Source organism: Phyllobates terribilis, unplaced genomic scaffold, assembly GCF_046119375.1.
Source record: "Phyllobates terribilis strain yellow unplaced genomic scaffold, ASM4611937v1 Scaffold_1__5_contigs__length_1240528914, whole genome shotgun sequence".
NCBI lineage: Eukaryota > Metazoa > Chordata > Amphibia > Anura > Dendrobatidae > Phyllobates > Phyllobates terribilis.
This window is the reverse complement of record NW_027362761.1, coordinates 219,292,976-219,437,154: the sequence shown is the minus strand read 5'-3', so window position 1 is coordinate 219,437,154 and position 144,179 is coordinate 219,292,976.

Genomic DNA, 144,179 nt, shown 5'->3' with positions numbered 1-144,179 from the left:
GTACCCTATATTTATTATGCAACTTTGCTTTACATTTATATATAATTATGGTAGGGTATGAGATATATTTTTGTCTTGCTTCTTTTTTGCTAGTGTGAACATGCCTCTGTTTCTTGTATGTCTGCCATCTTAGACCTCAGTTCACATTGTCTGTTTTTTTGACTTGTTTGCATTCTGTGCAATTTAAGGGTGTGGCATGCCCTTTGTTAAGCTGATTGGTATATATGTAGCTTACCACGGGCCTAGGTGGTCTGGAGTTGGGACCCGGTCCTATTTGTCTACCCCTTTATATGCATTACTTCAACTTTGATATACAGTAAGGTTTTTAATATAGGCAGTATAGGTACCGTCCCAATTTAGGGTCACCTTGCCGCTGGTGGGACGGCTTGTATACTTTTTTTGATCAAAAATAGTTCACTAAGTACCCTATATTTATTATGCAACTTTGCTTTACATTTATATATAATTATGGTAGGGTATGAGATATATTTTTGTCTTGCTTCTTTTTTGCTAGTGTGAACATGCCTCTGTTTCTTGTATGTCTGCCATCTTAGACCTCAGTTCACATTGCACAGTTATAGGGTATGCAGTGAGTCTATCGGCTGACCAAATGTAGGAAAAACCCCACTAAGAAGTTAAAGACACATAGAGCAGGGCCATAGTAGCAAGTACTACAAATTCCCATTAGAAAGGAGAGGGTCTGCTATACAGTTATAGGGTACGCAGTGAGTCCAAGGGCTGTTTAATTTTAGGAAAAACCCTACTAAAGATTCAAAGACACATAGAGCAGGGCCACAGTAACAAATGAGACATGTTCATATTAGAAAGTAGATGTTCTGTTATACATTTATAGGGTATGCAGTAAGTCCAACGTCTGACCAATTTTAGGAAAAACCCCACTAAGAAATTAAAGACACATAGAGCAGGGCCACAGTACCAAATACGACAAATTCCCATTAGAAAGTAGAGGGTCTGCTATACAGTTATAGGGTATGCAGTGAGTCCAACGGCTGACCAATTTTAGGAAAAACCCCACTAAGTTTTCAAAGACAAATAGAGCAGGGCCACAGTAACGACAAATTCCCATAAGAAAGGAGAGAGCCTGCTACACAGTTATAGGGTATGCAGTGAGTCTATCGGCTGACCAAATGTAGGAAAAACCCCACTAAGAAGTTAAAGACACATAGAGCAGGGCCATAGTAGCAAGTACTACAAATTCCCATTAGAAAGGAGAGGGTCTGCTTTACAGTTATAGGGTAAGCAGTGAGTCCAACGGCTGTTTAGTTTTAGGAAAAACCCTACTAAGGATTCAAATACATACAGCAGGGCCACAGTAACAAATGCGACATGTTCATATTAGAAAGTACATGTTCTGCTATCCATTTATAGGGAATTCAGTGAGTCCAACGTCTGACCAATTTTAGGAAAAACCCCACTAAGTATTTAAAGACAAATAGAGCAAGGCCACAGTAATGACAAATTCCCATTAGAAAGGAGAGAGTCTGCTATACAGTTACAGGGTATGCAGTAAGTCCAACGGCTAACCAAATTTAGGAAAGACCCCACTAAGAATTTAAAGACACATAGAGCAGGGCCACAGTAACGACAAATTCCCATTAAAAAGGAGAGAGTCTGCGATACAGTTATAGGGTATGCAGTGAGTCCAACAGCTGACCAAATTTTGGAAAAACCCCACTAAGAATTTAAAGACACATAGAGCAGGGCCACAGTAGCAAATACGACAAATTCCCATTAGAAAGTAGTGGGTCTGCTATGCAGTTAAAGGGTATGCAGTGAGTCCAACGGGTGACCAATTTTAGAAAAAAAACCACTAAGTATTTAAAGACAAATAGAGCAGGGCCACAGTAACGACAAATACCCATTAGAAAGGAGAGAGCCTGCTACACAGTTATAGGGTATGCAGTGAGTCCAACAGCTGACCAATTTTAGGAAAAACCTGACTAAGAATTTAAAGACACATAGAGCAGGGCCACAGTAACAAGTACGACATGTTCCCATTAGAAAGGGGAGGGTCTGCCATACAGTTATAGGATATGCAGTGAGTCCAACGGCTGACCAAATTTAGGAGCAATCCCACTAAAATGTTAAAGACACATAGAGCAGAGCCACAGGAACAAGTATGACATGTTCTTATTAGAAAAAAGAGAGTCTGCTGTACAGTTATAGGGTTTGCAGTGAGTCCAACGGCAAACCAATTTTAGGAAAAACCTCACTAAGAATTTAAAGACACAAAGAACAGGGCCACAGTAATGACAAATTACCTTTACAAAGGAGAGTATCTGCTATACAGTTATAGGGTATGCAGTGAGTCCAACGGCTGACCAATTATAAGAAAAACCCCACTATGAATTTAAAGATACATAGAGCAGGGCCACAGTAACAACAAATACCCATCAGAAAGGAGAGAGCCTGCTATTCAGTTATAGGGTATATAGTGAGTCAAACGGCTGACCAAATTTAGGAAAAACCCCACTAAGAATTTAAATACTCATAGAGCACGGCCAAAGTAACAAGTACGATATGCTCCCATTACAAAGAAGAGGGTCTGCTATACAGTTATAGGGTATGCAGTGAGTGCAACGGCTGACCAAATTTAGGAAAAACCCCACTAAGAATTTAAAGACACATAGAGCAAGGCCACAGTAACAAGTACGACATGTTCCCCTTAGAAATGAGAGGGTCTGCTATATAGTTATAGCGTATGCAGTGAGTCCAACAGCTGACCAAATTTGGGAAAAACCCCACTAAGGAGTTAAAGACACATAGAGCAGGGCCAAAGTAACGACAAATTCCCATTAGAAAGGAGAGGGTCTGCTATACAGTTATAGGTTATGCAGTGAGTCCAACGGCTGACCAATTTTTGGAAAAACCCCACTAAGAATTTATGAACACATAGAGCAAGGCCACAGTAACGACAAATTCCCATTAAAAAGTAGAGAGTCTTGTTATACCACTCTGACCTCCAACTCTCTTGTAAGGAGCATTAAAAGCGTCTTGTTATACCACTCTGACCTCCACGTCTCTTCTGAGGGGCATTAAAAGCATCGTGTTATACCACTCTGACCTCCACGTCTCTTGTAAGGGGCATTAATAGCGTCTTGTTATACCACTCTGACCTCCAAGTCTCTTCTGAGGGGCATTAAAAGTATCTTGTTATACCACTCTAACCTCCACATCTCTTGTAAGGGGCATTAAAAGCGTCTTGTTATACCACTCTGACCTCCACATCTCTTCTGATGGGCATTAAAAGCATCTTGTTATACCACTCTGACCTCCACGTCTCTTGTAAGGGGCATTAAAACCGTCATGTTAAGCTACTGGGACCTCCACGAGTCTTCGAACGGGCACTGCATTTCCTCCTAATTTTTTGAAGCTTTTGCTTGGAAGGCATAAGCAAATACTATGGGAGACCCACTCCCCAATAATGGGACTTATGTTTGTAATATGCTGTACTGCATGGCTCTTGTAAGGGGCATTGCAAGTTGGTCCATCCTAATTTTTGGAAGCTTTTGCTTGGAAGGCATAAGCTAATACTATGGGAGACCCACTCCCCAATAATGGGAATAATGTTTGTAATATGCTGTACTGCATGACTCTTGTAAGGGGCATTGCAAGTTGGTCCGTCCTAATTTTTGGAAGCTTTTGCTTGGAAGGCATATGCAAATACTATGGGAGACCCACTCCCAATAATGGGACTTATGTTTGTAATATGTTGTACTGCATGGCCCTTGTAAGGGGCATTGCAAGCTCCTCATAATTTTTGGAAAGTCTTCCATTCACTGCTTAGGCTAACAGTGTACAGGAGACCCAGTTGGTATAAATGGAAAAAACGGTTTAGTTAAGGCCCTCTAACCTCCATGTCATTACCAAGGGGCATTGGAGTGCCTCAAAATTTTTGGTAGGCATTGCACTCACTGTATGCCCTATAACTGTGTAGCTGAACTGCTCCTTTTGTTACAGAAACATATCCTACAAGACATATGTGGTTGACTGGCCTGATATTGATGTGAATGGTCCCTGTTCCTCCTGCTGTTTCTCCTTTGCCACTACCTCATCCATCATTTATCACCTGAAGTTTTGTTTTAATGGGAGTCATAGAACTGGTATAGTAGCAGGAAAACATCCAGCAATTCTCGGAGGAGGTAGGATATGCGCCAAAACGCTGACCACCTCAGGCCTTGCCGCTACAACATACATGCGCTTGCATTCCAAGAAAACAAAGCAGATGCTAACTTGTATCATCATCACCATGGTCCTCACCTTGGCACTCTCAACTCCCCTCATGGAGAAGCCAGGGCCCACCAGAGGAGTCTGGTTCTCTGGTGGTCTCGTCCAATGCTGCCCTAAAGCAGGCCGGGCTAAGAAAAGTGTGTGGGGGGAAGTTGACAGGAGAAATAGGGGCGGCTGGGGACTGTTTATGGACACCCGGCTGCCCCCAGGCGGCTGGGGATCGTGTGTGGACACCCGGCCGCGGGGCGGCTGGGGACCGAGTATGGACACCCTGCCGCCCCCTGGCGGCTGGGGACCGAGTGTGGACACCCGGCCGCCGGGCGGCTGGGAACTGAGTATGGATTCCAGGCCGCCAACACAGCCATGACGTGGTGGCCAGATTCCGCCTCCACATGCATAAAAGGCCCAATTTCAAGTGCAAGCAAGTAGTATGGTATTGCAGCCTGGGGGTGGGTGGGTGGCAGGCTGCATACTTGCGCTTGCATTGCAATGAATGGAGAGGTACAATTGAACACTGCCCTGGGACAAGGACTTGAACGGGGATAGTTGCAAGTCTGCAACGACAGGTGCAGGGTGGGAGGCATCTTCGCATGTACCATGAACAGGGGTTTGGAATGCACACGCTACAGCAGAATAGGCTGTCCTTCCCACTAAATGCACTGGGGAGGGCACAGGTAATGTTTTGGTATACGCGCTTAATCTTATGTATAAGGCACACCAGGACAAATAGGGGCGGCTGGGGACTGAGTATGGACACCCGGCCGCTGGGCGGCTGGGGACTGAGTATGGATTCCAGACCGCCAACGCAGCCATGACGTGGTGGCCAGATTCCGCCTCCACATGCCTAAAAGGCCCAATTTCAAGTGCAAGCCAACAGTATGGTATTGCAGCCTGGGGGTGGGTGGGTGGTTGGCCGCATATTTGCCCTTGCATTGCAAGGAATGGGGGAGGTACAATTGAACAGTGCCCTGGGCACTGGGATAGTTGCAAGTCTGCATCTTCTGATGCGGCAAAGATGACTTCTGATGGGCACACTTTTAGGCAGTGACCTGGGTGTCAGAGATGCTTACAGGGGTCTTCCCCATGCTGTTCCCATGTCTTTTCAGCAATGTATGCATGTGTCACACAGCACATGGCCAGATAAGGTTGTAAAATGTTAAAATGACATTTCCCGGTGAATGCATTTGTCACAGTTGAAAGCGATACAAAAGTGCAAAAACGCATAAAAAATGCTACTTGTGAACATAGCCCAAGGTGTGGAAGAGTATTTTTTTGGGGGGGTTATTTATTTTACCTTATACACAAGTCTTCTTTACCCTGGAAAGGAAGTTCCTTAACATATTTCACAGGAAAGCAGTTTCACCTTTGTTTTTGAATGTTTTATTGTGAGCCCTTAAAAGTGGCTTAATACCTCTGACCACGTTGTTAACAGCAGTGACTTGGGCATCAGAAATGCTTCCTGGGGCGATCCCCATGCTGTCCCCATGTCATTTGAGCACTGTCACTATCGTTTTGGGCACTTGTTAGGCTTTTAAAAGACTGACAGGGGTGCCGCGCCATAAATGCTCTGGTCTCCCATAGACTAACATTGGGCTCGTTGATCGGGTCGAGCACCCGAGTATCACGGCGAGCTCGGCCCGAGCTTCGAGCACCCGAGCATTTTAGTGCTCGATCAACACTAGTAATTACCCCTACCAAATAATAGAGTAAAAAATAATCAAAATGTTTCCTGCAAAAAATAAGCCCTCATAAAAAATAAGAATAAAAAGTAACCAAAAAAATATTTTTAACCCCTTAACTACCGGTGCCGTATTAGTACGCATATTTGCGTACTGCCCGTTCAGTGAGGGCTGCTGCGCTGAGCCCTCACTGAACCGAGCACATGTCAGCTGATTATTACAGCTGACATGTGCCCGCAACAGCCCCGGGTGGAATCGCGATCCACCCGCGGCTGTTAACATGTTGAATGCCGCTGTCAGTCTCCGACAGCGGCATTTAACGCGCGCTTCCGGGTAGCGCGTCATAAGCCCCGCCCACCGGCAACCCCGTCACGTGATCGCGGCTCACCGATGGGTGGGCATGACAACCCAGGGTCTGCAGCAGACGCCTGTGGTTGTCATGATCTTGTCGCTATGAGCGCCACCTAGTGGTCGGCGCTCATAGCACAGGACCATTTCTGCTGCATGCAGGGGACCTGCTCGTCCCCTGTATGTAGCAGAGGCGATCGGACAGTTGCTGCTTCTAGTCTCCTATGGAGACTATTGAAGCATGCAAAAAGTAAAAAAAAAAAGTTTTTAAAAATATAAAAAAAAATAAAACAATATAAAAGTTTAAATCACCCCCCTTTCACCCCATTCAAAATAAAATATTAAAAAAAAAACCTACATACACATATTTGGTATCGCCGCGTTAAGAATCGCCCGATCTATCAATATAAAAAAAGAATTAATCCGATCGGTAAACGGCGTAACGAGAAAAAAATTCTAAACGCCAGAATTACGTCTTTTGGTCGCTGCAAAATAGCAATAAAATGCAATAACAGGCGATCAAAACATCGGATCTACCCCAAATGTTATGAATAAAAACATCAGCCCGGTGCGCAAAAAATAAGCCATCAACCAGCCCCAGATCACGAAAAATGGAGACGCTACGGGTCTTAGAAAATGGCGCTATTTTTTTTTTTTTTTTTACCAAATTTTGGAATTTTTTTTCACCATTTAAATATAAAAGAACCTATACATGTTTGGTGTCTATGAACTCGTAATGATCTGTAGAATAAGAAGTGCAGGTCAGTTTTAGCATTCAGTGAACGTGGTAAAAAAAATAAATAAAAAACAACTGTGGTATTGCACTTTTTTTGCAATTTTACCGCACTTGGAATTTTCTTCCCGTTTTGCCGTACAGGATATGGTAAAACTAGTAATGGTGTTGAAAAGTACAACTCGTCCCACAAAAAATAATCCCTCACATGGCCATATTGACCAAAAAATAAAAACGCTATGGCTCTGGGAACAAGGGGAGCAAAAACGAAAATGCAAAAACGGAAAATGCTCCGGGGCTTAAAAAGCGTTTTTTATTGTCATTATCATATTGACTTTCCGGAAAAAAAAGTAGTATGTTATAGTGAATGGTTTTAAAAAAATACTATTTCCACTCAAAATTATAGTAAAAGTGTTCAAAAATTCTAACATGCTCTGAAACTATATCTTATCAAGCAAAAAATAATCCTCTTAAGCTCAGTTGTCAGAAACAGGTTTGACTTATGGCAGCAAGTTTTTTTCATTCTCTCTGTCTCACTCTTTTTCTCTCATCATAGAAAACCCAAAAAATAACACAAATGTGCTCTAACATAACTATGGTGCCATAGAATATCTTCCTCGCACGTCAAAAAAGAGAATATTGGTGTTAACTCCAAAAGCCTCATCTGTTTCCATGACAAATGACGCATGGATGGCGTATGGATGCATGGTGGTAGCACCACATTTGATTCCCTACAAGCCGCTGACTAATTATGGAAGAAATTAAGATTATAGAATATTCAGGTTTTCCACAGGCCCTGATCTCTACAATTATAAACTTACAGTTGCTGTCGACTAAGACAAAAGCAGTACAGAAAAATATTGTTTATAATTGTAATATGGGGACCCTGAGTTTGGTGGCTTATTCAAATAAATGTGTTTGCCATTCAATGCCACAATACAGTTTGGAAACTGATAATTTCTGGAAAAACACCTGGCAATCTGCAATTAGTGTTGTGGGTTAGGCTCCGGCTTCACTTATTGTTGGAGTTTCTCCCAGATGATCACACAGGTGGAACTCACAATTAATGAAATGTTCAACTTCCTGACCAAAAACTCCAAATGCAACAATGTAAAATAATCTCCAGTTTCAAGAAACCTGTAGGCCAAGCGAAAGGACACATCAATATCAATGCTAATTTAACATAATTAATAACAGAACATTTTTTTTCATTTACATTAAGGAAGCACATACACTTCTGGTATTCAGGCCACACTGACATAATCTATAAGTCACAAGGTACCTCAACATTATTAACCGCTTCCCGACCGCCCACTGTATATAAACGTCTGCACTGCCTGGGCTCTGTGCAGCGCTGACGTTTAAAAACAGTGGGTGGTCCCGCAGCGCTCAGGACCCCCAGGTTCTGCAAGCTCTACGGGTGCGGTGCAGAGCGATAGCTCTGACAGGGGACATCATCGGGACCTGATTGGATCAGGTCCCAATGATGTTAACCCTTTGCTATCTTCTATATGCCGCGATCTATAGTGAATGCGGCATATAGAAGATAGTGAGAGGAGAGGGGGTCGTCCACTTATCTCTCCAACGGCCCCCTGATATCTTCCAGGACATGCCGTTATTATGGCAGCTGGAGGTCACATGACCACCTCCAGATCTGCAATATATGGTGTCCTGCTGAGCTCAGGCTTTCCGCTGAGTCCAGCAGGAGACAGACAGAGTGAAACTGTCAGCATAGATCTCATCCAATGCAATACATATCTATTGCACTGCATGAGATCAGTGATTAGAAAAATAAAAATTAATGTCCCATAAAGGGACTAAGTAAAAATGTAAAAAAAAAGTCAAAAAAATGTTTTCAAACTGTTAAAAAAAAAATCACAAAATAAATAAAAATAAATAAATAAAATATTAAACCAATAAATCCGTATATTTATGCAAAAACAAAAAAAGTACACATATTTGGTATCGCCGCGTACGAAACAACCCGATCTATAAAACTATCATGCTAATTAACTCCTTCTGTGCACACCGTAATAAAAATAAATAAAAAACGGAGCAAAAAACTATGCTTTTTCATCATATCGCCAAACAAAAAGTGGAAAAAAATGCGATCAAAAAGCAAAATGGAAATAAAAATGGTACCGCTGAAAACGTCATCTTGTTCCGCAAAAAAAAATCCGCCATACAGCTTCATCAGCCGGAAAATAAAAAAGTTATAGCTCTCAGAATAAAGCGATGCAAAAAAATTATTTTTCTATAAAATAGTTTTATTGTGTAAAAGCGCCAAAACATAAAAAAATATACAGTAAGTGTAGTATCGCTGTAAACGTACTGACCCGAAGAATAATGCTGCCTTATCACTTTTACCACACGCAAAACGACATAAAAAACCCCTCAAAAAACAATTCCTAAATTGTTGGTTTTTGTTAATTTTACCTCCCAAAAAACGGAATAGAAAGCGATCAAAAAATGTCACGTACCCAAAAATGGTACCAATAAAAATGTCAACTCGTCCCCCAAAAAACAAGCCATCAAATGACTCTGTCGACCGAAATATGGAAAAATTATAGCTCTCAAAATATGGCGATGCAAAAACTAGATTTTGCAAAAAAAAACGTCTCTTAGTGTGTGACAGCTGTCCGTCATAAAAACCGATATAAATCTGGTATCTCTGTAATCGCACCGACCCGAAGAATAAAGTAATCTCATCACTTATACCGCACGAGGAACGGCGTAAAAAATAAATAAAACCAATTCTTCACCTGCTACTGATTTGTTTATTATGTCTCCCAAAGATCGCAGTAAGGCTCTGCTCACATTTATCCTGCGCTCTGCGCTGAGCACTTACACCAGAGTTTCCGTGTAAATCTCTGAAATACGTGATTCAGATGGAACCAATGACGGAAGATTCCCTGTAATGAGGCAGATATAGGCCACTGTGGATGCCATCTGGCCTGTGATCCCACAGTGTCAGTTTTTTTAGGCGTGCATAAAAGTGCGGTTGGCCACAGTTTTGTGCACTTCTGAAAAAAAGGACACCGCTAAACAGAGGCCAGACGGAGTCCAGAGTAACTCTGCTGCCTCATTACAGTGAATGGATCCCGCAGGGGTTTCATCTGAATTACATCACTTGGAAATTTAGATGGAAACCCCGATGTAAGTGCTCAGCCTCGAGTGCCGGATAAATGTTACGTAAAATGTTCCCAATAAAAGCTTCAACTCAGTCCTCAAAGAAAGCTAGTCCCCACTCAGGTCCGTCATCTGTTAAAAATATTCCAAGTTACTGGTAGCAGAAAGGCTCTGGAAAAGCGAAATGGCCCTTGCCCCCCAAAAGAAATTCAGAAAATGTTGTGCTCCCAAATCCAAATGCCTATTCTACAATAATTTGTTCTCCAATTGTCAAATAGAGCTCCGTCCCTCCCAGATCTCGCCGTATGGCTAAGCAGTACGATACAGCCACATATGGGGTATTGCCACTTTTAGAATAAATTGTGTGACACATTTCGGCACCATTTTTACCCATTACCTTGTGTGAAAATGCAAAATCTGAGGGTAAAACATTTTTTTGTGGTAAAAATATAATTATGTTTTTTTCACTGCCCAATGGTATAAATTTAAAAATTAAAAAATACTCACTACTTCCCTAGATGAATTCCTTGAGAGGTGTAGTTTACAAAATGGGGTGACTTGTGGGGGTTTCTGCTGTTTCGGCATGTCAGCGACTCTTCAAATGTGACATGGTGTCTGCAACCTATCCCAGCCAACATAGCGCTCCTTTCTCTTCCGAACCCTGCCGTACACCAAAGCAGTGGTTTTCCCCCACCTATGGGGTATCGGCGTACTCAGGAGAAATTGCACAACAAATTTCATGGTGCAATTTCTCCTGTTAACATTATGATAATGCAAAATTAGGGGATGAAAAACATTTTTTGTGGGAAAAATGTGAAAATTTTATTTTTACGGCTCAATATTATAAACTTCTGTGAAGCACCTGGGGGTGCAAGGTGCTCACCACACACTAATGGGTCTAGTTTCCAAAATGGTGTCAGTTGTGGGGGGTTTCCACTGTTTAAGCACATTAGGGGCTCCCCAAATGAGACATGGCGTCCGTTAATTATTCAAGCAAATTTACATTCAAAAAGTCAAATGGTGCTCCCTCCTTTCCGACCCCTGCAGTGTACCCAAATAGTGGTTTTCCCCCACATATGGGGTATCGGCATACTCAGGAGAAATTGCACAGCAAATTTCATGGTGCAATTTCTCCTGTTAACCTTATGATAATGCAAAATTAGGGGATGAAAAACATTTTTTGTGAGAAAAATGTGAAAATTTTATTTTTACGGCTCAATATTATAAACTTCTGTGAAGCACCTGGGGGTGCAAGGTGCTCACCACACATCTAGATAAGTTCCCTAATGGGTCTAGTTTCCAAAATGGTGTCACTTGTGGTCGGTTTCCACTGTTTAGGCACATCAGGGGCTCCCCAAATGCAACATGGCGTCCGCTAATTATTCAAACAAATTTTACATTCAAAAAGTCAAATGGCGCTCCTTCCCTTCCAAACCCTGCCGTGCGCCCAAACAGTCGTTTGCCTCCACATATGGGGTATCGGCATGTTCAGGAGAAATTGCACAACAAATTTCATGGTGAAATTTATCCTATTACCCTTATCATAATGCAAAATTAAGGGATGAAAAACGTTTTTGTGGGAAAAATGTGAAAATTTTATTTTTACGGCTCAATATTATAAACTTCTGTGAAGCACCTTGGGGTTCAGGGTGCTCACCACACATCTAGATAAGTTCCCTAAGGGGTCTAGTTTCCAAAATGGTGTCACTTGTGGGGGGCTTCCACTGTTTAGGCACATCTGGAGCTCTCCAAACGCAACATGGCGTCTGCTAATTATTCAAACAAATTTTACATTAAAAAAGTCTAATGGCGCTCCTTCCCTTCCGAACCCTGCAGTGCGCCCAAACAGTGGTTTTCCCTCACATATGGGGTATCAGCGCACTCAGGAGAAATTGCACTACAAATTGTGTATTCCATTTTTTCCTGTTACCCTTGTGAAAATAAAAAAATTGGGTCGAAAGTAATATTTTTGTGAAAAAAAAGTTAAATGTTCATTGTTTTCTTCCACATTCCAAAAATTCCTGTGAATCACCTGAAGGGTTAATAAACTTCTTCAATGTGGTTTTGAGCACCTTGAGGTGTGCAGTTTTTAGAATGGTGTCACTTTTGGGTGTTTTCTGTCATAAAGGCCCTTCAAAGTCACTTCAAATAAGATGTGGTCCCTAAAAAAATGTTTTTGTAAATTTTGTTGGAAAAATGAGAAATCGCTTGTTTGGCACAGGTGATTTTAATTAGCAGAAGACTGCAAAGAGGGTCTAGCCTATTTTTGCTCTCATTTGAGAGCTTGAGGAAGGTGAGTCACAATGCTCCTTTCTTGTGGTGTTGGTGCAGTGTGTCGGCCATTGTTGCTGTGGTTTTGTGCTTGTGGGGCGGCGTGGCCTGGGGTCATGGGGACTCGGTCTTGCAGCATGGGTGCTGTGAGGCACCAGGCTGCCCGCCCTGCTGGTGCATTGTCGCTGTGGCGGTGGTTGGCGCATGGCTCCGCTCCCGTTCAGGTAGGAAATGTTAGGACTCACTACGAGGTTTGCTGTGACGTGGCAGTGTGCTTCATACAGTCTGATCAGAATGTTAAACTAAGAACCTCATGTTCAGTTATATATTTTTGCCGAGAGGCATTAGATCAAATGTATGATTTTTGGAGGTGCGGTCCATGCTCTTTTTTTTTGCATTACTTCAACATTATATTGCTGGTTTAAGTTTGTTTTGAGCAATTGATATGTGCACACATGAGAATTATATGATGCCCAGTAAGCTCAATATATCATTTAGGAGAGGGGAAGGTCATGCAATAATGTGTCTCAATTCATTGTCAAGTTACAAAACTTACAAAACAAACACTACAAATGTATCTAGCCACAAGCAGACATGGGCATTGGAAAAAGTCATATAGAAACCGAAGTGAACACAAAACATTATTGACTGATTAAGTGTGCTGGAATTTCTTATATTTCTCTATCTAATTAATCTATCTAATCTCCACGCCCGGCTGCTGTGAACAGAGGTGACTTCAGGAAGGTGCCAGTTCTCACAAGGACATTGCGAGTGCTGGACTGATGAGCTGATGAACTACAGTAACCTTACTGATGTCATCACTCGCAGCGTGAGAAATTTCTCACACTGCAAACCCTGACATCAGAAAGGTTACCGCAGTTCAGCGGCTATGAACTGCTCTAATCTCACTGACATTAGTGCTATTTGCAACAGACGGATTCACACTCTTTTGTCAGAGTGTTCTTGCTAGCATGCTGAGCGGTCACATTATTCATGACACCACTCAACACACTATCCGGATTTAGCAGAGTTTGGGATAGTCGTGACACGTGGGATGGATTTATGGTGTACCTCTTTGGATTATTTTAATTTTTAAAGGTAATATATGGTTAAAAGAGAGTCAGGGAGTGTTTTGTACAATTACAGGACTTTTCTCTGTGGGTGTTTATTACTTTTGACCACAGGGTTAGTAACGGGGGTGTCTTATAGATGCCTCTCCATTGCTAACCCCTGAGTGTGATGTCAGCAGACTTTACACAGCTGACATCAACCCCAAAACCATTACCCCACTTGCCAATGCATCAGGGAAAGCGTCAAGAGCCGAGGCTAAGCGGCAGAATAGCCACATCTAATGGATGCGTCATTTCTGGGGTGGCTGAGGGCCGGTGTTATTAGTCTGGGAGGAGGCCAATATCCATGGCTCCTTCCCAGCTTATTAATATCAGCCCACAGCTGTCTGCTTAGCCTTTGCTGGTTATTAAAAATATGAGGGCCCCCACGTCATTTTTTGGGGCTCCTCCTCTTTAATAACCTGTAATGGCTAAACAGACAGCTGTGACCTGATATTAATAGCATGGGAATGTCCAAGTTTACTGCCCCCTTACCAGAATAATAACACCAGCCCCCATCTGTCTGCTTTCCCTCTGCTGGATATTAAAAATAAGGGGGGCCCCATGCCACTTTTTTCTTTTATTTCTTTATTTATAAGCTAAATACATGTACTGCAAGCTACACACGCACTGCACTAATTATATATCTCACTGACATCTTTCTCACTATCCACAGTTGCCAGCTGGTGAACACTCTCATCAGCGTTGCCTGCTCTCTTTGCTATCAACGAGATCAGGCATACGATGATGAGAGCAGTAGTCATTAGCCGATGCCTGACCGACGGTAGCCATTTCACTGCCGGTGATAGCTGCTAGCTCACACGCTGTCCTCTGTGTGACAGCATGGGAACCGCGATACCCAGTGGTTCTGACTATATTTTGCATATAATCTGTCCTGAGTAATAATGTATAGTAAAACTTTAATTCCATAAAAAATGAAAAATCATTTAAGGTATAAAAATAAATCAGACTTTTGATGAGATAATAAAGTCATAAGCATAAAAAAAGAAATCTGTGTTTACTTTTTAGAATATTGTATGTAAGAAACTAATGAGGAAATGTCGCCTCTTCTTAAAACAATTCACATTTTAAAGCTTATCAAAATTCATGGACCAGCAGATGCCAGTGTAAACTTTTACACTGTTTCATACTCACAATCAAAATTTACATATCACATTTTAGAAAGTTAAAGATAAAAAAAACAGAAAACAAACAAACCGCATGAATTGTTTAATGAATATAGCAAGATTTGTATGCAAGCCATAATGCCATCTGGCAGTAAGCGCTGTTCATGAACCTAAAGCTGTTTATATCACTTTTGCTTACTTAATTTATGTATAGGATTACAAAATACAGACTGGTGTAAATCAGTAAAACAGATAGAACTTGTTAAAATAGTTTTGACATTTAGTTCCTTGTTCCAGGCAATTTCTATCATTTATATATTTACACTGAAATGATTGGAGGGTTTTTATTCAGTTTGTGAATTTTTCAACTTTCATTGTATTTGCACAGTATGGGATCCTATTTTTGTTACACAGTTTTCAGATAGACTATTTTTTATCTCAGATTAATCTTGCAACAGTTTGTGTTGATGTACTGTAGGTGGTGTATTATTTTTTTTCCTGCCCATAGACTATAAATGTCTGGGCAGTCCACACACTGCTCTGCATTGATGTTCTAAAATGTCAATCCAGCCTAAGTATCTTGCACAAGATTCTATGTCTGCTTTGAGTTACATAAATGTGTATAGCAAATTTAATAGGTTGTGTCATTACCAAATGGTTTTACTCACTTTATGGCATGCCCTTCCCCTCACAAATTATATATTGTTAGGCAAGGGAAGGACCATAAGTGTTTCAAAAACTCCAGAATAAAGCATAGTTAGAAGACAATGCCCCTGGCACTGTTGGTTATCCTTTGTACCTTCACTAAGTATGTCTTATTTAACCTTATCCATGTGATACTTATATTTTCTGTGTGTTGCAGGATTTTTGATGACTGTATATATTTGACCTGATACAGGTCATTTGATCAATGTTACTATAACTTTCCCTGCACACTTTTGTTGTGATCAATGGATGGTATGGGTTGGACTATGTGACCTATTATAGGTCCAGTGTAAATCTGATACCAACTGTGTCTCTATCTACCCTCTGTTGCCTCATCTGCCCATGTTATGTCTGTTCACACATTCAATTTATACTATATGTGTCTTTTTAAATATTCAAATAAAGTATTCATCTTTTTTAGTCAACACATTGTATTCTAACTACGCTTTATTCTGGGGTTTTTGAAACACTTATGGTCCCTCTCTTGCCTATCAAATGTTTAGTGGTATGCCCCTTATTACTTATGAGGTCCTATTTTTCATTGTTACCTTGTTGTGCTAAAATTATATATTGTGAGTACTGGGCAACATGTAATTGGCATCAGTGCACATATCAATTGCTCCACTAAACCCCCCAAAAAAGATGTGACTTGGGATTTGTACATGATGTCTGTGTGGCCTTAATCACAAAAGTGTATGTGCTCTGTTATTAACCCCTTAATAACATCTGACGTACTAATACGCGTCTGTGCCCTGGGACTTAAGAGCCAGACCCGTATTAGTACGTCATATCTTTAATGCGGCACCGCGACTTAAGTCGCGGTGACAGCATTAAAGTTACGGTGCCATCTTACCTCCTGGTAGATGGCGTCATCATCCCGGGGGCTGTCGCCGCCCCCCCCCTGCACCAGCGATCGCTGTGATTGGCTGTTCAAATCTGAACAGCCAATCACAGCATTTCTCACTGTTTCCGGCAATGTGATTGCCGGAAACAGTGATCTGCAGCCTAGGATCGGTGCTCCTATGAGCACCGATCCTAGACTGTTGCTAGGACACCCCAGCCCTGGCCCCGGACTGCTATGATCGGTGCGATCGCCGATCACATCGATCGCACCGATCGTAGCGCGACCGCGCGGTGACAGGGCGGTCATGGGGCGGTGACCGGCTTGTGACCTGCCTGTCACTGCCCCATGACCCCCTGTAATGTGATTCAAGCCCCCAGACTGCTGTGATTGAAGCGATCGATGATGACATCGATCGCTCCAATCAGAGTACCTGAATACAGGTGACCAGGCGGTCACAGGGAGGTGTCACCCTTCTGTGACCCCCTGTGGTGCGTGCTCTGCTCCAGCCATGTCTGATTGGTGCAATCAGTGTCACCAATCAGATGTCTGGGGCACAACATGCACCACAGGGGGTCACAGAGGGGTGACACCTCCCTGTGACCGCCTGGTCACCTGTATTCAGGTACTCTGATTGGAGCGATCGATGTCATCAATGATTGCTCCAATCAGATTACCTCCACCTGTCACCACCCCATCATCACCCTGTGACCGCCCTGCAGACCCTCACATTTGGTGAGGATTTCTACAGAGCGATCACATCTGATGTGTCTGTGCTGGGCCTTGTAGTGCCACAGAATATTCTGTGACACCACAAGACCATCTTCTCACTGTTCCAGTCGCTGCTGCTGCCGCTGCTCCTGGATCTTCTGTTCCAGCGTCCTGGATCTTCTGCTCCAGCTCCTGGATCTTCTGCTCCTGACCTGCTGTGGTTCCTGCTCCAGAGCCTGCTGCTGATCCTGCAGAGAAGACTTTGGTAAGTCTGTTCTCCCCTCATCCACCCTAATCCCCCCTCCCCCCTCTTTTTACCCCCCCTTACCTTTTTTTTCTGCGTCCTGCAGCGGTCTCCAGCTCTGGTCCGAGTCTCCAGCTCCACTCCCGGCCACCAGCGCCGGGCTCCTGGTCACCAGCGCCGGGCTCCTGGTCACCAGCGCCGGGCTCCCGGTCTCCTGCTCTGGGTCTTCTGTTCCAGTCCTGCTGACCCTTTGGTAAGTCCATCTCTGATCTCCCCTCATTCACCCCAATCCCCCTCTTCCCACTCCCCTGTCTTTTTACCCCTCTTCCCACTCCCCTGTCTTTTAACCCCCCTTCCCACCCCAGTGTCCCTGTTAATTCTTTTGCTTCTGATCTCCAGCTCCAGTACCGGTCTCCTGCTCCGGGCTCCTGGTCTCCTGCACCGGGCTCCTGGTCTCCTGCACCGGGCTCCTGGTCTCCTGCACCGGGCTCCTGGTCTCCTGCTCCGGGTTCCTGGTCTCCTGCTCCGGGCTCCCGGGCACCTGCTCTGGGTCTTCTGTTCCAGTCCTGCTGACCCTTTGGTAAGTCCATCTCTGATCTCCCCTCATCCACCCCAATCCCCCTCTTCCCACTCTCCTGTCTTTTTACCCCTCTTCCCACTCCCCTGTCTTTTTACCCCCCTTCCCATCCCAATCCGCCTCACCCCAGTGTCCCTGTTAATTCTTTTGCTTCTGATCTCCAGCTCCAGTACCAGTCTCCTGCTCCGTGCTCCTGGTCTCCTGCTCCGGGCTCCCGTCTTCCTGCTCCGGGCTCCCGGTCTCCTGCTCCGGGCCCCCGGTCTCCTGCTCCGGGCCCCCGGTCTCCTGCTCCGGGCCCCCGGTCTTCTGCTCCGGGCTCCCGGTCTCCTGCTCCGGGCCCCCGGTCTCCTGCTCCGGGCTCCCGGTCTCCTGCTCCGGGCTCCCGGTCACCAGCGCCGGGCTCCTGCTACGGGCTCCCGCTCCTGAAAGAACAGAGAGGACTTTGGTAAGTAATCTGATCTCCCCTCATCCAACCTAATTCCCCTCTTCCCACTCCCCACACATTTGTGCGCACATCCAGCAGCCGCCGAGTATTGATCGGTGGCATAGTTCACCAATCCACACTCGTGCTCGCTGTTTGCACCACATACAGTATTTCCTTTTTCCACACACTCTAAATAAAGTACTGACACACACACACACTCTCAAAGAATTGACACACACGCACCACATACATAACAAACAATGTCCTGCTCATCCCAAACTCATTATTCAGCGGAGGAGGCTTGCGCTATTCTTGCCTCCGACACTGACAGTGAGGGTGAGGATCCCACATTTCTTTGTTTTTCCGACTCCTCGTCGTGTTCCTCCTTCTCTTCTTCCTCCTCTTCCTCAGGTTCTGCTGGCCCGCCCCGCCGTCGTCGCTGGAGAGATGTTCCAGCGCCCCCCACTACTGAGCCTATATGGACTTCGCCCCCCGAAAATTATGAGCCGCTGATTCCTGATTTCGTAGCGGAATCAGGAATCAAGTTTGACACCACCGGCCTCACAGAAATAGACTTTTTCAAAGTCTTTTTCTCTGAGGATTTTATAAACCTCATGGTGGGCCAAACTAATTTATACGCTCATCAATTTTTAGAACAAAACCCCTCTTCATCATTTTCTAACTGGTCTCCTGTAGACGCAGTAGAAATGATGAAGTTTTGGGGCCTGGTCCTTCTTATGGGGATCTTGAAGAAGCCCGAGCTTCGGCAATACTGGAGTGTTGACATTTTGTATAACACTCCAGTGTTCCGAATGGTCATGCCTCGGACACGTTTTCAGGCCATCTACAAGTTCTTGCATTACCAAGATAATGCAAGGTGTCCTGCACGCGATGACCCGAACTTTGATCGACTTTTCAAAGTTCGGCCGGTCATCGAACACTTCAACAACAAGTTTGGTGAAGTGTACGTGCCCCAAAGGGACATTTGTGTGGATGAGTCCTTAATTTCTTTTAAGGGGCGGCTTGGATTCCGGCAGTACCTGCCCAGTAAGAGGGCAAGGTATGGGATCAAGCTGTATAAACTTTGTGAGAGTACCTCAGGATACACTCACAAGTTTAGAGTTTATGAAGGGAAGGACTCCCGGATTGAACCCCCTGAATGCCCCCCTGTTCTGGGAGTGAGTGGGAAAATTGTGTGGGACTTGGTGCACCCACTGCTTGATAAAGGTTATCGCCTCTACGTGGATAACTTTTATACAAGTATCCCGCTCTTCCAGTCCCTCTCTGCGCGACGTACCGCAGCCTGCGGTACTGTCCGCAAAATTCAGAAAGGCCTCCCAATGACGCTAATTGGGCAGCTGCTCAAAAGGGGTGAGAGCAGAGCCCAATGTAGCGACCACCTGTTGATGGTCAAGTACAAGGACAAAAGGGATGTCCTTTTCTTGACCACCATATATGGTGATGGCAGCACACTCAGCACTGTACGAGGTTCCACTACACAGGTCGTCAAACCAGACTGTGTAGTGGGGTACAACAAGTACATGGGGGGAGTTGATCTCTCTGATCAAGTCCTCCAGCCATACAGTGCTTTGAGAAAGTCCAGAGTGTGGTACAAGAAGCTGGCCGTGCACATTGTACAGATGGCAATGCACAATGCTTTCCTTCTGTCACAATGTGCAGGCCAGACTTCTGCGTCGTACCTTCAGTTTCAGGAAACAGTTATCAAGGCCCTGATATTTGGCAGCGGTGACAGAGAGGGCCCCAGTACTTCTGGAATTGAAGGACCAAGAATTGTACCAGGCCAGCATTTCCCAGGGCAGATCCCTCACAGCGGAAAAAAAGGAAAGTCACAAAAGAGGTGCCGAGTGTGTTATAAAAGTGGAATACGCAAGGACACCATTTATCAATGTGACACCTGCCCTGACAAACCTGGCCTGTGTATGAAAGACTGCTTCAAAAGGTACCATACTTCGATGGACTATTGAATTAATTTCTGAAGTATGACAACCTGACAAACACTGCACAGCTGACGTAGTGTTCGTCAGGTTGTCATACATCAGTTGTGTAGTGTTCGTCAGATTGTCCTACACAACTGATGTATAACACTACATTATAAAATTCAAAAATCAACTAACACTACCAAAAAGGGGGCACTTGTTAGGCATTTCACTGTTTAGGCACATCAAGGGCTCTGAGAACATGACATGACGCCCTGCAGACCATTCCATCAAAGTCTGCGTTCAAAAGCGTCACTCCTTCCCTTCCGAGCCCTTACATGCGCCCAAACAGTAGTTTATTTCCAACACATGGGGTATATGAGTACTCAGGAGAAATTGCACAACAACTTATGGGGTGCAATTTCTCCTAGTACCCTTGTGAAAATATTTTTTTTTTGCATTTTTGTGGAAAAAATGTTTTTTTTTTATTTTCACAAGTCAACATTATGATTTTCTGAGAGGCACCTGGGGGTTCAATGGGCTCACCACACATCTATATAAGTTCCCTGGGGGGTCTAGTTTCCAAAATGGGGTCACTTGTGGGGGAGCTCCAATGTTTAGACACACAGGGGCTCTCGAAACGCAACATGGTGTCCACTAACAAATTGGAACCATGTCGCGTTTGGAGAGATCCTGTGTGTCTTAACATTGGAGCTCCCCCACAAGTGACCCCATTTTGGAAACTAGACCCCCCAAGGCACCTATCTAGATGCATAGTGAGCACTTGGAACCCCCAGGTGCTTCACAAATTGATCCATAAAAATGAAAAAGTGTTTTTTTTTCACTTATTCAATTTTACAAATCAATTTGTGAAGCACCTGGGGGTTCCAAGTGCTCATTATGCATCTAGATAGGTGCCTTGGGGGGTCTAGTTTCCAAAATGGGGTCACTTGTGGGAGAGCTCCAATGTTTGGGCACACAGGGACTCTTCAAATGCAACATGGTATCCGCTAACAAATTGTCGGCTCAAATTGTTAGCGGATACCATGTTGCATTTGAAGAGACCCTATGTGCCCAAACATTGGAGCTCCCCCACAAGTGACCCAATTTTGGAAACTAGACCCCCCAAGGCACCTATCTAGATGCATAATGAGCACTTGGAACCCCCAGGTGCTTCACAAAATGATTCGTAAAATTGAATAAGTGAAAAAAAAACACTTTTTCATTGTTATGGATCAATTTGTGAAGCACCTGGGGGTTCCAAGTGCTCACTATGCATCTCAATAGGTGCCTTGGGGGGTCTAGTTTCCAAAATGGGGTCACTTGTGGGGGAGCTCCAATATTTGGGCACACAGCGGCTCTCCAAATGCAACATGGTGTCCGCTAACAAATTTAACGGAAAATCGGCTCAAATTGTTAGCGACACCATGTTGCGTTTGGAGAGCCGCTGTGTGCCCAAACATTGGAGCTCCCCCACAAGTGGCCCCATTTTGGAAACTAGACCCCCCAAGGCACCTTTCTAGATGCATAGTGAGCACTTGGAACCCCCAGGTGCTTCACAAATTGATTCGTAACAATGAAAAAGTGAAAAAAAAAACACTTTTTCATTTTTATGAATCAATTTGTGAAGCACCTGAGGGTTTCAAGTGCTCACAATGCATCTCGATAGGTGCCTTGGGGGGTCTAGTTTCCAAAATGGGGTCACTTGTGGGGGATCTCCAATGTTTGGGCACACAGCGGCTCTCCAAACGCAACATGGTGTCGCTAACAATTTGAGCCGATTTTCCGGTAAATTTGTTAGAGGACACCATGTTGCATTTAGAGAGTCCCTGTGTGCCCAAACAATGGAGCTCCCCCACAAGTGACCCAATTTTGGAAACTAGACCCCCCAAGGCACCTATCTAGATGCATAGTGAGCACGTGGAACCCCCAGGTGCTTCACAAATTGATTCGTAACAATGAAAAAGTGAAAAAAAAAACACTTTTTCATTTTTATGAATCAATTTGTGAAGCACCTGAGGGTTCCAAGTGCTCACTATGCATCTATATAGGTGCCTTGGGTGGTCTAGTTTCCAAAATGGGGTCAATTGTGGGGGAGCTCCAATATTTGGGCACACAGGGGCTCTCCAAACGCAACATGGTGTCCGCTAACAAATTTAATGCAAAATCGGCTCAAATTGTTAGCGACACCATGTTGCGTTTGGAGAGCCGCTGTGTGCCCAAACATTGGAGCACCCCCACAAGTGACCCCATTTTGGAAACTAGACCCCCAAAGGCACCTATCTAGATGCATTGTGAGCACTTGGAACCCTCAGGTGCTTCACAAATTGATTCATAAAAATGAAAAAGTGTTTTTTTTTTCACTTTTTCATTGTTACGAATCAATTTGTGAAGCACCTGGGGGTTCCAAGTGCTCACTATGCATCTAGATAGGTGCCTTGGGGGGTCTAGTTTCCAAAATGGGGTAACTTGTGGGGGAGCTCCAATGTTTGGGCACACAGCGGCTCTCCAAACGCAACATGGTGTCCCTAACAATTTGAGCCGATTTTGCGTTAAATTTGTTAGCGGACACCATGTTGCATTTAGAGAGCCGCTGTGTGCCCAAATATTGGAGCTCCCCCACAAGTGACCCCATTTTGGAAACTAGACCACCCAAGGCACCTATCTAGATGCATAGTGAGCACTTGGAACCCTCAGGTGCTTCACAAATTGATTCATAAAAATGAAAAAGTGTTTTTTTTTTCACTTTTTCATTGTTACGAATCAATTTGTGAAGCACCTGGGGGTTCCAAGTGCTCACTATGCATCTAGATAGGTGCCTTGGGGGGTCTAGTTTCCAAAATGGGGTCAATTGTGGGGGAGTTCCAATGTTTGGGCACACAGGGACTCTCTAAATGCAACATGGTGTCCTCTAACAAATTTAACGTAAAATCGGCTCAAATTGTTAGCGACACCATGTTGCGTTTGGAGAGCCGCTGTGTGCCCAAACATTGGAGCTCCCCCACAAGTGACCCCATTTTGGAAACTAGACCCCCCAAGGCACCTATCTAGATGCATTGTGAGCACTTGGAACCCTCAGGTGCTTCACAAATTGATTCATAAAAATGAAAAAGTGTTTTTTTTTTTACTTTTTCATTGTTACGAATCAATTTGTGAAGCACCTGGGGGTTCCAAGTGCTCACTATGCATCTAGATAGGTGCCTTGGGGGGTCTAGTTTCCAAAATGGGGTCACTTGTGGGGGAGCTCCAATGTTTGGGCACACAGCGGCTCTCCGAACGCAACATGGTGTCGCTAACAATTTGAGCCAATTTTGCGTTAAATTTGTTAGCGGACACCATGTTGCATTTAGAGAGCCGCTGTGTGCCCAAATATTGGAGCTCCCCCACATGTGACCCCATTTTGGAAACTAGACCACCCAAGGCACCTATCTAGATGCATAGTGAGCACTTGGAACCCTCAGGTGCTTCACAAATTGATTCATAAAAATGAAAAAGTGTTTTTTTGTCACTTTTTCATTGTTACGAATCAATTTGTGAAGCACCTGGGGGTTCCAAGTGCTCACTATGCATCTAGATAGGTGCCTTGGGGGGTCTAGTTTCCAAAATGGGGTCACGTGTGGGGGAGCTCCAATGTTTGGGCACACAGCGGCTCTCCAAACGCAAAATGGTGTCCCTAACAATTTGAGCCGATTTTGCGTTAAATTTGTTAGCGGACACCATGTTGCATTTAGAGAGCCGCTGTGTGCCCAAATATTGGAGCTCCCCCACAAGTGACCCAATTTTGGAAACTAGACCACCCAAGGCACCTATCTAGATGCATAGTGAGCACTTGGAACCCTCAGGTGCTTCACAAATTGATTCATAAAAATGAAAAAGTGTTTTTTTTTTCACTTTTTCATTGTTACGAATCAATTTGTGAAGCACCTGGGGGTTCCAAGTGCTCACTATGCATCTATATAGGTGCCTTGGGGGGTCTAGTTTCCAAAATGGGGTCACTTGTGGGGGAGCTCCAATGTTTGGGCACACAGGGACTCTCTAAATGCAACATGGTGTCCTCTAACAAATTTAACGGAAAATCGGCTCAAATTGTTAGCGACACCATGTTGCGTTTGGAGAGCCGCTGTGTGCCCAAACATTGGAGCTCCCCCACAAGTAACCCCATTTTGGAAACTAGACCCCCCAAGGCACCTATCTAGATGCATTGTGAGCACTTGGAACCCTCAGGTGCTTCACAAATTGATTCATAAAAATGAAAAAGTGTTTTTTTTTTCACTTTTTCATTGTTATGAATCAATTTGTGAAGCACCTGGGGGTTCCAAGTGCTCACTATGCATCTAGAAAGGTGCCTTGGGGGGTCTAGTTTCCAAAATGGGGTCAATTGTGGGGGAGCTCCAAAGTTTGGGCACACATGGGCTCTCCAAACACAACATGGCGTCCGCTAATTATTCAAGCAAATTTTACAATCAAAAAGTCAAATGGCGCTCCTTCCCTTCCGAGCCCTGCCGTGCGCCCAAACAGTGTTTTTTCCCCAAATATTGGGTATCTGCGTGCCCAGGGGAAATTGCACAACAAATTTTGCGGTCCATTTTTTCTTGTTACCCCTGTGAAAATAAAAAAAATTGGGTCTAAAGTAACATTTTTGTGAAAAAAGTTAAATGTTCATTTTTTTCTTCCACATTCAAAAAATTCCTTTGAAGCACCTGAAGGGTTAATAAAGTTCTTGAATGTGGTTTTGAGCACCTTGAGGGGTGCAGTTTTTAGAATGGTGTCACTTTTGGGTATTTTCTGTCATAAAGACCTCTCAAAGTGACTTCAAATGTGATGTGGTCCCTAAAAAAATGGTTTTGTAAATTTTGTTGGAAAAATGAGAAATCGCTGGTCAACTTTTAACCCTTATAGCTCCCTAACAAAAAAAAATTTTGGTTCCAAAATTGTGCTGATGTAAAGTAGACATGTGGGAAATGTTATTTATTAACTCTTTTGTGTGACATATCCCTCTGATTTCAGGGCTTAAAAATTCAAATTTTGAAAATTGCAAAATTTTCTAAATTTTCGCCAAATTTCCGTTTTTTTAACAAATGAACGCAAGTGATATCGAAGAAATTTTTCCACAATCATGAAGTACAATATGTCACGAAAAAACATTCTCATAATCAGGGGGATCCGTTGAAGCGTTCCAGAGTAATTACCTCATAAAGTGACAGTGGTCAGAATTGTAAAAATTGGCCCGGTCATTAACGTGCAAACCACCCGCGGGGCTTAAGGGGTTAAACACTAGCTATTGAACCCATTCTACGCCCGGGTGGAGAGCATTTTTATTGGTACAGTATATGGTCTCCCATGCTGGCATGTGCTACCCCCATCCTGCTATTTGTGCTGCCCCCCTCCTGTCCCCACCATCCTATCCTGGTATGCATGACACCCCTCATCCCCATCCTGGTATGCATGGCACCCCTCATCCCTATCCTGGTATGCATGGCACCCCTCACCCCCAATCTTAGTATTCATGGCACCCCTCATCCCCAATCCTGGTATGCATGAAACCCCTCACCCCACAATCCTGGTATGTGTGGCCCCCTCACCCCTCAATCCTGGTATGCATGGTCCCCTCATCCCCCAATCCTGGTATGCATGGTCCCCTCACCCCACAATCCTGGTATGCATGGTCCCGCTCACCCCACAATCCTGGTATGTGTGGCCCCCTCATCCCTTTCACGCTGTACACACATACAAAAAAATAAACAGTTATACTCACCTTTCTTCTCTGTGCACCAGCGCTTCTGAGTCTTGATCTGCCGGAGGTCGGCGGAGGAGTGCGGCGCCGGAGCATCGTGCTGTCCAGCGCCATTTTGCTGAAGACACACTGCAAATGTGTCTTCAGTAAAATGGCGCCAGATAGCGCTATGCGCATGCGCCGATCCAATGCCTCACTCCTGCCCCGGTCTCCGGCGAAGAGAGAGGCACCGCAGCAACGCTCCTCCCGGTCAGGTAAGTATGTACCACGATTCATGATGCACAGATACCGCAGAGAAATATATATATAGCACAATACAGAAGATTTCACTTCTTACATTACATGAGTCATATCTATTGTAAATTCTACAATAGCTCAGAAACCGGCGAATCGCTCCATACAGAATACTGGCCCCCATAAAATACTCCATACAGAATACTGGCCCCCATAAAATGCTCCATACAGTATACTGGCCCCCATAAAATGCTCCATACAGGATACTGGCCTCCATATAACGCTCCATACAGGATACAGGCCCCCATATAGCGCTCCATACAGAATACCTGCCCCCATATAACGCTCCATGCAGGCTGTGCCCCCACATAATGCTCCGTACAGGCTGTTCCCCCCACATAATGCCCCACACAGGCTGTTCCCCCCACATAATGGCCCATGCAGGCTGTTCCCCCCATATAATACCCCATGCAGGATGTCACCCCCCCTTATAATGCCCCATGCAGGATGTCACACTCCTTATAATGCCCCATGCATTATGTCACCCCCCCATATAATGCCCCATGCAGGATGTGACTTCCCCCCTATTAATGCCCCATGCATGATGTCACACACACCCCTTATAATGCCCCATGCAGGATGTCACCCCCCCTTATAATGCCCCATGCAGGATGTCACACACACCTCCCTCCCTTATAATGCCCCATGCAGGATGTCACCCCCCTTATAATGCCCCATGCAGGATGTCACACACACCCCCCTCCCTTATAATGCCCCATGCAGGATGTCACCCCCCTTATAATGCCCCATGTAGGATGTCACCTCCCCACCTTATAATGCCCCATGCAGGATGTCGCCCCCCCCTTATAATGCCCCATGGAGGATGTCAGACACCCCCTTATAATGCCCCATGCAGGATGTCACACCCACCCCTCCCTTATAAAGCCCCATGCAGGATGTCATACCCCATGCCTCCATACAATAAAAAAAAAAATCAAATACTCACCTCGCTTCTCACCTGCTGCCACTGCTCCGAACTCCTCACCCGCGCCGGCGTATAATTGATTGCTGAAATGTGGCTATAAATAATGACATAAAGATGATGTATGGAAATTGATGAATAATTTATTCATGAAATGAATTTACTTAATGATATATATGTATAGGATAGCAAGCATTTCATCTATTGCATTTGATTCCATTCGGAAATGAATAGCCCTCACTATCTACCAACTGGGCAATATTGTATAATATACAGCCATAACCCATTTATTCAAGAGACTGGGTTAAGCAGTCCCAATAAATGAAAATAATTTCAACACATTACATAACTGGGAATATTTGTGGGTTACTGTCTAAATACCATCAAGACAGTAACCTTATACAGTTATATGAAAAAGTTTGGGCACCCCTATTAATCTTAAGCTAAATGTTTTATAAAAATTGGTGTTTTTGCAACAGCTATTTCAGTTTGATATATGTAATAACTGTTAGACACAGTAATGTTTCTGCCTTGAAATGAGGTTTATTGTACTAACAGAAAATGTGCAATCTGCATTCCAACAAAATTTGACAGGTGCATAAGTATGGGCACCCTTATCATTTTCTTGTTTTAAATACTCCTACCTACTTTTTACTGACTTACTAAAGCACTTTTTTTGGTTTTGTAACCTCATTGAGCTTTGAACTTCATAGCCAGGTGTATGCAATCATGAGAAAAGCTACTTAAAGTGGCCACTTGCAAGTTGTTCTCCTGTTTGAATCTCCTTTGAAGAGTGGCATCATGGGCTCCTCAAAACAACTGTCAAATCATCTGAAAACAAAGATTATTCAACATAGTTGTTCAGGGGAAGGATACAAAAAGCTGTCTCAGAGATTTAACCTGTCTGTTTCCACTGTGAGGAACATAGTAAGGAAATGGAAGAACACAGGGACAGTTCTTGATAAGGCCAGAAGTGGCAGGCCAAGAAAAACATCAGAAAGGCAGAGAAGAAGAATGGTGAGATCAGTCAAGGACAATCCTCAGACCACCTCCAGAGAGCTGCAGCATCAACTTGCTGCAGATGGTGTCACTGTGCATCGGTCAGCTATACAACGCACTTTGCACAAGGAGAAGCTGTATGGGAGAGTGATGCGAAAGAAGCCGTTTCTGCAAGCACGCCATAAACAGAGTCGGCTGAGGTATGCAAAAGCACATTTGGAGAAGCCAATTTCTTTTTGGAAGAAGGTCCTGTGGACTGATGAAACCAAGATTGAGTTGTTTGGTCATGCAAAAAGGCGTTATGCATGGCGGCAAAAAAACACAGCATTCCAAGAAAAACACTTGCTACCCACAGTAAAATTTGGTGGAGGTTCCATCATGCTTTGGGGCTGTGTGGCCAATGCCGGCACCGGGAATCTTGTTAAAGTTGAGGGACGCATGGATTCCACTCAGTATCAGCAGATTCTTGACAATAATGTTCAAGAATCAGTGAAAAAGTTGAAGTTACGCAGGGGATGGATCTTTCAGCAAGACAATGATCCAAACACCGCTCCAAATCTACTCAGGCATTCATGCAGAGGAACAATTACAATGTTCTGGAATGGCCATCCCAGTCCCCAGACCTGAATATCATTGAACATCTGTGGGATCATTTGAAGAGGACTGTCCATGCTCGGCGACCATCAAACTTAACTGAACTGGAATTGTTTTGTAAAGAGGAATGGTCAAAAATACCTTCATCCAGGATCCAGGAAATCATTAAAAGCTACAGGAAGAGACTAGATGCTGTTATTTTTGCAAAAGGAGGATCTACTAAATTTTAATGTCACTTTTCTGGTGAGGTGCCCATACTTATGCACCTGTCAAATTTTGTTTGAATGCAGATGGCACATTTTCTGTTAGTGCAATAAACCTCATTTCAAGGCAGACACATTACTGTGTCCAACAGTTATTACATATATCAAACTGAAATAGCTGTTGCTAAAACACCAATTTTTATAAAACATTAAGCTTAAGATTAATAGGGGTGCCCAAACTTTTTCATATAACTGTAAGCATCTGTAGATGCATGAGAATTATCAATTTTACTATATTAATTTTAATAGTTTTTTCTAATAAAGATTAATTTTTATATATTCACACCTTCTTTCTTTCCCCTTCCCAACATTTTGATATGCTTTTTTTGGTGGTGTACATCTATGAATATAGGTCTGATGAGATTTGAATTTTGGCAGTGGGGTGGTTCACTCCCTCCAGCGCAGGTCTGGCATGTGGCTCATGTCCTAAGTTTTTCGTTTAAAAACCTGCAGCATAGGTTTGGGTGGGTCAGTGTTGTGTTTGCTAGCAGTAGAGCCAGAGTTTCTGCACTACCAGCCTGTGTGAAGCTGAACACAGGCCTGTGAAGGCAATGTACCTGATGCACCTTGAGTAACACGGCGGTGCAGTCGCCCATGGCAACAAGATTGTGTTATACTGACTGTATTGGAGGTCCCGGCTGAGATCCGGAGGATAATGCTGCCTTTAATTTGTGAGTTTTTTGGACAATAAAACCTTTAAGTTGGACATTCTTGGGTCACTGCCTGTTAAATCGCACTGTGTGAACACCACCGCACTACAATATTGTGGAGAAATCGGGCAGTGTGAACTGCGGCATACCCCGAAAACTGCATATCCGTGAAGAAGCCGGCAAAGCTACAGCTCAGGCCTGCAGACAAAATGGAGGAACTGCTAAGGCAATTGGTCCTCACTCAGTGGCAACAGCAGGAGCAGTTCCAGCAGCACTGGATTTATTGTGCAGCAAATTGTGGCTCTACGAGAAATGCCACCATTACCGACCCCGGAAAATCTTGAGGCCCCCCGGACAAGGTCCATTCAGTATTGAGGAAGCTGAGTCCGGAGGATGCTGTGGAAACCTTCCTCACCGTCTACGAGCGCACCGAGAAGCGGGAGACCCTGCCAACTTCCCAGTGGGCTGAAGTGGTGGCTTCCTTCCTGATGGGCCTACTTTGACCTCAGTCGGGAGGATGCCCAGGATTATGGGAAGCTGAAAGGTGAGATCCTTGCATGACTGAGGGTTAATACCTATGTGCGAGCCCAATGGATGTTTTCATGGACCTTTGTAGATACCCGACCCAACAGGTCTCAGGCATATGACTTACTACAGCTAGTTAAAAGGTGGCTCAGGCCTGAGACCTTGACTCCGGTCCAGATGGTGGAGAGGGTGGTGGTCGACCAGCTAGTGAGAACTCTGCCAGTTGCTATACAGCACTGGGTGGGTCAAGGGGACCAAGGCACTCTAGACCAGGAGGTCAGCTTGGTACACAGCTACTCAGGGCTTGATATGGGACTCTGCCCCATTGCGACTATCACGCCGGACCCTGCAAGCCCAGGAGCCGGGGAAATGATGACGTCCCTCTGCTGGGGACAGTCAGATCCGAGCCCATACTGAGGGGGTACCCCGGAGTGAGGGTGGCAGGAGACCAGTTTCCTCTAAAACAGTCTCAAGGACTAATGGTGTCTCCACTATCAGGTGCTGGCAATGCCAAGGGCCAGAACATGTGGCTGCCAACTGCCCTTTGATGGCTGAATCTATGGACTGCTGGTTTACGTGCAGAGTCTCAATGTATGCCCAGACAGTCTGCACCACGACTGCAGATGCTGCACGTATTGAACTCCAACTGTACCAGGTACTCGTCAACGGTTACCAGACGGAGGCTCTCTTGGACTCAGGGAGCCTGGTGACTCTGGTCCGTTGGTCACTGGTTGCCGGGGACAACCCCAGTGGACGGAAAGTCGGGGTTGTTTGCATACATGTGGACCTCTGAGAATACCCGACCGCTGAGGTTACTTTTTCCACTCCATGTGGGGAGATGAAACATGTGGTGGCAGTGGTGAAGACGCTGCCTTATGGGACTGTTTTGGGAAGAGATTTGCCCCTGTTCTGGTCCCTGTGAGAGAATAAAATTAACCCTCCAAGGGTAAATGTCTTTCCGGGAGTGGAACCCAAAGATCCTGAGTCAGGGATACCTTCCATAGGTGTCGCCAACCTAGGGACAGAGTGTAACCCCGATAGGTTTCCCCTAGAGGTATTGGCAGGAGAGATCGAGGAGACCCCGTCGATCCCATAGCTGGAAGTGCCCCCTGGTACGTTTGGTACAGCTCAGCTTCAGGATCCCACAGTAGCTCGGGCATGAGAAAGGGTGGTAGAAATAAATGGGGTGCCTCAGCAACCGGGTGCCGAGGCGGTTTTCCCACACATGGTTATCAACCAGGATCTATTATATAGGGTTGATAAAATCCGGGATGAAGTGGTGGAATAGCTGGTAGTGCCCCAGTAGTACCGTCAGGCGGTGCTAGAGATGGCCAACACACACATGCTGGGTGGACACCTAGGGGTGAAGAAAACAAAAGAACGTTCTTTTGGCCCGGGATTTATGCTGGGGTGCAGAGGTATTGTGAGTCGTGTCCCGAGTAGTGATGAGCGAATATGTTTGAAATCCGATCTCAAAAGTTACATTCGGCACAAATGTGGCACATTCGGATTCGTGATCGGAAAGGCGAGTATTTTTACTTAAATTTGAGAAAATGAGCACCGTTCGGCGAATAAGTGCGGGAACGTGATTGCGAGGCAACTACAGCATTTTTAGCAGTTTGGTTAGCATAGTGCTTGGGTATGATGGGGGGGGGACGTGTTTGATGAGTGGAGGGCCTGGTGAGAGCTCAGAATAGGTCAGAGCAGCAGCGCACTTGTAATCTTTTTTTTTTCCCCCTGTAACTTTAAGTGAGGAAAGCGCGGCTAGCCAATCAGAGCGCAGGAAGCATCCACACTGTCCAGACACAAGTGCTTCTACCATTGGCTTCTGAAATCACATGTCCTCTCTATATGAAGAGCGGCCATGTTCTCTCAGCGCCATTTTCTGCATGTCACACTGCCGCGATAGACGCTGCTGCTGAATCTTCTCCAGTTTAATGAGAGATATTAGCTAGATAGATGGGCGCTTATTTGGAAGTCAGATAGTGTAGATGAGTCCTCTGCTGTGTACCTGTGAAATCGACCTTGCAGCACTTTTTTTTTTCTTGTGCAATTACTGAGATTCAGACAGAAACAGCAGGGCCCATGACATAGAACTGTGTTGTGCACTGCTTGTATTGTGCTCTATGCACCAGTATCCCTTCAATCTATTTTTTCACTTGCTAATGTGATAAAGCAAGCAAGCCCTTGTAACCCACCTTTTGATTTTGTGGATTGAAATTCAGCTCTATGCAAACTCTGCAGAGCTTCTCAGTGCAGAGCACAAAAAAACTTTTTTTTTTATTTGCTAATGTGATAGTGCAAGCTATAATAGCCCACTTTGTCATTTTTGGTGGGTGAAATTCAGCTGTATGCACAGGAAAAAAATATACTTTTTCTGTTGCTAGGTAGAGTCCACAACGGATTTTTTTGTGTCGCAAACGTGATACACTCTGCTATAAGCCACCTACTATCTTAGGGGCGTTGAACTTCAGCTGTTTTCAGAGTAAAAAAAAATATTTTTTCCCTTGCTAGGCAGAGTCCTAAAAATATTTTTTTCTGTGACAAACGTGATACACTCTGCTATAAGCCAGCTACTACTTTAGTGGCGGTGAACTTCAGCTGTTTTCAGAGTAAAAAAAAAAATATTTTTTTTGTTGCTAGCCAGACTAAAAGAAGTATTTTTATCTGTCACAAACCTGATACACTCTGCTAGTTAGCCCACTTTGTCATTTTTTGGTGGGTGAAATTCAGCTGTAAGCACAGTAAAAAATATATTTTTTTTCTGCTGCTAGCCAGAGTCGACAAAATATTTTTTTCTATCACAAATGTGTTACACTCTTCTATAAGCCACCCAGTCCATTAGTGGCGGTGAAATTCAGCTGTATGCAGAGCTTATGCAGAGTAATATAATCTATTTTTTGCTGTGATTAACATGATTCAGCTGGCTAGGTCTGAGTTTGAAATGTCTTGGAGCATATATTCTATGTTACACAGGCCTCATCCACAGTAAAAAAAATACTTTCTTTGATTCCTAGCGTTATACAGCCGGGGATATCTCAGTTTGAAATAGTTTGTAGAATATCTTGTCTGTTATACAGGCCTCCTCCACACTAAAAAAATACTTTCTTCTGTTACTAATGTGATACAGTAGGGGACGTCTCAGCTTGAAATTGTTTATAGCATATCTTCTACACTGTGTGCAGAATTATTAGGCAAGTTGTATTTTAGAGGATTATTTTTATTATTGATCAACAACTATGTTCTCAATCAACCCAAAAGACTCATAAATATCCAAGCTTAATATTTTTGGAAGTTGGAGTGTTTTTTTTTTAGATTTGGCTATCTTAGGAGGATATCTGTTTGTGCAAGTAACTATTACTGTGCAGAATTATTAGGCAACTTAATAAAAACCAAATATAATCCCTTCTCACTTGTTTATTTTCACAAAGTAAACCAATATCAGTGCACAAAATTTAGAAATAAACATTTCTGACATGCAAAAACAAAAAACAAAAAAAAATTAGTGATCATTATAGCCACCTTTCTTTATAATGACACTCAACAGCCTTCCATCCATAGATTCTGTCAGTTGCTTCATCTGTTTTCGATCAACATTGCGTGCAGCAGCCACCACAGCCTCCCAGACACTGTTCTGAGAGGTGTACTGTTTTCCCTCCCTGTAGATCTCGCATTTTATGATGGACCACAGGTTCTCTATGGGGTTCAGATCAGGTGAACAAGGGGGCCATGTCATTATTTTTCCTTCTTTTAGACCTTTACTGGCCAGCCACGCTGAGGAGTAGTTGGATGCATGTGATGGAGCATTGTCCTGCATGAAAATCAAGTTTTTCTTGAACAATACCGACTTCTTCCTGTACCTCTGCTTGAAGAAGTTGTCTTCTGGAAACTGGCAGTAGGTCTGGGAGTTGAGCTTCACTCCATCCTCAACCCGAAAAGGTCCCACAAATTCATCTTTGATGATACCAGCCCATACCAGTACTCCACCTCCACCTTGCTGGCATTTGAGTCGGAGTAGAGCTCTCTGCCCTTTACTGATCCAGCCTCTGGCCCATCCATCTGGCCCATCAAGAGTCACTCTCATTTCATCAGTCCATAAAAAAATGAAAAATTAGTCTTATGATATTTCTTGGCCCATTCTTGACGTCTTATCTTATGTTTCTTGTTCAAAGGTGGTCGTTTTTCAGCCTTCCTTACCTTTGCCATGTCCCTGAGTATCGTACACCTTGTGCTTTTTGATACTCCAGTAACGTTGCAGCTCTGAAATATGGCAAAACTGGTGGCGAATGGCATCTTGGCAGCTTCACGCTTGATTTTCCTCAATTCATGGTCAGTTATTTTGCACCTTTTTTGGCCAACACGCTTCTTGCGACCCTGTTGGCTATTTGCCATGAAACGCTTGATTGTTCGGTGATCACGCTTCAAAAGTTTGGAAATTTCAAGACTGCTGCATCCCTCTGCAAGACATTTCCCAATTTTGGACTTTTCTGAGCCCGTCAAATCTCTCTTCTGACCCATTTTGCCAAAGGAAAGGAAGTTGCCTAATAATTAAGCACACCTTATATAGGGTGTTGATGTCATTAGTCAACACCCCTCCTCATTACAGAGATGCACATCACCAGATTTACTTAATTGGTAGTTGGCTCTCAAGCCTATGCAGCTTGGAGTAGGACAACATGTATAAAAAGTATCATGTGATCAAAATACTCATTTGCCTAATAATTCTGCACACAGTGTATGTTATAAGGCCTCATTCACAGTAAAAAAAATACTTTCTTCGATTCCTAACGTTATACAGCAGGGGATATCTCAGTTTGAAATAGTTTGTAGAATATCTTGTATGTTATACAGGCCTCATCCACACTAAAAAATACTTTCTTCTGTTACTAACGTCATGCACTATGAGACATCTCAGGGTGCCAAGGGAGGGTGGTTCACTGCGATCGAGGGTGGGGTTGGTGATACGTGAAAAACTGTTAGTGAAGGTGCAAGAGGCGAGGTACAAATGGAAGAGGAAGAGGTGATGAGTGAGCAATATGTCAGAACATGAAGAGGATAATCATCCCCTCTCTGTTCGTGTTTGGCAGGAGGGGACCGAGGAAACAAGCATCAGTATTACCCAGCCACCAACACAGCATGAGCTTGAACCTCATGGAAGCACCCAACATATGAGTGTCTTCTTGCTGCACTATCTGCAACATGAATCCCATATAGTTACGATTCAAAATAGTGCTGACTACTGGGTTGCCACTCTGTTAGATCCACGTTATAAGAGTACATTTTGCCAGATGTTTCCTGCCCTGGAAAGGGACCCGCAAATGCTGGAGCACCGAAACATACTTTTACACAACCTTAAGATAGGTTTTCCCCTGCCGTGAGGCACACAGAGGGCATCACAGCTCCACACTTCCAACCTCCGGCACGTCAATTCGTTAACGCCAAAATATTAGCAGCAGCAGTAGTGTAAGTGGCAGAAGCAATTTCTGTGAGTCCTTTCACACATTTTTTAGACCAGCTTGTGCACCACTACAACAAGTCTAACATGTGGTGAACGACTGGAGAGGATGGTGCACTCCTGATTGAGTCTCCATCTGCTGGGTTGGCTGTAGTGGAAGAGGTGTTGTATCTAATTCTACTATTTCTATTCTAGTGAAGTTGATGCCACTTCGCTGGTGTCTGCCATTAATTTTTGTAAATGTGGAGAATCCTGTTTGGGTCTCCATCTACTGGGTTGGCTGTAGTGGAAGAGGTGTCTGTCCCCATTATACTACTTCTAATCTACTGAAATTGATGCCACTTCGGTGGTGTCAGGCCCTATTTTTTTTAATGTGAACACTCCTGGTTGGGTCTCCATTTGCTGGGTTGGCTGCAGTGGAAGATGTTTTGGTCTCCATTATAATAGTTATACTCTAGTGAAATTATTTTTTTGGTGCACATATTGTTCTTCACACAGGGGTACACAAACATGATTAACTAAAAATTGGTTTTCAATAAACAACCATCAGCCGCTCGATCAAAAGCATTTGCTGCTTCCTCCTCCTCTGTTACCGTGCCAAGTTTTGTCATGCTGGTCTCCGACCGCAGAACCTCCAGTTGTATACATGCTCCAGTCAGGTTGAATGAGAGCCTGTCATTTCTAATGGAAGTGGACATGCCTGGTGTGTTTGTTTCACCGAGCACACCACATATTTCTCAATCCCTCGTAACATCTTCGCCTGCACTCATGGTCCAGCAGTTTGACCGGTTCACCGTACTCCGCCCTCTCTCAGCACTGCAGCCAGCCCTCGGTCTCGCAGTTGTAGTCACATAAAAGATTGTTTCCTCCTACACATGGAAATGGTGATCTAAGGCCCTAATTTTTTTAAATTTGAACAGTCCTGATTGTGTATCCATCTGCTGGGTTGCCTGTAGTGGAAAAGGTGTCGGTTCCCATTATACTTCTTATACTCTACTGAAATTGATGCCACTTTGGTGGTTTAAGCCCCTAATTTTTTGAAATGTGGAGAATCCTAATTGGGTCTCCATCTATTGGGTTGGCTGTAGTGGAAGAGGTGTCGTTCCTAATTCTACAATTTCTATTGTGCTGAAATTGATGCTACTTTGGTGGTGTCTTGTCACTAAATTATGGAAATGTGGAGAATCCTGATTGGGTCTCCATTTGCTGGGTTGGCTGTAGTGGAAGAGTTGTCGGTACCCATTATACTAGTTCTACTCTCGTGAAATTTAACTCTTTGGTGCAGATATTTTTGTCACAGGGGTACACAAGATATAATCAAAATTGGTTTTCTTAGTACCGTTATATATAAAGCAGGCTATATTTCATCTTTTAAGTCTTTGGTGCTGATTTTGTTCTCCAAACAGGGGTATACATTAGTAATGAGAGAGCACTAAATGTGGTCAACTTAATGGTTCAGCGGTTTCTCAAAACCTATCCAGATCTGCCAGAGTTGCTTGTGAAAGAATGCCACGCATGTCCCATTTCAGAAAGTCAGCTACAGCTTCCGCCACCCTGTCAGTGCTTCAGCAGCGTTTTCAGTTTCCAGCTCACCGACTATTGTGCAATGTCACCACACGTTGGAAATCAAGGTTGCAGATGTTGGGAAGGATTTGTGAGCACCAGAGGCAGATGTTGCGACCAGCTTCAACACGCCTGTGTGAATTCAGGTCAGCCTCCGCATATAAGGGCTGTTGAGTGGGTTGGATGTCTGACATCTGTGCCATCCTCCAAAACTTTGAGGATTCCACCAAGATGGTGAGTGGCGATGATGCCATAATTAGCATTACCATCCCGCTTCTCTGTGTACTGAAACGCTCGGTGCTCACAGTTAAAAAGGAGGCATTGCAGGCAGAGTAAGGAACTACACAGGGTGATACTACACAGCCCAGCCTCATCTCAACGTGGATTGGGTGATAATGAGAAGAAGGAGAACATGGACAGTTGTCCTTTTGATGAGGACAGGGAAGTCTTGACTGTCTTTGAATCTTGATACCTCTCTTTCAGTCTGTGGGAAAGCTGCATGAGTTTCGCTTAATGATGACCTTGAGAGGCCTAAACTGTGGCTTTGCTTATGCAAGTTATTTCTCCAAACGCATTACAGATCAGGCCATTGCCCAACTCTGTAGTCATTAAATTCAAGGCGCAAAGAAAGATTTTTGTGTGTCGAAGCACCACCGAGAAGTATGAGCTGATGTTGGACGGGCTGTCATTGCTTCTGGAGCAAGCTGCAATACAGGACTTTCCTGGGAGAAATGACAGCCAGAATAGATAAGGATTCCCCCTATGCAAGTCCTTTCACTGAGCTAAAAAATCTGGCTGAGGTGAAATCACAGTGTAAGATTGAAGAACATTGGGCCCACCAGAGGATTTGATTCTGAGGGACCACCTTTCTCCCCCGCTCAAGAGCCCCATAGCAGCTGCAAGGTTTGCGCTATGAGTTCTCCTGAAGGAGAAGCCAGGGCCCACCGGAGGAGTCTCCGGTTCTCTGGTGGGCCCGTCCAACCCTGCCGAGAAGCAACCCTGGCTAAGAAAAGTCTGTGTGATGGTTCCCAGATACTCTGTGGCTGCTTTTTTACTGTGGACTGGCTCCTGCAAACTACAAGATTGCAATCTATAAGATCCCTTCACTGGCTACCAATGGCCCAGTGTATCCAGTTAAAACTACCAACACTGACATACAATGCCATCTATAACCTTTCTTCTCTGTACATCTTTGAACTAATCTCCCGATATATTCCCTTATGTAGTCTCCGGTCCTCCCAAGACCTCCTTCTCTCCTCCACGTTTATTTGTTCCTCACCCAATCGCCTCCAAGACTTCTACCAAATATCCTCCATCCTCTGGAATTCTGTGCCTCAACACGTCCATTTAGCCATCACATTCGGATCCTTCAGACTCAACCTGAAAACCCATCTCTTCAAGACAGCCTACAGCCTGCCATTGCCTCGCTGCCACCAAAACACCACCGGAGCTAATGCAACTCCACAACCTACTGTCTCCTTGTCCACCATCCTGTAGAATATGAGGCCGCAAGTACAGGGTCTATAAGACTTAAAATGCAATATGGCACCTTGGCAAAGCCTAGTTATGTTCTCCCTCTGATATCTAACAATAACAAACAGGTCATGCTGGAGAAACTTGCACCTACTGCCACTGAGTGTCTTCAGCTCCTTTGTGAGAAACTAATGTTTAGGCAGCCAGTCTACCAAATAAAATTCCTGAGGTATGGAAATTGTGGATGGCTTTGCTTCTGGTACTGGGTGCTAATACCAAACCGTGGCGTGCCATTCACTGGATATTCCTGGCTGGTTGGAGACAAGCTCATTCCCACAGAAAATTACCAGCAAGCAAATGATGGCCTATATCATCATGAAGGAGTTTGCTTGTTGTCTAGTAGTCTGGTTTTTATACTAAAGATCCTGCTCATTTTTATAGTTTTAAGTGAGCACACAGAGACAGTGGTTTCTGCAGTAGTGCATCCAGGCCGGGATAGTGGCAGAGAAATTGCTGTACCATCAGGTTGAGGATGCGAGCCATGCAAGGCACGTGTCTGAGGTTGCCCCGGTGTAGGACCGCCACCAGGTTTGCACCGTTATCGCACACGGCCTTCTCTTGCTCCAGGTTCAGTGGAGACAGCCATTGCTCAAACTCGGCCTGGAGAGCTGTTCACAACTCTTCAGCTGTATGACTGTGATCTCCAACGCATATTAATTTTAACACTGCTTGATTGCGGTGAGCCCTGGCTGTGCAATACAGAGGTGGGGGGATTCTCTCTGCACTGTTGGAACGTGTGTCTCATTAAGGCAGAGGTAGGGGGTGCAGGTGGAGGCCCTAGAGGATATGAAGGATGTAGAAGCACTGGAGGAAGTGTTATATACAGAGGTTTGTCCCGCAAGCCTTGTGAAATCCAACAATTGCTGTCTAGTGACACCTTGGCGTCTAATGGTTTAGTTCTCCATCCCCTGGTGTGTAGTAGTTTAGTACTCCCACCCTAGCTGTTTAGTAGTTTAGCTTTCCAACCCCTGTTGTCTTATTAGCTTAGTTCTCCAACCCCTGTTTTCTATTAGTTTACTTCTCCATGTTCTGGTGTGTATTTGTTTCATTCTCCAACATTAGCTGTTTAGTACCTTAGTTGTACAACCCCTGTTGTCTATTAGTTTGGTTCTCCTTCTTCTGGTGTCTAGTGGTTTAGTTCTCCATCCCCTGGTGTGTAGTAGTTTAGTGCTCCAACCCTAGCTGTTTAGTAGTTTAGTTTTCCAATGCCTGTTGCACATTAGTTTAGTTCTCCATGATCTGGTGTGTATTTATTTCGTTCTCCAACCCATCCATGCCCACCCACAGGGGTTAACATTTAGTGACGAGGGTTTGGATTTTTCTCAGACGCTACGGCATCCAGGCCCAGATCAACTGAAAAAAATGTTGGGCATCGCTACACATGCTTTCCCCATCTTGAGTCTGTGAAGCTTTAGATCAGACCTCTGATGCCCTGGAATAGAATGTGTGAACAGCTCTGCATACTCGTCCATCTTTGCATCCCCACAGTCAGTTGGGCGGTTGGAGAGTTGTGACGCGGGTGAAAACAAGGGTAATTGAGGTGCCACTTCTGAGGACTGTACTGTGTGTGATGTTAAGGTGGAAGAAGAGGAGCAGAGGCCACTTGATGCAGCGCTTGTCATCTACTGGAGCACATGTTCTGCCTGCTCCTCATCTACAAGGTGTACAGCTGTGCGACTGCCAAAGAAAGGGAGTGGAGTCCAGTAACAGAAGTTTTCAAGATGCTGCACAATTGCTCACTGCAGCAAAATAAACCTACTTCTCATCTCTCATATCATACATGTCTCACAACCCTAAACAGCTATTCAGTACTTTCAAGTCCCTCCTCTGTCCACCAGCTCCCCTCCCTCACTTCTCCTCTCATCTCAGCTGAAGACTTAGCCTCATTCTTCAAGCACAAGATTGACAACATAGGGCAAAGCTTTTGCTTAAAAGTCCCAACAGCCCCTCCTCATAACGACTCAAATCTCCTCCTCCAAAACCAGCTTCTCTGCCATCATGGAAGATCATCTTTACTCTCCAAATCACATCTCACCATCTGTGAACTTGACCCAATACCATCCCAACTCATTCCAACCGTACCACAATCTTCATCCCAAGCCTAACCCTCCTCTTCAACCTGTCACTAAAAACTGGCATCTTCCCCTCATGATTCAAACATACCTCAATCACACCCATCCTCCAAAAGCCTTCCCTTGTCCCATCCTATGTCTAGCTATCGTTCCATCTCACTTCTTCCCTATGCTTCCAAACTACTGGATCAACACGTCCATTTTGAACTGTTCTCCCACGTCTCCTCCTGCTCCCTCTTTGACCGCTTACAATCGGGCTTTCGACCACACCATTCCACTGAAACTGTCCTGACTAAAGTCACCAATGACCTACTAACTTTCACATCCAAGCAAGACTACTCTGTCCTCCTCCTAGACCAGTCATCTGCCTTCGACACAGTAGACCATTCCCTCTTACTACAGACTCTCATCTCTCAGCATCACAGAATTGGCCCTGTCTTGTATCTTTTCATACCTAATCGATAGGACATTCAGTGTCTCATACTCACACACCACCTCCTCATCTCATTCCCTATGTGTCGGTGTCCCCCAAGGTTCAGTTCTAGGATCCCTGCTCTCCTCCATCTACACCTTCGGCCTGGGACAGCTCATAGTCCCACGGCTTTCAGTATCACCTCTATGCTGATGACACTCAGATCTACCTCTCTGGACCTGATATCACCTCCTTACTAACCAGAATCCCTCAATGTGTGTCCTCTATTTCATCTTTCTTCTCTGCTAGATTTGTAAAACTTAGCATGGATAAAACCAAATGCATCATCTTTCCACCATCTCATTCATCCCCCCAACTGACCTATCAATCAAAGTGAATGGCTACCCACTCTCCCCAGTCCTGCAAGCTTGACTCTGATCTGTCCTTCAAATGTCAGATCCAAGCTCTTTCCACTTGCTGCTGACTCCAACTCCAAAGTATCTCGGGATCCACACATTCCTCAACCATGAATGTAGAAAAACACCAGTGCATATCCTCATCATCTCCTGCCTCGACTAATACAAGCTTCTACCACTCTCACATCCCTCCAGTCTATTCTAAACTGTGCTGGCTGATTAATTCAGCTGTCAACCCACTATTCCCAGGCTTCTCCCCTGTGTCAATCCCTGCGCTGGCTCCTTGTTGCCCAGAGACTCCAGTTGAAAAGCCTAACTTTGTCATACCAAGCCATCAAAAACCTGTCTCCTCCATACATGTGTGACCTACTCTCCCTGTACTAGTTACCTGCATGCAACCTCCCATCCTTCCAAGATCCCATTCTCTACTTCCCTCTTATCTCTCCTGGCCACAATCGCATACAAGATTTCTCCCGTGCATCTCCCCTACTGTGTAACTCTGTACCCCAAAACATCAGACTGTCGCCTACCGTGGAAACCTTGAAAAGGAAGCTGAAGACCCACTTCTTCTGACAAGCGTGCAATCTGCAGTAATCCTTGCTCCAGCATACCGCTGCATGACTAGCTGTACCCTGGCCTATTGTATCCTCACTGATTCCTTGTACATTGTTTGTGCAGGGTCCTCTCTCCTTTTGTACCAGTTGGTGACCCCTTTTCACATGTAAAGCGCCGCGGAATAAATGTCGCTGTAATAATAATAATGATTATAGTGGTTGTACTCTGGGTCAATTGATGCCATTTTCCAGGTTTCTACTACACTGTGTTCCAAATTATTATGCAAATAATATTTTCTCAGATTTTCCCAAATTACCTATATGAATTGCAGTCATTGTAATTTTCCAGTCAAATAACTATTAGAGTACAATTGAAAGGTTTTTGTACAAACTGCCTATGATAACAGTATATTTTTTAAAAAATAAAAAACTCAAACTGCACTCAAAATGCATGTTCCAAATTATTATGCACAGCAGAGTTTTCAACCTTTTCATTTTAATAAAGAACAAAAAAATGGTCATTTTTGAAATTATAAGCATTAGCAGGTTATTACAAACTGAAATCAAACAGTTTTCAACTCAAAACTTTATTCTAGGTGATGTTACATTTGCACATAGGACCCCTTGTTCAAAAGGAGCTTCTGAACTCTCTCATCCATTGAATTTGTCAGGTTTTGGATGGTTTCTGCTTTAATTGTTTTGCATGAGGACAGAATACCCTCCCAGAGCTGTTGCTTAGATGTGAACTGCCTCCCGCCATCATAGACACTCCTTTTGATGATGCTCCAGAGGTTCTCAATGGGGTTGAGGTCAGGGGATCATGGGTGCCACACCATAAGTTTGTCCCCTTTTATGCCCATAGCAGCCAGAGATGCAGATGTGTTATGTGTAGCATGAGACGGAGCATTATCATGCATGAAAATGATCTTGCTGCGGCATGCAAGGTTCTTCTTCTTGAACCATGGAAGGAAGTGCTGTTTGAGAAACTCAACATACATTATGGAGTTCATCTTTACTCCTTCAGGGATCCTAAAAGGGCCGACAATCTCTCTCCCCATGATTCCAGCCCAAAACATTACTCCACCTCCTCCTTGTTAGCACCGTAGCCGTGTTTGCATGGGGTGTCAATCAACCAGCCATCCTCCACTCCATCCATCTGGACCATCGAGATCATTTCATGCATGATAATGCCCCGTCTCATGCTGCACATAACACATCTGCATCTCTGGCTGCTTTGGGCATAAAAGGGGACAAACTTATGGTGTGGCACCCATGCTCCCCTGACCTCAACCCCATTGAGAACCTCTGGAGCATCATCAAAAGGAGTGTCTATGATGGCGGGAGGCAGTTCACATCTAAGCAACAGCTCTGGGAGGGTATTCTGTCCTCATGCAAAACAATTAAAGCAGAAACCATCCAAAACCTGACAAATTCAATGGACGACAGAGTTCAGAAGCTCCTTTCGAACAAGAAGTCCTATGTGCAAATGTAACATCACCTAGAATAAAGTTTTGAGTTGAAAACTGTTTGATTTCAGTTTTTAATAACCTGCTAATGCTTATAATTTCAAAAATGACCATTTTTTTGTTCTTTATTAAAATGAAAAGGTTGAAAACTCTGCTGTGCATAATAATTTGGAACATGCATTTTGAGTGCAGTTTGAGTTTTTTATTTTTTTTAAAATATACTGTAATCATAGGCAGTTTGTACAAAAACCTTTCAATTGTACTCTAATAGTTATTTGACTGGAAAATTACAATGACTGCAATTCATATAGGTAATTTGGGAAAATCTGAGAAAATATTATTTGCATAATAATTTGGAACACAGTGTAGTGATGAGCTAGCATACTCGCAAGTACTCGGTACTCGCCCGAGCATCTCAGTACTCGAGATGCTCAGAGCTTGCCGAGTACTTGCGAGATGCTCGGGCGGATACTCCTGTCCCCTCCCTGCATGTTTGGCGCTCTTTAGAGCGCCAACCAACATGCAGGGATTGCCTGCCACTCATTGTAATGCCGCAGCCTTGGTGGTTGTGGCATTACAGTGATTGGCTGGCCGCACAGCGTCATCAGGTGTAAATCAGTGCTCGTCACAGTCACTCCGGAATCAGGCAGAGTAGGGAGAGGTGCTTCTGTGTCAGGGAGAGATTTGCTTGTGTATTAGGTAGTGTAGGGAGAAAAAACATACATTACACATATCCATCTTAACAAACAGTCCTTCTGAGGACTAATCCATCTGCATAGATATCAGGCAGGGTATATAAACAGGCAGTGTATATAACAGACTGCAGCGCATATAGCACAAGAGGCTCAATTCCAATTCTGCCTTCTGCTGCTGTTAGATATTTCTATACAAAGGCCAAGGTCTCAGGGGCCAGGAATACTTTTTTTTTGGATAGCACTGTGTGATTACCAGCTTCACTGCACACGTGCTATGTTCTCCGTGTGTGCGCAGTGAAGCTGTGTGGTTCGCAGCTTCACTGCGCACGCGCGGGGAACAAAGCGTCATAGCACATGCGCAGTGAAGTGGCTAAATACACAGCCTCACTGTGCACGTGCGGGAACAGAGCATCATAGCTCATGCGCAGTGAAGCTGCGAACTACACAGCTTCACTGCACATGCGCGGGGAACATAGCGTGTGCGCAGTGAAGCTGGTAATCACACAGCCTCACTGTGCAGGCGGCCGGACATGTAAATCTGCGCATGCGCCCCACAGTATCAGCGCTCGCCGGAGCAATATTCAAATACATGGGCGGCACCAGCAATGACTGAATTCAGTGCCGCCCATGACTGAATATGAGAATCACACCCCTGTGACTGAATGAGCAGGTAGGATCTAAGTATATTAAAGAAGTTGTCAAGTACTTTATATTACCCCAATGTATCACCCCGGGGCCCCTAAGGATTTTTGTAAATACCTTACGTTGCTGTTTCTGCCTGTGAGAGGTGCTATCCTTGGCCGCTCACAGGCATCACGTGACCCCGCGCTGACGTCACGACAAGTGAGGCGTGACTCAGCGCTGGGTTACCCCCCGCGTCACACCCAGCATCCACCGTGCACTTTCCCAATGAATGGGGAGAGGCAGAGCGCTATGTGGATGCCGGGTATGACGCGGGGGGGTAACCCCACCCACAGCCTGGCATCCACTTTGGAACGCGGAAGAGAGAGACCCCCGGCTGCTGCCAGCACTTGTGACGTCAGTGGATGTCAGAGCCGGCTGTAGCTGGGGGACACATGATGCCTGTGAGCGGCCAGTGATAGTGCCGCTCCCAGGCAGTATCTGCAACGTAAGGTAATTAGAAAAATCCTTAGGTGCCCCGGGGGGATACATTGGGGGGGGGTAATATAAAGTACTGGACAACCCCTTTAAAGATTATAAAATCATTATAGCTGCACCAATTTTAGTGAAAAAAGCTTGTTAGTGATGCACCTTGCATCACTAACAACGCTATGGGGGCATCGTAGAGGGTAGCTAGGACGTGACAGGTTCCCTTTAACTTGTTTAACTGATCACAATAACAGTAATTTTTACCAGGGGTGCCCAAACTTTTACATGCCACTGTAAACTGTGGTATTGATTGGTAGAATACATAACATCTTTTGATCTTTTTTATTTAGAAGCGGGGTGAACAAAATAACAATATTGGCATTTTTTCTCATTTTATTTATAGCATCCACAATGTGAGATAAAATTGATAAAATATTATAGTATGAATCATTGCAGACAAGGCAATGCCAAATATGTGACATTTTTTAGTTAGTGAAAACTGGGATTTTGGGGAGGGTGTATTTTACTTTTTTAACACAAAAAACATTTTTTGAGGGGACTCTAACATTCAGCCTTCTGATCATATTAGTAATGCACAGCACTACCTTAGCAGTGCATTACACTACACTTTCAGTGTTTGCTTGCCTGACAGTTAGCCTAACAGGATCCAACCTCAGTGGGATTTGATTGACTGTGGTGTATGGTAGGCCCAGAGGCCTTTTCAGATCTTCTTTTGCTATAATGACCCATCAGCATTCGCGATGTAAGGGTGCCGATGGACTGACAGGGAGATTCCTTTCCCTTCACCTAAAGGGGCAAACATACATCCGTATTTCTCATGAGAGGATCGCATTGCAATCCTCGGACTGCCCGTCGGCTCTCCTGACCTGAGCGTGACCGCTGCATAGAAATACATCACACTGTCACGCTCATGTCAGGAGAGCAGACAGCCAGTCTGTGCACTGCAGTGTTAACTAACTCCTCTTGTGGCATATAAAGGTTAAACTGCTAGGATCAGTGAGACCACCGGTCCTAGCAGTTACCACAGGAGTCCGGCTGTGTGTAAGAGTCGGGCTCCTGCAGCTGATTGCATCGGTACAGAAGCTATTCCGTACAATGAGAATGACAGATATATCAATAACAGTGGACTAAGGGATATGTGCTAGTGACGGATATATCCATCATATGGTGTATGTCGTTAATCAAGATATATAGTAGTTGTCTTGCATTGTGCTTGATAGTATTTTTATATCTTAGTTTAGAAGCAAATTACATTTTATGTGTGTTGAGAAATACTCTGTCCTCACTAATACCAGCCTTTATGGATAGATGTAGATCTCACATATACCAAAAGAAAGTAGGCTTGCTTTTGCTTTCAGTATAATGAGAGTTTATCTTGGTTGGTACGAGCTAAACTTTCAGTGTAAATGAGACTTTTTTTATTTAGTATAATGTATTTACTTTAAAATCACATTTCCAATGTTTTATTAACAAGAAGAGAATGTAAACTTTTATAGAATTTTTAAAATTTACAATAATGTTTTATAAATGTGTTTTTATATATGTAAAAATATTCCCAAAATGTATTATGCTTGGCCAGAATCTTACATTCATTTTGGTTCAGAGAATAAAATATACATTAATTTATGGTGATTCACTAACGATGGATCCAACCTTAATTTATTGCCCATGAGTAAAGAAATGTTTAGGCCATTAATTTGAATAATAAGGCAAAAAGTTATGAGCCATGGTCAAAACCTAAAATAAAGTACAAAAATAAAGTCACCAGAAGGTCAGTCAGTTAGAGCTGTTCCATGAACCTTTCCTTTTAAATAATCTATAGTCGTCATATAAATGAAGTTGTCTACTCTTAATCCACTATTGGAGTCATAATAGAGTACTGTTCTGTAAATGCACCTCTCTATAAAATACATAATCCTTTCAAAAATCATTTGTTTGCTAGAGGTACCATGACTGTAAACTCAATAGGGTTTTCGGTGTTGTAACCAGACCAGGATCTGGTCAAGCAACCTCAGCCTTTGTTATCTGGCACTGTCATATTCATCCATATTCACTTTGCTGGTGATGAAGGAGATTGCAATGCCTATATCTCTGGGAGACACAGTAGCTGTGCAGACATTTCACCCGGTTAGGCAAAATGGGTGTATGCTCTTCAACAGTTCAGCAGGAGTAATAAGTTCATTGCTGACTCTGACACAGCAGTACCATACCTTATTTAAACTCCCAAAATACTGATGGGATTTTCCAGCTATTGTGCTTGCATTTATCCCTGTATGGTAGAAAAAAACTGGGAGTCTGAACTGAAACGTAAATTAGTGTGCATGCAAAATGTAAATGCATGTTCACATAGGCCATTAGACAGAAAAAAAACAAAGACAAAAGCACAATACACAAATACCCAAAATGTAAATGGATAAATCGCAAAGTGCATAAAAATAATGATAAATAATAAAGGGTATTTAGTTAACATAAATTTTTATCAAAGTATGTAAAAGCCATCCCGCCACGTCACGGCAACCCTTAAAACCTTACCATTTGTCCAGTGACATACATATGGATAAGTGCTGATATGTCACTTGAAAAATGGTAAGGTTTTAATATTAGTGTTAGGACTGTCCCATAAGGGTTGCCGTGACGTGGTGGGATAGCTTTTACATTATGATCAAAATTTTACATATATGATCAAAATTTTTGTTAACTAAATACTCTTTATTATTTATCATTATTTTTATGCACTTTGCGATTTATCCATTTACATTTTTGGTAATTGTGTATTGTTCTTTTGTCTTTGTTTTTTTCTATCCCTGTAGGGTGTTGTTATCTATTGTGCTTATAGTGACCTTGTTATAGCATATACCTCGGCTACATTTTCCTTTGTAAGGCTGTGTGCCCACGATGCATTTTTTAATCGTTTCCGCAGCGGCAATTCCGCTGCAGAAATGCTTAAAAAATGCTTGGTAGAATGCCTGCCATGTTCTCCAATTTTAATCCGCATGTGCTGTGCACATGCTGCGGAAATTTCCACTGCGGATTATCATTGCGGAGAAAAACGCAGCACTACTAATTATTTTGCAGAAGCGCTGCGTTTTCGCCGCCATTGACTTGCATTGGAACACATGGAATCCGCATCACTGGATCTATAGATGTGCATTCCGTGCGTTTCAATGTGCGGATGGTACCCGGGTCTGGAGAGGAGGAGACTCTCCTCTGGACCCGGGTACCGTAGAACCTGTAAAAAAAAGAATAAAATAAAAAATAAATATTATACTTACCTTCTGATGGCCCGCGGTGTGCTTGTCTTGGCTTGCCGGCAGCTTGCGGTGGACTCAAGGACCTGCGCTGACGTCATTTAGTCATGTGACGGGTCACGCGATGCTGACGTCGGCAGGTCCTTCAGTGTACCGCGAACTGCTGGCAAGCCAGGACGCATCGGATAAAGACTCCGGGGGCCATCAGAAGGTAAGTATATTTATTTTTTAAGATTCTTTCGGTCACACTATATAAATCCATGCCGTTTGCATAGATTTATATTGTGTGACCAAGTTGTCAAGCACTTTCCAAGTGATGCAAAATCGCTTGTAAAGCGCTTGACAACATACATGCGGAAATGCATGTGAAGAACGCTTCACATCCTCTTGTCCCTGGCAGTAAAAATGCATGTACAATCCGCATGCGTTTTTTCTCCCAGGGAGATGCAGAAACACTCAGGATAAAATCCGGAGCATTTCTGTATCGTGGGCACATAGCCTAATCCCTTCAAATTTTGATCCAGACTCAACTAACTCTTCGTATTGACTGAACTCCTTGGTATCCAATAGTGATGAGCGAGCACTAAAATGCTCGGGTACTCATTACTCGTGTCGAGCACATTGTAATGCTTGGGTGAGCGACCCGAGTAATGAGTAAAATGTAAGTCAATAGGAAACTAGAGCATTTTTCCGGCGGTCCTCCCCGGAGGTCTGGAGGGGGTCTAAAAATTTATTATATCAGTGGAAACACTACTGAAATGACATGGGAAAAGCATGGGGAAAACTCCTGGAAGCATCTCTGAATTCCAGGTCGCTGCTGTGAACAATGTTGTCAGAGTCTTATGCCACTTTTATTTGGACTGACAATAAAACATACAAAAACAAACCTAAAATGGATGTTAAGAAACATTCTTTCCAGGGTAATGACTTGTATGTAAGGCAAAATAAATAACAGAAAAAAAATGCTCCTCCACACCTTGGGCTATGTTCACACTAACTGTTTTTGCTGCATTTTTCCACATTCGCATTGCTTTCAATGGTAAAAAATACATGTAATTTTAACATTTTAACAATACATGTAATTTTAACATTTTACTACCTTTTCTGGCCATGTGGTGTGTGAGATATGATCAGATACATCTTGTTTCATTTATGAAGGAGGGACTCTGAATGTCACAAAGCCTATTTTTACAGAGCCATCAGGCGGCCCTCACTATTGTTAGAGGGCCAGCAGTCGGCCCTCACTATTGTTAGAGGGCCATCATCGGCTTTGCATAGCTGTATATTGCTACTGCAATATAATGTATCCATCTGAGGTGGTCAAATTTTCTTTTTAATATATATTTTGTAAAGTTTGAAAGTTGGATGTCCAGCAGACGGCCCTCACAAATTAGGGATGTCCAGCAGTTGGCCCTCACAATTTATAGAGGGTCAGCATGCAGCATCCACTATTTTTAGAGGTCCAGCAGGCGTCTTGGTGACAGATGTGACCAAAATAGAGCTTTTTGGTAAAGCACAACATTCATCTAATTACTGTAAATGGAATGAGGCCTACAAATAAAAGAACACAGTACTTCCAGTCAAATATGATGGAGGTTCAAAGATATTTATGGGTTGTTTTGCTGTCCCTGGCACTGGGTGCCTTGACTGTCTGCATGGCATCATGAAATGTGAAGATTCCCAAAGGATTTTGGGACTCAATGTAGTGCCCAGTGTCATAATCTAATTGGCATCCTAGATCATGGGTCTTCCAGCAGGACATTGACCCCAAACATACTTCAAGAAGCACCCAGAAATGGATGGAAACAAAGCATTGGAGAGTTCTGAAGTGGTAATTCCAGCTCCAATAGCATCAAGTCTCCCACCACTACCTCTTACATACAGAAGCTGTAGAGAAACTGTGAATGACACATTAAATCATTAATTTTTTTTTAACTTTGATTCATTTCTGTCAAATTTGTAAATTTTCTGCCAACATCGATGAATTTCTGTCAACTATGATAAATTTCTGTCAACTTTGATGAATTTCTGAGTACAGATCACCGTAAAAATTTTGAATCGGTCAATGAGTGTATGGAGAAAATCAATCTAGTTATGGACTGTGGAAGAGATGTATGTGACCAGAATGAACACTCATTTCCCGCAGATGTTACCACGTAGCACCAGTCGCTATTCTAAACGCAGTTAACAGTGGTATTAATTAGAGATGAGCAAATATGTTTGAAAAAAGAATGCCAATTTCAAATTCAGCACGAATATTACACATTTGGATTTGTGATTGGACACACAAGCATTTTTTCTTAAAATTTGCAAAATTCAGTAAAAAGTTGGTATAAGTGTGAGAAATTATTGCATTGCCACTAACGTATTTTTTATCACTTTGGCTAGTATAGTGGTGATGTATGATGAGTGGGGGGATGTGTTTGTGTGTTTGATGAGGGGAGAGGGTGGGGAGAGCTCAGAGGAGCAGCGTGCTTGTAATCTTTTTTTTTTCCTAACTTTATGTGTGCTAATTTGCGGCTAGCCAATCAGGGCGCAGGAACCATCCACAATGTCCAGACACAAGGGCTTGTGCCATTGGCTGCTGAAATCACATGTCCCTCTATATATAAAGAGCAAACATGTTCATTTAGCGCCATTTTGTGACTATAAGAGATCAGAGAGGATACTCCTGGTCTGCTCCTAGATTCATGAGAGATTTCAGCTAGTTACTTAGGTGATTTCTTCTAAGTCAGATAGTTTAGATAGCTAGTGTCCTGTGTGGCTGTGAAATCAACCTTCCAGCAGATTTTTTTTTCTTGTGCCATTAGTGAGGTCCAGACAAAGACAGCAGGGCACATTTCATATAACTCTGTTTGCACTGCTTCTATTGTACTCCATGCACGAGTACTCCTTTAAAAATTATTTTTTTTCTTTTGCTAACGTGATACACCATGTCATATCTCACCTTGTCATTTTGTGGCGCTGAAATTCAGCTGTGTGCAGAGCTGTTGCAGTGTTAAAAAAACTTTTTTTTCTGTTGCTAATGTGATTCAGCATGCAATATCTCACCTTGTCATTTTGTAGTGTTGAAATTCAGCTGCGTGCAGAGTAAAAAAAAACCCATTTTTTTTCTGTTGCTAACGTGATACAGCACGCCATATCTCACCTTGTCATTTTGTGGCGCTAAAATTCAGCTGTATGCAGAGCTAATGCAGAAAAAAAAAATCTTTTTTTCTGTGACTAATGTGATGTAGCACGCCATATCTCAGTTTGTCATTTTGTGACTGTGAAATTGAGCTATATGCAGAGCTCATGCAGAGTAAAAAAATCTATTTTGTTCTGTGACAAACGTGGTACAGCACGCTATATCCCACCTTGTCATTTTATGGTGGTGAAATTCAGCTGCATGCAGAGCTCATGCAGAGTAAAAAAATCTATTTTGTTTTGTGACAAACGTGTTACAGCACACAATATTCCACCTTGTCATTTTGTGGTGGTGAAATTCAGCTGTATGCAGAGCTGGTGCAGAGTAAAAAAATCTATTTTTTTCTGTTACTAATGTGATACAGCAGGGGAGATTTCAGTTTGAAATTGTTTGGAGCATATATTCTATGTGATACAGGCCTCATCCACAGTAAAAAAAAAAAAAATTCTTCTGTTACTATCATGATACAGTAGGGGAGATCTCAGTTTTAAATTGTTTGGAGCATATATTCTATGTTATACAGGCCTCATCCACAGGAAAAAAATTATTTATTAATTTATTCTGTTACTAATGTGATACAGTAGGAGAGATCTCAGTTTGAAATTGTTTGGAGCATATATTCTATGTTATATAGGCCTCATCCATAGTGAAAAAAAAAATTCTTCTGTTATTAACATCATGCAGTAGGGGATATCTCAGTTTAAAATCTCAGTTTGAAATTGTTTGGAGCATATATTCTATGTTATACAGGTCTCATCCACAGTAAAAAAAAATAGATTCTTCTGTTAGTAACGTCATACAGCAGGCCAGATGTCAGTTTGAAATTTTTGGGTGCTGATGTACCTCCACACAGGGGTACACATGATTAAATCGAATTGGGTTTATTACTACCGTGTTACCTAAAGCAGGAAACATTTCATCTTTTAATACTTTGGTGCAGATATTCTTCTCCATACATGGGTTGACATGATAAAATTTTAATTATTTTTATTACTACCTTGCTACATCTGAGGTTGTAATTCTTTTACACTGAGATTCTACTGTATCCAAGGCCCATCCACAGTAAAAAATATATTTTTTTCTCTTACTACCATGCTACATAAAGCTGGCCACATTTTATCTTTTAAATCTAGCGGCAATTTGAATCAGAACACCTCTCAACACTGCTTTGTGGGCACTCCACAAGACCGGTTGGGAGATGTCATCCCTATCATTTTCTAAAAAATAATTTTCCAGGGCTTTTTTAATGAGTTCCTTGTTTTTTGGCAGTTGAAAAAAGAGTTACACTTCCAATTGAGTGAATTTTGTAATCTGTTAACTAGTTCCAGTTTGAATGTTATTGGGGCATGGTTTGACAAGGTGATAACTCCAATTCCGACCGCAGAGATTCTGGAAAGAGTATATATGTCCATGAGTGCCAAATTGATTCTTGAAAAAGTTTTATGCCTATCCGAGTGGAAAGTACACTCTTTAGAAGTAGAATTTAGACATTGCAATGAATCATAGCGATTTGCTTCAGTTAACCAGCTATGCAAAGTATTTCTTGGTGTCCTTTTCCTAGTTGTGGAATCAAGTTGAAGTCCTCAAAAAATAAGAAGCTTCTCTTTTTAATTGACTCCGCTAGGTCTACCACCTTTCTTAGAAAAGATACCTGGCCTTTATATGGGGCATAAATACTAGGGTAAGTTCGGTATTATAAACTTTTACACCAAATGATAGTATATCTCCCTTCAGGATCGCTAATTTGGTCAATTGACTGAAAGTGAAAGGTGTTTTTTAGTAGCAGAGTGACTCCTGATTTCGTTTTGGTATTGCTGGCAAGTATAATGTGGGGGAAGATGGGATTATCAAATTTAGGGCTTTTGTCCTGAGCAAATTTTGTTTCTTGTAGGCCAACAATGTCAGCCTGAGATTTATTAATCTCCTTCCATATAGTGTATCTTTTATATGGACCATTCAAACCTTTCACATTTAATGAGAAGAATTTAGTCTCCATTTCAGAATGTACCTCTCAAGCAGATGGAACCCGAAAACACGAACGGTGGATAAACTATAATGAGATTTAGACAATAAAAATACTATAAAGTTATCTATATCTATCTATCTATAGATATATATATTTCTCTCTCTATATATAACTCCATATATTTATTTATATATATATATATATATATATATATATACATATATCTATATATATATACCAGCTATTGAACCCGTTCTACGCCCGGGTGGCGAGCATTTTTATTGGTATATGGTCTCCCATGCTGGTATGTGCTGCCCCCCTTCTGGTATTTGTGCTGCCCCCATCCTGTCCCCACCATCCTATCCTGATATGCATGGCACCCCTCATCCCTATCCTGGTATGCATGGCACCCCTCATCCCTATCCTGGTATGCATGGCACCCCTCATCCCCAATCCTGGAAGGCATGGCACCCCTCACCCCAAATCCTGGTATACATGGCACCCCTCACCCCCAATCCTGGTATGCATTGCACCCCTCATCCCCATTCCTGGTATGTGTGGTACTCCTCATCCCTATCCTGGTATGTGTGGTACTCCTCATTCCTATCCTGGTATGTGTGGTACGCCTCATTCCTATCCTAGTATGCATGGTACCCCATCCCTCATTCCTATCCTCATATGTATGGTATCCCTCATCCTGGTATGCATGAGACCCCTCACCCCCAATCCTGGTATGCATGGCACCCCTCATCCCCAATCCCGGTATACACGGCACCCCTCATCCCCAATCCCGGTATGCATGGCACCCCTCATCCCCAATCCCGGTATACATTGCACCCCTCATCCCCAATCCCGGTATGCATGGCACCCCTCATCCCCAATCCCGGTATGCATGGCACCCCTCATCCCCAATCCCAGTATGCATTGTACCCCTCATCCCCAATCCTAGTATGCATGGCTCCCTCATCCCCAATCCTGGTATGCATGTCTCCCTCATCCCCAATCCTGGTATGCATGGCTAGCTCATCCCCAATCCTGGTATGCATGGCTCCCTCATCCCCAATCCTGGTATGCATGGCTCCCCTCATCCCCAATCCTGGTATGCATGGCACCCCTCATCCCCAATCCTGGTATGCATGGCACCCCTCATCCCCAATCTTGGTATACATGGTACCCCTCATGCCTATCCTGGTATGTATGGTACCCCTCATCCTTGTATGCATGGCACCCCTCATCCCTATCCTGGTATGTATGTATATCCCTCATCCTGGTATGCATGGCACCCCTCATCCAAATTATGGTATGTTATGCCTACTCATCCCCAATCCTGGTATGCATGGTTCCCACATCCCTAATCCTGGTATGCATGGTTCCCTTATCCTCAATCCTGGTAAGCATGGCACCCCTCATCTCCAATCCTGGTATGCATGGTACCCCTCATCCCCAATCCTGGTATGCATGGCACCCCTCATCCCCAATCCCAGTATGCATGGTACCCCTCATCCCCAATACTGGTATGCATGGCTCCCTCATCCCCAATCCTGGTATGCATGGCTCCCTCATCATCAATCCTGGTATGCATGGCTCCCTCATCCCCAATCCTGGTATGCATGGCTCCCTCATCCCCAATCCTGGTATACATGACTCCCTCATCCCCAATCCTGGTAGGCATTGCTTCCTCATCCCCAATCCTGGTATGCATGGCTCCCTCATCCCCAATCCTGGTATGCATGGCACCCCTCATCCCCAATCCTGGTATGCATGGCACCCCTCATCCCCATTCCTGGTATATATGGCTCCGTCATCCCCAATCCTGGTATGCATGGTACCCCTCATCCCCAATCCTGGTATGCATGGCACCCCTCATCCCCAAGCCCAGTATGCATGGTACCCCTCATCCCCAATCCTGGTATGCATGGCTCCCTCATCCCCAATCCTGGTATGCATGGCTCCCTCATCCCCAATCCTTGTATGCGTGGCTCCCTCATCCCAAATCCTGGTATGCATGGCTCCCTCATCCCCAATCCTGGTATGCATGTGTCACGGGTGTGTTGCCACGAAGATCGTCACGAGTACACAGCCTGACTTCTCGCAGCTGACTTGTTGGTGCTTTGTGTTTTTTCGGCAGTGAAGGAGTTAATTCTCTCTCTCTCTGGGCTAGCTGAGGTCCAGCCTCGCCCAGCTGCAATCAATGCTTCTTTAGTGAGACTCCTTCATATCCCTGCAGGTCTGTTTGGGAGGTGTCGGTGAAAGCTTTTCATTCAGACTTACAGAGCGGATCGTGGTGTTTGGAGTTGCTGAGATAAGTGTATTTGGAAGTGTTTTTTCCCTTTCCTCGCTTTATCATTTATCTCCTTTCCCGTTGGTGTTCCCTCTGTTGTAGTTGTGTAGAAGTTGTATGCAAGGTGGTTTTGGTTTTTCCCTTGTACTGTCTCGTTCGTCTAAATACTGTGTGTGGGCATATTATTTCTGGTTCCCAATTGTTGTGATCGGGGTCCTTCTCAGGACTAGATTACTGAGGTGCAGGGATCCTCAGGAGGTAGGGGTTACGCTGGCGGCCTGGACCTCTGTACCTTTAACAGTACCTCCAGGTTGAGGGATTAGTCAGGGCCCCAGCTTAGGGTCAGCTTAGGCCCCCTACCTCCAGTATTCTGTGACAGTGTGACATTTTCACCGACCAACTTAGTTTTTCTCCAGCTACCATGGATCCAGTAGCCGGTCTAGCTCGGCAGTTGCAGAGTTTGTCCATGGGGCTGGCGGACGTTAGGTCCAAGGTTTTGCATCCTCTGGAGCAAGCCGGACCAGAACCTAAAGTAGCTCTCCCTGACAGGTTCACTGGGGGGCGGGACAAGTTTTTTGTTTTCCGGGAGGCATGCAAATTGTACTTTCGGCTGCGGCCTCGGTTATCGGGCAGCGAAGAACAAAGGGTGGGAATTGTCATCTCGCTCCTACAAGGGGACCCACAATCTTGGGCGTTCTCTCTTCCCCCAAGCTCCCCGGTTCTCCAGTCAGTGGATAGGTTTTTCGCTGCTCTGGGACTCGTATATGATGACCCAGATCGGATCTCCCTTGCTGAGTCTAAGTTACGTAGGATTCAGCAGGGAGATCGTCCGGCGGAGGAATTCTGTTCGGAGTTCCGTAGGTGGGCCACGGACACCCAGTGGAATGACCCGGCTCTTAGGAGCCAGTTTTGTCATGGTTTATCCGACAAATTACAGGATGTGTTGGCACAGTATGACTCTCCCGCGTCACTGGAAGCCGCTATGGCCCTTGCCATTCGCGTTGACAGACGGCTTCGGGAGAGGTGCGGGATAACTCTACCCCCTGTAATGTCTCCACCTCCTACAAGGTCCCCTCATATGGTGGTTCCCCTGGTCAGTCCGGAGGAGCCTATGCAATTAGGAGGGACATCATTTCGGGGAAGGGGACCGGTGGAGCGCCATAAGACAGGAAGGTGTTTCCTCTGCGGGAAAAAGGGACATTTTATTGGGGGGTGTCCATCCCGTCCCTTGCAGAGTAAAGAGTCGTCGAAAAAACTGTTGATCCCAGGTTGTGTGGTGGACGGCAATCTGGGAGTAGGTATTTCGTCCCTAGGTTCTTCTCAGTTTCTCGTACCGGCGGAGGTGGTGGTGGGTGCGAGAACTGAGAGGATATCTGTTCTTCTGGATAGTGGGGCCGGGGCTAATCTGGTTGATGCTCGGTTTGCCCGGGTTCAAGGTATGCGATTGAGTGAGTTGGCTAAACCCATCCCCATATTCTCGATCGATGCCAGGCCTCTCGGTCAGGGAAGTTTTTTGCAAGCTGTGCATGGCGTAAAACTTCAAGTGGGGGCAATACATAAAGAACTGTTGTCTTGCTACGTGTTGGAGGGTCTTCCCACTCCTATAGTGTTGGGCCTTCCTTGGTTAGCTAAGCATAACCCGGTTATTAATTGGCAAACCAGAGAGATAAGCCAATGGAGTAAATTCTGTAATAAAAACTGCATGAACACGGTCATCGGTGCGGTTACTCCTTGGGTCTTACCTCCATTTCTGGCGGACTTTGAGGATGTATTCTCGGAGAATGGGTGTCAGGAACTACCTCCTCATCGCGAGTATGACTGTTCTGTAAAACTGCTCCCTGAGGCCAAGTTACCTAAAGCTAGGTTGTATAACCTTTCTGGTCCTGAGAGGCAGGCCATGAAGGATTATATTTCTGAAAGTCTGGCTAAGGGGCATATTAGACCTTCATCTTCACCGGTGGCCGCGGGGTTCTTCTTTGTTAAGAAGAAAGATGGAGGCCTACGCCCTTGCCTGGATTTCCGTGAACTTAATCGGATTACGGTCCGAGATCCGTATCCGCTCCCACTTATTCCCGATCTCTTTAATCAGATCGTGGGCGCCAAATGGTTCTCTAAGTTGGATCTCAGGGGGGCGTACAATCTGATTAGGATGAAGGAGGGGGATGAGTGGAAGACGGCTTTTAACACTCCGGAGGGGCATTATGAGAACCTTGTCATGCCATTCGGTCTGACTAATGCCCCGGCGGTGTTTCAACACTTTGTTAATGATATTTTTCGCCACCTGGTGGGACAGTTTGTTGTCATATATCTGGATGATATCTTAATTTACTCGCCGGATCTGGTGTCTCATCAGGAGCACGTTAGACAGGTGTTACAGATCTTGCGGGATAATAAACTGTATGCCAAGTGGGAAAAGTGTGTGTTCGCCGTACAGGAACTCCAGTTTTTAGGCTTCCTGGTTTCAGCGTCCGGTTTTCGTATGGACCCTGGGAAAGTGCGGGCAGTTCTTGAGTGGGATCGGCCGGAGAATCTTAAGGCACTACAACGTTTCCTGGGGTTTGCTAACTATTACCGGAAGTTCATTCGTAATTTCTCGTCCATGGTTAAGCCTCTCACAGACATGACTAAAAAGGGGACGGATTTTTCTAGGTGGTCTGACAAGGCTTGTCAAGCATTCTCCTCCTTGAAAAAATGTTTTGCCTCGGCACCCATACTCATTCAACCTGATGCGTCTCAGCCATTCTTTGTAGAGGTAGACGCTTCCGAGGTAGGGGTGGGAGCAGTATTGTCACAGGGTTCGTCCCCTGGTAAGTGGCATCCGTGCGCCTTTTTCTCTAAAAAATTGTCGTCCGCTGAGAGGAATTACGATGTCGGCAATAGGGAACTCTTGGCCATTAAGTTAGCTTTTGAGGAGTGGCGCCATTTTTTGGAGGGGGCAGTTCATCCGGTCACCGTCATCACCGATCACAAGAACCTGCTATATCTGGAGTCCGCTAAACGTCTGAATCCCAGACAAGCTAGGTGGTCATTGTTTTTTACCAGGTTTAATTTCGTCGTTACATATCGTCCTGGGTCTAAAAATGTAAAGGCGGATGCCTTATCTCGTAGTTTCCCTGGGGCCGGGAATACGGACGACCCGATTCCTATTCTTCAGGAGGGGGTGGTGGTTTCGGCAGTATGCTCTGAGCTGGAGGAGGAGATATTGGAGGCTCAGGGGGACGCCCCTGTTGGACCTCCGGGGAGACTGTTCGTTCCAGATCAGTTGCGACAAAAGGTGATCGAGGCACACCATAACTCAGTTTTTGCAGGACACCCGGGGAGTAAAGCAACTGTGGATCTCCTCTCGCGTCGGTTTTGGTGGCCTAACTTACATAAAGAGGTGGTAACTTTTGTCGCGTCCTGTGGGGTTTGTGCGCGCTCTAAGACCTCACATACCCGTCCGTCTGGGGCCCTTTTACCTTTGAAGATCCCGGAGCGTCCTTGGACTCATCTGTCTATGGACTTTATTACGGACCTCCCTCTGTCTTCGGGTAAAACGGTCATACTCATTGTAGTGGACAGGTTCAGCAAGATGGCACATTTTATCGCTCTTCCGGCTCTCCCTAATGCTAAAACTCTTGCGCAGGTGTTCATTGGGGAGATTGTGAGGCTTCACGGGGTACCCTCCGAGGTGGTGTCTGATCGGGGGTCTCAGTTTGTGTCCAAGTTCTGGAAGGCGTTTTGTGCACGGCGGGGGATGCATTTGTCATTCTCGTCGGCTTTTCATCCTCAGACCAATGGTCAGACGGAACGTATGAACCAGAGCTTGGAGACATATCTTCGGTGTTTTGTGTCAGAGAACCAGGAGGACTGGGCTTCTTTCCTACCTCTGGCAGAGTTTGCTCTCAATAATAGGCGGAGCGAGTCCACTGGTAAGTCCCCGTTTTTTGGGGCATATGGTTTTCACCCCCAGTTTTGTACTTTCAGTAGGGGGGGCTCTTCGGGGGTTCCGGAGGAGGAACGATTTTCCTCATCTCTCGCTTCAGTATGGAGAGGGGTGCTGAAGAATCTGAATACTATGGGGAACCGATACAAACGTATGGCTGATAGGAGGAGAGTGTCTGGTCCGGACCTAAGTGTGAACGATCAGGTATGGTTGTCTACCAGGAATATTAAACTTAAGGTTCCCTCCTGGAAACTGGGTCCCAGGTTCATCGGGCCATACAGAATCAGTTCTGTTATTAATCCGGTGGCATTCCGTCTTGACCTCCCCCCTACGTTTAAAATTCACAACGTGTTTCACAGATCATTGCTTAAGAGGTATGTGGCGCCGGTGGTACCGTCACCTTTACCTCCCCCTCCTGTGGTTGTCAATGGTAACTTGGAGTTCCAGGTATCGAGGGTCATTGATTCACGCTTTAATCGCCGGTCCCTTCAGTACTTGGTTCATTGGAAGGGGTATGGTCCTGAGGAGAGGATGTGGGTTCCTGCGTCGGATATTAACGCAGACCGATTAGTTCGGGCCTTCCACACGACTCACCCGAATAAACCTGGCCCTGAGGGTCCGGAGGCCCCTCGTAGAAGGGGGGGTACTGTCACGGGTGTGTTGCCACGAAGATCGTCACGAGTACACAGCCTGACTTCTCGCAGCTGACTTGTTGGTGCTTTGTGTTTTTTCGGCAGTGAAGGAGTTAATTCTCTCTCTCTCTGGGCTAGCTGAGGTCCAGCCTCGCCCAGCTGCAATCAATGCTTCTTTAGTGAGACTCCTTCATATCCCTGCAGGTCTGTTTGGGAGGTGTCGGTGAAAGCTTTTCATTCAGACTTACAGAGCGGATCGTGGTGTTTGGAGTTGCTGAGATAAGTGTATTTGGAAGTGTTTTTTCCCTTTCCTCGCTTTATCATTTATCTCCTTTCCCGTTGGTGTTCCCTCTGTTGTAGTTGTGTAGAAGTTGTATGCAAGGTGGTTTTGGTTTTTCCCTTGTACTGTCTCGTTCGTCTAAATACTGTGTGTGGGCATATTATTTCTGGTTCCCAATTGTTGTGATCGGGGTCCTTCTCAGGACTAGATTACTGAGGTGCAGGGATCCTCAGGAGGTAGGGGTTACGCTGGCGGCCTGGACCTCTGTACCTTTAACAGTACCTCCAGGTTGAGGGATTAGTCAGGGCCCCAGCTTAGGGTCAGCTTAGGCCCCCTACCTCCAGTATTCTGTGACAGTGTGACAGCATGGCTCCCTCATCCCCAATCCTGGAATGCATGGCACCCCTCATCCCCAATCCTGGTATGTATGGCTCTGTCATCCCCAATCCTGGTGTGTATGGCTCCTTCACCCCCATCCTGGTATGCATAGCATTCCTCATCCCTATCCTGGTATGCATGGCACTCCACTTCCCTATCCTGGTATGCATGGCACTCCTCATCCCTATCCTGGTATGCATGGCTCTCCTCATCACTATCATGGTATGCATGGGCTCCTCATCCCAAATCCTGGTATGCATGGCACCCCTCATCCCCAATCCTGGTATGCATGGCATCCCTCATCCCCAATCCTGGTATGTATGGCTCCCTCACCCCCATCCTGGTATGCATGGCACTCCTCATCCCTATCCTGGTATGCATGTCACACCTCATCCCTGTTCTGGTATGCATGGCACTCCTCATCCCTATCATGGTATGCATGGGCCCCTCATCCCCAATCCTCGTATACATGGTACCCCTCATCCCTATTCTGGTATGTATGGTACCCCTCATCCTGGTATGCATTGCACCCCTCATTCCCATTCCTGGTATGCATGGCACTCCTAATCCCTATCCTGGTATGCATGGGCCCCTCATCCCCAATCCTGGTATGCATTGCACCCCTCATCCCTATTCTGGTATGTATGGTACCCCTCATCCTGGTATGCATGGCTCCCTCATCCCTATCCTGGTATGTATGGCACTCCTCATCCCTATCCTGGCATGCATGGGCCCCTCATCCCCAATCATGGTATACATGGTACCCCTCATGCCTATCCTGGTATGCATGGTACCCCTCATTCTGGTATGCATGGCACCCCTCATCACTATTTTGGTATGTCTGGTACCCCTCATCCTGGTATGCATGGCACCCCTCATCCCAATTCTGGTATGTATTGCCTCCTCATCCCCAATCCTGGTATGCATTGTTCCCTCAACCCCAATTCTTGTATGCATGGCTCGCTCATACCCATTCCTGGTATGCATGGAACCCCTCATCCACAATCTTGGTATGCATGGCTCCCTCATCCCCAATCCTGGTATGCATGGCTCCCTCATCCCCAATCCTGGTATGCATGGCTCCCTCATCCCCAATCCTGGTATGCATGGCTCCCTCATCCCCTATCCTGGTATGCATGGCACCCCTCATCCCCAATCCTGGTATGTATGGCTCCGTCATCCCAAATCCTGGTATGTTTGGCTCCCTCACCCCCATTCTGGTATGCATGGCACTCCAAATCCCTATCCTGGTATGCATGGCACTCCTCATCCCTATCCTGGTATGCATGGTGCTCCTCATCCCTATCCTGGTATGCATGGCACTCCTCTTCCTTATTCTGGTATGCATGGCACTCCTCATCCCTATTCTGGTATGCATGGCACTCCTCATCCCTATCATGGTATTCATTGGCCCCTCATCCCCAATCCTGGCATACATGGTACCCCTTATCCCTATCCTGGTATGTATGGTACCCCTCATCCTGGTATGCATGGCTCCCTCATCCCTATCCTGGTATGCATGGCTCCCTCATCCCTATCCTGGTATGCATGGCACTCCTCATCCCTATCCTGGTTTGCATGGGCCCCTCATCCCCAATCCTGGTATACATGGTACCCCTCATGGCTATCCTGGTATGTATGGTACCCCTCATCCTGGTATGCATTGCACCCCTCATTCCCATTCCTGGTATGCATGGCACTCCTAATCCCTATCCTGGTATGCATGGGCCCCTCATCCCTTTTCTGGTATGTATGGTACCTCTCATCCTGGTATGCATGGTTCCCTCATCCATATCCTGGTATGCATGGCACTCCTCATACCTATCCTGGTATGCATGGGCCCCTCATCCCCAATCCTGGTATACATGGTACCCCTCATGCCTATCCTGGTATGTTTGGTACCCCTCATTCTCATATGCATGGCACCCCTCATCATTATTCTGGTATGTCTGGTACCCCTCATCCTGGTATGCATGGCACCCCTCATCCCAATTCTGGAATGTATTGCTCCCTCATCCCCAATCCTGGTATGCATGGCTCCATCATCCCCAATCCTAGTATGCATGGCTCCCTCACCCCCATCCTGGTATGCATGGCACTCCTCATCCCTATCCTGGTATGCATGGCAATCCTCATCCCTATCCTGGTATGCATGGCACTCCTCATCCCTATCCTGGTATGCATGGCACTCCTCATCCCTATCCTGATATGCATGGCTCTCCTCATCCCTATCATGGTATGCATGGGCTCCTCATCCCGAATCCTGGTATTCATGGCTCCCTCATCCCCAATCCTGGTATACATGGTAACCCACATCGCCAATCCTGGTATGCATGGCACCCCTCATCCCCAATCCTGGTATGCATGGCACCCCTCATCCCCAATCCTGGTATGCATGGCACCCCTCATCCCAATCCTGGTATGTATGGCTCACTCACCCCCATCCTGGTATGCATGGCACTCCTCATCACTATCCTGGTATGCATGACACTCCTCATCCTTATCATGGTATGCATGGGCCCCTCATCCCCAATCCTGGTATACATGGTACCCCTCATCCCTATCCTGGTATGTCTGGTACCCCTCATCCTGGTATGCATTGCACCCCTCATTCCCATTCCTGGTATGCATGGCACTCCTATTCCCTATCCTTGTATGCATGGGCCCCTCATCCCCAATCCTGATATGCATGGCACCCCTCATCCCTATTCTGGTATGTATAGCTCCCTCATCCCTATCCTAGTATGCATGGCACTCCTCATCCCTATCCTGGTATGCATGGCTCCCTCATCCCTATCCTGGTATGCATGGGCCCCTCATCCCCAATCCTGGTATACATGGTACCCCTCATGCCTATCCTGGTATGTATGGTACCCCTCATTCTGGTATGCATGGCACCCCTCATCACTATTCTGGTATGTATGGTACCCCTCATCCTGGTATGCATGGCACCCCTCAGCCCAATTCTGGTATGTATTGCCTCCTCATCCCCAATCCTGGTATGCATTGTTCCCTCATCCCCAATCCTGGTATGCATGGTTCCCTTATCCCCAATCCTGGTATGCATGGCTCCCTCATCCCCAATCCTGGTATGCATGGCTCCCTCATCCCCAATCCTTGTATGCACGGCTCCCTCATCCCCAATCCTTGTATGCACGGCTCCCTCATCCCCAATCCTGGTATGCATGGCACCGCTCATCCCCAATCCTGGTATGCATGGCACCCCTCATCTACAAACCTGGTATGTATGGCTCTGTCATCCCCAATCCTGGTATGTTTGGCTCCCTCACCCCCATCCTGGTATGCATGGCACTCCTCATCCCTATTCTGGTATGCATGGCACTCCTCATCCCTATCCTGGTATGCATGGCACTCCTCATCCCTATCCTGCTATGCATGGCACTCCTCATCCCTATCCTGGTATGCATGGCTCTCCTCATCCCTATCATGGTATGCATGGGCTCCTCATCCCTAATTCTGGTATACATGGTACCCCTCATCCCTATCCTAGTATGTATGGTACCCCTCATCGAGGTATGCATGGCTCCCCTCATCCCAATTCTGGTATGTATGGTACCCCTTATCCTCGTATGCATGGCACTCCTTATCCCAAATCTGGTATGTATGGCCTCCTCATCCCAGAAACATGGCACCCAATCCCGCATCCTAGTATGCATGGCACCCCATCCCTCATCCTTGTATGCATGGTGTCCCGCATTCCTATCCTGGTATGTATGGTACCCCTCATCCCTATTCTGGTATAAATGGCACTCCTCACCCTCCAATCCTGGTATGCATGGTCCCCTCACCCCCCAATCCTGGTATGCATGGTCTCCTCACCCCCCAATCCTGTTATGCATGGTCCCCTCACCCCCCAATCCTGGTTTGCATGGTCCGCTCACTCCCCAATCCTGGTTATGCATGATACCCCTCATCCTGGTGTGCTTGGTCCCCTCACCCCCCAATCCTTGTTTGTGTGGTACACCTCACCCCGCGATCCTGGTATGCATGGTCCCCTCACTCCCCAGTCCTTATATGTGTGGTACCCCTCACCCCAAATCCTGGTATGTGTGGTACCCCTGATCCAACAATCCTGGTATGGTTGCCCCCCTCATCTCTTTCGTGCTGTACACACATACAAAAAAATAAACACTCATACTCACCTTTCTTCCCTGTTCAGTGTCTACACATACACTTCTCTTACCTGTAACGGCTCCAAGAGTTCTTCTGTCTGGAGCCAGACATGCGCAGTCTATAGAGGCTGCAGACAGAGGGACGCTTGGCCGGTTATATTATAGATATTGTAAGTTTTCTGCCGGACAGGTCGTGGACGGGAGGTATGTGTCCCCGAAGTACCAAGCTTCGGTGATGTAGGACCCGGAGAAGCAGGCTCCAGCACACATAGTGCTGAGAGGGAGTTAATGGGCCCGGATTAAAGGGTCGGGTTTTACGAGCCACTGAAAGAGCTGCTCACTTACCTCCAGTCCAGGTCTTGGAAGGCCTGATTTAAGCCATGATGTATAGACTAGTTATTTTGAGTTTTGTTCTGTTATACCTTTTGTGCCAGAAAGAGGCTGTTATGTTTTGTTTTCCTGGTTGGTTTCTGGACATTTAATAAACCACCAGTTTGTTTTGGAACCTGTGGACTGCATTCCTGTGTCAACCACCTGTGCCTTACCGAGAGCTGATCCGTCACAATATATATAGATGTGTATACACACACACACAGAAACAATAATAATCAAAATTTAAAAAAAGAGAAAAAACTCCAGGTGATATCAAAAAAATTAACCAATTAGAGGAGTGGGAGAGAGCTCTGAAAATCATGTACAAAGCAAACACTTGGAATCTCACACCTCAAACATAAGATCTCCTCATCCCAATCTCCCCTTTGTTGAAGAGAATGTGAACACAGAGGTAATTTAAAGCACTTGCAGTAGTATCAGCGTACTTTGGAAAAAAAGTTGAATCTCTAATTAATGAAGTCATAGGTAACCAAAGTTTATTTAACAGTTCCCTAGCAATTCTTTCCTTGAGCATTGATAAACTGTTAAAAGAGTACCAATATATTGTCTCCCATATCATAATTACTACCAATCATTTAATAGCTACTGTGACAGAGTCACTGGTGTGATATATGAGGGGAGGTATCTGTCACTCAGGTTGCTCTCCTGTGTGAACTGAAACCTACTGAATTTCTGCCACCATGTTATATGCTGGAGGTTAACTCTTTTAAAGGGTGTGGTTTTATGTGAATGAAATAGAGATGGGAGGGACATCATTCACCATACCTCCCCTTAGGGTGTGGCTGAGCATGGTTTAAATGTTCAGTCATGTTTTTTTTTCTGTGTTGTGGTCTGGAGAGGTAAGGTCTCCAGAATGTGAAAGCTTCAGGTCAGGACGGAGCTGAAGCCTGGGATTACACCCTGTGTGGGCGTATTCCCCATACATATGGACTGTTCTATCATTTATCTTTTGTTTTGTCGTTTTGCCAGTAAGGCCGTGTTTATTGTTGCTGGAGTTGCAGACCTTTATGCCATATAATAAAGCCTGCAGAGAAAACCCGGTTGCTGAGTCTACTTCCGGAAGCAGCCAAGCGAGTCGTCTTACCACAGTTGGTGGAGAATGCAGGCGCGATTCAAGAAACACGTGTACCTGACACAGAGATAGGTGGATGTTCTGGGTAAAGGCTGCCAGCCAGCCACAGGTATCTGGCAGCATGGTGGAGCTCCTCAAGAATTTTCATCAGAGCCAACAGAGCCTACAACAGCAGCACCGGGAGCTTCTACAGCAGCAACGAGAGCAGCAGTTGCAGAGCCAGCAAGCACAGCAAGAGACCAATAAACTACTGATGCAGCAGATTCAGCAGCAGCAAAGGCAGATGGAACTTCTAGCAGAGGAAGTTCGCAGCAGAGGGGCCACCCCTTCCCCAATTCCAGGTGATGTCTCATACGTCCGGAAGGCGGTAAAGCATGCGTTGCAAAAGATGACCCCAGGGGATGATGATGTGGCATTTTTGACTGTGTTTGAAAGGGTAGCTGAGCAGGAAAAACAGCCACTGGAGCAGTGGTCTGAGGTGCTGACCCCCTATTTAATGGGTGAACCCCAAAAGGCCTACTATGACCTGACCCTACAGGATGCACAGGAGTATGCCAAGTTAAAGGCTGAGATACTGGCACAATCGGGATTGACTATGTCTGTCAGAGTACAAAGGGTCCACCACTGGGCGTATGCTGGCGACAAACACCCTCGCTCGCAGATGTTTGACTAGTTACATCTAGTCCAGAAATGGCTGCAGCCAGAGCCTTCCTCTCCTGCCCAGATGGTTGAACTAGTAGTGATGTACAGGTTCATCCATTCCCTACCCAGGCCGGTGCAGACCTGGGTTGCCAGTGCGACCCTCGGAACACGGACGATCTTGTGGGCCTGGTAGAGAAGTACCAAGTGGTCGAAAAATCTCTTGGGAAACCGACATAGTCAATTCCCCTTACTGGAGTACTCAAAGAGGGGCGGGCTCACCACGTAAGGGGTCTAGAGTCACAAACGGGGGGTCGTCCCAATCCCACTGAGGGCCCTGCAAAGACTGCTGTGAGGGATGTGGAATGTTGGCGGTGTCATAATCCTGGACACGTAGCCACCCGGTGTCAGATGTCCCCTGAACAAATGGACTGCAGCCTAGGATGGCGTTGTTCCTATTATGCCCATCCGGCCTTAAGCGTGGATGGTCATCCTGGTGAAGGGCTGCAGGCATGTGCCGTGTCCATTAATGGGGTGATGGTGCTTGGACTGTTGGATTTAGGGAGTATAGTGACCGTAATCAGTGCAAACCTTCCCTACCAGATGATCCCTGCCAAGACTTTAATTTTCACTTGGAGCATAGCCCTGAGAAGTTACACACTAATGCTGATGCCCTCTCCAGAATTCTCTGCTTGGTGTCTGAAGGTGCCCCAACCCCCAGCTTTGGGCAGATGGGGGAATATGTGACAGTCACTGGTGTGATATATGAGGGGACGTATGTGTCACTCAGGTTGCTCTCCTGTGTAAACTGAGACCTACTGAATTTCTGCCACCATGTTATATGCTGGGGGTTAACTCTTTTAAAGGGTGTGGTTTTATGTGAATGACATAGAGATGGGAGGGACGTCATTCACCATACCTCCCCTCAGGGTGTGGCTGAGCATGGTTTAAATGTTCAGTCATGTTTTTTTTCTATGTTGTGGTCTGGAGAGGCAAGGTCTCCAGACTGGGAAAGCTTCAGCTCAGGATGGAGCTGAAGGCTGGGATTACACCCTTTGTGGGCGTATTCCCCATACATATGGACTGTGCTATCATTTATCTTTTGTTTTGTCATTTTGCCAGTAAGGCCGTTTTTAATGTTGCTGGAGTTGCAGGTTTGCCATATAATAAAGCCTGCAGAGAAAACCCGGTTCCTGAGTCTACTTCTGGAAGCGACCGAGGGAGTCGTCTTACCACACTACATTCTTGAGATGTAAAGGCACTCCTTCTATCGAACATATCATTGAACGAGTAGTAACACATAACGTATATGAGCATAATCATGCATTAATTCCATTACATTAGGAATTGTTTACATTACATTACATTTACATTAGGAATTATTGGTCCCTTCTCTCAAGCAGCGGGTAACGCAATTTAATAGATATTAAGCACACTCATTTTCGAATTCAATTGAAACAAAGTTTTCTGTGTATACATTGGTCAATTTTTGACCACATACTGTATATTTCTAAACTCCTTTGTTTTGTGTGTTTTTTTCCCATTTCCCCTGTGTCCTATTTATCCCTTCCCCCATTACCCTTCAAGTTTAACAACATTTTGGTTTTAGTTAAGATTTTTCCCTAATTCCTTCTCTTGCATTCACCCTCTCCCTTTAAACTATTAATTGATATGTGCTTATTTGCATTCCCCTGTTAAAATTTTAACTTAATAAAAATTACTTGTAAAAAAAGCTTCTTCAGATAGACTTAGCACTAAGCCACTCCATCCAGCAGGTTCCAAAATATTAACCTTTACCCTTTAACCCCTGTACATAGATCTGGTATTACAACGTGGTTCATTAAATTGCTGAATCAGTAACAGAACATGAAAGTAAAACTACAAGCAAAAGAATAGCCAGGGTTGCATACTAGTGATGAGTGAGCATGCTTGAAATGCTCCTTACTCGGGGAGTATTTTTGAATGTTAGGGTGGGAGCTCGAGTCCCCGCCCCCCCATGTTTGGTGCTTATTAGGCAGCCAATTAATATGAGGGATTACCTGACAATCATTGTAATGCCGTAGCCATGTTGGTTTTGGTATTACAGTGATTGGCTGGCCGCATAGCATCATCGAGTCTATATAAGACCCGGGACCATATGCTTGTCAAAGTCTACCTGTCAAACAGGCAGAGTAAGGAGAGGTCCTACTGAGCAAGGGAGAGAATTAGTGCTTATTTTAGGCTGGGATTCCACACCACTATTACTTATTTCATTTGCACAGTCCTTGTAAGGGCTTATTCTGATGAATATTAATCCTGCTGATAGCAGTAGTTAGACAGAGTTTGTGGTGACCTAGTATAGTACAGAATCAGATCAGATGTGATCAAATATTACTGCTGTAATAATCCTGAAATTTTTTGCATACTGCCAAATGTTATACTCCATTTAAAGTGTGCCAGTTGTGCCTTCAAAACATATCCACACTTGGTCGCTGGCCAATAGCATCGCTATACCACCACTGCATAAAAACTTGGTCCTTAGACGTCATCAAATATTACTGCAGTAATAACCTGACATTTTTTGCAAGCTATAAAATATTATACTCCATTTAAGATAGGCAAGGTACATGGTAAGGGACAGGGAAGTGGATGAGGTGCTGATTGTGCACGCAGCGGCTGAGGCCATGGGCAATGTGAAACTGTGCCTGCTGCAGGAGCACAACAAGCACCCACATCATTTGAAACTAGCTTCTTGTCCCACTTTCTAGGGGGCTGAAGAACACCACTCTTGAAGCCAGACCAATGTGAAAAGGTTGTTGGTTGGATAGCAGACAAAGTTTCCAGTCAGTTTGCTAGCACCACCCTGTCTTCCACACGGTCCAGCCTCAGTCTCCATGAGTCTGGACCACATATTCCTCACCCTGATCCTTCTTCCTCCCACCATGAGTGCCCAGAGAAAAGTGATCCCACACTTGGACATTCTGAAGAGCTGTTCACATTTCCATTTATAGATTCAGGCCTTTTGCCCTGCCTGCTTCAAGCGGGGCATGAGGAGATCACATTTAGTGATACCCAAATATTTGAGCAGCCACGGTCACAAGAAGGCAACGATGGGAAAATGCAATTACTGTCGCAAGAGGTGGATGATTATGAGACACAATTGCCAGAAAGTCAGGAGGAGGACCAGGGTGCGTTAGGTCTTCCCGAGTCTGGATCTTCTTTAAAGACTGTCCAGCTAACCAAAAAAGGCCATTTGCAACATCTGCAATGCCAGCATCAGCAGAGGCAGCAAAACTACCAGCTACCACTAACATGCTCAGGCATATGACAGCAAAGTACCCTACTTGTTGGGCAGAACCCAAGGGTCCAGAAGCAGTGTCTGCAGGTGACAACACTGACTGCTCCTCTGTTGTGCATGCACGCCAATCTGCTGTCCATGACTGAGGCAAAGATGCCTCCCATTTTGCACCTATCATTGCACACTTGCAACCACCACTTTTAGCAACCACGTCCACGTCGTTGTCACTACTCCAGTTTTTGGAACGCAAGCGCAAATATGCAGCCACTCACCCACAGGCCACAATACTAAACTGCCACATTTTCAGACTTTTTGCACTGGAAATGTTGTCTTTTAGGCTTGTGGAGACTAAAGCTTTGCGCAACCTCATGGCGGTGGCTGTACCTCAGTACTCGGTCCCCAACCGCCACTATTTTTCCTGGGGTGCCATTCCCACCTTATACAAGCATGTGTTCCACAACATTACCCGTGCCCTCATCTACACAATTACTGGGAAGGTCCACCTAACTACGGACACGTGGACAAGTGCTTGTGACCAGGGACGGTACATTTAACAAACGGCACACTGGGTGAATATTGTTGAAGCTGGGATCCAGTCAGACCCTGGGATGGAACATGTGCTACCAATGCTGAGGATTGCGGGCCCTGGTTCAATCAGGGTTGCCTCCACCTTCTACATCTCCTGCACCTCCTTCTCCTCCACTTCAGCCTCCATCTCCGAAACAACCACATCCGTTGCACACTGGAAACACTGCAGCACTGCCTCGGCAAAGCGGAAACAGGCTCTTCTGAAGGTAACCTGCTCAGGTGACAAACCGCACACCGCTGCAGAGTTGTTGAAAGCTGTAACAGAGCAGGCAGATCTGTGTCTCTCACCTCTGAACCTACAACCAGGCATGGTCATGTGTGACAATGGCTGGAACCTGGTGTTTGCTCTTAAGCTTGGCAACCTCACACACGTACCATGCCTGGCCCATGTGCTCAACTTAGTGGTTCAGTGGTTTTTCAAAACCTACCCTTATCGGCCTGAGATGCTAGTGAAAGTTCGCCATGTGCGGGCCCATTTCTGAAGGTCAGCTACAGCATCCGCCGCCAAGGCAGTACTTAAGCAGCGTTTGCAACTTCCAGCTCACCGACTGGTGTGCGATGTCACCATGCATTGGAACTCAACGTTGCATATGTTGGCTAGGATTTGTGAGCAGCAGAGGGCAGTTGTTGAGTACCAACTTTAACACGCCCGTCGGTATTCCGGTCAGCCTCTGTACATAAGAGCTGATGAGTGGGCATGGATGTCTGACACGTGTGCGGTTCTCCAAAACTTTGAGGACACCACCAAGATGGTGAGCAGCGATGATGCCATAATTAGCATCACCGTCTTGCTTCTCTGTCTAATGATACGCTCACTGCTCACAATTAAAGAGGAGACTTTTCAGTCGGAGCATGATGAGATGGAGCAAGGAACTATACAGGGTGATGCTACACAGCCCAACTTCATCTCATCTCAAGGAGGAGGAAAAGAAGCTGGTTTCCTCCGCTAAAGTTGGTACTATCCACACCACATTCAATCAGTCTGTTCATCGTGGATGGTCTGAAGAGGGGAAAGAGAGGGAGAATGAAGAGGAGGAACAGGAGGAGAATGAGGAGGAGAACATGGACAGTCGTCCTTTTGGTTATTACAGCGAAGTCTTGGCTGTTGGCAGTCTGGCACACATGGCTGAGTTTATGTTCCGCTGCCTCTCCCGTGATCCTCGCGTTGTACGCATTTTGGGCAACACTAATTACTGGTTGGTCATACTTCTAGACCAAATGCTACAAGGAGACTTTCTATCTCTCTTTCCGGTGGTGGAGAGGTCTAATAAAATGTTGCAGTACCAGAAGGCCCTTGTTGAAGAATTATTAAAAAAATTTCCCATCTCACAATGCTGACGGCAGAGGTCACAGTTCCTTGGATAACCAAGGAGTACAGGTGAGGGACACACAAATATGATACAGCAGACTCAGGGGAACACTGTCAAGGGTAAGGGACAGTTTTCTCAGACCCTCCCTGCGCCCGGTCCCTGATGCACAGGATACTCTGACAAGGAGTGAAAAGTTTTGGAAGATGCTGAAGGAGTTCCTTGGCGACCGTACCAGCATCCTCCGTGATTCCTCTGTACCTTACAACTATTGAGTATTCAAGCTGGACATGTGGCATCAACTGTCTCTCTACGCCTTGGATGTCCTGGCCTGAACTGTCGCTAGTGTTTTGTCAGAGTGGGTTTTTAGTGCCACCGGGGGTATTATAACTGATAGGCACATCCACCTATCAACTGAAAATGATGACAGGCTGACTCATATCGAAATTAACAAGGGCTGGATTGGCACAGACTTCTCAACACCACCGGATGACATAAGCAGAAGATAAACTCAAATCCAGTGGGGTTTTTTTTTGGTCTATTTCCATGCACCACTTCATGCCCAGACATGAGTATAAGCTTAAGGATTTAGTCTATTTTATGTCATCCTCCTCATCCTCCACCACCATATCAACAGGGTGACCATCATGCAACACCCACATTATTTTTTTAAGGGTGTTTATGATGCCCATAGGAGTTATTTTTAGAGGCCGACCTCTAACATTCTATATATATGTATACTTCCCAGGGGTAAATGTTTTTCAGCCCATGGGCATTGCCAGTCTAGGAGACCCACTCCTTAATAATGGGGAAACATTTTTTTACTGAAGCCCTCCACTTCGTCTCTTCAAAGTGGTATTGGAGTGCGTCATAATTTTTGGCAGCCCTTGAACTTACTGCATATGCAATAACAGTATAGGAGACCCACTCCTTAGTAATGGGAACGCCAATTCAAATTGATTCTATATTCTACAATATTAACTCTCTTATCTGCAATTTGTGAATGGGTGAGCTATCGCACTATGGATAACGTATTACACGCATCATGCCAGGGATTATTGCCTTATACTCCGTGCTGCTGCTGCAAAAACATCTATTCTATTCCCTATTAATACTACTGTTAGCTGCATTTACAATAGAAATAGGTGCTAAGTATCATCAGCTGGAAACGAGTGTTCATTCTGGTTGCCTACATCTCTTACACTGTCTATAACTTGATTGCTTTTTTCCAAAATCATTGCCAGATTCATGTTTTTTAATATAATTTGCACTCAGAAATTAATCAAAGCAGGCAGGGATGCTTGCATTGCTCCACAGTTTTGTGCTGCCACGAACCAAAAAAAATCTGTCAGGGCCGGTTAAAATCTATTTTTTATTCTACAATATTTCCTCTCTTATCTGAAATTCATGTACAGGTGAGCAATCACACTATTGATAGCGTATTACATGGATCCAGCCAGGGATTACTGCCTTATACTCCTTGACGCTGCAACCAAACCAAAAAAAAACCTATTCTATTCCCTATTTATATGAATGTTAGCTACATTTAGAATAGGGACAGGTGCTAGGTGGTAACATTGGCTGGAAATGAGTGTTCATTGTGGTCACATACATATCTTTCACAATGCATAACTTAATTTATTTTTTCCATGCACTCATTGACCGATTCATAACCTGTACTCAGAAATTCATCAAAGCAGGCAGGGTTGCTTGCGTTCGTGCAGTTTGGTGCTGCCACTAGCCAAAAAAAATCTCTTCGGGGCCGGTTAAAATCTATCTTAAATTCTATAATATGTAGCATCGGCGTCTCTGCCCTCTGCCAGGCAGAGACGCCGTCCCCCTTACCGCCGGGGTTCTGCTCCGGCGTCTTCCGGCCTCCCTGCAGCTGCTGCTGGTGCACGCAGCTTCCCTGGCTCTGTGCTTAGGGCGTGCGCGCACTCCCACCCTCTTAAAGGGGCCGCACGCGCCGTCCTAAAAAGTCCCCGGCCAATGGCGTGAGGACTTTCCCTATAAAAGGCACCTCCTCCAATATGGAGGTGCCTGTGCAAGGTTGTTGCTTTGTGTTACTTACTTTGCTTCAGCCCTCAGGTCCTCTGCAAGTCAGTCCTGTCCACCAGCCTGTTCTACAGTCCAGTCCACCAGTCTGACTACTATCCAGCCCGACAGTCTGTCTTCAGTCCAGTCGGTCAGTCTGTCTATGGGCTCTGCCCACTCGCTTACCTGGAAGCACCTGCCTGTTACCTGCCGTGCCCGCCAGCCTGCTTTACCTGGAAGCACCTGCCTGTTACCTGCCTGTTGCCTGCAGTGTCTGCCAGCCTGCTTTACCTGGTAGCACCTGCCTGTTACCTGCCTATTACCCGCCGTGCCCACCAGCCTGCTTTACCTGGAAACACCTGCCTGTTACCTGCCAGTTGCCTGCCGTGTCCACCAGCCTGCGTTACCTGGAAGCACCTGCCAGCTACCTGTTGTGCCCGCCAGCTTGCCTACCCGGAGCACTCGCCTGACTATCAGTCTAATCAGCCTGCTTGTCTACCCGGACCATCAGTCAGCCTGCCTGCAGAGCTCATCTGCTGTACTGGTCAGTTCCTACCTTCTGACCCGTGGGAGTCACCTGCTCTCATACAAGGTTGGTCCCAGAGTGGCACCTGGTCCCTCTGCTCTGTTCCTCCCTGGTTCACGGAGTTGACTGAGCCGCCATGCGACCTTGGTCGGGCCGAGTAGATACTTAGTCACGCCCCTCCTTGCACTGCAGCACAGAGGTTCCACCACCCGGATCCGTAACACAATATTACCTCTCTTATCTGAAATTTGTGTATGGTGAGCTATCGCACTATGGATAGCATATTATAAACATCCAGCCAGGGATTATTGCTTATATTCCGTGCTGCTGCTGCAAAAAACTATACTATTTCCTATTAATACTAGAGATGAGCAAACATTTCAATGTTCCGTTCGGCTTACAATTGTTAAATTTGCAATATTCATCGATTAATTCGTCGAACATATCGGAACCCCATTGGACAAGAGGAGAGAGGACCCTGCCCGTGAGGGCGCACAAACAATCTACAAGAGATGGGTGAGGATACAGTAGGTGAGGGTACAGCTGGTCATGCAGCGGTATGGTGGAGCAAGGGTTACTGCAGGCTGTACGCTTGTCGAAAGAGGGGGGTTTTCAGCTTCCTTTTGAAGGTTTCAACAGTATAGTTCCAGAGAAGGGGGGATGCATGGGAATTATCTTGTATGCGATTGTGGGTAGATGAGATAAGAAGGGAGTAGAGAAGGAGATCTTGTGAGGATCAGAGGTTGCGTGCAGGTATGTACCGGGAGACTAGGTCCCAGATATATGGAGGAGACAGGTTGTGGATGGCTTTGTATGCCATGGTTAGGGTTTTGAACTGGAGTCTCTGAGCAATGGGGAGCCAGTGAAGGGATTGACAGAGAGGAGAGGTCGGGGAATAGGAGGGGAACAGGTGGATTAGTTGGGCAGCAGAGTTTAGGATAGATTGGAGGGGTGCTAGAGTGTTGGATGGGAGGCCATAGAGCAGGAGGTTGCAGTAGTCGAGGTGGGAGATGATGAGGGCGTGCACTAGTGTTTTTGCAGATTTGTGGTTGAGGAATGTGCAGATCAGGGAGATATTTTTGAGTTGGAGTAGGCAGGAAGTGGAAAGGGCTTGGAAATGTGGTTTGAAGGAGAGATTAGAGTGCAGGGTTACCCCAAAGCAGCGAACTTGCGGGACTGGGGAGAGTGGACAGCCATTGATGTTGATAGATAAGCCAGACAGGGGGGTTGAATGAGATGTGGAAAGATGATGAATTCTGTTTTATCCATGTTAGGTTTTAGAAATCTAGCAGAGAAGAAGGATGAATAGTGGACAGACATTGTGGGATTTTTGTTAGTACCTGACCCTCCTTCCTCCTGCCATGCCCCGAGACAACTCATCCCACACTTGGACACTCCAAAGAGCTGGTCACTTTTCCATTAATAGATTCGGGACTCTCTCCTGGCCCGCTTCAAGCAGGGCAACAGAAGATTGCATGTAGCAATGCCCAAATATTTGAGCAGCCATGGTCACCCGAAGGTGACGGTGGGAAAGTGCAATTACTGTCATAAGAGGTGGATGATGATGAGACACAATAGACAGAAGTCAGGAGTACAGGGAGACTAGGTCACAAATGTATGGAGAAGACAGGTTTTGGATGGCTTTGTATGCCAAAATTAGAGTTTTCAACTGGAGTCTCTGGGCAACAGTGAGCCAGCGCAGGGATTCACAGAGGGGAGAAGCTGGGGAATAGTAAGGTGACATGTGAATTAGTTGGCCAGCACAGGTTAGGATAAATTGGAGGTGTGCGAGAGTGGTAGAAGGGAGGCCACAGAGCAGGAACTTGCAGTAGTAGAGGTGGGAGATTATGAGGGCGTGCACTGGTGTTTTTGTAGATTCATGATTGAGGAATGTGTGGATCCCGGAAATATTTTGGAGTTGGAGTCAGCATTAGAAAGTCTGTAGTAACTGATGCCAGGTGTAGAAGGAGGAGGACAAACTAGTGTCGCTTGGATTTGACAATTAGTAGGTCGTTAGTGACTTTAGTCAGGGCAGTTTCAATGGACTGGTGCTATCAGTAGCCAGATTGTAAGCGGTCAAAGAGGGATCAGGAGGAGAGGTTGGAGGACAGTGCAAAATGGACGTGTTGTTTCAGTAGTTTGTAGGCATAGGGGAGAAGTGATATGGGGCAATAGCTAGACACAGAGGATGGTTAAAGTGATGGGCTTTTTGAGGATGGTGTGATTGAGGTATGTTTGAATCATGAGTAGTGTTGAGCATTCCGATACTGTAATATCGGGTATCAGCCGATGTTCGCGGTATCGGAGTTCCAATAATGAGTTCCAATATTTTTACAATATCGAATACCGGAATCGGAAGTTCCCATAATGCCTGCGCTCTGCAGTGTCTCTGAAGGATGACAAGCTGGATGCAGCGCTCAGCTGCGATCCAGCCTGTCATCAGAATGCCATCCCAGCGTGGGAGAATTCTCCTGATTGTTTAAAAGCCGGCGGGCGGTAAAAAGCCGCCGGCTTTTAAACAATCACACAGCCCCATACTGCTTCCCCGCAGCCTCCCACCCCGATCCTCCGCTCCCCCCATCCCGATCGTAAGTTAGAACCGGGCGGGGAGCGCAGCAACAGGGAGCGGGGAGAGAAGGACCCAGGCGGGGAAGCCGGCAGTGAAAAGACTTCACCGCGGCTTTCCCGTTTTGTGCTGCGCTCTCCCACCGGTTATTTCAAATGAACAGCTGAGGTATCAGGTGATGCTGATCAGCTGTTCATTTGAAGTAGCCACGGTGCCCTCAGAGGGTTCATGTGAGTTCATGCTTGACTGCATTGCATGAACTCACATGAACTTTCCCACGGCCGCACAGGTCAGCCACACCTCGCAGACTATGAGACCCGTCATGATTGGTGTTTGCGGGTGTCTGCGCGATGTCTGTGGGTGTGTGCTTGCAGGCAGACATAGGCCGATGTGACACTGCTACTCCCATCGGCCTATGTCTGTCCCCCGTCCGCTCGTGCCAGCAGGATCAGCTCGATGGGAGCAGTAGTTCCCATCAGCCTGTTCCTGCTATTTAAACTGCCCCATGTGTTATTTTTGCCCCTATACGTGTTTTTTTAGGCCCCCATATATTTTTTTTTGTTTTTGGTCCCCAATAAATTTTAAATACATTTCATTGGTGGCCAGTGGTTACCTAAAATAAATTAGTTTATACATTACCAGTCCCCGCCGATCGCCACCTAAAATAAAGTAAAAAATAAAAAACTACACCTATACTCACCTAGACACCTAATTTCCCGAAACCATCGATCTCCTGTAATAAAATATAAAATAATAAACCACAACCTTATCCTTACCCCTCCGTAGTAGTCCACGAGTGTCCCACGAAGATCTCCAGTTTAGAGTAGCCACATAGAATGTGACCGCTCTGAACCGCTGCCGCCGATAGAATGATGGGGCCGTAAAGCAGCCCCGTCATTGCATAAGCGGGTTCGCCGGAGTTCAGGCAGCGCTGCTCCGGTCAGCTCCTTAACGGCCCTGCTGTACCGTGAGAAATTCCCACGGTACAGCAGTGCCGTAAATGAGGTCTCCGGAGCTGCGCTGGCTGAATGCACTCCGGTGACCTCAGTCAAGGCTCACGCTGCCAGGAGCGGACGTGTTCCCGGCAGCGTGAGCTTACAGCAGCCATGCACAGCTGTCACCATCTCCAGATGTGACAGCTGTGCATGGGAGATCAGCGCAGGAACGTGGACAGGTAACTATTTTTTTTAGTAAACTAAGAATTAAATAAAATGGTGTGTTTTATTTCAAATAAATTATTTTTTTCTGGGTGTAGTGTGTGTTTTTTCTTTTTAACACTTTGTAGGTTAGTAATGGGGGTGTCTTATAGATGCCCATCATTACTAAACTGGGCTTCATGGCAGCTGGCGCTGACATGAACCCCAACCCTATTACCCCCTGCCACCGCACCAGGGCAGCGTGGAAGAGCGGGGCTAAGTGCCAGAATTGGCGCATCTTATGGATGCGCCATTTCTGGGGCGGCTGACAGCTGGTGTTTCTAGCCTGGGAGGGGTCCAATATTCATGGCACCCTTCCTGGCTATTAATATCAGCCCCCAGCTGTCTGCCTAGCCTTTGCTAGATATTAAAATAGGGGGGACCTCACGTCATTTTTTGGGGGGTCTCCCATTTTAATAGCTAGTAAAGGCTAGGAATTCAGCTGGGGGCTGATATTAGTAGCCTGGGAAGCTCCGTGGGTTTTACCCCCTTCCCAGGCTTCAAACATCTGCCCCAGCTGTCTGCTTAACCTCCGCTAGAGACTAAAATTACGGGGAACCCCACGCCAATTTTTTTTTTTAATAAATCCTTTATTTTAACACTAAATAACAAGTACAGTAACCAACACTATCACTGTACTTATTATATATGTGACTGACATGTTTCTATCTATCTAATCTATGTGTGATGCTCTATTATTTCTGTTGTAAATTGTCGGGTACCGCTGCTGAATTGCCGGCCGCCTTTTTTAAAGAGACGGTGTATGAAAACACTAATATTTTTTTAAATAAATCCATTACACTAAATGACAAGTACAGTAAGCAACACTGTCACTGTACTTATTATATATGTGACTGACATGTTTCTATGTATCTAATCTATGTGTGCTGCTCTATCTTTCTGTTGTATGATGGCGGGAGGCAGTTCACATCTAAGCAACAGCTCATGCAAAACAATTAAAGGAGAAACCATCCAAAACCTGACAAATTCAATGGACGAGAGAGTTCAGAAGCTCCTTTCGAACAAGGGGTCCTATGTGCAAATGTAAAATCACCTAGAATAAAGTTTTGAGTTGAAAACTGTTTGATTTCAGTTTGTAATAACCTGCTAATGCTTATAATTTCAGAAATGACCATTTTTTTGGTTCGTAATTAAAATGAAAAGGTTGAAAACTCTGCTGTGCATAATAATTTGGAACATGCATTTTGAGTGCAGTTTGAGTTTTTTATTTTTTAAAAAATATACTGTTATCATAGGCAGTTTGTACAAAACCTTTCAATTGTACTCTAATAGTTATTTGACTGGAAAATTACAATGACTGCAATTCATATAGGTAATTTGGGAAAATCTGAGAAAATATTATTTGCATAATAATTTGGAACACAGTGTATATATGTGACTGACATGTTTCTATCTATCTAATCTGTGTGTAAAGCTCTATTCTTTCTGTTCTAAATTGTCGGGTACCGGTGTATGCCGCTGCTGAATTGCCGGCTTTTCATGTTTCACTATGAGCACTGTTCCCATCGATTTGGGCAACCACCTCCCCCAATACATTCTATATTATTGTTAGTTGTTTTCCTTCATGTAGAATTAACCTACAAGGAAAGAAAGGGTTTATTTTCATTCCGATATTTGTGTCCCATTGATTTGCATTGGTTTCCGGTATCGGAATCGGCGATATCCGGTACTTTTTGGGTATCGGCCCGATCCAATCCGATCCGATATTTCCTGATATCGGAAGGTATCGCTCAACACTAATCATGAGGGAAAAACACCAGTTGTTAGTAACAGGTTGAAGAGGTGGGTTAGACTTGGCATGAAGATTGCGGTAAGGTTTGGAATGAGGTATGACGGTATTAGGTCAAGTTCACAGGTGGTGAGCAGAGTTGAGCGAACACTAAAATGCTCGGGTGCTCGAAACTCGGGCCGAGCTCGCCGTGATACTCGGGTGTTCGACCCGAGTAACGAGCCCAATGTTAGTCTATGGGAGGCCCGAGTTATTTTGCGGCGGCACCACCGGCAGTCTCTAGAAAGTAGTGTTGAGCCACCCCCATAGTGTTCGGGTTCGGTTCGTCGAACACCGGGATGTTCGAGGAACTGTTCGTCGAACACCTTAGAACACCGTCGAACACCGTTAAAACCAATGGCAGGCAAACAAAAACACATAGAAACACATAGAAAACACCTTCAAAGGTGTCCAAAAGCTGACAAACTGCTCAGAAGACGCTCTCTTTAAAAAAGCCGGCCGGCAATTCAGCAGCGGCATACACCGGTACCTGACAATTTAGACAAGAACGAATAGAGCATCACACATAGATTAGATAGATAGAAACATGTCAGTCACATATATAAGAAGTACAGTGACAGTGTTGCTTACTGTACTTGTCATTTAGTGTAAAGGATTTATTAAAAAAAATATTAGTGTTTTCATGCACCGTCTCTTTAAAAAAGCCGGCCGGCAATTCAGCAGCGGTACCCGACAATTTATAACAGAAAGAATAGAGCATCACACATAGATTATATAGAAACATGTCAGTCACATATATAAGAAGTACAGTGACAGTGTTGGTTACTGTACTTGTCATTTAGTGTTTAAAATAAAGGATTTATTAAAAAAAAAATTGGCGTGGGGTTCCCCGTAATTTTAGTCTCTAGCGGAGGTTAAGCAGACGGCTGGGGCAGATGTTTGAAGCCTGGGAAGGGGGTAATACCCATGGTGCTTCCCAGGCTACTGATATCAGCCCCCAGCTGAATACCTAGCCTTTACTAACTATTAAAATGGGGGACCCCCCAAAAAAATGATGTGAGGTCCCCCCTATTTTAATAGCTAGCAAAGGCTAGGCAGACAGCTGGGGGCTGATATTAATAGCCCAGGAAGGGTGCCATGAATATTGGCCCCCTCCCAGGCTAGAAACACCAGCCGTCAGCCGTCCCAGAAATGGCGCATCTATAGGATGCGCCAATTCTGGCACTTAGCCTCGCTCTTCCCACTGCCCTGTAGCTGTGGCAGCGGGGTAATAGGGCTGGGGTTGATGTCAGCTTATAATGCCAGCTGACATCAAGCCCAGGTTAGTAATGGAGAGGCGTGTATAAGACACCCCCATTTCTAACCCCATAGTCAAAGTTAAAAAAAAACACAAACACCCAGAATAAAGTCCTTTAATTGAAATAAAGACACAATTCTTTATTGTTCTAAATTAAACCATACTTACCATCACGCCCATTCCAGCTGAAGCCAACGATCTCCTGCAATAAAAGAAAAATAATAAAGCAACATCATCCTTACCTTTCGATGGTTCCCAGGACAGCTCCAGCTCTGCTACATCGAGATGACAGGCTGGGCCGCAGCAGAAAGCTGCCATCCAGGCTGTCATCCCGCAGACACTGAGAAGCGCAGGCTTGCTTGCGCTCCTCAGTGTCAGGCTGTGACGGCATCCAGATGAGCCGAGGTCATGTCCAATGAACTCGGCTCACCTCATGCACGTCACTGACAGCGTGGGAGAATTCTCCTGCACTCAGCGCTTCAGCGTGAGAATTTTCCCACGCTGTCAGTGACGTACATGAGGTGAGCTCATGTCCAATGAACTCAGCTCACCTCATGTACGTCACTGACCGCGTGGGAGAATTCTCACGCTGAAGCGCTGAGTGCAGGAGAATTTTCCCACGCTGTCAGTGACGTGCATGAGGTGAGCCGAGTTCATTGGACATGAACTCGGCTCATCTGGATGCCGTCACAGCGAGACACTGAGGAGCGCAAGCATGCCTGCGCTTCTCAGTGTCTGCGGGAGGACAGGCTGGATGGCAGCTTTCTGCTGTGGTCCAGCCTGTCATCTCGATGTAGCAGAGCTGAAGCTGTCATGGGAACCATGGAAAGGTAAGGATGATGTTGCTTTATTATTTTTCTTTTATTGCAGGAGATCATTGGCTTCAGCTGGAATGGGCGCGATGGTAAGTATTGTTTAATTCAGAACAATAAAGAATTGTGTGTTTATTTCAATTAAAGGACTTTATTCTGGGTGTTGTGTTTTTTTTTAAATACTTTACTAGAAATTCATGGCGGTCATGTCTAATATTGGCGTGACCCCATGAATTTCGAGCTTAGGGCCAGCTGATAATACCAAGCTGGCCCTAACCCCTTTATTACCCAGTGAGCCACCGCACCAGGGCCCTGGATAAGTTGGGTACAGCGCCAGAAGATGGAAGCCCTTTTTTTCTTAATTATTTCATGAATTTCATGAAATAATAAAAAAAAAAAAAATACGTGGGGCTTCGCCCTATTTTTGTGCCCAGCCAGGTACAACTAGGCAGCTGGGGGCTGGAATCCGCAGCGCAGGGAGGCCCAAGCTTTCTGCCCCCCCCCCCCCCCCCGCTGCAAATTGCAGTCCGCAGCCACCCCGGAAAATGGCGAGTTCATAGAAGCGCCATCTTCTGGCGCTGTACCCAACTCATCCAGGGCCCTGGTGCGGTGGCTCACTGGGTAATAAAGGGGTTAGGGCCAGCTTGGCATTATCAGCTGGCCCTAAGCCCGAAATTCATGGGATCACGCCAATATTAGACATGACCACCATGAATTTCTAGTAAAGTATTTAAAAAAAGCACAACACCCAGAATAAAGTTCTTTAATTGAAATAAACATACAATTCTTGATTGTTCTAAATTAAACCATACTTACAATCACGCCCATTCCAGCTGAAGCCAACGATCTCCTGCAATAAAAGAAAAATAATAAAGCAACATCATCCTTACCTTTCCATGGTTCCCACGACTAGAGATGAGCGTTGTTCTACTCGAACTGTTCGCCAATCTCAAATTCGAGCTGTTTTGGGCGGTGTTCGAGCCGTTCGGCGAACACGAACAATTTGAGAAAAATTCGGCTGTTCGAGGTTATGTTCGATAACGGTTCGTGCACCAAAATCATAACTGGATTTTTTCTCAGTAATGATGAAAATTAATGTTAATACGCAGTTTGAGTGTACAGCGGGGTGGGGGGAGGGGCAGGGGATGGATCTCTGCAGGAACAATGAAGATCTCCATTTTTTTTTCTCTTTCCCGCATTTACAGTGGGGAGGTGCAATCTGTCAGCCTATCAGCAGCGCACACACGGAGCGAAGTGCTTTTTTTCACACAAGCAAGGGCATGTGTCATTGGCAGTGTATGTCACATGTCCTTGCCCTATAAGACCAAGCCATTTTCCCCGTCGCCACCATTTTCTCACTGCTGCAGCTGCGTGTTAGACGGCACCACTGTTGCTGTGTGCGCTATACCTTGTTAATTTCAAGCCAATTTTCGCACAAATATACAGATAGCTTGGGAGTAGGGAATAGTTGTGATTGCAGTCCTTTTAAGGACTAGGTTACAGCATTTCCTACGACTTTTATCAGGGAGGTCTGTGCTCTTAAATAGATAGGTTGTGGGAGTAAAGACTAATTGTAATTGGAGTCCTTTTCAGGACTAGGTTACATGAGTTCCTATCAGTTTTTGCCAGGCAGGTCTGTGCCAGTGCTGTGCAAGTTTTTTTCACAGCATTTGGCTGAATCTAGCAAAGCTAATCCTTTTTGGCCTATTGCAGAGTGTGTTAGTCAGTGGAGTAGCCTATCTGTGTTGCAAGATATACCACCTGTGTATAGAATACCAATTTTTTTACTGCACCTAGTGAAGTAAAATCTTTTGGGCATAGCATCATTCTATTAGTCCATCTATACTGACCTCCATCAGGTTGCAAATTAAAACTAATTTTTATCTGCATCTACAGTACCTCTGAAAAAATATTTGGGCTTCTAGCAGTGTGTGGGACTTGTTCTATTAGTCCATCTATACTGACCTCCATCAGGTTGCAAACTGAATTTATTTTTTTCTGCATCTACCTCTGAAAAAATATTGGGCTTCTAGCTGTGTGTGGGTCTTGTTCTATTAATCCATCTATACTGACCTCCATCAGGTTGCAAACTGAATATAATTTTTTTCTGCATCCAGCTCTGAAAAAATATTTGGCCTTCTAGTAGTGTGTCGGACTTTCTCTATTAGTCCATCTATACTGACCTCCATCAGGTTGCAAATTAAAACAAATTTTTATCTGCATCTACAGTACCTCTGAAAAAATATTTGGGCTTCTAGCTGTGTGTGGGACTTGTTGTATTAGTCCATCTATACTGACCTCCATCAGGTTGCAAACTGAATATATTTTTTTCTGCATCTACCTCTGAAAAAATATTTGGCCTTCTAGTAGTGTGTCGGACTTTCTCTATTAGTCCATCTATACTGACCTCCATCAGGTTGCAAATTAAAAATAATTTTTATCTGCATCTACAGTACCTCTGAAAAAATATTTGGGCTTCTAGCTGTGTGCGGGACTTGTTGTATTAGTCCATCTATACTGACCTCCATCAGGTTGCAAACTGAATATATTTTTTTCTGCATCTACCTCTGAAAAAATATTTGGCCTTCTAGTAGTGTGTCGGACTTTCTCTATTAGTCCATCTATACTGACCTCCATCAGGTTGCAAATTAAAACTAATTTTTATCTGCATCTACAGTACCTCTGAAAAAATATTTGGGCTTCTAGCAGTGTGTGGGACTTGTTCTATTAGTCCATCTATACTGACCTCCATCAGGTTGCAAACTGAATATATTTTTTTCTGCATCTACCTCTGAAAAAATATTGGGCTTCTAGCTGTGTGTGGGTCTTGTTCTATTAATCCATCTATACTGACCTCCATCAGGTTGCAAACTGAATATATTTTTTTCTGCATCTACCTCTGAAAAAATATTTGGCCTTCTAGTAGTGTGTCGGACTTTCTCTTTTAGTCCATCTATACTGACCTCCATCAGGTTGCAAATTAAAACTAATTTTTATCTGCATCTACAGTACCTCTGAAAAAATATTTGGGCTTCTAGCTGTGTGTGGGACTTGTTTTATTAGTCCATCTATACTGACCTCCATCAGGTTGCAAACTGAATATATTTTTTTCTGCATCTACCTCTGAAAAAATATTGGGTTTCTAGCTGTGTGTGGGTCTTGTTCTATTAATCCATCTATACTGACCTCCATCAGGTTGCAAACTGAATATATTTTTTTCTGCATCTACCTCTGAAAAAATATTTGGCCTTCTAGTAGTGTGTCGGACTTTCTCTATTAGTCCATCTATACTGACCTCCATCAGGTTGCAAATTAAAAATAATTTTTATCTGCATCTACAGTACCTCTGAAAAAATATTTGGGCTTCTAGCTGTGTGCGGGACTTGTTGTATTAGTCCATCTATACTGACCTCCATCAGGTTGCAAACTGAATATATTTTTTTCTGCATCTACCTCTGAAAAAATATTTGGCCTTCTAGTAGTGTGTCGGACTTTCTCTATTAGTCCATCTATACTGACCTCCATCAGGTTGCAAATTAAAACTAATTTTTATCTGCATCTACAGTACCTCTGAAAAAATATTTGGGCTTCTAGCAGTGTGTGGGACTTGTTCTATTAGTCCATCTATACTGACCTCCATCAGGTTGCAAACTGAATATATTTTTTTCTGCATCTACCTCTGAAAAAATATTTGGCCTTCTAGTAGTGTGTCGGACTTTCTCTATTAGTCCATCTATACTGACCTCCATCAGGTTGCAAATTAAAACTAATTTTTATCTGCATCTACAGTACCTCTGAAAAAATATTTGGGCTTCTAGCTGTGTGTGGGACTTGTTTTATTAGTCCATCTATACTGACCTCCATCAGGTTGCAAACTGAATATATTTTTTTCTGCATCTACCTCTGAAAAAATATTGGGCTTCTAGCTGTGTGTGGGTCTTGTTCTATTAATCCATCTATACTGACCTCCATCAGGTTGCAAACTGAATATATTTTTTTCTGCATCTACCTCTGAAAAAATATTTGGCCTTCTAGTAGTGTGTCGGACTTTCTCTATTAGTCCATCTATACTGACCTCCATCAGGTTGCAAATTAAAACTAATTTTTATCTGCATCTACAGTACCTCTGAAAAAATATTTGGGCTTCTAGCAGTGTGTGGGACTTGTTCTATTAGTCCATCTATACTGACCTCCATCAGGTTGCAAACTGAATATAGTTTTTTCTGCATCTACCTCTGAAAAAATATTGGGCTTCTAGCTGTGTGTGGGTCTTGTTCTATTAATCCATCTATACTGACCTCCATCAGGTTGCAAACTGAATATATTTTTTTCTGCATCTACCTCTGAAAAAATATTTGGCCTTCTAGTAGTGTGTCGGACTTTCTCTATTAGTCCATCTATACTGACCTCCATCAGGTTGCAAATTAAAACTAATTTTTATCTGCATCTACAGTACCTCTGAAAAAATATTTGGGCTTCTAGCAGTGTGTGGGACTTGTTGTATTAGTCCATCTATATTGACCTCCATCAGGTTGCAAACTGAATATATTTTTTTCTGCATCTACCTCTGAAAAAATATTTGGCCTTCTAGTAGTGTGTCGGACTTTCTCTATTAGTCCATCTATACTGACCTCCATCAGGTTGCAAATTAAAACTGATTTTTATCTGCATCTACAGTACCTCTGAAAAAATATTTGGGCTTCTAGCAGTGTGTGGGACTTGTTCTATTAGTCCATCTATACTGACCTCCATCAGGTTGCAAACTGAATATAGTTTTTTCTGCATCTACCTCTGAAAAAATATTGGGCTTCTAGCTGTGTGTGGGTCTTGTTCTATTAATCCATCTATACTGACCTCCATCAGGTTGCAAACTGAATATATTTTTTTCTGCATCTACCTCTGAAAAAATATTTGGCCTTCTAGTAGTGTGTCGGACTTTCTCTATTAGTCCATCTATACTGACCTCCATCAGGTTGCAAATTAAAACTAATTTTTATCTGCATCTGCAGTACCTCTGAAAAAATATTTGGGCTTCTAGCAGTGTGTGGGACTTGTTCTATTAGTCCATCTATACTGACCTCCATCAGGTTGCAAACTGAATATAGTTTTTTCTGCATCTACCTCTGAAAAAATATTGGGCTTCTAGCTGTGTGTGGGTCTTGTTCTATTAATCCATCTATACTGACCTCCATCAGGTTGCAAACTGAATATATTTTTTTCTGCATCTACCTCTTAAAAAATATTTGGCCTTCTAGTAGTGTGTCGGACTTTCTCTATTAGTCCATCTATACTGACCTCCATCAGGTTGCAAATTAAAACTAATTTTTATCTGCATCTACAGTACCTCTGAAAAAATATTTGGGCATCTAGCAGTGTGTGGGACTTGTTCTATTCGTCCATCTATACTGACCTCCATCAGGTTGCAAACTGAATATAGTTTTTTCTGCATCTACCTCTGAAAAAATATTGGGCTTCTAGCTGTGTGTGGGTCTTGTTCTATTAATCCATCTATACTGACCTCCATCAGGTTGCAAACTGAATATATTTTTTTCTGCATCTACCTCTGATAAAATATTTGGCCTTCTAGTAGTGTGTCGGACTTTCTCTATTAGTCCATCTATACTGACCTCCATCAGGTTGCAAATTCAAAATAATTTTTATCTGCATCTACAGTACCTCTGAAAAAATATTTGGGCTTCTAGCTGTGTGTGGGACTTGTTGTATTAGTCCATCTATACTGACCTCCATCAGGTTGCAAACTGAATATATTTTTTTCTGCATCTACCTCTGAAAAAATATTTGGCCTTCTAGTAGTGTGTCGGACTTTCTCTATTAGTCCATCTATACTGACCTCCATCAGGTTGCAAATTAAAACTAATTTTTATCTGCATCTACAGTACCTCTGAAAAAATATTTGGGCTTCTAGCAGTGTGTGGGACTTGTTCTATTAGTCCATCTATACTGACCTCCATCAGGCTGCAAACTGAATATATTTTTTTCTGCATCTACCTCTGAAAAAATATTGGGCTTCTAGCTGTGTGTGGGTCTTGTTCTATTAATCCATCTATACTGACCTCCATCAGGTTGCAAACTGAATATATTTTTTTCTGCATCTACCTCTGAAAAAATATTTGGCCTTCTAGTAGTGTGTCGGACTTTCTCTATTAGTCCATCTATACTGACCTCCATCAGGTTGCAAATTAAAACTAATTTTTATCTGCATCTACAGTACCTCTGAAAAAATATTTGGGCTTCTAGCAGTGTGTGGGACTTGTTCTATTAGTCCATCTATACTGACCTCCATCAGGTTGCAAACTGAATATAGTTTTTTCTGCATCTACCTCTGAAAAAATATTGGGCTTCTAGCTGTGTGTGGGTCTTGTTCTATTAATCCATCTATACTGACCTCCATCAGGTTGCAAACTGAATATATTTTTTTCTGCATCTACCTCTGAAAAAATATTTGGCCTTCTAGTAGTGTGTCGGACTTTCTCTATTAGTCCATCTATACTGACCTCCATCAGGTTGCAAATTAAAACTAATTTTTATCTGCATCTACAGTACCTCTGAAAAAATATTTGGGCTTCTAGCAGTGTGTGGGACTTGTTGTATTAGTCCATCTATATTGACCTCCATCAGGTTGCAAACTGAATATATTTTTTTCTGCATCTACCTCTGAAAAAATATTTGGCCTTCTAGTAGTGTGTCGGACTTTCTCTATTAGTCCATCTATACTGACCTCCATCAGGTTGCAAATTAAAACTAATTTTTATCTACATCTACAGTACCTCTGAAAAAATATTTGGGCTTCTAGCAGTGTGTGGGACTTGTTCTATTAGTCCATCTATACTGACCTCCATCAGGTTGCAAACTGAATATAGTTTTTTCTGCATTTACCTCTGAAAAAATATTGGGCTTCTAGCTGTGTGTGGGTCTTGTTCTATTAATCCATCTATACTGACCTCCATCAGGTTGCAAACTGAATATAATTTTTTTCTGCATCTAGCTCTGAAAAAATATTTGGCCTTCTAGTAGTGTGTCGGACTTTCTCTATTAGTCCATCTATACTGACCTCCATCAGGTTGCAAATTAAAACTAATTTTTATCTGCATCTACAGTACCTCTGAAAAAATATTTGGGCTTCTAGCAGTGTGTGGGACTTGTTGTATTAGTCCATCTATATTGACCTCCATCAGGTTGCAAACTGAATATATTTTTTTCTGCATCTACCTCTGAAAAAATATTTGGCCTTCTAGTAGTGTGTCGGACTTTCTCTATTAGTCCATCTATACTGACCTCCATCAGGTTGCAAATTAAAACTAATTTTTATCTGCATCTACAGTACCTCTGAAAAAATATTTGGGCTTCTAGCAGTGTGTGGGACTTGTTCTATTAGTCCATCTATACTGACCTCCATCAGGTTGCAAACTGAATATATTTTTTTCTGCATCTACCTCTGAAAAAATATTGGGCTTCTAGCTGTGTGTGGGACTTGTTCTATTAGTCCATCTATACTGACCTCCATCAGGTTGCAAACTGAATATATTTTTTTCTGCATCTACCTCTGAAAAAATATTTGGCCTTCTAGTAGTGTGTCGGACTTTCTCTATTAGTCCATCTATACTGACCTCCATCAGGTTGCAAATTAAAACTAATTTTTATCTGCATCTACAGTACCTCTGAAAAAATATTTGGGCTTCTAGCAGTGTGTGGGACTTGTTCTATTAGTCCATCTATACTGACCTCCATCAGGTTGCAAACTGAATATATTTTTCTCTGCATCTACCTCTGAAAAAATATTGGGCTTCTAGCTGTGTGTGGGTCTTGTTCTATTAATCCATCTATACTGACCTCCATCAGGTTGCAAACTGAATATATTTTTTTCTGCATCTACCTCTGAAAAAATATTTGGCCTTCTAGTAGTGTGTCGGACTTTCTCTATTAGTCCATCTATACTGACCTCCATCAGGTTGCAAATTAAAACTAATTTTTATGTGCATCTACAGTACCTCTGAAAAAATATTTGGGCTTCTAGCAGTGTGTGGGACTTGTTCTATTAGTCCATCTATACTGACCTCCATCAGGTTGCAAACTGAATATAGTTTTTTCTGCATCTACCTCTGAATAAATATTGGGCTTCTAGCTGTGTGTGGGTCTTGTTCTATTAATCCATCTATACTGACCTCCATCAGGTTGCAAACTGAATATATTATTTTCTGCATCTACCTCTGAAAAAATATTTGGCCTTCTAGTAGTGTGTCAGACTTTCTCTATTAGTCCATCTATACTGACCTCCATCAGGTTGCAAATTAAAACTAATTTTTATCTGCATCTACAGTACCTCTGAAAAAATATTTGGGCTTCTAGCAGTGTGTGGGACTTGTTCTATTAGTCCATCTATACTGACCTCCATCAGGTTGCAAACTGAATATAGTTTTTTCTGCATCTACCTCTGAAAAAATATTGGGCTTCTAGCTGTGTGTGGGTCTTGTTCTATTAATCCATCTATACTGACCTCCATCAGGTTGCAAACTGAATATATTTTTTTCTGCATCTACCTCTGAAAAAATATTTGGCCTTCTAGTAGTGTGTCGGACTTTCTCTATTAGTCCATCTATACTGACCTCCATCAGGTTGCAAACTGAATATAATTTTTTTCTGCATCTAGCTCTGAAAAAATATTTGGCCTTCTAGTAGTGTGTCGGACTTTCTCTATTAGTCCATCTATACTGACCTCCATCAGGTTGCAAATTAAAACTAATTTTTATCTGCATCTACAGTACCTCTGAAAAAATATTTGGGCTTCTAGCAGTGTGTGGGACTTGTTCTATTAGTCCATCTATACTGACCTCCATCAGGTTGCAAACTGAATATAGTTTTTTCTGCATCTACCTCTGAAAAAATATTGGGCTTCTAGCTGTGTGTGGGTCTTGTTCTATTAATCCATCTATACTGACCTCCATCAGGTTGCAAACTGAATATATTTTTTTCTGCATCTACCTCTGAAAAAATATTTGGCCTTCTAGTAGTGTGTCGGACTTTCTCTATTAGTCCATTTATACTGACCTCCATCAGGTTGCAAATTCAAAATAATTTTTATCTGCATCTACAGTACCTCTGAAAAAATATTTGGGCTTCTAGCTGTGTGTGGGACCTGTTGTATTAGTCCATCTATACTGACCTCCATCAGGTTGCAAACTGAATATATTTTTTTCTGCATCTACCTCTGAAAAAATATTTGGCCTTCTAGTAGTGTGTCGGACTTTCTCTATTAGTCCATCTATACTGACCTCCATCAGGTTGCAAATTAAAACTAATTTTTATCTGCATCTACAGTACCTCTGAAAAAATATTTGGGCTTCTAGCAGTGTGTGGGACTTGTTCTATTAGTCCATCTATACTGACCTCCATCAGGTTGCAAACTGAATATAGTTTTTTCTGCATCTACCTCTGAAAAAATATTGGGCTTCTAGCTGTGTGTGGGTCTTGTTCTATTAATCCATCTATACTGACCTCCATCAGGTTGCAAACTGAATATATTTTTTTCTGCATCTACCTCTGAAAAAATATTTGGCCTTCTAGTAGTGTGTCGGACTTTCTCTATTAGTCCATCTATACTGACCTCCATCAGGTTGCAAATTAAAACTAATTTTTATCTGCATCTACAGTACCTCTGAAAAAATATTTGGGCTTCTAGCAGTGTGTGGGACTTGTTCTATTAGTCCATCTATACTGACCTCCATCAGGTTGCAAACTGAATATAGTTTTTTCTGCATCTACCTCTGAAAAAATATTGGGCTTCTAGCTGTGTGTGGGTCTTGTTCTATTAATCCATCTATACTGACCTCCATCAGGTTGCAAACTGAATATATTTTTTTCTGCATCTACCTCTGAAAAAATATTTGGCCTTCTAGTAGTGTGTCGGACTTTCTCTATTAGTCCATCTATACTGACCTCCATCAGGTTGCAAATTAAAACTAATTTTTATCTGCATCTACAGTACCTCTGAAAAAATATTTGGGCTTCTAGCAGTGTGTGGGACTTGTTCTATTAGTCCATCTATACTGACCTCCATCAGGTTGCAAACTGAATATAGTTTTTTCTGCATTTACCTCTGAAAAAATATTGGGCTTCTAGCTGTGTGTGGGTCTTGTTCTATTAATCCATCTATACTGACCTCCATCAGGTTGCAAACTGAATATAATTTTTTTCTGCATCTAGCTCTGAAAAAATATTTGGCCTTCTAGTAGTGTGTCGGACTTTCTCTATTAGTCCATCTATACTGACCTCCATCAGGTTGCAAATTAAAACTAATTTTTATCTGCATCTACAGTACCTCTGAAAAAATATTTGGGCTTCTAGCAGTGTGTGGGACTTGTTCTATTAGTCCATCTATACTGACCTCCATCAGGTTGCAAACTGAATATAGTTTTTTCTGCATCTACCTCTGAAAAAATATTGGGCTTCTAGCTGTGTGTGGGTCTTGTTCTATTAATCCATCTATACTGACCTCCATCAGGTTGCAAACTGAATATATTTTTTTCTGCATCTACCTCTGAAAAAATATTTGGCCTTCTAGTAGTGTGTCAGACTTTCTCTATTAGTCCATCTATACTGACCTCCATCAGGTTGCAAATTAAAACTAATTTTTATCTGCATCTCCAGTACCTCTGAAAAAATATTTGGGCTTCTAGCAGTGTGTGGGACTTGTTCTATTAGTCCATCTATACTGACCTCCATCAGGTTGCAAACTGAATATAGTTTTTTCTGCATCTACCTCTGAAAAAATATTGGGCTTCTAGCTGTGTGTGGGTCTTGTTCTATTAATCCATCTATACTGACCTCCATCAGGGTGCAAACTGAATATATTTTTTTCTGCATCTACCTCTGAAAAAATATTTGGCCTTCTAGTAGTGTGTCGGACTTTCTCTATTAGTCCATCTATACTGACCTCCATCAGGTTGCAAATTAAAACTAATTTTTATCTGCATCTACAGTATCTCTGAAAAAATATTTGGGCATCTAGCAGTGTGTGGGACTTGTTCTATTAGTCCATCTATACTGACCTCCATCAGGTTGCAAACTGAATATAGTTTTTTCTGCATCTACCTCTGAAAAAATATTGGGCTTCTAGCTGTGTGTGGGTCTTGTTCTATTAATCCATCTATACTGACCTCCATCAGGTTGCAAACTGAATATAGTTTTTTCTGCATCTACCTCTGAAAAAATATTTGGCCTTCTAGTAGTGTGTCGGACTTTCTCTATTAGTCCATCTATACTGACCTCCATCAGGTTGCAAACTGAATATAATTTTTTTCTGCATCTAGCTCTGAAAAAATATTTGGCCTTCTAGTAGTGTGTCGGACTTTCTCTATTAGTCCATCTATACTGACCTCCATAAGGTTGCAAATTAAAACTAATTTTTATCTGCATCTACAGTACCTCTGAAAAAATATTTGGACTTCTAGCAGTGTGTGGGACTTGTTCTATTAGTCCATCTATACTGACCTCCATCAGGTTGCAAACTGAATATAGTTTTTTCTGCATCTACCTCTGAAAAAATATTGGGCTTCTAGCTGTGTGTGGGTCTTGTTCTATTAATCCATCTATACTGACCTCCATCAGTTTGCAAACTGAATATATTTTTTTCTGCATCTACCTCTGAAAAAATATTTGGCCTTCTAGTAGTGTGTCGGACTTTCTCTATTAGTCCATCTATACTGACCTCCATCAGGTTGCAAATTCAAAATAATTTTTATCTGCATCTACAGTACCTCTGAAAAAATATTTGGGCTTCTAGCTGTATGTGGGACTTGTTGTATTAGTCCATCTATACTGACCTCCATCAGGTTGCAAACTGAATATATTTTTTTCTGCATCTACCTCTGAAAAAATATTGGGCTTCTAGCTGTGTGTGGGTCTTGTTCTATTAATCCATCTATACTGACCTCCATCAGGTTGCAAACTGAATATATTTTTTTCTGCATCTACCTCTGAAAAAATATTTGGCCTTCTAGTAGTGTGTCGGACTTTCTCTATTAGTCCATCTATACTGACCTCCATCAGGTTGCAAATTAAAACACATTTTTATCTGCATCTACAGTACCTCTGAAAAAATATTTGGGCTTCTAGCAGTGTGTGGGACTTGTTCTATTAGTCCATCTATACTGACCTCCATCAGGTTGCAAACTGAATATAGTTTTTTCTGCATCTACCTCTGAAAAAATATTGGGCTTCTAGCTGTGTGTGGGTCTTGTTCTATTAATCCATCTATACTGACCTCCATCAGGTTGCAAACTGAATATATTTTTTTCTGCATCTACCTCTGAAAAAATATTTGGCCTTCTAGTAGTGTGTCGGACTTTCTCTATTAGTCCATCTATACTGACCTCCATCAGGTTGCAAATTAAAACTAATTTTTATCTGCATCTACAGTACCTCTGAAAAAATATTTGGGCTTCTAGCAGTGTGTGGGACTTGTTCTATTAGTCCATCTATACTGACCTCCATCAGGTTGCAAACTGAATATATTTTTTTCTGCATCTACCTCTGAAAAAATATTGGGCTTCTAGCTGTGTGTGGGACTTGTTCTATTAGTCCATCTATACTGACCTCCATCAGGTTGCAAACTGAATATATTTTTTTATGCATCTACCTCTGAAAAAATATTTGGCCTTCTAGTAGTGTGTCGGACTTTCTCTATTAGTCCATCTATACTGACCTCCATCAGGTTGCAAATTAAAACTAATTTTTATCTGCATCTACAGTACCTCTGAAAAAATATTTGGGCTTCTAGCAGTGTGTGGGACTTGTTCTATTAGTCCATCTATACTGACCTCCATCAGGTTGCAAACTGAATATATTTTTCTCTGCATCTACCTCTGAAAAAATATTGGGCTTCTAGCTGTGTGTGGGTCTTGTTCTATTAATCCATCTATACTGACCTCCATCAGGTTGCAAACTGAATATATTTTTTTCTGCATCTACCTCTGAAAAAATATTTGGCCTTCTAGTAGTGTGTCGGACTTTCTCTATTAGTCCATCTATACTGACCTCCATCAGGTTGCAAATTAAAACTAATTTTTATCTGCATCTACAGTACCTCTGAAAAAATATTTGGGCTTCTAGCAGTGTGTGGGACTTGTTCTATTAGTCCATCTATACTGACCTCCATCAGGTTGCAAACTGAATATAGTTTTTTCTGCATTTACCTCTGAAAAAATATTGGGCTTCTAGCTGTGTGTGGGTCTTGTTCTATTAATCCATCTATACTGACCTCCATCAGGTTGCAAACTGAATATAATTTTTTTCTGCATCTAGCTCTGAAAAAATATTTGGCCTTCTAGTAGTGTGTCGGACTTTCTCTATTAGTCCATCTATACTGACCTCCATCAGGTTGCAAATTAAAACTAATTTTTATCTGCATCTACAGTACCTCTGAAAAAATATTTGGGCTTCTAGCAGTGTGTGGGACTTGATCTATTAGTCCATCTATACTGACCTCCATCAGGTTGCAAACTGAATATAGTTTTTTCTGCATCTACCTCTGAAAAAATATTGGGCTTCTAGCTGTGTGTGGGTCTTGTTCTATTAATCCATCTATACTGACCTCCATCAGGTTGCAAACTGAATATATTTTTTTCTGCATCTACCTCTGAAAAAATATTTGGCCTTCTAGTAGTGTGTCGGACTTTCTCTATTAGTCCATCTATACTGACCTCCATCAGGTTGCAAATTAAAACTAATTTTTATCTGCATCTACAGTACCTCTGAAAAAATATTTGGGCTTCTAGCAGTGTGTGGGACTTGTTCTATTAGTCCATCTATACTGACCTCCATCAGGTTGCAAACTGAATATAGTTTTTTCTGCATTTACCTCTGAAAAAATATTGGGCTTCTAGCTGTGTGTGGGTCTTGTTCTATTAATCCATCTATACTGACCTCCATCAGGTTGCAAACTGAATATAATTTTTTTCTGCATCTAGCTCTGAAAAAATATTTGGCCTTCTAGTAGTGTGTCGGACTTTCTCTATTAGTCCATCTATACTGACCTCCATCAGGTTGCAAATTAAAACTAATTTTTATCTGCATCTACAGTACCTCTGAAAAAATATTTGGGCTTCTAGCAGTGTGTGGGACTTGTTCTATTAGTCCATCTATACTGACCTCCATCAGGTTGCAAACTGAATATAGTTTTTTCTGCATCTACCTCTGAAAAAATATTGGGCTTCTAGCTGTGTGTGGGTCTTGTTCTATTAATCCATCTATACTGACCTCCATCAGGTTGCAAACTGAATATATTTTTTTCTGCATCTACCTCTGAAAAAATATTTGGCCTTCTAGTAGTGTGTCAGACTTTCTCTATTAGTCCATCTATACTGACCTCCATCAGGTTGCAAATTAAAACTAATTTTTATCTGCATCTACAGTACCTCTGAAAAAATATTTGGGCTTCTAGCAGTGTGTGGGACTTGTTCTATTAGTCCATCTATACTGACCTCCATCAGGTTGCAAACTGAATATAGTTTTTTCTGCATCTACCTCTGAAAAAATATTGGGCTTCTAGCTGTGTGTGGGTCTTGTTCTATTAATCCATCTATACTGACCTCCATCAGGGTGCAAACTGAATACATTTTTTTCTGCATCTACCTCTGAAAAAAAATTTGGCCTTCTAGTAGTGTGTCGGACTTTCTCTATTAGTCCATCTATACTGACCTCCATCAGGTTGCAAATTAAAACTAATTTTTATCTGCATCTACAGTATCTCTGAAAAAATATTTGGGCATCTAGCAGTGTGTGGGACTTGTTCTATTAGTCCATCTATACTGACCTCCATCAGGTTGCAAACTGAATATAGTTTTTTCTGCATCTACCTCTGAAAAAATATTGGGCTTCTAGCTGTGTGTGGGTCTTGTTCAATTTATCCATCTATACTGACCTCCATCAGGTTGCAAACTGAATATAGTTTTTTCTGCATCTACCTCTGAAAAAATATTTGGCCTTCTAGTAGTGTGTCGGACTTTCTCTATTAGTCCATCTATACTGACCTCCATCAGGTTGCAAACTGAATATAATTTTTTTCTGCATCTAGCTCTGAAAAAATATTTGGCCTTCTAGTAGTGTGTCGGACTTTCTCTATTAGTCCATCTATACTGACCTCCATCAGGTTGCAAATTAAAACTAATTTTTATCTGCATCTACAGTACCTCTGAAAAAATATTTGGACTTCTAGCAGTGTGTGGGACTTGTTCTATTAGTCCATCTATACTGACCTCCATCAGGTTGCAAACTGAATATAGTTTTTTCTGCATCTACCTCTGAAAAAATATTGGGCTTCTAGCTGTGTGTGGGTCTTGTTCTATTAATCCATCTATACTGACCTCCATCAGGTTGCAAACTGAATATATTTTTTTCTGCATCTACCTCTGAAAAAATATTTGGCCTTCTAGTAGTGTGTCGGACTTTCTCTATTATTCCATCTATACTGACCTCCATCAGGTTGCAAATTCAAAATAATATTTATCTGCATCTACAGTACCTCTGAAAAAATATTTGGGCTTCTAGCTGTATGTGGGACTTGTTGTATTAGTCCATCTATACTGACCTCCATCAGGTTGCAAACTGAATATATTTTTTTCTGCATCTACCTCTGAAAAAATATTGGGCTTCTAGCTGTGTGTGGGTCTTGTTCTATTAATCCATCTATACTGACCTCCATCAGGTTGCAAACTGAATATATTTTTTTCTGCATCTACCTCTGAAAAAATATTTGGCCTTCTAGTAGTGTGTCGGACTTTCTCTATTAGTCCATCTATACTGACCTCCATCAGGTTGCAAATTAAAACAAATTTTTATCTGCATCTACAGTACCTCTGAAAAAATATTTGGGCTTCTAGCAGTGTGTGGGACTTGTTCTATTAGTCCATCTATACTGACCTCCATCAGGTTGCAAACTGAATATAGTTTTTTCTGCATCTACCTCTGAAAAAATATTGGGCTTCTAGCTGTGTGTGGGTCTTGTTCTATTAATCCATCTATACTGACCTCCATCAGGTTGCAAACTGAATATATTTTTTTCTGCATCTACCTCTGAAAAAATATTTGGCCTTCTAGTAGTGTGTCGGACTTTCTCTATTAGTCCATCTATACTGACCTCCATCAGGTTGCAAATTAAAACTAATTTTTATTTGCATTTACAGTACCTCTGAAAAAATATTTGGGCTTCTAGCAGTGTGTGGGACTTGTTGTATTAGTCCATCTATATTGACCTCCATCAGGTTGCAAACTGAATATATTTTTTTCTGCATCTACCTCTGAAAAAATATTTGGCCTTCTAGTAGTGTGTCGGACTTTCTCTATTAGTCCATCTATACTGACCTCCATCAGGTTGCAAATTAAAACTAATTTTTATCTGCATCTACAGTACCTCTGAAAAAATATTTGGGCTTCTAGCAGTGTGTGGGACTTGTTCTATTAGTCCATCTATACTGACCTCCATCAAGTTGCAAACTGAATATATTTTTTTCTGCATCTACCTCTGAAAAAATATTGGGCTTCTAGCTGTGTGTGGGACTTGTTCTATTAGTCCATCTATACTGACCTCCATCAGGTTGCAAACTGAATATATTTTTTTCTGCATCTACCTCTGAAAAAATATTTGGCCTTCTAATAGTGTGTCGGACTTTCTCTATTAGTCCATCTATACTGACCTCCATCAGGTTGCAAATTAAAACTAATTTTTATCTGCATCTACAGTACCTCTGAAAAAATATTTGGGCTTCTAGCAGTGTGTGGGACTTGTTCTATTAGTCCATCTATACTGACCTCCATCAGGTTGCAAACTGAATATATTTTTCTCTGCATCTACCTCTGAAAAAATATTGGGCTTCTAGCTGTGTGTGGGTCTTGTTCTATTAATCCATCTATACTGACCTCCATCAGGTTGCAAACTGAATATATTTTTTTCTGCATCTACCTCTGAAAAAATATTTGGCCTTCTAGTAGTGTGTCGGACTTTCTCTATTAGTCCATCTATACTGACCTCCATCAGGTTGCAAATTAAAACTAATTTTTATCTGCATCTACAGTACCTCTGAAAAAATATTTGGGCTTCTAGCAGTGTGTGGGACTTGTTCTATTAGTCCATCTATACTGACCTCCATCAGGTTGCAAACTGAATATAGTTTTTTCTGCATTTACCTCTGAAAAAATATTGGGCTTCTAGCTGTGTGTGGGTCTTGTTCTATTAATCCATCTATACTGACCTCCATCAGGTTGCAAACTGAATATAATTTTTTTCTGCATCTAGCTCTGAAAAAATATTTGGCCTTCTAGTAGTGTGTCGGACTTTCTCTATTAGTCCATCTATACTGACCTCCATCAGGTTGCAAATTAAAACAAATTTTTATCTGCATCTACAGTACCTCTGAAAAAATATTTGGGCTTCTAGCAGTGTGTGGGACTTGTTCTATTAGTCCATCTATACTGACCTCCATCAGGTTGCAAACTGAATATAGTTTTTTCTGCATCTACCTCTGAAAAAATATTGGGCTTCTAGCTGTGTGTGGGTCTTGTTCTATTAATCCATCTATACTGACCTCCATCAGGTTGCAAACTGAATATATTTTTTTCTGCATCTACCTCTGAAAAAATATTTGGCCTTCTAGTAGTGTGTCAGACTTTCTCTATTAGTCCATCTATACTGACCTCCATCAGGTTGCAAATTAAAACTAATTTTTATCTGCATCTACAGTACCTCTGAAAAATTATTTGGGCTTCTAGCAGTGTGTGGGACTTGTTCTATTAGTCCATCTATACTGACCTCCATCAGGTTGCAAACTGAATATAGTTTTTTCTGCATCTACCTCTGAAAAAATATTGGGCTTCTAGCTGTGTGTGGGTCTTGTTCTATTAATCCATCTATACTGACATCCATCAGTTTGCAAACTGAATATAGTTTTTTCTGCATCTACCTCTGAAAAAATATTTGGCCTTCTAGTAGTGTGTCGGACTTTCTCTATTAGTCCATCTATACTGACCTCCATCAGGTTGCAAACTGAATATAATTTTTTTCTGCATCTATCTCTGAAAAAATATTTGGCCTTCTAGTAGTGTGTCGGACTTTCTCTATTAGTCCATCTATACTGACCTCCATCAGGTTGCAAATTAAAACTAATTTTTATCTGCATCTACAGTACCTCTGAAAAAATATTTGGGCTTCTAGCAGTGTGTGGGACTTGTTTTATTAGTCCATCTATACTGGCCTCCATCAGGTTGCAAACTGAATATAGTTTTTTCTGCATCTACCTCTGAAAAAATATTGGGCTTCTAGCTGTGTGTGGGTCTTGTTCTATTAATCCATCTATACTGACCTCCATCAGGTTGCAAACTGAATATATTTTTTTCTGCATCTACCTCTGAAAAAATATTTGGCCTTCTAGTAGTGTGTCGGACTTTCTCTATTAGTCCATCTATACTGACCTCCATCAGGTTGCAAATTCAAAATAATTTTTATCTGCATCTACAGTACCTCTGAAAAAATATTTGGGCTTCTAGCTGTGTGTGGGACTTGTTGTATTAGTCCATCTATACTGACCTCCATCAGGTTGCAAACTGAATATATTTTTTTCTGCATCTACCTCTGAAAAAATATTTGGCCTTCTAGTAGTGTGTCGGACTTTCTCTATTAGTCCATCTATACTGACCTCCATCAGGTTGCAAATTAAAACTAATTTTTATCTGCATCTACAGTACCTCTGAAAAAATATTTGGGCTTCTAGCAGTGTGTGGGACTTGTTCTATTAGTCCATCTATACTGACCTCCATCAGGTTGCAAACTGAATATATTTTTTTCTGCATCTACCTCTGAAAAAATATTGGGCTTCTAGCTGTGTGTGGGTCTTGTTCTATTAATCCATCTATACTGACCTCCATCAGGTTGCAAACTGAATATATTTTTTTCTGCATCTACCTCTGAAAAAATATTTGGCCTTCTAGTAGTGTGTCGGACTTTCTCTATTAGTCCATCTATACTGACCTCCATCAGGTTGCAAATTAAAACTAATTTTTATCTGCATCTACAGTACCTCTGAAAAAATATTTGGGCTTCTAGCAGTGTGTGGGACTTGTTCTATTAGTCCATCTATACTGACCTCCATCAGGTTGCAAACTGAATATAGTTTTTTCTGCATCTACCTCTGAAAAAATATTGGGCTTCTAGCTGTGTGTGGGTCTTGTTCTATTAATCCATCTATACTGACCTCCATCAGGTTGCAAACTGAATATATTTTTTTCTGCATCTACCTCTGAAAAAATATTTGGCCTTCTAGTAGTGTGTCGGACTTTCTCTATTAGTCCACCTATACTGACCTCCATCAGGTTGCAAATTAAAACTAATTTTTATCTGCATCTACAGTACCTCTGAAAAAATATTTGGGCTTCTAGCAGTGTGTGGGACTTGTTCTATTAGTCCATCTATACTGACCTCCATCAGGTTGCAAACTGAATATATTTTTTTCTGCATCTACCTCTGAAAAAATATTGGGCTTCTAGCTGTGTGTGGGACTTGTTCTATTAGTCCATCTATACTGACCTCCATCAGGTTGCAAACTGAATATATTTTTTTCTGCATCTACCTCTGAAAAAATATTTGGCCTTCTAGTAGTGTTTCGGACTTTCTCTATTAGTCCATCTATACTGACCTCCATCAGGTTGCAAATTAAAACTAATTTTTATCTGCATCTACAGTACCTCTGAAAAAATATTTGGGCTTCTAGCAGTGTGTGGGACTTGTTCTATTAGTCCATCTATACTGACCTCCATCAGGTTGCAAACTGAATATAGTTTTTTCTGCATTTACCTCTGAAAAAATATTGGGCTTCTAGCTGTGTGTGGGTCTTGTTCTATTAATCCATCTATACTGACCTCCATCAGGTTGCAAACTGAATATAATTTTTTTCTGCATCTAGCTCTGAAAAAATATTTGGCCTTCTAGTAGTGTGTCGGACTTTCTCTATTAGTCCATCTATACTGACCTCCATCAGGTTGCAAATTAAAACTAATTTTTATCTGCATCTACAGTACCTCTGAAAAAATATTTGGGCTTCTAGCAGTGTGTGGGACTTGTTCTATTAGTCCATCTATACTGACCTCCATCAGGTTGCAAACTGAATATAGTTTTTTCTGCATCTACCTCTGAAAAAATATTGGGCTTCTAGCTGTGTGTGGGTCTTGTTCTATTAATCCATCTATACTGACCTCCATCAGGTTGCAAACTGAATATATTTTTTTCTGCATCTACCTCTGAAAAAATATTTGGCCTTCTAGTAGTGTGTCGGACTTTCTCTATTAGTCCATCTATACTGACCTCCATCAGGTTGCAAATTAAAACTAATTTTTATCTGCATCTACAGTACCTCTGAAAAAATATTTGGGCTTCTAGCAGTGTGTGGGACTTGTTCTATTAGTCCATCTATACTGACCTCCATCAGGTTGCAAACTGAATATAGTTTTTTCTGCATCTACCTCTGAAAAAATATTGGGCTTCTAGCTGTGTGTGGGTCTTGTTCTATTAATCCATCTATACTGACCTCCATCAGGTTGCAAACTGAATATATTTTTTTCTGCATCTACCTCTGAAAAAATATTTGGCCTTCTAGTAGTGTGTCGGACTTTCTCTATTAGTCCATCTATACTGACCTCCATCAGGTTGCAAATTAAAACTAATTTTTATCTGCATCTACAGTACCTCTGAAAAAATATTTGGGCATCTAGCAGTGTGTGGGACTTGTTCTATTAGTCCATCTATACTGACCTCCATCAGGTTGCAAACTGAATATAGTTTTTTCTGCATCTACCTCTGAAAAAATATTGGGCTTCTAGCTGTGTGTGGGTCTTGTTCTATTAATCCATCTATACTGACCTCCATCAGGTTGCAAACTGAATATATTTTTTTCTGCATCTACCTCTGAAAAAATATTTGGCCTTCTAGTAGTGTGTCGGACTTTCTCTATTAGTCCATCTATACTGACCTCCATCAGGTTGCAAACTGAATATAATTTTTTTCTGCATCTAGCTCTGAAAAAATATTTGGCCTTCTAGTAGTGTGTCGGACTTTCTCTATTAGTCCATCTATACTGACCTCCATCAGGTTGCAAATTAAAACTAATTTTTATCTGCATCTACAGTACCTCTGAAAAAATATTTGGGCTTCTAGCAGTGTGTGGGACTTGTTCTATTAGTCCATCTATACTGACCTCCATCAGGTTGCAAACTGAATATAGTTTTTTCTGCATCTACCTCTGAAAAAATATTGGGCTTCTAGCTGTGTGTGGGTCTTGTTCTATTAATCCATCTATACTGACCTCCATCAGGTTGCAAACTGAATATATTTTTTTCTGCATCTACCTCTGAAAAAATATTTGGCCTTCTAGTAGTGTGTCGGACTTTCTCTATTAGTCCATCTATACTGACCTCCATCAGGTTGCAAATTCAAAATAATTTTTTTCTGCATCTAACCCAGCCAATAGTTTTGGCCTAATACCACAGTTTGGCCACTCAGCTCTGCTCGGTTACCATCCATTGTTTTTTTGTGCAAACAACTCCAGAGTTGTGAATTAGTTAACCACCAAAATGAGTGGAAAAAGGCCTGCTGCTGGTGGAAAGGGGAATAGGCGTGTTGGGAAGGGGAAAAAAGGTTGTGTCCGTGGGGTAGGTGTTAAAGCAACAGTAACATCTGCAGAAGAAAGACCATCTTCCAGCCAAACTAAAATGTCTACTTCTTTTAGTGGACAATGTGATAAGATCCCTTTCTTACGGCCACGCCAATCGCTACAAATTCCAGATGAGGCACAAAAACAGCAGGTGCTTCAACGGATATCAAGTGCTCCTTTAAGTGGGCTCTCCTCCACATCAACTTCAACATCACAAATACTCCAGTCCTCAAAGGTGTCACCCAAATCGCACTTGCTTCCTCACAGCTCCCAAATCTCCAGCTGCCCGTCTGAGTATGAGGTAGAACAGATGGTTGAGTCTGCAGAGCTGTTTACTCATACTATAGCCTGGGAATCAGAGGTCGACTCCAGCGCTTCTGTGAATCCAGACGAGGAAATGATCTGCACTGATGCCCAGAATCTTTATGAGTCGGATCCAGGACCAGACGCAGAAGGTTCTGACCATAATGTAGACCCTCATTCCCAAACTGTAACTCCTGTTGGTGGAGACAATGAGGAAGACGATGATAAGACTCAAATACCTGATTGGAGCGACAACTTTAGTTTTTTGTCAGGGCAGGAACAGGTTGGCTCTGAGGACGATGGGTGTGATAACGCACAGGGTGATGATGATGAGGTCGGAGATCCCACTTACTGTCAACCCACAGTCAGCCAAGAGATGAGGTCAGCAGAGGAGGTGGAGGAAGATGCTAGTGATGACGAGGTCAGGTTGCGCCTTCCTGGACAGAGACGTAGTACTGGAAGCACGTCAACAACTGCATCCTCAAACACAACTCTGCCTCTCACCACAAGTCGTGGTGGCTCTTCAGGTCGCATGGGTGCTAAGCCTTGCATAGCCTGGGCATTTTTTCAGATCGATAAAGATGACCCAACTCGTGTTATCTGTAACATTTGTCAGCAAAAGCTAAGTAGAGGCCAAAAAATACATAGTTTGAGTACTTCATGCATGAACCGGCACATGGACATGAAGCATAAGTTGCAGTGGGAAGCTCAGTGTGCTACAATGCGGCCTAGCCGGCCGGGCCAACCACCGTCTGCCATATTTTGTGCATCCGCGGCCTCTTCATCCTCTGTGACTGGGGGGACAGCAGTCACACCTGTTTTGGGGCGCAGACCTGCCACCTCTTTACCCGCAACAGCCAGCGTGATTGGCAGGTCATCATTTTCTTTGGAGGTGGTAACACCAGCTGGTGTTGAGCGCTGTCCGACATCGAAAGCACCACCTTTGGATGAAGGCAACCTAACATGTCCGCCTGCATCTTCCTCACAGACCGGCAGGTTGCCGAGGACACCCTTATCAACCCCGTCTAAGCACAATAGCCAGCCCTCGGTCCCTCAGATGTGGACAAGTAAAAGACCATTTCCTCCTAGCCATGAGAAAGCTAAGAGGTTGAATTTCACCATCTGCAAGCTCTTGGCTACAGAAATGCTGCCTTTCCGCCTGGTGGACACAGAGGATTTTCGAGACCTTATGTCCGTCGCAGTGCCCCAGTACCAGATGCCCAGTCGGCACTACTTCTCAAAGAAAGGTGTGCCTGCCCTCCACCAGCATGTCGCACACAACATCACCGCTTCTTTGAGAAACTCTGTGTGTGACAGGGTGCATTTCACCACAGACACTTGGACGAGTAGGCATGGACAGGGGCGTTACATGTCGCTGACTGGGCACTGGGTAACTATGGTGACAGCAGGACAAGGGGCTGCTGTCCAAGTCTTGCCGTCCCCACGAGTTGTGCGTCAATCCTCTTTATGTCAAAGTTCCTCCACTGCTTCTGCCTCCTCAACCTCCTCTCGGTCTTCCACCTGCACCCAAAGCCTGTCTGGTCATGCCGCAAGCTTTCTAACTGCGCAGAAGGGATCCTGCACACCTCCTTACTATGCTGGCAGTAGGGCTCAACGTCATCAGGCGGTTTTTACATTGAAATGTCTGGGAAATGTGAGTCACACAGCTGAGGAGTTGTGGTCAGCCCTGGAGAACCAATTTCATGAATGGTTGTCTCCACTGGACCTGAAACCAGGGAAGGCCGTGTGCGACAATGCTGCAAACCTGGGTGCGGCCCTTCGCCGGGGCAATGTCACACACGTGCCTTGTATGGCTCACGTGTTGAACCTGGTTGTCCAGCAATTTTTAGCCCACTATCCCAGACTAGATGGCCTTCTGCAGAGGGCACGGTCGCTGTGTGCTCACTTCCGCCGTTCGCATCCCGCAGCTCAGCGACTTACATCTCTACAGAAGTCGTTGGGCCTGCCACTTCACCGGCTAAAATGCGATGTGCCTACCCGGTGGAATTCAACTCTGCACATGTTGCAGCGACTGTGGCAGCACCGACAAGCCCTGGTGCAATACGTTCTGACGTATAGCCTGGGCCAACGAGATTCAGAGGTGGGGCAAATCATGCTGGAGGAGTGGTCTCAGATCAGGGACCTATGCACCCTTCTGCACAGTTTTGAAATGGCGACGAAGATGTTTAGTGCTGACGATGCCATTATCAGCATGACTATTCCGGTGATTTACATGCTGGAGCACATGTTAAACAGAATTCGGAGTCAGGTGGTGGCACAAGAGGAGGTGGAGGAAGTAGAGGAGGAGGAGTTGTATGCGGAAGGGCTAACATCTGCAAGGTCCAGAAGGTCGGCAGCACCAAGGCGGCAGGCATGTGAGGGTGGGGGAGATGGTTTTACCAGGGCGCATGGTAGCAGCCAAACTAGTGAGGAAGGTGCAGGAGCCCAGGAAGAAGTGGAGGATGAACTGATGGAAGACTCATGAGGGAGACCTTGATCACATTTCTGTTGTGCGAGGTTGGGGGGAGAGGACAGAGGAAGGAAGCATGATTGTTACCTCGCCACCAACACAACAGGGACTTGGTGCTCCTGGATGCGCGACACACATGAGTGCCTTCTTGCTGCACTACCTGCAACATGACCCTCGAATTGTGAGAACTAGAAATAATCCTGACTACTGGGTTGCCACACTGTTAGATCCCCGGTACAAAAGTAAATTTGCAGAAATTATTCCTGCCATAGAAAGGGATGCACGCATGCAGGAGTATCAGCAGAGACTGTTGCAGAATCTTACATGTGCTTTTCCACAAAATACCAGTGGTGCACGTAGTGAATCTCACAGTTCCAACTTGCCAACCGTGGGACCGTCAAGTGTTCAGCACTCAAACCGTAACAGAACCAAAGTATCTGCTGGTAACATCAATTTTGCGGAATCATTTCACCACTTTTTTAGCCCATCCTTTGCAAGGCCACAGGAGACAAGAAGTCTGACACATAGTCAACGCCTAGAGACGATGGTACAGGAGTATCTCCAAGTAAACATTGAAGCCACGACTGTGTCACTGGACCCTTGCTCTTTTTGGGCTTCCAATCTGGATAAATGGCCGGAGCTAGCCACTTACGCCTTGGAGATCTTGTCATGCCCCGCAGCCAGCGTTCTGTCTGAACGTGTGTTCAGCGCTGCTGGTGGTGTGCTGACAGATAAGCGCACGCGGCTCTCCACTGATAATGTAGACAGACTCACGTTCATAAAGATGAACAAATCATGGATCCGAAACGAATTTTCTACCCCTGTGTCATCCTGGGGAGAGTAAATGCTTGATGATTGGTTAAAATCACCCTACCAAACGTTTTAAGCTTTCAAATTACTAATCATGTTTATCTGTATCTTGACTGGAAAATAATTTGGGCTTTGTAGCAGTGTGCAGCACTGATCCTATTAGGCCATCTATAATAAGCTCCACCAGATTTAAAATTAAAAATAATTTTTAGCTGCATCTAGCCCGGAAAATAATTTTGGGGCTCCGAGATGCGCAAGACACATAAGTGCCTTCTTGCTGCACTACCTGCAGCATGACCCTCATATTGTCAGAATTCGAAGTAATCATGACTACTGGGTTGCCACACTCTTAGATCCCCCAAACTTTTCGATCAACCTTTTCATTTTAATAAAGACCAAAAAAATGGTCATTTTTGAAATTATAAGCATTAGCAGGTTGTTAGAAACTGAAATCAAACAGTTTTCAACTCAAAACTTTATTCTAGGTGATGTTACATTTTCACATAGGACCCCTTGTTCGAAAGGAGCTTCTGAACTCTCTCGTCCATTGAATTTGTCAGGTTTTGGATGGTTTCTGCTTCAATTGTTTTGCATGAGGACAGAATACCCTCCCAGAGCTGTTGCTTAGATGTGAACTGCCTCCCGCCATCATAGACACTCCTTTTAATGATGCTCCAAAGGTTCTGAATGGGGTAGAGGTCAGGGGAGCATGGGGGTCACACCATAAGTTTGTCCCCTTTTATGCCCATATCAGCCAGAGATGCAGATGTTTTATGTGCAGCATGAGATGGTGCATTATCATGCAGAAAAATGATCTTGCTGTGAAATACACGGTTCTTCTTCTTGAACCATGGCAGGAAGTGCTGTTTGAGAAAATCCACATACATTATGGAGTTCATCTTTAGCGCCTTCAGGGATCCTAAAGGGGCCGACAATCTCTCTCCCCATGATTCCAGCCCAAAACATTACTCCACCTCCTCCTTGTTGGCGCTGTAGCCGTGTTTGCGTGGGGTGTCCATCAACCAGCCATCCTCCACTCCATCCATCTGGACCATCGAGCGCTGCATGGCACTCATCCGTGAACAAAACAGTTTTGAAATCAGTCTTCATGTAATGTTTGGCCCACTGGAGCCATTTCTGCTTGTGTGAAGTGGATAGAGGAGGTCGACAGGATGGCGTATGCACAGCTGCAAACCTCTGAAGGACCCTGCATCTTGTTGTTCGGGGGACGTTGGAGGCACAAGCAGCTTCAAAAACTTGTCTGCTGCTATGACAAGGCTTTTTTGCCGCTGCTCTTTCAACCTGACGTAATTGCCTGTAGGAAAGAGTCCTCAATTTGCCCTTATCAGCACGCACACGTGTGTACTGTGAATCAGCTACATACTTCTTGATTGCCAAGACACTTCATCCTGATCATCGCACAATGTTGATTGTAGTCATGCCTTGACCTAAACACTCCACAATTTGTTGCTTCTCAGCAGCCGACACATCCTTTTTCTTTCCCATTTTGGCAGAAAATGTAGGCTGCTTAATAATGTGAGAGAGCCTTCTTAAGTAGTCTTGCCTTTCATTGGACACACCTGCCAAACTAATTAGCACAGGTGTCTGCAATTGCTTACAGTGATATAAAGAGCCCTGACACACATCACCATCAATGAGTTTAACTGACAAACAAACAAATTCTTCCCTTATCACTCCTAAACACTTTTTGCATAATAATTTGGAACGCGGTGTACATGTGCTTTTCCACAAAACACCAGCGGTTCACGTAGTGAATCTTACAGTTCTAACTTGCCAACCGTGGTCTGTATGGAATTGTTCAATAAAGGGCCCAAAATTAAGATAACATAGATGGGAGAGGTCTCTATGAATAGGAATTCCTAAGTATTTGATACCCTGTGAGGGCCAGGCAAAGGGAAAGTTGGACTGGATGGAATCCTATATGGATTTGGGGAGGGAGACATCGAGGGCCTCAGACTTCGCTGCATTGATTTTAAAATTTTACCATGTAACAAAGTGATCTATTTCAGCCATAACAGCATGGATGGATATATGTGATTGAGTGATATATACTAGGACATCATCAGCAAATAGAGAGCACTTGTACTCGGTGCCTCCCACCTCAATCCACCTAATATTGGGGTTATGGCGAATTGATGAGAGCAGGTGCTCCGTCACTAGGATGTATAAGAGAGGGGACAGAGGACATCCCTGCCTTGTCCCATTGGTGATTGTGAAAGGTGATGAAAATGTTCTGACGCACCCCCTGGGCCTTGGGACACCCGGAGCCGGACCCTTTTTGGTGGATGCTGGTGGTTGTAGTCTTCGTGGCGGCGACCCGGTTCCGTGGCTCAGGGCGGTCAAACCAGTGGCGGAACTATTTATGTGGTTTTGATGTTTAAATGTCCGACTACGCCACCCGTGGATTGCGGTCAGAGTGAACCGCCGCTACAGGGCAGACCGCTGAGGCTGGTGTTGTGGGTGCAGCAGAGCGTAGCATAACTCCCCACGGGAGGAGTATAGCCTCAGGGCAGTGTATGCGGAGGATGGGGGTGATGGTGCAGGGCAGCAGCAGTAACGACACGGAGTCAGTGATGCAGTCCAGGGCCTTTACTCACAGTTCTTATTATCCAGACCACGTCTGCAGGTAACGGCTGCCCACGTCGTACTGTGCTCACCAGGTGACTGGCTCAGACAACTCCCAGATAACTTTGGAGCACTTCACAGGACCCCCTTTGTGTGTCCTTTGTCTGGCCTTTCTTACCAACACTTCTGTCCGGCTGCCTCGGGCCTCCTCTTGGTAAACTTGGCGCCAGTTTCCCTGACCCTATGTGGTGCCTTCCTAGCGGGTGTAGCGAGGGGCTGCGCCACATAAAATGTCAGAGCCTCCGGTTTCTAGCGGAGGGTCGTTTCCTGCCTCCACTAGTTCGGGGACCGGTCTCCCCCTTTGGCCTGACCCCTCCACGCAGGTGGATTCGGGCGTGCGGTGGCGACTCGCCCGTCCGCACCCCTGGGATCCCTTCATTCCTCGTTCCTGGAGCCTTCTCCGCTCCTCTTCCTTCCTTCTCCCTCTTCCAGGCCTGGGCCTCTGTTACTAGGCCCGCCTCCGGAGCAGAGCTCATGCAGAGCCCCTGCTCCCTGCCACTTCTGCTCAGACTTCTCTGCACTGAACTAAGATGGTGCCCACCTTTTATACTCCCTTCTCAATGCACCCAGGAACTGCTTCCTCCCTGCTCCTGCACTACAGGGTTCCCCTTCCTCAGTGTTCCCTCCCCCCACTCCAGCCAGGGACAGGGACTGTCGTGCCCATCTCAGGGGCATATTGGTCGCCCTGCCCCACGGCAATGTGGTGTAATGCATGCAGGTGTCGGGTCCTGATCCACACTCCATCCTTACCTGAGAGTGAGATATCACACCTCTGGGTGAGGTGCAATACATCTGTAGCAACCGAGCCCTCAGGGTGCTACAGTTCCATTTATCTTCAGCCTAGGTGACGTATTGCGATACAGGGCCGTGATTTTGGCTCTAAAAGGGTCCCCTAGACCCCTACCCCAAGCTTTTTAAGAGAATCATATATGGCGTGCCAGGAGACTCTATGGAATGCTTTCTCAGCATCCAACGAGAGTATCTAATTACAAATTTTTAACTGCATCTAGCCCAGGAAATACTTTGTGCCTAGTAGCAGTGTCTGCTAGTCAGCGGATTATCCCGGCTGTTAAGCAAGCTACACCACCTGTAGTTTAGACACTTAATTTTTTCAAAGGAAATGCTTCGGGACCATGGGATACTCAGTGAAGAGCATCAGGAGGCACCCCAAGGCATAGGGGCAGGGACTGACAGTAGGATGCCTTGCGGTGGACAGCCGAGCTCGATCCTTATAAAAGCTTTTTAACTGCAGCAGCTTTAGTGGACGCTACTGGAGCTGGAATTACGCGGCTGCTGGCATGAGACTTGCCCTCCAATAGATCCTTGTAAATGGATTTAAAGTGTATTCATTCAAATTAGAGAGACAATTTAAATTAAAAAGCTTAGAGCTGCCTCCACCACAGGGGGGCTCGCTCGACCCACCAGCGGACAGGCACCAGTATTGGGAGAGGGGGGCTGGCCATCAGGGTTCACCGCGGCTCTGGCACAAACCCGGCGACACGGAGGTGGCACGGGCAGGAGCGGACTGGCCGTGTCGGCTTCTCACTTTTTGGATTTTAGAAGGGCATGACATGCCTATATCTGTGTCTCCCCCTCCTTTTACTCCTCCACCTCTTTTATTTTCGCATGACTATATGTACTTGTCACTTTTCCATGTGTTAGTTGTGTCTTCTGAGCAGTTTGTCAGCTTTTGGACACCTTTGAAGGTGTTTTCTATGTGTTTCTATGTGTTTTTGTTTGCCTGCCATTGGTTTTAACGGTGTTCAAAGGTGTTCGACGAACAGTTCGACGAACAGTTCGGCGAACACACGGGTGTTCGACGAACCGAACCGAACTCGTACACTACGGGGGTGGCTCAACACTACCCACGACAGCTTCAGCTCTGCTACATCGAGATGATAGACGGGACCGCAGCAGAATGCTGCCATCCAGCTTGCCTTGCCGCAGACCCTCAGAACCACAGGCATGCTTGCGCTCCTCAGTGTCTCGCTGTGACGGCATCCAGATGAGCCGAATTCATGTCCAATGAACTCGGCTCACCTCATGCACGTCACTGACAGCGTGGGAAAATTCTCCTGCACTCAGCGCTTCAGCGTGAGAATTCTCCCACGCTGTCAGTGACGTACATGAGGTGAGCTCATGTCCAATGAACTCAGCTCACTTCATGCACGTCACTGACAGCGTGGGAAAATTCTCCTGCACTCAGCGCTTCAGCGTGAGAATTCTCCCACGCTTTCAGTGACGTGCATGAGGTGAGCTCATATCCAATGAACTCAGCTCACTTCATGCACATCACTGACAGCGTGGGAAAATTATCCTGCACTCAGCGCTTCAGCGTGAGAATTTTCCCACGCTGTCAGTGACGTGCATGAGGTGAATTCATGTCCAATGATCTCAGCTCACCTCATGCACGTCACTGACAGCGTGGGAGAATTCTCATGCTGAAGCGCTGAGTGCAGGAGAATTTTCCCACGCTGTCAGTGACGTGCATGAGGTGAGCCGAGTTCATTGGACATGAACTCGGCTCATCTGGATGCCGTCACAGGCAGACACTGAGGAGCGCAAGCATGCCTGCGCTTCTCAGTGTGTGCGGCATGGCAAGCTGGATGGCAGCGTTCTGCTGCGATCCAGCCTGTTATGTGAATGTAGCAGAGCTGGAGCCATGGTGGGAACCATGGAAAGGTAAGGATGATGTTGCTTTATTATTTTATTTTTATTGCAGAAGACATTGGCTTCAGCTGGAATGGGCGTGATGGTAAATATGGTTTAATTTAGAACAATAAAGAATTGTGTCTTTATTTCAATTAAAGGACTTTATTCTGGGTGTTTGTGTTTTTTTTTAACTTTGACTATGAGGTTAGTAATGGGGGTGTCTTATAGACGCCTCTCCATTACTAACCTGGGCTTGATGTCAGCTGGCATTGTAAGCTGACATCAACCCCAGCCCTATTACCCCACTGCCACCGCTACAGGGCAGTGGGAAGAGCGAGGCTAAGTGCCAGAATTGGCGCATCCTATGGATGCGCCATTTCTGGGGCGGCTGATGGCTGGTGTTTCTAGCCTGGGAGGGGGGCCAATATTCATGGCACCCTTCCTGGGCTATTAATATCAGCCCCCAGCTGTCTGCCTAGCCTTTGCTAGCTATTAAAATAGGGGGGACCCCACGTCATTTTTTTGTGGGTCCCCCATTTTAATAGCTAGTAAAGGCTAGGTATTCAGCTGGGTGCTGATATTAGTAGCCTGGGAAGCTCCATGGATATTACCCCCTTCCCAGGCTTCAAACATCTGCCCTAGCCGTCTGCTTAACCTCCGCTAGAGCCTAAAATTACGGGGAACCCCACGCCAAGTTTTTTTTAAATAAATCCTTTATTTTAGCACTAAATGACAAGTACAGTAATCAACACTGTCACTGTACTTCATATATATGTGACTGACATGTTTCTATCTATCTAATCTATGTGTGATTCTCTATTCCTTCTATTCTAAATTGTCGGGTACCGCTGCTGAATTGCAGGCCGGCTTTTTTAAAGAGACGGTGCATGAAAACACTAATATTTTTTTAAATAAATCCTTTACACTAAATGACAAGTACAGTAAGCAACACTGTCACTGTACTTCTTATATATGTGACTGACATGTTTCTATCTAATCTATGTGTTATGCTCTATTCTTTCGGTTCTAAATTGTCGGGTACCGGTGTATGCCGCTGCTGAATTGCCGGCTTTTCATGTTTCACTGTGAGCACTGTTCCTATCGATTTGGGCAATCACTGTAATGCCACAACCACCATGGCTGTGGCATTACAGTGAGTGGCAGACAATCCCTGCATGATTGGTGCTCTAAAGAGCGCCAGACACGCAGGACACGCTTTTAGTGCACGAACAGTTATCGAACATAACCTCGAACAGCCGAATTTTTTGCAAATCGTTCGGGTTTGTCGAACAACTCGAACACCGCCCAAAACAGCTCGAATTTGAGATTGGCGAACAGTTCTAGTCGAACACCGCTCATCTCTACTAGAAAGCCTAAAAAGTGCCCAAAACGATAGTGACAGTGCTCAAAAGACATGGTGACAGCATGGGCATCACCCCAGGAAGCATTTCTGACCCCCAGGTCACTGCTGTCAACAACGTGGTCAGAGGTATTAAGCCACTTTTACGGGCTCACAATAAAACGTTCAAAAACGAAACTGAAACGGTTTTCCTGTGAAATATGTTAAGGAACTTCCTTTCCAGGGTTAAGACTTGTGTATAAGGTAAAATAAATAACCAAAAACAAAAATACTCCTCCACACCTTGGGCTATGTTCACAAGTAGCATTTTTTATGCGTTTTTGCACTTTTGTATTGCTTTCAACCGTGACAAATGCATTCACCGAGAAATGTCATTTTAACATTTTACAATCTTATCTGGCCATGTGCTGTGTGACACATGTGCATACAGTGCAGAAAAGACATGGGACCAGCATGGGGAAGACCCCTGGTAGCATCTCTGACAACCAGGTCGCTGCCTAAAAGTGTGCCCATCAGAAGTGATCCATGCCGCATCAGAAGATGCAGATTTGCAACTATCCCCATGCAAGTCCTTGTCCCAGGGCAGTGTTCAATAGTACCTCCCCCTTTCCTTGCAATGCAAGCGCAAGTATGCAGCTTGCCACCCACCCACTCCCAGGCTGCAATACCGTACTGCCAGCTTGCTTGCACTTGAAATTGGGCCTTTTAGGCATGAGAAGGCGGAATCTGGCCACCACGTCATTGCTGCGTCGGCGGCCTGGTATCCATACTCGGTCCGCAGCCGCCCCGCAGCTGGGTGTCCACACACGGTCCCCAGCAGCCTGGGGGCAGCAGGGTGTCCATAAACGGTCCCCAGCCGCCCTTATTTCTCCTGTCAACTTCCCCCCACACACTTTTCTTAGCCCGGCCTGCTTTAGGGCAGCATTGGACGAGCCCACCAGAGAACCAGACTCCTCCGGTGGGCCCTGGCTTTTCCATCAGGGGAGTTGAGAGTGCCAAGGTGAGGAGCATGATGATGATAGAAGTTAGCATCTGCTTTGTTTTCTTGGAATGCAAGTGTAAGTGTGCAACCTGCCTCCCGCCCACCCCCAGGCTGCAATGCCATACTGCTAGCTTGCTTGCACTTGAAATTGGGCCTTTTAGGCATGTGGAGGCGGAATCTGGCCACCACGTCATGGCTGCGTCGGCGGCCTGGTATCCATACTCAGTCCCCAGCCGCCCGGCGGCCGGGTGTCCATGCTCGGTCCCCAGCCGCCAGGGGGCGGCCGGGTGTCCATAAAGGGTCCCCAGCCGCCCCTATTCTAAGAACAGCCTAACCACAAACACGTGGACAAGTGAATGTGGCCAGGGATGGTCCATCTCACGTCTTCACACTGGGTTAATATTGTGGAAGCCGGGACACAGTTGGACACTGGGATGCAACACGTCCTCCAGACATAGAGGATTGCGTGTCCTGGGTCAATTAGGCTTCAACACAAAGTTCAAAAGGTAGAGAGCAGCTGTGGTTGGCCTTCTACACAACGAGTAAATTATTCATGATCATGAGGCCATCCATCTCCTTAGCTTTCTGATCCTTGGAATGCAAGCACATGTATGTAGTAGAGGGTAGGCCTGAGGTGGTCAGCGTTTTGGCACATATCCTACCTCCTCTGAGGATTGCTGGATGTTTTCCTACTACTATCCCAGTTCTATGACTCCCGTTTAAACAAAGCTTCAGGTGATGAATGATGGATGAGGTGGTGGCAAAGGAGAAAGAGCAGGAGGAACAGGGACCATTCACATCAATATCAGGCCAGTCAACCACACGTCTTGTAGGATATGTTTCTGTACCAAAAGGAGCGGTTCGGCTACAGTTATAGGGCATACAGTGAGTGCAATACCTACCAAAAATGTATAGGCACTCCAATGCCCCTTGGAAGTGACATGGAGGTCAGAGGGCCTTAACTAAACCGTTTATTCCATTTATAGCAACTGTGTCTCCTGTGCACTGTTGGCCTAAGCAGTGAATGGAAGGCTTTTCAAAAATTATGAGGAACTGCAATGGCCCTTGAAACGGACGTGGATTACAGCATACTAAAAACCTTCTACCCATTATTGGGGAGTGGGTCTCCCTTAGTGTTCGCCTATGCATTGAAAAGAAAAAGCTGACTAAAATTAGGAGGAAATGCAATGCCCGTTGGAAGAGTCATGGAGGTTAGAGTTAATTAAAAACAACATTTCAATGCCCCTTGGAAGAGCTGTGGAGTTCAGAATGGTTTAACAAGACGCTTTTAATGCCCCTTGGAAGAGGTGTGGAGGTCGCAGTAGCTTAAAAAGACGGTTTTAATGCAACTTGGAAGAGACGTGGAGGTCGCAGTAGCTTAACAAGACGGTTTTAATGCCCCTTGGAAGAGACATGGAGGTCGCAGTGGAATAAAAAGACAATATCAATGCCCCTTGAAAATGTGGTGGAGGTCGCAGTAGCTTAACAAGACGGTTTTAATGCCCCTGGGAAAAGTGGTGGAGGTCGCAGTAGCTTAACAAGACGGTTTTAATGCCCCTTGGAAGAGACGTGGAGGTTGCAGTAGCTTAACAAGACGGTTTTAATGCCCCTTGGAAGAGACGTGGAGGTCGCAGTAGCTTAACAAGACGGTTTTAATGCCCCTGGGAAAAGTGGTGGAGGTCGCAGTAGCTTAACAAGACGGTTTTAATGCCCCTTGGAAGAGACGTGGAGGTTGCAGTAGCTTAACAAGACGGTTTTAATGCCCCTTGGAAGAGACGTGGAGGTCGCAGTAGCTTAACAAGACGGTTTTAATGCCCCTGGGAAAAGTGGTGGAGGTCGCAGTAGCTTAACAAGACGGTTTTAATGCCCCTTGGAAGAGACGTGGAGGTTGCAGTAGCTTAACAAGATGGTTTTAATGCCCCTTGGAAGGGACGTGGAGGTCGCAGTAGCTTAACAAGACAGTTTTAATGCCCCTTGGAAAAGTGGTGGAGGTCGCCGTAGCTTAACAAGACGGTTTTAATGCCCCTTGGAAGAGACGCGGAGGTCGCAGTAGCTTAACAAGATGGTTTTAATGCCCCTTGGAAGAGACGTGGAGGTCGCAGTAGCTTAACAAGATAGTTTTAATGCCCCTTGGAAAAGTGGTGGAGATCGAAGTAGCTTAACAAGACGGTTTTAATGCCCCTTGGAAGAGACGTGGAGGACTCAGTAGCTTAACAAGATGGTTTTAATGCCCCTTGGAAGAGATGTGGAGGTCACAGTAGCTTAACAAGACGGTTTTAATGCCCCTTGGAAGAGACATGGAGGTCGCAGTGGAATAAAAAGACAATATCAATGCCCCTTGAAAATGTGGTGGAGGTCGCAGTAGCTTATTAAGATGGTTTTAATGCCCCTGGGAAAAGTGGTGGAGGTCGCAGTAGCTTAACAAGACGGTTTTAATGCCCCTTGGAAGAGACGTGGAGGTCGCAGTAGCTTAACAAGATGGTTTTAATGCCCCTTGGAAAAGTGGTGGAGATCTCCGTAGCTTAACAAGACGGTTTTAATGCCCCTTGGAAGAGACGTGGAGGACTCAGTAGTTAACAAGACGGTTTTAATGCCCTTTAGAAGAGATGTGGAGGTCACAGTAGCTTAACAAGACGGTTTTAATGCCCCTTGGAAGAGACATGGAGGTCGCAGTGGAATAAAAAGACAATATCAATGCCCCTTGAAAATGTGGTGGAGGTCGCAGTAGCTTAACAAGACGGTTTTAATGCCCCTGGGAAAAGTGGTGGAGGTCGCAGTAGCTTAACAAGACGGTTTTAATGCCCCTTGGAAGAGACGTGGAGGTCGCAGTAGCTTAACAAGACGGTTTTAATGCCCCTTGGAAGAGACGTGGAGGTCGCAGTAGCTTAACAAGACGGTTTTAATGCCCCTTGGAAGAGACGTGGAGGTCGCAGTAGCTTAACAAGATAGTTTTAATGCCCCTTGGAAAAGTGGTAGAGATCAAAGTAGCTTAACAAGACGGTTTTAATGCCCCTTGGAAGAGACGTGGAGGACTCAGTAGCTTAACAAGATGGTTTTAATGCCCCTTGGAAGAGATGTGGAGGTCACAGTAGCTTAACAAGACGGTTTTAATGCCCCTTGGAAGAGACATGGAGGTCGCAGTGGAATAAAAAGACAATATCAATGCCCCTTGAAAATGTGGTGGAGGTCGCAGTAGCTTAATAAGACGGTTTTAATGCCCCTGGGAAAAGTGGTGGAGGTCGCAGTAGCTTAACAAGATGGTTTTAATGCCCCTTGGAAGAGACGTGGAGGTCGCAGTAGCTTAACAAGACTGTTTTAATGCCCCTTGGAAAAGACATGGACGACGTCCCAGTAGCTTAACAAGATGGTTTTAATGTCCCTTGGAAGAGACATGGAGGTCGCAGTGGAATTAAAAGACAATATCAATGCCCCTTGGAAAAGTGGTGGAGGTCACAGTAGCTTAACAAGACGGTTTTAATGCCCCTTGGAAGAGACGTGGAGGTCGCAGTGGAATAAAAAGACAATATCAATGCCCCTTGAATATGTGGTGGAGGTCGCAGTAGCTTAACAAGACGGTTTTAATGCCACTGGGAAAAGTGGTGAAGGTTGCAGTAGCTTAACAAGACTGTTTTAATGCCCCTTGGAAGAGAGGTGGAGGTCGCAGTAGCTTAACAAGACGGTTTTAATGCCCCTTGGAAAAGTGGTGGAGGTCGCAGCAGCTTAACAAGACGGTTTTAATGCCCCTGGGAGAAGTGGTGAAGGTCGCAATAGCTTAACAACACGGTTTTAATGCCCCTTGTAAGAGACGTAGAGGTCGCAGTGGAATAAAAAGACAATATCAATGCCCCTTGAAAATGTGGTGGAGGTCGCAGTAGCTTAACAAGACGGTTTTAATGCCACTGGGAGAAGTGGTGGAGGTTGCAGTAGCTTAACAAGACTGTTTTAATGCCCCTTGGAAGAGAGGTGGAGGTCGCAGTAGCTTAACAAGACGGTTTTAATGCCCCTTGGAAAAGTGGTGGAGGTCGCAGCAGCTTAACAAGACGGTTTTAATGCACCTTGGAAGAGCCATGCAGTACAGCATCTTAAAAACATTATTCCCATTATTGGGGAGTGGGTCTCCCATAGTCTTTGCCTATGCTTTCCAAGCAAAAGCTGCCATAAATTAGGAGGGAGGAACTTGCAATGCTGGCAACATGGACCAAGGTCACCCTGGTGGTATAGTGGTGGTGGAGGCTGAGGATAAGGAGAAGAGCAAAATACAGCCGAAATGAGGAAGCGTATACCCATGTGTGGGTGTGAAGCTGAGCATGGGAATACTCCTCCCGAAATAACACAGTGGATTTGACTTTATGTTACTCTGCTGTAATTTGGTGGTGATGAGAAGTCTGGCCCAATCCAGCCCTTGTTCATTTTGATAAGGGTCAGCTTGTCAGCATTGTCAGTTGACAGGCGAGTGCGCTTATCAGTTAAAATTCCCCCAGCGTCACTAAAAACACGCTCCGATAACACGCTAGCGGCAGGGCAGACCAGGACTTCCAAGGCGTACAGAGCGAGTTCATTCCAAGTGTCCAGCTTGGATACCCTATAATTAAAAGGCACAGAGGAATCACGGAGGACGCTGGTACGGTTGGCAAGGTACTCCCTCACCATCTTTTGAAACTTTCCACTCTTGTGAGAGTACCCCGCGCCTCAGGGCCTGTAAGCTGGGCGGGTCTCAGAAAACTGTCCCAGAATGTTGACAGTGTTCCCCTGCCTCTGCTGGATTGGAGTTGCGTCTCTCTCACCTGTACGCCTTGGTTGGTCAACGAACTGTGACCTCTGCCACTAGCTTGTTCAGATGGGAATTTTTTTAACAGTTCTTCAGCAAGCGCCTTCTGGTACTGCCCCATTTTTGTAGACCTCTCCACCTCAGGAATAAGAGAGTGAAAGTTCTCCTTGTAGCGGGGGTTTAAAAGTATCACCAACCAGTAATGACTATTACCCAACATTTTTACAACGCGAGGGTCATGATTAAGGCAGCGTAACATAAAGTCAGCCATGCGTGCCAGACTGGTAACGGGCAAGATTTCCGTCCTCACCAAGATGATGACTGACCATGCTCTCCTCCTCCTCCTCCTCCTCCTCCTCCCCGCTGTCCTCAGGCCACCCACGCTGAACCGATTGTATGACAGTTGTACAGGTACTACCGTCTACAGCACATGATACCAGCTCCTGTTCTTCCTCCTCCTCCTCTTCCTCTCCCTCATTGTCCCCCAATACACGTACGGATGAGATGAGGCTGGGCTTTGTGTAATCCCCCGCTATGGCTTCTTGATCCATCTCATCATACTCTGGCTGCAATGCCTCCTCTTTAATTCTCTGCAGAGAACATTGAAAAAGACAGACAAGTGGGATGCTGACGCTAATGATGGCGTCATCGCCACTCACCATCTTGGTGGACTCCTCTAAGTTTGTCAAGATGGTACATATGTCAGACATCCAGGTCCACTCCTGAGGTCTTATGTGTGGAGTCTGACCTGAATATCGACGGCCTTGTTGCAGCTGGTACTCCACAACTGCTCTCTTCTGCTCACAAATCCTTAGCAACATGTGGAGGGTAGAGTTCCAACGTGTGGGGACATCACACACCAGTCGGTGTGCCGGAAGCTTCAAACGCTGCTGCAACACAGCAAGGGCGGTGGAAGCTGTAGCCGACTTGCGAAAATGAGCCGACAGGCGGCGTACTTTGACGAGCAGATCTGGCAACTCAGGGTACGATTTAAGAAACCGCTGAACCACGAGGTTAAGCACATGAGCCAGGCATGGTACGTGTGTGATCTCGTCTCGCCTCAGAGCCGCCACCAGGTTACGGCCATTGTCACACACGACCATGCCTGGATGTCTCAGCCACAGATCTGCCTGCTCTTTCACAGCTGTCCACAACTCACAAGCAGTGTGAGGTTTATCACCTAACCTTATGAGTTTCAGCACAGCCTGTTGCCGCTTGGCTGAGGCAGTACTGCAGTGCTTCCAGCTTGTAACTGATGTGTTGATATCTGAGATCGAGGCTGAACATGAGGAGGAGGAGGAGGAGGATGAGGTGAAGGAGCTGTACACTGTGGGGGCAACTCTGACTGACATAGGGCCCGCAATCCTCGGTGTGGGGAGGATCTGTTCCATCCCAAGGTCCGACTGGGTACCGGCTTCCACTATGTTTACCCAGTGTGCCGTCAGGGAGATGTACTGTCCCTGGCCACAAGCACTTGTCCACGTGTCCTTTGTCAGGTGGACTCTCCCAGTAACTGCGTTGTTGATGACACGGCAGATGTTTTGGGACACATGCTTGTGTAGTGCGGGGATGGCACACCGGGCAAAATAGTGTCGGCTGGGGACCGAGTACTGAGGGACGGCCACCGCCATAAGGTTGCGGAAGGATTCCGTCTCCACCAGTCTAAAAGGCAGCATTTCCAACGCAAGCAGTCGTGAAATGTGCGAATTTAGGACTGTGGCCTGTGGGGCGTTGGCTGCAAATTTGCGCTTCGTTCAAAGGTCTGGGATATGAACAATTGAACGCTGCGGTGGGACGTGGACGTTGATGCTGTTTCTTGAGAAACTGGCATAACAAGTGAAGACTGAGAGGAGGGGGCATCTGTGCATGCAGTATGGACACGGGATTGCCTTGCACGCACAACAGGGGGTTCTATTACACGCACAACAGCGGAAGAAGCAGTGGTGACTAGTGTTGAGCCACCCCCGTAGTGTTCGAGTTCGGTTCGGTTCGTCGAACACCCGTGTGTTCGCCGAACTGTTCGTCGAACTGTTCGTCTAACACCTTCGAACACCGTTAAAACCAATGGCAGGCAAACAAAAACACATAGAAACACATAGAAAACACCTTCAAAGGTGTCCAAAAGCTGACAAACTGCTCAGAAGACACAACTAACACATGGAAAAGTGACAAGTACATATAGTCATGCGAAAATAAAAGAGGTGGAGGAGTAAAAGGAGGGGGAGACACAGATATAGGCATGTCATGCCCTTCTAAAATCCAAAAAGTGAAAATCCGACACGGCCAGTCCGCTCCTGCCCGTGCCACCTCCGTGTCGCCGGGTTTGTGCCAGAGCCGCGGTGAACCCTTATGGCCAGCCCCCCTCTCCCAATACTGGTGCCTGTCCGCTGGTGGGTCGAGCGAGCCCCCCTGTGGTGGAGGCAGCTCTAAGCTTTTTAATTTAAATTGTCTCTCTAATTTGAATGAATACACTTTAAATCCATTTACAAGGATCTATTGGAGGGCAAGTCTCATGCCAGCAGCCGCGTAATTCCAGCTCCAGTAGCGTCCACTAAAGCTGCTGCAGTTAAAAAGCTTTTATAAGGATCGAGCTCGGCTGTCCACCGCAAGGCATCCTACTGCCAGTCCCAGCCCCTATGCCTTGGGGTGCCTCCTGATGCTCTTCACTGAGTATCCCATGGTCCCGAAGCATTTCCTTTGAAAAAATTAAGTGTCTAAACTACAGGTGGTGTAGCTTGCTTAACAGCCGGGATAATCCGCTGACTAGCAGACACTGCTACTAGGCACAAAGTATTTCCTGGGCTAGATGCAGTTAAAAATTTGTAATTAGATACTCTCGTTGGATGCTGAGAAAGCATTCCATAGAGTCTCCTGGCACGCCATATATGATTCTCTTAAAAAGCTTGGGGTAGGGGTCTAGGGGACCCTTTTATAGCCAAAATCACGGCCCTGTATCGCAATACGTCACCTAGGCTGAAGATAAATAGAACTGTAGCACCCTGAGGGCTCAGTTGCTACAGACGTATTGCACCTCACCCAGAGGTGTGATATCTCACTCTCAGGTAAGGATGGAGTGTGGATCAGGACCCGACACCTGCATGCATTACACCACATTGCCGTGGGGCAGGGCGACCAATATGCCCCTGAGATGGGCACGACAGTCCCTGTCCCTGGCTGGAGTGGGGGGAGGGAACACTGAGGAAGGGAACCCTGTAGTGCAGGAGCAGGGAGGAAGCAGTTCCTGGGTGCATTGAGAAGGGAGTATAAAAGGTGGGCACCATCTTAGTTCAGTGCAGAGAAGTCTGAGCAGAAGTGGCAGGGAGCAGGGGCTCTGCATGAGCTCTGCTCCGGAGGCGGGCCTAGTAACAGAGGCCCAGGCCTGGAAGAGGGAGAAGTAAGGAAGAGGAGCGGAGAAGGCTCCAGGAACGAGGAATGAAGGGATCCCAGGGGTGCGGACGGGCGAGTCGCCACCGCACGCCCGAATCCACCTGCGTGGAGGGGTCAGGCCAAAGGGGGAGACCGGTCCCCGAACTAGTGGAGGCAGGAAACGACCCTCAGCTAGAAACCGGAGGCTCTGACATTTTATGTGGCGCAGCCCCTCGCTACACCCGCTAGGAAGGCACCACATAGGGTCAGGGAAACTGGCGCCAAGTTTACCAAGAGGAGGCCCGAGGCAGCCGGACAGAAGTGTTGGTAAGAAAGGCCAGACAAAGGACACACAAAGGGGGTCCTGTGAAGTGCTCCAAAGTTATCTGGGAGTTGTCTGAGCCCCTCACCTGGTGAGCACAGTACGACGTGGGCAGCCGTTACCTGCAGACGTGGTCTGGATAATAAGAAATGTGAGTAAAGGCCCTGGACTGCATCACTGACTCCGTGTCGTTACTGCTGCTGCCCTGCACCATCACCCCCATCCTCCGCATACACTGCCCTGAGGCTATACTCCTCCCGTGGGGAGTTATGCTACGCTCTGCTGCACCCACAACACCAGCCTCAGCGGTCTGCCCTGTAGCGGCGGTTCACTCTGACCGCAATCCACGGGTGGCGTAGTCGGACATTTAAACATCAAAACCACATAAATAGTTCCGCCACTGGTTTGACCGCCCTGAGCCACGGAACCGGGTCGCCGCCACGAAGACTACAACCACCAGCATCCACCAAAAAGGGTCCGGCTCCGGGTGTCCCAAGGCCCAGGGGGTGCGTCAGAACATTTTCATCACCTTTCACAATCACCAATGGGACAAGGCAGGGATGTCCTCTGTCCCCTCTCTTATACATCCTAGTGACGGAGCACCTGCTCTCATCAATTCGCCATAACCCCAATATTAGGTGGATTGAGGTGGGAGGCACCGAGTACAAGTGCTCTCTATTTGCTGATGATGTCCTAGTATATATCACTCAATCACATATATCCATCCATGCTGTTATGGCTGAAATAGATCACTTTGTTACATGGTAAAATTTTAAAATCAATGCAGCGAAGTCTGAGGCCCTCGATGTCTCCCTCCCCAAATCCATATAGGATTCCATCCAGTCCAACTTTCCCTTTGCCTGGCCCTCACAGGGTATCAAATACTTAGGAATTCCTATTCATAGAGACCTCTCCCATCTATGTTATCTTAATTTTGGGCCCTTTATTGAACAATTCCATACAGACCACGGTTGGCAAGTTAGAACTGTAAGATTCACTACGTGAACCGCTGGTGTTTTGTGGAAAAGCACATGTACACCGCGTTCCAAATTATTATGCAAAAAGTGTTTAGGAGTCATAAGGGAAGAATTTGTTTGTTTGTCAGTTAAACTCATTGATGGTGATGTGTGTCAGGGCTCTTTATATCACTGTAAGCAATTGCAGACACCTGTGCTAATTAGTTTGGCAGGTGTGTCCAATGAAAGGCAAGACTACTTAAGAAGGCTCTCTGACATTATTAAGCAGCCTACATTTTCTGCCAAAATGGGAAAGAAAAAGGATGTGTCGGCTGCTGAGAAGCAACAAATTGTGGAGTGTTTAGGTCAAGGCATGACTACAATCAACATTGTGCAATGATCAGGATGAAGTGTCTTGGCAATCAAGAAGTATGTAGCTGATTCACAGTACACACGTGTGCGTGCTGATAAGGGCAAATTGAGGACTCTTTCCTACAGGCAATTACGTCAGGTTGAAAGAGCAGCGGCAAAAAAGCCTTGTCATAGCAGCAGACAAGTTTTTGAAGCTGCTTGTGCCTCCAACGTCCCCCGAACAACAAGATGCAGGGTCCTTCAGAGGTTTGCAGCTGTGCATACGCCATCCTGTCGACCTCCTCTATCCACTTCACACAAGCAGAAACGGCTCCAGTGGGCCAAACATTACATGAAGACTGATTTCAAAACTGTTTTGTTCACGGATGAGTGCCATGCAGCGCTCGATGGTCCAGATGGATGGAGTGGAGGATGGCTGGTTGATGGACACCCCACGCAAACACGGCTACAGCGCCAACAAGGAGTAGGTGGAGTAATGTTTTGGGCTGGAATCATGGGGAGAGAGATTGTCGGCCCCTTTAGGATCCCTGAAGGCGCTAAAGATGAATTCCATAATGTATGTGGATTTTCTCAAACAGCACTTCCTGCCATGGTTCAAGAAGAAGAACCGTGTATTTCACAGCAAGATCATTTTTCTGCATGATAATGCACCATCTCATGCTGCACATAAAACATCTGCATCTCTGGCTGATATGGGCATAAAAGGGGACAAACTTATGGTGTGACCCCCATGCTCCCCTGACCTCTACCCCATTCAGAACCTTTGGAGCATCATTAAAAGGAGTGTCTATGATGGCGGGAGGCAGTTCACATCTAAGCAACAGCTCTGGGAGGGTATTCTGTCCTCATGCAAAACAATTGAAGCAGAAACCATCCAAAACCTGACAAATTCAATGGACGAGAGAGTTCAGAAGCTCCTTTCGAACAAGGGGTCCTATGTGAAAATGTAACATCACCTAGAATAAAGTTTTGAGTTGAAAACTGTTTGATTTCAGTTTCTAACAACCTGCTAATGCTTATAATTTCAAAAATGACCATTTTTTTGGTCTTTATTAAAATGAAAAGGTTGATCGAAAAGTTTGGGGGATCTAAGAGTGTGGCAACCCAGTAGTCATGATTACTTCGAATTCTGACAATATGAGGGTCATGCTGCAGGTAGTGCAGCAAGAAGGCACTTATGTGTCTTGCGCATCTCGGAGCCCCAAAATTATTTTCCGGGCTAGATGCAGCTAAAAATTATTTTTAATTTTAAATCTGGTGGAGCTTATTATAGATGGCCTAATAGGATCAGTGCTGCACACTGCTACAAAGCCCAAATTATTTTCCAGTCAAGATACAGATAAACATGATTAGTAATTTGAAAGCTTAAAACGTTTGGTAGGGTGATTTTAACCAATCATCAAGCTTTTACTCTCCCCAGGATGACACAGGGGTAGAAAAGTCGTTTCGGATCCATGATTTGTTCATCTTTATGAACGTGAGTCTGTCTACATTATCAGTGGAGAGCCGCGTGCGCTTATCTGTCAGCACACCACCAGCAGCGCTGAACACACGTTCAGACAGAACGCTGGCTGCGGGGCATGACAAGATCTCCAAGGCGTAAGTGGCTAGCTCCGGCCATTTATCCAGACTGGAAGCCCAAAAAGAGCAAGGGTCCAGTGACACAGTCGTGGCTTCAATGTTTACTTGGAGATACTCCTGTACCATCGTCTCTAGGCGTTGACTATGTGTCAGACTTCTTGTCTCCTGTGGCCTTGCAAAGGATGGGCTAAAAAAGTGGTGAAATGATACCGCAAAATTGATGTTACCAGCAGATACTGTGGTTCTGTTACGGTTTGAGTACTGAACACTTGACGGTCCCACGGTTGGCAAGTTGGAACTGTGAGATTCACTACGTGCACCACTGGTATTTTGTGGAAAAGCACATGTAAGATTCTGCAACAGTCTCTGCTGATACTCCTGCATGCGTGCATCCCTTTCTATGGCAGGAATAATTTCTGCAAATTTACTTTTGTACCGGGGATCTAACAGTGTGGCAACCCAGTAGTCAGGATTATTTCTAATTCTCACAATTCGAGGGTCATGTTGCAGGTAGTGCAGCAAGAAGGCACTCATGTGTGTTGCGCATCCAGGAGCACCAAGTCCCTGTTGTGTTGGTGGCGAGGTAACAATCATGCTTCCTTCCTCTGTCCTCTCCCCCCAACCTCGCACAACAGAAATGTGATCAAGGTCTCCCTCATCTGATGAGTCTTCCATCAGTTCGTCCTCCACTTCTTCCTGGGCTCCTGCACCTTCCTCACTAGTTTGGCTGCTACCATGCGCCCTGGTAAAACCATCTCCCCCACCCTCACATGCCTGCCGCCTTGGTGCTGCCGACCTTCTGGACCTTGCAGATGTTAGCCCTTCCGCATACAACTCCTCCTTCTCTACTTCCTCCACCTCCTCTTGTGCCACCACCTGACTCCGAATTCTGTTTAACATGTGCTCCAGCATGTAAATCACCGGAATAGTCATGCTGATAATGGCATCGTCAGCACTAAACATCTTCGTCGCCATTTCAAAACTGTGCAGAAGGGTGCATAGGTCCCTGATCTGAGACCACTCCTCCAGCGTGATTTGCCCCACCTCTGAATCTCGTTGGCCCAGGCTATACATCAGAACGTATTGCACCAGGGCTTGTCGGTGCTGCCACAGTCGCTGCAACATGTGCAGAGTTGAATTCCACCGGGTAGGCACATCGCATTTTAGCCGGTGAAGTGGCAGGCCCAACGACTTCTGTAGAGATGTAAGTCGCTGAGCTGCGGGATGCGAACGGCGGAAGTGAGCACACAGCGACCGTGCCCTCTGCAGAAGGCCATCTAGTCTGGGATAGTGGGCTAAAAATTGCTGGACAACCAGGTTCAACACGTGAGCCATACAAGGCACGTGTGTGACATTGCCCCGGCGAAGGGCCGCACCCAGGTTTGCAGCATTGTCGCACACGGCCTTCCCTGGTTTCAGGTCCAGTGGAGACAACCATTCATGAAATTGGTTCTCCAGAGCTGACCACAACTCCTCAGCTGTGTGACTCACATTTCCCAGACATTTCAATGGAAAAACCGCCTGATGACGTTGAGCCCTACTGCCAGCATAGTAAGGAGGTGTGCAGGATCCCTTCTGTGCAGTTAGAAAGCTTGTGGCATGACCAGACAGGCTTTGGGTGCAGGTGGAAGACCGAGAGGAGGTTGAGGAGGCAGAAGCAGTGGAGGAACTTTGACATAAAGAGGATTGACGCACAACTCGTGGGGACGGCAAGACTTGGACAGCAGCCCCTTGTCCTGCTGTCACCATAGTTACCCAGTGCCCAGTCAGCGACATGTAACGCCCCTGTCCATGCCTACTCGTCCAAGTGTCTGTGGTGAAATGCACCCTGTCACACACAGAGTTTCTCAAAGAAGCGGTGATGTTGTGTGCGACATGCTGGTGGAGCGCAGGCACACCTTTCTTTGAGAAGTAGTGCCGACTGGGCATCTGGTACTGGGGCACTGCGACGGACATAAGGTCTCGAAAATCCTCTGTGTCCACCAGGCGGAAAGGCAGCATTTCTGTAGCCAAGAGCTTGCAGATGGTGAAATTCAACCTCTTAGCTTTCTCATGGCTAGGAGGAAATGGTCTTTTACTTGTCCACATCTGAGGGACCGAGGGCTGGCTATTGTGCTTAGACGGGGTTGATAAGGGTGTCCCCGGCAAACTGCCGGTCTGTGAGGAAGATGCAGGTGGACATGTTAGGTTGCCTTCATCCAAAGGTGGTGCTATCGATGTCGGACAGCGCTCAACACCAGCTGGTGTTACCACCTCCAAAGAAAATGATGACCTGCCAATCACGCTGGCTGTTGCGGGTAAAGAGGTGGCAGGTCTGCGCCCCAAAACAGGTGTGACTGCTGTCCCCCCAGTCACAGAGGATGAAGAGGCCGCGGATGCACAAGATATGGCAGACGGTGGTTGGCCCGGCCGGCTAGGCCGCATTGTAGCACACTGAGCTTCCCACTGCAACTTATGCTTCATGTCCATGTGCCGGTTCATGCATGAAGTACTCAAACTATGTATTTTTTGGCCTCTACTTAGCTTTTGCTGACAAATGTTACAGATAACACGAGTTGGGTCATCTTTATCGATCTGAAAAAATGCCCAGGCTATGCAAGGCTTAGCACCCATGCGACCTGAAGAGCCACCACGACTTGTGGTGAGAGGCAGAGTTGTGTTTGAGGATGCCGTTGTTGACGTGCTTCCAGTACTACGTCTCTGTCCAGGAAGGCGCAACCTGACCTCGTCGTCACTAGCATCTTCCTCCACCTCCTCTGCTGACCTCATCTCTTGGCTGACTGTGGGTTGACAGTAAGTGGGATCTCCGACCTCATCATCATCACCCTGTGCGTTATCACACCCGTCGTCCTCAGAGCCAACCTGTTCCTGCCCTGACAAAAAACTAAAGTTGTCGCTCCAATCAGGTATTTGAGTCTTATCATCGTCTTCCTCATTGTCTCCACCAACAGGAGTTACAGTTTGGGAATGAGGGTCTACATTATGGTCAGAACCTTCTGCGTCTGGTCCTGGATCCGACTCATAAAGATTCTGGGCATCAGTGCAGATCATTTCCTCGTCTGGATTCACAGAAGCGCTGGAGTCGACCTCTGATTCCCAGGCTATAGTATGAGTAAACAGCTCTGCAGACTCAACCATCTGTTCTACCTCATACTCAGACGGGCAGCTGGAGATTTGGGAGCTGTGAGGAAGCAAGTGCGATTTGGGTGACACCTTTGAGGACTGGAGTATTTGTGATGTTGAAGTTTATGTGGAGGAGAGCCCACTTAAAGGAGCACTTGATATCCGTTGAAGCACCTGCTGTTTTTGTGCCTCATCTGGAATTTGTAGCGATTGGCGTGGCCGTAAGAAAGGGATCTTATCACATTGTCCGCTAAAAGAAGTAGACATTTTAGTTTGGCTGGAAGATGGTCTTTCTTCTGCAGATGTTACTGTTGCTTTAACACCTACCCCACGGACACAACCTTTTTTCCCCTTCCCAACATGCCTATTCCCCTTTCCACCAGCAGCAGGCCTTTTTCCACTCATTTTGGTGGTTAACTAATTCACAACTCTGGAGTTGTTTGCACAAAAAAACAATGGATGGTAACCGAGCAGAGCTGAGTGGCCAAACTTTGGTATTAGGCCAAAACTATTGGCTGGGTTAGATGCAGAAAAAAATTATTTTGAATTTGCAACCTGATGGAGGTTAGTATAGATGGACTAATAGAGAAAGTCCGACACACTACTAGAAGGCCAAATATTTTTTCAGAGGTAGATGCAGAAAAAAATATATTCAGTTTGCAACCTGATGGAGGTCAGTATAGATGGACTAATAGAACAAGACCCACACACTGCTAGAAGCCCAATATTTTTTCAGAGGTAGATGCAGAAAAAAATATATTCAGTTTGCAACCTGATGGAGGTCAGTATAGATGGACTAATAGAACAAGTCCCACACACTGCTAGATGCCCAAATATTTTTTCAGAGGTACTGTAGATGCAGATAAAAATTAGTTTTAATTTGCAACCTGATGGAGGTCAGTATAGATGGACTAATAGAGAAAGTCCGACACACTACTAGAAGGCCAAATATTTTTTCAGAGGTAGATGCAGAAAAAAATATATTCAGTTTGCAACCTGATGGAGGTCAGTATAGATGGACTAATAGAACAAGTCCCACACACTGCTAGAAGCCCAAATATTTTTTCAGAGGTACTGTAGATGCAGATAAAAATTAGTTTTAATTTGCAACCTGATGGAGGTCAGTATAGATGGACTAATAGAGAAAGTCCGACACACTACTAGAAGGCCAAATATTTTTTCAGAGCTAGATGCAGATAAAAATTATATTCAGTTTGCAACCTGATGGAGGTCAGTATAGATGGACTAATAGAGAAAGTCCGACACACTGCTAGAAGCCCAAATATTTTTTCAGAGGTAGATGCAGAGAAAAATACATTCAGTTTGCAACCTGATGGAGGTCAGTATAGATGGATTAATAGAACAAGACCCACACACAGCTAGAAGCCCAATATTTTTTCAGAGGTAGATGCAGAAAAAAATATATTCAGTTTGCAACCTGATGGAGGTCAGTATAGATGGACTAATAGAACAAGTCCCACACACTGCTAGAAGCCCAAATATTTTTTCAGAGGTACTGTAGATGCAGATAAAAATTAGTTTTAATTTGCAACCTGATGGAGGTCAGTATAGATGGACTAATAGAGAAAGTCCGACACACTACTAGAAGGCCAAATATTTTTTCAGAGGTAGATGCAGAAAAAAATATATTCAGTTTGCAACCTGATGGAGGTCAGTATAGATGGATTAATAGAACAAGACCCACACACAGCTAGAAGCCCAATATTTTTTCAGAGGTAGATGCAGAAAAAACTATATTCAGTTTGCAACCTGATGGAGGTCAGTATAGATGGACTAATAGAACAAGTCCCACACACTGCTAGAAGCCCAAATATTTTTTCAGAGGTACTGTAGATGCAGATAAAAATTAGTTTTAATTTGCAACCTGATGGAGGTCAGTATAGATGGACTAATAGAGAAAGTCCGACACACTACTAGAAGGCCAAATATTTTTTCAGAGGTAGATGCAGAAAAAAATATATTCAGTTTGCAACCTGATGGAGGTCAGTATAGATGGATTAATAGAACAAGACCCACACACAGCTAGAAGCCCAATATTTTTTCAGAGGTAGATGCAGAAAAAAATATATTCAGTTTGCAACCTGATGGAGGTCAGTATAGATGGACTAATAGAACAAGTCCCACACACTGCTAGAAGCCCAAATATTTTTTCAGAGGTACTGTAGATGCAGATAAAAATTAGTTTTAATTTGCAACCTGATGGAGGTCAGTATAGATGGACTAATAGAGAAAGTCCGACACACTACTAGAAGGCCAAATATTTTTTCAGAGGTAGATGCAGAAAAAAATATATTCAGTTTGCAACCTGATGGAGGTCAGTATAGATGGATTAATAGAACAAGACCCACACACAGCTAGAAGCCCAATATTTTTTCAGAGGTAGATGCAGAAAAAAATATATTCAGTTTGCAACCTGATGGAGGTCAGTATAGATGGACTAATAGAACAAGTCCCACACACTGCTAGAAGCCCAAATATTTTTTCAGAGGTACTGTAGATGCAGATAAAAATTAGTTTTAATTTGCAACCTGATGGAGGTCAGTATAGATGGACTAATAGAACAAGTCCCACACACTGCTAGAAGCCCAAATATTTTTTCAGAGGTACTGTAGATGCAGATAAAAATTAGTTTTAATTTGCAACCTGATGGAGGTCATTATAGATGGACTAATAGAGAAAGTCCGACACACTACTAGAAGGCCAAATATTTTTTCAGCGGTAGATGCAGAAAAAAATATATTCAGTTTGCAACCTGATGGAGGTCAGTATAGATGGATTAATAGAACAAGACCCACACACAGCTAGAAGCCCAATATTTTTTCAGAGGTAGATGCAGAAAAAAATATATTCAGTTTGCAACCTGATGGAGGTCAGTATAGATGGACTAATAGAACAAGTCCCACACACTGCTAGAAGCCCAAATATTTTTTCAGAGGTACTGTAGATGCAGATAAAAATTAGTTTTAATTTGCAACCTGATGGAGGTCAGTATAGATGGACTAATAGAGAAAGTCCGACACACTACTAGAAGGCCAAATATTTTTTCAGAGCTAGATGCAGAAAAAAATTATATTCAGTTTGCAACCTGATGGAGGTCAGTATAGATGGACTAATAGAGAAAGTCCGACACACTACTAGAAGGCCAAATATTTTTTCAGAGGTAGATGCAGAGAAAAATATATTCAGTTTGCAACCTGATGGAGGTCAGTATAGATGGATTAATAGAACAAGACCCACACACAGCTAGAAGCCCAATATTTTTTCAGAGGTAGATGCAGAAAAAACTATATTCAGTTTGCAACCTGATGGAGGTCAGTATAGATGGACTAATAGAACAAGTCCCACACACTGCTAGAAGCCCAAATATTTTTTCAGAGGTACTGTAGATGCAGATAAAAATTAGTTTTAATTTGCAACCTGATGGAGGTCAGTATAGATGGACTAATAGAGAAAGTCTGACACACTACTAGAAGGCCAAATATTTTTTCAGAGGTAGATGCACAAAAAAATATATTCAGTTTGCAACCTGATGGAGGTCAGTATAGATGGATTAATAGAACAAGACCCACACACAGCTAGAAGCCCAATATTTTTTCAGAGGTAGATGTAGAAAAAACTATATTCAGTTTGCAACCTGATGGAGGTCAGTATAGATGGACTAATAGAACAAGTCCCACACACTGCTAGAAGCCCAAATATTTTTTCAGAGGTACTGTAGATGCAGATAAAAATTAGTTTTAATTTGCAACCTGATGGAGGTCAGTATAGATGGACTAATAGAGAAAGTCCGACACACTACTAGAAGGCCAAATATTTTTTCAGAGGTAGATGCAGAAAAAAATATATTCAGTTTGCAACCTGATGGAGGTCAGTATAGATGGATTAATAGAACAAGACCCACACACAGCTAGAAGCCCAATATTTTTTCAGAGGTAGATGCAGAAAAAAATATATTCAGTTTGTAACCTGATGGAGGTCAGTATAGATGGAATAATAGAACAAGTCCCACACACTGCTAGAAGCCCAAATATTTTTTCAGAGGTACTGTAGATGCAGATAAAAATTAGTTTTAATTTGCAACCTGATGGAGGTCAGTATAGATGGACTAATAGAGAAAGTCCGACACACTACTAGAAGGCCAAATATTTTTTCAGAGCTAGATGCAGAAAAAAATTATATTCAGTTTGCAACCTGATGGAGGTCAGTATAGATGGATTAATAGAACAAGACCCACACACAGCTAGAAGCCCAATATTTTTTCAGAGGTAGATGCAGAAAAAAATATATTCAGTTTGCAACCTGATGGAGGTCAGTATAGATGGACTAATAGAACAAGTCCCACACACTGCTAGAAGCCCAAATATTTTTTCAGAGGTACTGTAGATGCAGATAAAAATTAGTTTTAATTTGCAACCTGATGGAGGTCAGTATAGATGGACTAATAGAATGATGCTATGCCCAAAAGATTTTACTTCACTAGGTGCAGTAAAAAAATTGGTATTCTATACACAGGTGGTATATCTTGCAACACAGATAGGCTACTCCACTGACTAACACACTCTGCAATAGGCCAAAAAGGATTAGCTTTGCTAGATTCAGCCAAATGCTGTGAAAAAAACTTGCTCAGCACTGGCACAGACCTGCCTGGCAAAAACTGATAGGAACTCATGTAACCTAGTCCCGCAAAGGACTGCAATTACAATTAGTCTTTACTCCCACAACCGATCTATTTAAGAGCACAGACCTCCCTGATAAAAGTCGTAGGAAATGCTGTAACCTAGTCCTTAAAAGGACTGCAATCACAACTATTCCCTACTCCCAAGCTATCTGTATATTTGTGCGAAAATTGGCTTGAAATTAACAAGGTATAGCGCACACAGCAACAGCGGTGCCGTCTAACACGCAGCTGCAGCAGTGAGAAAATGGTGGCGACGGGGAAAATGGCTTGGTCTTATAGGGCAAGGACATGTGACATACACTGCCAATGACACATGCCCTTGCTTGTGTGAAAAAAAGCACTTCGCTCCGTGTGTGCGCTGCTGATAGGCTGACAGATTGCACCTCCCCACTGTAAATGCGGGAAAGAGAAAAAAAAATGGAGATTTTCATTGTTCCTGCAGAGATCCATCCCCTGCCCCTCCCCCCACCCCGCTGTACACTCAAACTGCGTATTAACATTAATTTTCATCATTACTGAGAAAAAATCCAGTTATGATTTTGGTGCACGAACAGTTATCGAACATAACCTCGAACAGCCAAATTTTTCTCAAATTGTTCGTGTTCGCCGAACGGCTCGAACACCGCCCAAAACAGCTCGAATTTGAGATTGGCGAACAGTTCGAGTAGAACAACGCTCATCTCTAGTGGTGACACCCGCTGACACTGGTCGTGGACCGTGGGGTTTCTCCCCACAAAGTCGGGTGCTTTGCTGCCATGTGCCTGATCATGCTGGTGGTGGTCAGGCTGGTAGTTTTGTCACCCCTGCTGATGCTGGCCTGGCCGGTGGTACAAATGGCCTTTTTGGGGTTATCAGCAGAGTCTTTAAAAGAATTCCAGACTCTGGAAGACCTACCGGTTGTACTGGCAAGGTCCCTCGCGTTGGTGTTACGGGGAACTGTTGCCCGCCTTCTGTGTGCGGCCACCATACTGCTTCTTCCTGCCTGTTGGGGTACTCTGCCTCCCTCCCCCTGTGTGTTGCTGGCCTCGCTTTGCGTGTCCTCCTGCCACGTTGGGTCAGTTACTAGATCATCCACCACCTTCTCCATTTCCACTTGCGCACCACGATCCTGCTCCTCACTTCGTGGCAATTGTGTCTCGTCATCGTCCACCTCTTGTGACAAATTGCCAGCGTCGACTTCCTCTGGCCGTGGCTGTTCAAATATTTGGGCATTTCTACATGGGATCTCCTCTTCCACCACTTCAAGCGGAGCAGGCGAGGGGTACAAATATGGAAATGGACCAGTGAACAGCTCTTCAGAGTGTCCAAGTGTGGGATCAGTTGCTGTCTGATGACACTCGGCATGGTGGGATGAAGGAGCATCAGGGTGAGGAGGAGTATGCGGTCGAGACTCACGGCTACTAAAACTTGACCGTGTGGAAGACAGACCGGAGGTGGTGGTGCCCAGGTAACTGGAAGTATTATCTGCTATCCAATTAATAACCTGTTCACACTGATCAGTTCACAATACTGGTGTTGTAGTGTGCTTCCCTAGTAATTCGGTCAAGAAGTGGGAGCGAGAAGACGTGGCTGTTGGTTGTGGCACATTTTCACCTTGGCCACGGCCCCGTCCTCTACACGCACCTTCACCAGAACGTCCAGTTCCACGTCCCTTGCCACGCACCTTGCCCATTGTAAATTAAGTAAAATAGCTTACACTCGCACTATCAATGGAAAAAGGTTAATAAAAAGGAGATTAGAACCGTGGAAGAGGAAAACCACAGTTCTATTTCTCTGTTCTACACCAGAATCTTTTAAACAGATGTATTTGTGTCTGAGCAATCAGGGAGACAATATTACTATTTTTCTTTACGGAAAAAATACCAAAAGCTGGATAATACAGAGATTTGACCCGTGGAACTGCAAAACCACAGTTATATTTTTCTGGCCTACACCTGAATCTTTCAAACAGATATATTTGTGTCTGAACAATCAGGGAGACACTATTACTGTTTTTCTTTACGGAAAAAATACCAAAAGCTGGATAATACAGAGATTTGACCCGTGGAACTGCAAAACCACAGTTATATTTATCTGGCCTACACCAGAATCTTTCAAACAGATATATTTGTGTCTGAACAATCAGGGAGATACTATTACTGTTTTTCTTTACGGAAAAAATACCAAAAGCTGGATAATACAGAGATTTGACCCGTGGAACTGCAAAACCACAGATATATTTATCTGGCCTACACCAGAATCTTTCAAACAGATATATTTGTGTCTGAACAATCAGGGAGACACTATTACTGTTTTTCTTTAAGGAAAAAATACCAAAAGCTGGATAATACACAGATTTGACCCGTGGAACTGCAAAACCACAGATATATTTTTCTGGCCTACACCAGACTCTTTTAAACAGATATATTGGTGTCTGACCAGTCAGGGAGACACTATTATGTTTTTTTTTTTACGGCAAAAAATGCCAAAAACAGGATAATACAGAGATTTCACCCGTGGAACTGCAAAACCACAGTTATATTTTTCTGGCCTACACCAGACTCTTTTAAACAGATATATTGGTGTCTGACCAGTCACAGACACACTCAATTTTTTTTTTTTGGGGGGGGGGAGACCAAAAGTTTAATAAGACGCATATTTGGACAGTCTGACTGAGGAAAAAAAAATACAGGATTTAGATGAAAAAAATAATAATTTTTCCTGGCCCCTGAGACCGGGGTGATACGTCTAGCAATTTGACCAACAGGAGCACACAGGACTGTAATGCAGCGTTTGCTGGAATAACCACTGCGTCTCCTATACAGCCTGCCTGCCTGCTTGATATCTTGGATGGATATTAGTCCTGAGAAGGACTGTTTGTTTGATTTGGCAGGCTTTAGAGACCCTACACTAACTATTTCGGAGTATAAATCTCTCCCTAGCTCAGCAGCACTGACCCTACTCTGTCTGATCCAGAGCGACTGTGTCCAAGATGGCGGTGCCCAGTTTTAAATACTCGAGGTGACGCTGTGCGGCCAGCCAATCACTGTAATGCCCACAAACAACATGGCTGCGGCATTTCAGTGACTAGCTGGCAATCCCTGCATGTTCATTGGCTCTGTAAAGAGCGCCAAACGTGCAGGGCGGAGACCCGAGCTCCCGCCCGAGTAACCCGGAAATGCTCGGTGCTCGCCGAACATCCCGAGTTGTGAGATGCTCGGGCGAGTACCGAGCAGTGTCGAGCATGCTCGCTCAACACTAGTGGTGAGATGTGATTTAGAGAGTAAAGATGATCTTCCGTGATGGTGGAGAAGCTGGTTTTGGAGGAGGAGAGTTGAGTAGTAATGAAGAGGGGCTGTGGGGACTTTAAGCAAAAGCTTTGCCCTACATTGTCAATCTTATGCTTGAAGAATGAGGCAAAGTCTTCAGCTGAGATGAGTTAAAACTGACGATGCCATCATCAGCATTACTATTCCGGTTATCTACATGCTGGAGCACACTTTGAATAGTCTGTGGGAGGAGGTGGTGGTGGTCCCAGGGGAAGAGGAGGAAGAGCAGGAAGCAGAGGAGGATGCGGAAAGGTTAAAAATATCTCTAAGTTCTGGTCTGTCGTCTCACAGGCAGTTGCCAAGGGAGGAAAACATGGAGAAGGGCGAGGAGGAAGAGGTGATGGACATGTAACAGTTAGGAGATGAAGAGGATAATGATACCCTCTCTGTTGTCCGCAGTTGTCAGGAGGGGATGGAGGAAGCAAGCTTGAATGTCATCCAGCCACCAACACAATATGGACTTGGACCTCATGAAAGAAACAGACTCATGAGTGTTTTTCTTGCAGCACTATCTGCAACTTGATTGTTGCCCATATTGTTAGCATTCGAAATAGTGCTGACTACTAGGGTGCCAGACTGTTCGATCCACGGTACAAAAGTAAATTTTGCCAGTTGCTATCCTCCCCGGAAAGGGACGTGCCCATGCTGCAGTATCAAAACATGCTTGAACACAATCTTGAGAATGGTTTTCCCCTAGACAGCAGTGAGGCACACAGTGTGCATCGCAGTGATAGACTTCCAACCCCGGGAACGTTGATTCACAATGCAAAAACACTAGCAGCTTTGCAGTGCTGGGGTTCTGGATTCCAACCCCACCAAGGACAACATCTGCAAGGAGTTTTGTATGTTCTCCCCATGTTTGTGAAGATTTCCTCTGTGTGCTCATTTTTCTTCCCACACTCCAAAGACTCAATGGGGACAGTGCCACTAATGTCTGTAAATATCTGTAAAGGGCTGTGGAATTATTGGAGCTATATAAGGGAATAAAATAAATAAATAAATAGAAATTGATACCACTTTAGTGGTATCTGTCCATAATTATTGGAAATGTTTGATCTCCAAGTTGGGTCTCCTTCATTTGTGTTGCCTGAATTTGTCATATCTCTTGGAGAACCAGGCCTACACCTGTCACTCATCCACCAGTTACTGATCAAACTTTAAGCAAGCCATACTGCTCCAAGCCCTGTCCAATGCTTAAATGTGGCATGGTTTCAGGACCATGCTATTAGAACAAAGAATTTATATTGTGAAATGTGGTGGAGTCTTGGCTGGAGCACAATACTAGCACAAAATAATTAATAAAGATAAAAATAAACAATTAGATGAAATAACCAAAAACATTCAATCCCTGAATTTATTGCATCAATCTAACCCTTCCACCCTTCTTCATAAACAAATATTTGACCTTAGGATAAAACTAAAAGCCGTTTTAGCAAAGGAGTATGACAAGATTATGAAAAGTATAAAACCCAACTATTATGCTTCCAATAATAAACCCACCAGGTTAATGTGAAGAAGAATTAAAGTCCAACGGATCAAAACTAGAAAATTGTTGATTAAAAGGGAAAATTATCAGGACTGTATTTATGGAATTTTATAGTGACCTATATAATCTTAAAAATGATCAGTCCATCCCTCAACCTTCTGACAAAAATATTAATACATTTTTACAAAATATTCATGACTCCAAATTGACTTTAGACCAAACTGACTATCTCAACAAACCCTTCTCTACAGAAGAAATTAGTGACTTCATTAGGAATCTGAAAAAAAGTAAATCACCAGGTCCAGATTGTTTCAATAATGAATATTGTTCAACCTTTCTAAATCATCTCACCCCCTCATTAACTAGCCTCTTTAATAACTTTCTAGTATCGGGTAATATTCCAGTGGAAATGAAGCAAGCCAACATTATAATCATCCCAAAAGCGGCCGATTTCCCTCTTGAATTCCGATCAAAAAATCTATGCAAAGGCCATTGCTAATAGATTAAAGTTAATAATCCCCGATTTTGCACACCAGGATCAAGAAGGTTTCATAAACAACAGACAAGCTTCAGATACCACCTGCAGATTAATTAATCTTTTAAAAGTTAAAGATTCTGACAAAGTACCTTCCCTGCTCCTTTCATTAGATGCAGAAAAGGCCTTTGACAGAATCCATTGGGGATTTTTAGAAAAAACGTTAGTAAAATTTGGCTATAACGGCCCAATATTGAAAGGAATATTGGCTCTATATAATAATCTGTGGTTTCCAATAGTGATGAGTGAATATATTCGAAATCCGATCTCAAATGTTAAGTTCGACACGAATGTGGCACAAACGGATTCGTGATCGGAAAGGCGAACAAAATTTGTTAAATTTGGTAAAATCGGTAACGTTCGGCGAATTTACGTGGTTGTGTGATTGCGGGGCAATTACAGCATTTTTTACAGTTTTGCTGCCATAGTGCTTGCGTATGATGAGCAGGGAGACATGGCAGATGATTGGGGTGCTGGTGAAAGTTCAGAACAAGTCAGATCAGCGGCGCCCTGTTTTTTTTTTTTTCCCTTGATGTAGGCGGTAACTTTAAGTCAGGAAAGCGCGGTTAGCCAATCAGAGAGCAGGAAGCATCAACAGTGTCCCAGACACAAGGGCTTCTGCAATTGGCTGCTGAAAACACATGTCCTCTCCATATAAAAACCGGCCATGTTCCCTCAGTGCCATTTTATGCATGTCACTAAAGGAGATAGACGCTGCTGAGTGTGCTCTGTCCTGCGTAATGAGAGATATTAGCTAGATAGATGGGCGCTTCTGTGGAAGTCAGATAGTGTAGATAAGTCTTGTGCTGTGTATCTGTTCAATCCACCTTGCAGCCTTTTTTTTGCGCAATTACTGAGATACTCACAGAAAGAGCAGGGTCCATGGCTCAGAACAGTGCTGTGCATCTGTTGTACTATGCTCCATGCAGACCTTCAATCTATTTTTGCACTTGCTAATGTGATAAAGCAAGCAAGCCCTTGCAGGCCACTTTTTGATTTTGTGGGGCTGAAATTCAGCTATCTGTAGAGCTTGTCAGTGCAGAGCTTCTGAGTGCAGAGCACAAAAAACTTTTTTCTCATTTGCTAATATGATAGCGCAAGGTGTGTTAGCCCAGTTTGTCATGTTTTTGGTGGATGAACTTCAGCTTTACACTGTGTTCCAAATTATTATGCAAGTAATATTTTCTCAGATTTTCCCAAATTACCTATATGAATTGCAGTCATTGTAATTTTCCAGTCAAATAACTATTAGAGTACAATTGAAAGGTTTTTGTACAAACTGCCTATGATAACAGTATATTTAAAAAAAAAAAAAAAAACTCAAACTGCACTCAAAATGCATGTTCCAAATTATTATGCACAGCAGAGTTTTCAACCTTTTCATTTTAATAAAGAACAAAAAAATGGTCATTTTTGAAATTATAAGCATTAGCAAGTTATTACAAACTGAAATCAAACAGTTTTCAACTCAAAACTTTATTCTAGGTGATGTTACATTTGCACATAGGACCCCTTGTTCGAAAGAAGCTTCTGAACTCTCTCGTCCATTGAATTTGTCAGGTTTTGGATGGTTTCTGCTTCAATTGTTTTGCATGAGGACAGAATACCCTCCCAGAGCTGTTGCTTAGATGTGAACTGCCTCCCGCCATCATAGACACTCCTTTTGATGATGCTCCAGAGGTTCTCAATGGGGTTGAGATCAGGGGAGCATGGGTGCCACACCATAAGTTTGTCCCCTTTTATGCCCATAGCAGCCAGAGATGCAGATGTGTTATGTGCAGCATGAGACGGGGCATTATCATGCATGAAAATGATCTTGCTGCGGAATGCACGGTTCTTCTTCTTGAACCATGGAAGGAAGTGCTGTTTGAGAAACTCAACATACATTATGGAGTTCATCTTTACCCCTTCAGGGATCCTAAAAGGGCCGACAATCTCTCTCCATGCATACCAGGATTGGGGATGAGGGTGCCATGCATACCAGGATTGAGGATAAGGGAACCATGCATACCAGGATTAGGGATGTGGGAACCATGCATACCAGGATTGGGGATGAGTAGGCATTACATACCATAATTTGGATGAGGGATGCCATGCATACCAGGTAGAGTGGTACCATGCATACCAGGATAGGGATGAGGGGTGCCATGCATACCAGGATGAGGGGTACCATACATACCAGGATAGGCATGAGGGGTACCATGCATACCAGGATTGGGGATGAGGGGTGCCATGCATACCAGGATTGGCGATGAGGGGTGCCATGCATACCAGGATTGGGGATAAGGGGTGCCATGCATACCAGGATTGGGGATGAGGGAGACATGCATACCAGGATTGGGGATGAGGGAGCCATGCATACCAGGATTGGGGATGAGGGAGCCATGCATACTAGGATTGGGGTTGAGAGGTACCATGCATACCGGGATTGGGGATGAGGGGTGCCATGCATACCGGGATTGGGGATGAGGGGTGCCATGCATACCGGGATTGGGGATGAGGGGTGCCATGCATACCGGGATTGGGGATGAGGGGTGCCATGCATACCGGGATTGGGGATGAGGGGTGCCATGCATACCGGGATTGGGGATGAGGGGTGCCATGCATACCGGGATTGGGGATGAGGGGTGCCATGTATACCGGGATTGGGGATGAGGGGTGCCATGCATACCAGGATTGGGGGTGAGGGGTCTCATGCATACCAGGATGAGGGATACCATACATATGAGGATAGGAATGAAGGATGGGGTACCATGCATACCAGGATAGGGATGAGGAGTACCACACATACCAGGATAGGGATGAAGAGTACCACACATACCAGGATAGGGATGAGGAGTACCACACATACAAGGATTGGGGATGAGGGGTGCAATGCATACCAGGATTGGGGCTGAGGGGTGCCATGTATACCAGGATTTGGGGTGAGGGGTGCCATGCCTTCCAGGAATGGGGATGAGGGGTGCCATGCATACCAGGATAGGGATGAGGGGTGCCATGCATACCAGGATAGGGATGAGGGGTGCCATGCATACCAGGATAGGATGGTGGGGACAGGATTTGGGCAGCACAAATACCAGAAGGGGGGCAGCACATACCAGCATGGGAGACCATATACCAATAAAAATGCTCGCCACCCGGGCGTAGAACGGGTTCAATAGCTGGTATATATATATCTATAGATCATTTCATGCATGATAATGTCCCGTCTCATGCTGCACATAAAACATCTGCATCTCTGGCTGCTATGGGCATAAAAGGGGACAAACTTATGGTGTGGCACCCATTCTCCCCTGACCTCAACCCCATTGAGAACCTCTGGAGCATCATCAAAAGGAGTGTCTATGATGGCGGGAGGCAGTTCACATCTAAGCAACAGCTCTGGGAGGGTATTCTGTCCTCATGCAAAACAATTGAAGCAGAAACCATCCAAAACCTGACAAATTCAATGGACGAGAGAATTCAGAAGCTCCTTTCGAACAAGGGGTCCTATGTGCAAATGTAACATCACCTAGAATAAAGTTTTGAGTTGAAAACTGTTTGATTTCAGTTTGTAATAACCTGCTAATGCTTAGAATTTCAAAAATGACCATTTTTTTGTTCTTTATTAAAATGAAAAGGTTGAAAACTCTGCTGTGCATAATAATTTGGAACATGCATTTTGAGTGCAGTTTGAGTTTTTTTTTTTTTTTAAATATACTGTTATCATAGGCAGTTTGTACAAAAACCTTTCAATTGTACTCTAATAGTTATTTGACTGGAAAATTACAATGACTGCAATTCATATAGGTAATTTGGGAAAATCTGAGAAAATATTACTTGCATAATAATTTGGACCACAGTGTATGCACGGTAAAACAAATATTTTAGCCGTAGTCC